The 104,892-nt window shown below is 36.5% G+C and overlaps 4 protein-coding genes and 6 pseudogenes across 9 annotated transcripts in view; 3 read left to right on the top strand and 7 right to left on the bottom strand.

Moving 5' to 3' along the window:
- Window positions 1-11,150: 11,150 nt before the first annotated feature.
- On the top strand, window positions 11,151-18,614 carry LOC126694594 (pentatricopeptide repeat-containing protein At1g66345, mitochondrial-like; annotated as a pseudogene).
- On the bottom strand, window positions 12,689-15,662 carry LOC126695859 (pentatricopeptide repeat-containing protein At5g15280, mitochondrial-like; annotated as a pseudogene).
- Window positions 18,615-20,762: 2,148 nt separating the features above from the next.
- Window positions 20,763-91,198, bottom strand: LOC126694597 (40S ribosomal protein S28-1-like). 3 transcript variants are annotated; one of them, XM_050390952.1, is made up of 2 exons: window positions 91,003-91,198; window positions 20,763-21,153 (listed from the first exon to the last, which is right to left on the bottom strand). In XM_050390952.1, the coding sequence occupies exon 2, from the start codon at window positions 21,140-21,142 to the stop codon at window positions 20,945-20,947; it is 198 nt and encodes a 65-aa protein (XP_050246909.1). In that variant the 5' UTR covers window positions 21,143-21,153; window positions 91,003-91,198; the 3' UTR covers window positions 20,763-20,944. The 3 variants fall into 3 exon arrangements, with proteins under 3 accessions (XP_050246909.1, XP_050246910.1, XP_050246911.1); XM_050390953.1 differs by having other exon boundaries at window positions 20,763-21,149; window positions 91,003-91,137; XM_050390954.1 differs by lacking the exon at window positions 91,003-91,198 and adding an exon at window positions 23,161-23,237.
- On the bottom strand, window positions 40,646-40,846 carry LOC126694598 (40S ribosomal protein S28-like; annotated as a pseudogene).
- On the bottom strand, window positions 52,718-60,110 carry LOC126694593 (pentatricopeptide repeat-containing protein At1g66345, mitochondrial-like; annotated as a pseudogene).
- On the top strand, window positions 79,773-86,994 carry LOC126694592 (pentatricopeptide repeat-containing protein At1g66345, mitochondrial-like; annotated as a pseudogene).
- LOC126695858 (pentatricopeptide repeat-containing protein At5g15280, mitochondrial-like) lies at window positions 81,179-84,204 on the bottom strand (annotated as a pseudogene).
- LOC126694595 (40S ribosomal protein S28-1-like) lies at window positions 89,029-91,198 on the bottom strand. Of its 3 annotated transcripts, none has more exons than XM_050390949.1 (2): window positions 91,003-91,198; window positions 89,029-89,440 (listed from the first exon to the last, which is right to left on the bottom strand). In XM_050390949.1, the coding sequence occupies exon 2, from the start codon at window positions 89,427-89,429 to the stop codon at window positions 89,232-89,234; it is 198 nt and encodes a 65-aa protein (XP_050246906.1). In that variant the 5' UTR covers window positions 89,430-89,440; window positions 91,003-91,198; the 3' UTR covers window positions 89,029-89,231. The 3 variants fall into 3 exon arrangements, with proteins under 3 accessions (XP_050246906.1, XP_050246907.1, XP_050246908.1); XM_050390950.1 differs by having other exon boundaries at window positions 89,029-89,436; window positions 91,003-91,147; XM_050390951.1 differs by lacking the exon at window positions 91,003-91,198 and adding an exon at window positions 90,542-90,636.
- A 3,903-nt stretch (window positions 91,199-95,101) lies between these two features.
- LOC126695857 (GDSL esterase/lipase At4g26790-like) lies at window positions 95,102-95,650 on the top strand. Its single transcript, XM_050392656.1, has one exon. It carries the CDS (start codon window positions 95,102-95,104, stop codon window positions 95,648-95,650), a length of 549 nt encoding a protein of 182 aa, XP_050248613.1.
- An 8,675-nt stretch (window positions 95,651-104,325) lies between these two features.
- Window positions 104,326-104,892, bottom strand: part of LOC126694591 (protein translation factor SUI1 homolog 2-like) — a 1,524-nt gene continuing 957 nt past the window's right edge. For both annotated transcript variants that reach the window (XM_050390947.1, XM_050390948.1), the window contains exon 2: window positions 104,326-104,892. This exon is cut by the window's right edge and continues 82 nt beyond it. In XM_050390947.1, the coding sequence (XP_050246904.1) occupies window positions 104,568-104,892 (325 nt within the window). In that variant the 3' untranslated portion in view covers window positions 104,326-104,567.

The raw sequence follows: 104,892 nt of genomic DNA, 5'->3' as shown, positions 1-104,892 counted from the left end.
CGTCCCTGGCCCATTTCGCGACGCCCTTAGCCCTCTCTGCCTCGGTCAGTTTCTTCTTTAAATCACCGATCTGCTCCTTGGCGATCTCCAATTGCTCCTCAGCGGCAAGCAGGCGCCTCGTCTGTTCCTCGACCTGTTTTTGGGCACTGTCCAGGCCTGCCTCAGCACTATCCCTGGCCTTGGTAATCTCCTTTAAGTCCTCCCTGGCCTTCGCGAGGTCAGCCTTAGAATTTTTAAGGGTTCGCGCAGCCTCTATACGCTTATTACGCTCAAGTTTTGCAGACTTACTCTGCCCCTTAGCCTCGTTCTCCAGCCTATAGGTGGCCTGGACGGCCTGCCAATTGAAACAAACACATTATGAATGAAAATCTAGGAACAAAGTTCTACGGAGTCATAGGTATTAGGAGCCTTACCATGCCCAGGTACCTCTTCATGCTGAGGAAAATCTCCTGCATCCTCATATTCTTCAACTGGGTCATGTCAGTGGGGAGCAGCAGGGTCCTCTCCAACGCGTCGGCTACATAAGCGCCTTCGCCGTCTCGAAAGCTCCTCATGGATGCATCTTCCATCAGAGGTTCCCCATGGAGCATTGGGGCAGGAAGCCAAGCATTGGGCGCGGATTGGGCATCGACCCCTTTCCCCTGGCCTTGATGCCCAATCTTTAACTGTTTTTGAGCTCGCGAGGCTTCGTCCTCCTCTCGAGAGGAGTGGGATTTCCTCCCGTCCATTGGCTCCTTACCCTTGGAACTCCTCTTCCTCTTTGGGTCGATGGGCTTAGGCCGAGGAGGCAGAGTGGATTGGGAAGGGGCAGGAAGTTTTGGTCGGGGAGATTGTGACTGCAACCGGGAAGGAGAAGACTTAGTCTGGACAGGCTGGGGCTGTGGTGGGGGAGTTGGAACACTGGACTGCGACCTTCCCTGCACACCCTTCCCCGGCTGGCCCTCAAGCAGGTCAAACAAGCTGGTCGGGGGTTTTCTCTTAACACCCATCTCCGCCCGAGAAGATGTTCCCACTGACGACAATTCCGCCTCGGACAAGTCAGGGTCACCCAGGTCACCGAAAGGATCCTCGGATGGATCGGCTTGGTCAAATACACCGAACCCCTCTTCGGATAAGCCCAAATCACCCTCGTCCTTCGCTACATGGTGGGACGGAGAAGAGCCCGCCAACGGGATGCCTTCCGGGACAGGAGATCCTTCAGAGATCAAAAACCCGTGCTCGGCTACAGTGATTTTCTGAAGCCGAGGATCGTTAGCCCTGATCACGTGCTTCGGGGCGGCAAATGACTTTTGGATAGGATCGTACCCTAAGATTTTGTGAACGGCTCTGACTTAGTTGTCCTCTTCGTTTACAAAAACCGCCGCCTTGAGAACGGTTTCCAAATCCTCTCTGTTGGTCAGATGAAAGTGCCGCTGAAAGGCGTGTGGATCTGCAAAAAGAAGGCTTGTTCATAGTTAGTAACCAAACCACACAAATTACGACGGCACAAAAGATTAGCCCCCTCCTACTCTCTGCAACCCACCTGGTTCTCCCTCCACAGTTGGGCAAGGAAGGCCATCGTGCCACTCTCCAAATACAATAAGAAAGTCCTTGTTCAATCCGTTGCTGGACTCAGGGAGGCACTGAATTAGCCGAACCCTATCGTCTCTCGTCTTCATGTAATAGGATTTGCCCCTCAAATGTTGGAGGTTGTAGCACCAGTTTACATCATGATGGGTCAGTCTTAGCCCCATTTTTTCATTTAAGGCGTCCACACAACCCAGAATCCTAAACACATTAGCAGCGCACTGGGTGGGAGCTAATCGGAAATGCCTAAGGTAATTCCTCATTACCGGCCCCATTGGGATTCTCACACCCCTCTTTATAAAGGCGAGAAGAGGAATCATCACCTCGCCCGTTCTTCTCTTAAGATGCCACTCCCCCACCTTGCGGTACCTCAAACTCACATTGGGGGGTATCCTATAGTCGGCGATGAACTTTTTCATCGCCTCTTCGGTCTCAACTAACTTTTTCAATTTAACCATCTCTAGGAACTGCTAAACAGGCTCAGGGGATGACGGGAGAAGTAGAGGAGCAAGAGAAAAATAAACTCAGAAGAGAGAAAGCACGAGTTAGTGAGAGCAGAAAACTTACAGAAAGGAGGAAAAGTTCCTCGGACGGGCTTTTTATGCTGGAGAGAGACTTGAGTTTGGATGGAAGTTTGACTGAACCCAGGGTATGTGCGCCAGAACACTTAAGTGCGAAAGTGAAGAGACAAATTAGTTCTAAAAATTATTTATACTTTCCATCAAAAGTAACTGTGCGAATTTTCCCGCCCATAAAGGTAAGGAAATCTCCACCGTTTGATTACCATCGCACCGTTGAACGTGAGAAGCACAGAGCCGCTCGCATTTAATGAAGACGCGCTTCACATACCAAGGCGCCAAGAATGTGTCTCGGGCAGACGAAGAGTCTCTGGTACTGATAGATGACAAGGATTGACAAGCTATGGCAGAGGCCTGATGTCATCAAAACCCTCCTCTCCGTCTGAGGAGTCGAACAGTAGGGTTTTGAGGGGCTATTGTGGGGCTAGAGAATTTGTGACCCCGGCCCACTTTACCTTAAGGCCCAAGGCCTGCGCCGAGGAGAAACGTTGCCGAGGACATGCAGCGAAAGTCCAAATGGCCTAGAAATGCAGCCAAAGACAATCCTGTCATCGGCATCCCAAAACCTAGAAGGGAAGAACGGCACGCCATCAAAGGCAGCCCACAAAGCGCTCCCAGAAGAAATGACGAGTACAGTAGGACTCGCACGGGGGTACAGTGTGGGAGCGGTTCAAGGAAAAATTGTCACCTCTGCATTGAATGCGCCAACAAACGTCTTGGCCACATTAATGGGAAAAGACCCCCGAACAGTGTGGTTTTGGTTATTGCAACTAACAGAAAGTAGGGGAAGGCGGCTGATGGGACAAGCACTCGAGTAATTACCTGCCTGATCAACAGATGGAAGGTAAGGATCAACTGAGAGGGGCTATATAATGTAAGAATTCGTCCACAGGAAAGGGGGTGGGGTGAAAAAATAAAGAGCATTATGTATCGTCACTAGGACCATTGTAACCTAGCGTAAAAAAAAATAATAAGAACATTAAGCTCCTTGGACGAGGTCTAAGGATCGGAGCCACTTAGGCCGAGCCGAGGAGAAAGTCTTCTTAGATAAGTTCAGTTCACCCCTATGCGATCATCATGAACACCATGACTAATGACTGTTCGTTCAACAAGGCCTAGTTTTTTAGCTCACTCTCTACAAATTTATTGTTTGGGCCTTTAACGTTCGAACCCAATACCAATTTGGGATTGATACAAATTAAGTCCTTAAACTATTGATAGTCATTTTTATATTTTTTTAATTCTTTAAAAAAATTTGTAAAAATATTATTAGGTATAAAATGTAAATTGTCCATTTAAAAAAATATATATATATATTGTGAAGCACTTTTTATTTTATTTATTTTTTTATGATTTATTTATTCTAGACTCTTTGGTTTTTGTCCTTAATAACTTACTTGGATAAATATTTATGATGTGGTCCCAAATTTTATTCTAAAATTAAAAAATTAAATTCTTTAAGAATAAATAATTTAAAACGCATGGCGCAAAATTAGAACTTTAATTTGGAATTCTAATTTGAGTTTTTCACTACTTCACCTATTATTATATATATAGATGATGATATTAATTTGATATTTTGTTTCGTTTATATAATGATGCATGTATGAATTTTAATTATAATTTTTTTTTCTTATCAATTTTTTATTAGCTTTGTTTTCAATGCCAGTTCAACTTTCACATGAGTCTCTTTTTGCTTAACTATAACAACCACTTTTTTCTTTTCCTTTTTAATGTTTAAAAATTTGGGTTTTTTTTTTTTTTTTTTTTTTTTTGAACTGATGCTTCTACTTAACTATGTTTTTAATTGTTTTTAAATATTGAATTAAAGGCATTTTCATGTGTGCGTATATGTTGCAGTGATTTATGTTTTCAATTTTAATTTTTTTAATATTTATAAAATTTGGAGCTACAAACGTCATTGTAATAATTTTGGAATTGTGCAATCATCATTCTTTCAAGGACAAAATTTGGCTATAAAATTGGTTGTAGCCTAAAATTACAACTTTACTTAATATCTTTTTATTAGATGTGAATTTTGACAAATTCACCATTGGATTAAATCTTCATATTATATAGTACATGCTTACAAATTTTTTAGAAAATTAAAGATCAATAATTATCCCATCAATAAATTGTTTAAATTGTAAGTTTTTTACAGTTTAAAATTATGCATAAAATATAAACTTATGGATCATATCGCAAATAATATCCAATTGATACAAAATTTGACATGTGTATTAAAAACGCAAAGAACATACAATTTAACGGTTAGATTTTCAAAATATGTAATAATATTTATTTTATTAGGTAAAGTTGTAGACTTAGGCTACAACTAATTTTGTAACTAAACTTTGTCCTTCATGTAATTATTTTTGTGAGTGCCCGAGGACCGAGGATGGATATGAAGAGTTGCCATACAATTGTGAAGATGCTGTGGTCCACGGAACCGAGGAGGAAAGGCGCTCGAGGAGAGGAAGAGATGAGTCAAAGTACTCTAAGGCATTCTAAGTGGGAGCGAGAATCTGAAGAAAGAGAGAGAGAGAATCAGTGGTCATAGGGGAAATTTCTAGTTTGGAGTAGCCTATCGCCTCCGCATTAAATGGTGGGCAACAACTTTATCAACTGCGTTGATGAGGAAGTAACCTGAACAGTGTATGTTACAACTAAGCAGACTTCTTCCACCACCTTCTTCAGATGTAAAAAGTGACAAGTGTCATGAGAGGAGGGATGTTAGGTAAGGATGAATAGTTGAGATGTGATAAAAGGAGGAGTATATAAGAAAAGGTAGGTTTATAGAGATAAGGGGCGGGACACAAGTATCAAGAGGAAAAGAAGAAACAAGAAGAACACTTAGAGATAAGAGAATGAATAGTAATAATTTTTATGTAGATGTGGTCTACTCGGGCCAATTTGTATGGAGAAAGTGGTTCATCCCCTTAATAAGATTGGCCCTTCCCTCCTTATTTTCCTCCTCAAGCGAAGTCCCCCTTTATTTGTTTGTTTCCCTCTCTTATAAATTCATTGTGTTGGGCCACGGTTGGACCGATCCAACCACTGTTCTAAGTGGGCTTGGGCCATTGGTTCATTTGGTCCCTACAATTTTTTTTATCTTAAAAAAAAAATTTTACTACAATTTTCTTCCTCGAAAGATACTTGCGTGCCAATATATTGGGTGATGTAATTAACTCTAAGCAATGTTAAATCACCCAATAACTTGTTGTTGAGTTTGTTTTTTGAAAATCTCAACGTTGGATTATATGTTCTATATGTTCTTAACATGCATGCAAATTTTCATGTTAATCAGATGTTATTTACAATTCAATCCATAAACTCATCTTTTATGCATTATTTTAAACTACAAAAACTTGAATTTAAATAATTGGTTGATGACCTAACTATTTATTTTTGATCATCTTGAAATTTTGCAAGCATGTAAAGTATAAGAAGAGAATCTAATCTAATGTTGGATTTATTAAAATTTGAATTCAATAAAAAAATATTGAGTGGTGTAACATAACTTAGTGTTACACCAGGTGAGAGAGAGAGAGAGAGTTGGGTTTAAGTTACACCTTTAGTCCCTACAATTTTGTTATCTTAAAAAGAAATTTTTACTACAATTTTCTTCCTCGAAAGACACTTGCGTGCCAATATATTGGGTGATGTAATTAACTCTAAGCAATATTATATCACTCAATAACTTGTTGTTGAGTTTGTATTTTGAAAATCTTAACGTTGGATTATATGTTCTTAACATGCATGTAAATTTTCAGGTTAATCAGATGTTATTTATATTTCAATCCATAAACTCATTTTTTATGCATTATTTTAAACTACAAAAACTTGAATTTAAATAATTGGTTGATGACCTAACTATTTATTTTTGATCATCTTGAAATTTTGCAAGCATGTAAAGTATAAGAAGAGAATCTAATTTCATGGTGGATTTATTAAAATTTGAATTCAATAAAAAAATATTGAGTGGTGTAACATAACTTAGTGTTACACCAAGTGTAATATATATATGTGTATACATACATATATATATATATATATATATATAGAGAGAGAGAGAGAGAGAGAGAGAGAGAGAGAGAGAGAGAGAGAGAGAGTTGGGTTTAAGTTACACCTAGTGTAATTCTAAACAATGTTACACCACTCAATATTTTTTAATTGGATGTGAATATTGTCAAATCTTAGATTACATTATCTTTGTATATTCTTTATGCTTGCAAATTTCAAGGTGATCAAAAACTAATATCCATGCCATCAATCAATTGTTAAAATTCAAATTTTTATAGTTTAAAATAATGCATAAAATATGAGTTTATGGATCAAATAGTAAATAGCATCCGATTGATATGAAAATTGGCATGCATGTTAAGAACATATAGAACATGTAATTCAACGATTGGATTTTCAAAATATTAATTCAATAACAAGTTATTGGGTGGTGTAACATTGCTTAGTGTTATATTAGGTATAACTTGAACCCAACTCATATATATATATATAATACAACTCATCTTTCTAAATATTAATCTACTATGGTGTTCCTTTGTGAAATTTTCAATTGTAAATTTCACAATTTTTATTTTTGTCTTTTATTTTTTAAAGAAAAAAAAGGGAGAGAACCTCTAGACTCGCGTAAGGGCTAAGAAAGGAAACTACTATTTATTATTTAAATATGAATCATATATAATTTCTTAATGGGAAAGACCAAAAGAATTTAGCTCCAAATTTATTTATAACTATTTTCCTCCATTTTTTTTTTTTTTGAGTTTTAACCTATGACTTTTGCTCATAATGATTGCTCTTTATCATCAGACTAAGACACCAATCGGTTTTTGGTATAGACGAGGATTGAACTCCAAATCTCTCATTCAACCATCAGAGACTTTACTAGTTGAGTTAATTAGATCCCATTCCTCCAACTGGATACATAACAATTGAAAAGACTATCCACGTTTAGTTTTAGTCACATAACTTCTTCTTTTTTTTGAGTCATTTAATTTGTTTAAATAATACATACGAATAGTTTTAAAAGTTGCCAAGTCCTAAATTGGAAGAGATCGCCCTAAACTAGTTTGGAGCTAAACCATGTCAATTTTATTTCCATGGACTTTTGTGCGCAAATACTTGACTTGAATCCCCAGCCACATCAGTCATGAGAATTACATCTTCTTAAATGTATTTTACAAGGGAGGTTGTAAACTTTTTTCTTTTTTTGATGAAAAAGGAAGGTTATGAACTTCAAATCTTGAATTTCATCCTCCTTTGTTGGTAGTTGGTACGAGTTAAGATCTATACATCAAAGTCTTTTCCTTTTTCTTTTTTTAATTAAAGTAAAAGAAAATCAACCTAGAGGGGCCAAATTTGACAAAAACTACAGAAAAAATATTAGAACCTAAAATGGAACTTTAGATCTATGAAAAAGTTTCGAGATTACAACCCAAACCAACCCTCTTTCTCTCTCACGAAGACATACATATAAAAAATTCCAATTCCCTCATGATTCATAAAAAAACCCAGATTTGTTTCATGAAATTTTCCAACTAAGTTCCCTTTTTTTGGGCAGTTATTGCATAGTCACTCTTGGACTATGCAATAATTTCCCCTTTTTTTAGCTATACAGCTCCAAAAGATTCTTCAATCATTCAGCTCAATCAGGCCTAATTACTAATTCCATAAATAGGACTCATTTGGATCAGGCCCAAAATATTTTAATTTATTTTATTAGTATATTTATTTAAGAGTAGAATGTAAAATAATTCGATCAATTTTATACTTATATGGTTGGAACATTGGAAAATGGGAAAGTCCAATGATAGAAAATATTTGTATTTTATAAAGATGATTAAAAAAAAGTAGAATGATAAATAATAAGATAATATTATGCCATTGTTATAAACATCCTCTCTTTTTTTTTTTTTTTTTTTTTTAGAATCATAGCATCCTCTCTTTTATTAGGATAATTATGATTTGAATCTTCTAAGTATAACTAAAAAAAAATACTTTGGTGATTAAAATCATAGGGTGTTTACCACATTAAATTTTGGAAAAATTATAGTTTTAACCTTATAGTACAAGGGTGTAACAAATTAAATACTAAGGTTTTAAAAAAATAACAAATAATTTCTATGTCTATTTAAGTGGAATAATATTGTGGGTTCGAGTAAGCTCAATTGATAAAGTTTTTGTCTTTGATGGTTGAATAAGAGATTTAGGGTTTAATCCCGCCTATACCAAAAACTGATTCGTGTTTTGATCTGATAATAAAAAGTTATCATTAAGAGTGGATGTCATACGTTGAAACTCTCTAAAAAAGAAAAGAAATGGTTAATCATTTCAATAAAGAGCTATCATCAAGGTTTGCATTATTTTAATCGCAACATTAAATCACTAGTCTATATTAAATCTAAAAAACAATGTTATTCCACTTTGTTTTTTAGAGAAAAAGTTTCAACTTATGATATCCGCTTTTAATTATACTCTTTAGCATCAAACCAAAACACAAATCAGTTTTTGGTGTAGGCAGGATTGAACCCTAGATTTGTTATTCAACCATCTGAGACAGAGCCTTTATCAATTAAGCTAATTGGAACCCACAATATTATTCCACTTAAATAGGCATAGAAATTATTTGTATTTTTTTTAACCTTAGTATTTAATTTGTTACACCCTTATACTATAAGGTTAAAACTATAATTTTTCCAAAATTTAATGTGGTACACACCCTATGATTTTGAATCACCTAAGTATTTTTTTAGTTATACTTAGAAGATTGAAATCATAATTATGTAAGATAAAATTTAAAGTATACAGCGGAAACAAAACAAATATAAACATACCCTATGATTTTGAATCACCTAAGTATTTTTTTAGTTATACTTAGAAGATTGAAATCATAATTATGTAAGATAAAATTTAAAGTATGCAGCGGAAACAAAACAAATATAAACATACCTTCAGCCATAGTTATTTAAGTGTTTAGAGAAAAAGAAAACTCACCATATAATAGTGTATTTATAATCTATAAAAGGTATCTTCTAGTTTTTGGCCTTTACCTTGTATGTTTCCTTTTGGTGGAGACAGGCTATATATATAGGCTAGACTAGAGACCCTTTTAAATTAAGATTTATTTTATTATTCCATAATTTCCTTCTATCAAGAAATTTGAAACTTGTAACTTCAAGGTGTTTATTAACCAAAAACAAAACAAATATAAACATACCTTCAGCCATAGTTATTTAAGTGTTTAAAGAAAAAGAAAACTCACTATATAATAGTGTATTTATAATCTATAAAAGGTATCTTCTAGTTTTTGGCCTTTACCTTGTATGTTTCCTTTTGGTGGAGACAGGCTATATATATAGGCTAGACTAGAGACCCTTTTAAATTAAGATTTATTCCATAATCTCCTTCTATTAAGGAATTTGAAACTTGTAACTTCAAGGTGTTTATTAACCAAAGGGGTTATACCAATTGAGAGTTACTTAGAAATTGTTATTTACATAACATCTTTCACAAATAAAATTTTTAAGACATGAGTTTTTATTTATCATTTAAACGAGGGCTACATAAAGTTTTCTTAAAATTTTACATTCTCACACTTGGCTCACTTGACATTTAAATTACTTGATAAATGATATTAACTTTAACATGGCCATGATATTACTCATGTCAACTAGTTGTGAAATACTCTCACTCAAATAAAAAATCCAATACATGAATCACGGCGGTAATACCCTTGATTATAATGAGTAGTTACTCTTATTTATTATAGTGTATAGTAATCAAGCCATTAATTTTCTATGAATGGATTACCTATTAGCCATTTGGGTCCTCTTTTATACATCCCCACAGATATATCATCCTTATACTTAAAATTTAGAAATATAGATTTAAAAGGTTTTAGTAATATGTTATCACCAAAATAGATGGGTTTTTTAAAAAATTAACCATAAAACACATACTATATCATAAGTTAGACCACGTTTGAAACATATTGCATTTCTAACAATTCGAGCTCAGTAGACTCGATTTACCCAGGAAGCTGACGTGGAGAAACTAGAAAATCGAGTTTACTGAACTCGATTTCTATACATAGAAATCGAGTTTAGTGAACTCAATTTTTGTGTACAGAAACCAAGTTTAACAAACTCGGTTTCTGTACATAGAAACCGAGTTTATTAAAATCGATTTCTATGTATAGAAAATCCAGGGAACGCTCATCTTCTGCTCAAAAAATCCAAAGAACGAAGAAGAAAGAAGCAACGGAGAGTTCAAAATGAAGAAGAAAGAAGCAACGAATGAAAACCCAGGCGCCGATTCTGACCAAACCCAGGCGCCTGAAGCTTCATCGTTCGCGGCGGCGATTCTGACCAAACCCAGGCGCCGATCTGACCAAACCCAGGCGCCTGAAGCTTCAGGCGATGCAAAACGCAGGGATCGGACGTGTTCTTGGCCGTGGCGGCGAGACACGTCCGATCTCTGCGTTTTGCACCGCCTGAAGCTTCAGGCGCCTGAGTTTGGTCAGATCGGCGCCTGGGTTTGGTCAGAATCGCCGCCGCGAACGATGAAGCTTCAGGCGCCTGGGTTTGGTCAGAATCGGCGCCTGGGTTTCATCGCATGAAGCTTTCGTTCTCTGGATTTTTTGAGCAGAAGATGAGCTCTCTGGATTTCTATACATAGAAATCGATTTTAATAAACTCGGTTTCTATGTACAGAAATCGAGTTTGTTAAACTTGGTTTCTGTACACAGAAATTGAGTTCACTAAACTCGATTTCTATGTATAGAAATCGAGTTCAGTAAACTCGATTTTCTAGTTTCTCCACGTCAGCTTCCTGGGTAAATCGAGTCTACTGAGCTCGAATTGTTAGAAATGCAATATGTTTCAAACGTGGTCTAACTTATGATATAATATGTGTTTTATGGTTAATTTTTTAAAAAACCCAAAATAGATGCATAAGAACATTTTTTTTCCCCAAACGTGTCCCAAAAAAAAAAAAAAAAACAACAACAACAACAACGAGGACGACGACGACAACAGAACAACACCAAACAAACAAAATCAGAGGCAGGGTTCACCCTTGAACCACGAGACACAACAAAAGTCATAGACTCAACCAGCGACGCACCCAGCCCTCTGAAATCAAATACATTCTGAGTTACAACCAGCAGCTGCTGACACTACCTGAAGTGGCCAATGATAGCAAATGGAGAGTGCGGTATTGCCTGTAACAAGCTCCCTCCTTGGTTTCTGCTTTTGGTTGGTACATTACTCTGCTTCTTGTGTTTCTAATTCTTGGGTATTTGGTGTGCTTTGGCTCTCTGTTAGCCAGATGTCAGACTGTTCAGAACTTGCCTTACTGGTTGGTGATTGGTGAGTGACTACTTCATCTCTCTATGAAAATCTAGTTTTCTTTTAATTCATTTATTCCAAATGTGAACTTGATTGCCTCAAACAACTGGCTTGTGAGTTAATTTTATCCAGGAATTGAAATTTGTGCATACCCACTAGTGGATTCGATTGGTTTTTTTTTTTGCATTATTGTTTGGTGGGTTCAGTTAATTCAGTTGTCTTTTTATGCATGCCCGCTTTTGCCTTATTTCTTTTGGATTTCTATGCATACCATCTGAAACGATTGTTTGAAAGAACTGTCTGGTGAATTAGTTTAATCCAAACTTGAGTTTTTGCACACCCATTTGTGCATTTGATTGTTTTGAAATTTTTGCTGATTGGGTTCAATTTTAATTCTGCATATTTTCTTTAGGATTTGGTTTCTCTGCAGCAATTATCTTTCAGGGTTTATTTCTTTTCTTTTTTTGGTTGTAAAAGTGTAAATCTTTACATAACCTCTTGTGAACTTTGTTTTACAATAGATTATAACCTAGAAACTTGACAGGCTTCGTAGCTGGTTCTCTAGAACTCTAGAAGATCTTCAGTAACATATTTCATTGAAGTTTCTATGTTTATATAGGCACGTGTGCTAGGTGGTTGAAGAAATGACTAAACAGATTGCAGCTATATCAAATGATTTTTTTTTTTTATTGGCAATAGCATCATCACCAATGACAACGTAAAACATATTGCAACAAAAGCTAAACACTGAACACATGAAGAATTTCGTCTTTGTTAAAAAATTAGTATAATACACTGTTCCATGCCAACTGGCTGTAGGAAGGTTTCAAAACTATACTGCACTATTTTATAAGTTCAAATTTTGGGGTCTCACCAAAGCTGACCACCTCAGAAAAAACTCAGCCTATTGACATGATAACTGATCATTCTGGCCATGACATGGAATGGAAAATGAAAATTGACGTTTAACATTTCTGAATAAAGTTAGAGCTTTCAATTAAGACTGGCGAACTTGATCACCTACTTTGCAATAGCCTCAGATAACATCCGAGTACCGGCACCACCGAATGCAATCTTAAAATTTAGACTAGTATGAGGTTTGTAAGCACAACCAACTTACAACATAAAAAAAAAAAAAAAATGAATAGCACTCAAAATCCCAGTTTCATGTTTGCCGAATTACCCCTTGGCGTTGGAACCCCTTTTCCCAGCAAATCCACTTACAGAAAGAAGCCTTGACAGAAAGCCCTGGTTGCTGTTGCAATTGTCCTTGTCACTGAAATTGTCACTGACTCATAACCCCTTCGTTGCATCACTTGAATGAGCTCTGATGCCTTATTGAGATTGTCTTCTAAGCGATACCTATTAATTACAGTGGAGTACATCTCCCTCGTTGGACTTTCACCAACCTGAAGGATAGAAATTAGAAAATCTTCAGCTTCTGCAGTTCGACCATTTTGGCTGAAGCATGGATGAGCATGCCCGAAGTGTTAATGCTCTACTTAAGATTCTTACACAACATTTCAGTCTAAAAATCCATAGCTTCATCCAATCTATTCTGGGTACAAAAACCTTGAATTACTGAATAATAACTAGTAGAATTCAGAACATTTCATTTCTTCAGCATTGTGTTCATAAGATCAACAGCCTTGTTCAGTCTCCCATACCAACAAAAGCACTTAATTAGATTATCATAATTGATATTGTCAGGAATTAGGCATTTCTCTACCATCCTGTCCAACAGATCTTCTGCTTCTTGAAGCTTACCATGGGAAAGAAGGCCCCCAACAATTGCGTTTTGGATGCTTGAACCATGAACCCAACCTCTTGATTCCATTTCTTGACTCAACTGCAAGGCTTTTCCAAGATCACCAACATTACACAAGCTGCTAATTACTGCTCTCAATCTCCGATTACTAGGTCTAATTTCATTAGAAATCATCATAGACAGCCAGTGCACAGTACTCGATACATCTTTACACTCAGAAAATCCATACACAAGAAAATTATAAGTGACTTCATTGGCTTGCAGTTCCTTCTCTTGCAATTCATCTAATATTTTATTTACAAGTGAACTGTTCCCTGTTGCAGAAAGAGAGCATATCAAAATGTTGTAGATGATGAGGTCATTTGAATATCTTTGTCCAAGCATATGCTCCTTCAGACTCAACGCAGGAAGGACCCTACCCTCCAAAAACATCAAGCGCACCAAATTCTGGTAACTTGAGATTGAGAGGCCTAAATTTTTTCTTATAATAATACCAAGTAGCTTCTCAACTTTCCTCATGTTTTTCACTTGACAATGCCCTTGTATCAGCATGTTATAAATTTCTGCATCTGAAAGTAGCCCCTTCAAAAACATATCCTGGAATAGAGTGGATACTTCCTGAATGTTGCCTGTCATACAAAACCCTTTCATTAGCGCACAATGTAAAGGAAATGTACATTTACCAGTTCCAATGCAGCTCTAAAATTTCCATGACCGTATTTCTGCTTCTGCATTACTAGTGAGTTAGTCAGGTATCATGGAATCTTCAAGAACCCTGGCGACTGTTTTATCATACTCATCCAGGTCTGTATATAAGTAGAGACCATTCCCAAGATTATAGAGAAACTCTGTTTTAGAAAATCCTGCATCATTGTCCCTTTTCAACCTCACAGCTGATGGATTGAACCCCAAGACCATAAATGCTTTGGAAAGTGGATCCTCCAATGAAGAGAGCTGAAGAAAACCATGGCTAGCTATCTTGCAAACCATCATTTTCACTTCATCAAATTGTCTACCTTCACCAAATCCTGCTAATAGTATTCTTAAAGTTGATGCATTAGGTGGTGTCCCCTGATAAACCATTTCGTCAAGGATGTCTTGGGCATGCTTCCACATGCCTTCCTTAAGAACCCCACTGAGAAGAGCATTATAGGAACATATATTAGGTTTCAGGGATTTAGTCAACATTTCTGACATATAGACGAAGGCATTTTTCAGTTTCCCTTCATGACAATTCCAACCAATCAAAATCCCAAAGGTTATTTCATCAGGATTGAAACCCAAATCTTCCAATTCTTGCAAAAACAAGTCTGACCTTTCTGTGCCTGAATTGCTGCATACACAATGTATAACCTTATTAGCAGCAATAACAGTTGGGGCACACTTCATCTCAGCAAAGAAACTCAGCAGATCCTTAAAGTCCATCTCACAGTACCCACAAGCAATTTCATTAATAACTAGGCTCCAAACTAGAAACCACAGCCCTCTTGACAAGATTTCTTCCTTCTTGAATCTTTCCATCCCTACAAAGTAGTCTAATGACATTCTCCAAACTAGCTTTCTCTGCACCACTCAAATTAACATTCATCTCCAACATGTCCCAACAAACTTGATATGCCAATTGAATTTTCTTCTTTCGAACCAAAATATCAAGAACACAACAACGCATCATAGATGGCACTAAACCCTGCCCCCTCATTCGATCATACACAATAATAGCTCTTTCTAATTCATCCTCACCAACATAAGCTTCAATCAAATTACTGAAAATTCCGTGACTATCCAATGAAATTCCTTGACTTTCAATTTTACAAAGCAAGAATTCAGCTTCCCTAAGCATCCCCACATGGACAAGCAACAAGGCCATGGCTTCACACGACCGAGGGAGATGCTTAAAAACCCTTATACTGTTCATTAGCCCACTTAAAAACTGCCCACAATTCGTGATGCTGGTGCAAGCTGTGATTGCTGATATTGTATACTGGGTTTTTCTGTTGCAAAAATGTGAACTCTAATTAAAATTTTAATTGGCTCTTTGCTGTTTGTGGAGGATCCCTGTATCAGTTTTTGATCCTTGTTATTTGTTGCTAGGTTGTAGCTCTTGCTTTGTTGTTTTTGGATGTTTGCAGCTAGTTTCTGCGCTGCTTCTTGCTATGTTGGTCTTTTAAATAAAAGTTTTCTTATTCATAAAATATATATATATATATATATATATATGGAAAAAAAACCAATTCCTCTTGGGGTGTGAGGTTTGATGAATTTCTTCTGTGCCCAATTTGTAGTGTACCCTAGGAGTTTTGGATATATGATGGAGAAGGCCAAGGGGCCCTTTGTTATAATAACTTGGAGATAAAACTCAGAAGAAACTTTCAGTCCCTTACTCATATCTGTTCGCATTCATTGAGTTTATATATTGTTGGTGGACAATTTCACCATTTTTCTATTCCTGTTTTAGATGGATTTCCTATGCACAATAGTATTTTTGTGAGAGAGAGAGAGAGAGAGAGAGAGTCATGACCTCAAAAGTCCCTGACATGTTACTAGTAAAAAAAAAAAAAAAAAGTCCATAGTCATATTAATTACTTAATAGTGAAATATTTTTATTGAATAAATTTAAAAATTCTGCTTTGGAAGATGTAGTTTAGTAGAGGCTATGTCAAATAATAGGAGAATGATCCATACGATGTTTCCAAAATCGTTGTGGCAAATCTTTGACTTGTTGCTTGAATCTTGATTCTGACTTAATATTTTTGGCAGGTTTGTGTACTTTTAGAGGAAAGAGCAATACTGTAGTGCATACTCCGTCTCACCATTACTTTCAAACTTTGAAGTTTTGGTTATCTGTCAGTTTTTGCCGGATGCTGTGCATCTAAGTGGTGTTTGCCCAAGGTAAGATGACTATCCTGAGATTGACAATGTTAGAATGTACTACCTACATGCTTTATTGATTTCATTGGTAATGTGCAGAGACATAAAAAAATTGCCTCTTAATTGAATCCATGATAGCAAAATCATGCTTTCAGTGCGTCGAATTATACCATCCTTGGTTTCCATATCAGTCAAGAATTCCAGTAGCCTATGTGTTCGTAGTCCTCAATCAGTGGTAGCTAAATTCATTCATGGTTGTACAGAAGCAAACATTGATACCGTAGTCAATTCCATATGTGGTTCATTCAGGAAGGGCTGTAATTGGGACATTCTGACTCAAAATTTTGATTCTGTTCACTTAAATGATTTGATTGTTGAGAAGGTACTGCTGGAATTAAAGGAACCAACTGATGCAAAACGGGCTCTAGCTTTCTTCCATTGGTCAGCACAAAGGAAAAATTTTGAATATGGGAATTGGTCTTTCTGTATCACAATTCATATTTTGGTTCAAGCACGATTGCTTACGGATGCTGGAGCATTGCTTGAATCAGTTTTGAAAAAAAATGCAGGGAGCCATTTGAGATTTTCAGTTGTGGATTCTCTACTTAGCAGTTACAAGATTACAGTTTCAACTCCATTTGTGTTTGATTTGTTAGTACAGGCTTATGCTAAACTCGGAATGTTTGAGATTGCTTTTGATGTCTGCCGCTATTTGGAAGAACATGGCTTCTCTTCAAGCCTTATAAGTTTCAATACTTTAATTCACGTTGTTCAAAAATCTGATCAAGTCCCTCTAGTTTGGAAGATTTATGAGCATATGATTCAAAATAGAATGTATCCAAATGAAGTAACAATCTGAACCATAATAAGTGCATTGTGCAAGGAAGGGCATTTGCAGAAATATGTCGACATATTGGACCAGATTCATGGTAAGAGATGCTCTCCTTTAGTAATTGTTAATACCAGTTTGATCTTAAAGATTTTAGAGGAGGGAAGAATTGAAGATGGTATGGTATTATTGAAGAGAGTGTTGCAAAAGAGTATGATTCTTGATACAATTGCTTATTCACTAATTATTCATGCTAAAGTAAAACTTGGGAATTTGGAGTCAGAGTGGAAAGTGTATGAAGAAATGCTAAATAGAGGTTTCCAAGCAAATCCTTACATCTATACTTTGTTTATAGGAGTCCATTGTAAAGAGGGAAGAATGGCAGAAGCACATTGCCTAATGAAGGAGATGGAAGATCTGGGTTTGAAGTCGTATAGTGAATGTTTTGATCTTCTTATTGAGGGGTGTGCTAAAGCAGGAAAATTGGGAGAGTTTAATGAATTGTGAGAAAATGTTGGAGAGGAGACTTGTTCCTAGTTGTTGGGCTTTCAATGAGATGGTAGGAAAGCTCAGTGAAAATGGGAATGTGGAGCAGGCCAATGCAATGTTAACTATTTTGTTAGATAAAGGATTCCTGCCTGACGAGATTACATACTCTCATCTGATTGAGGGTTATAGCAAAAAAGGTGAGTTTCATGAAGTTGTCAAACTCTACTATGAAATTGAAAATAGATCACTGTCTCCTGGATTATTAGTCTATATGTCAATGATTGGGAGCCTTTGCCTGTCTGGGAAAGTGGAGGAAGTAGAAAAATATTTGAGAATTATGAAAGAACGTTCACTGGCCCCAACTGCGTGCATTTACGAGACATTGATTGCAAGCCACTCTTAAAAAGGTATAGAACAAGGGCTCTTCACCTTCAGGATGAAATGTTTTCACAAGGACTGAAGCCTAGTTGTTCGTAGCTTTCTGGTTAAAGTTCCAAGAACATTGAAGACTAGTGTCCACTCAGTATAAAGAGTAACTCCTATTAACTTTAAAAAGCTTGCTCTAGCCATTCTTAAACTATACTGCTGACCTGGATCCGAATTGCACAAGCTCAAGTTGTTCATGTAAGTACTACAGGTGGAAAGGATCCCATTAACAAAGAGAACGCTAATAAACACAGGATGGATGGTTTTGGCAGTACTTGATTGGGCCTGTGCTGACCACACACAATAGATGATTCTTGAGTCCAGATAGGTGCTGATCATCTTATAACTTTTTGCTCTTTTCTAGGATCTCTATGTCCATGTAATTCCTTGATCATAATTTAGTGAATTCAGTTTTGCAAGGCAATGGATCTTATAATCTATTGGTGCTAATCATGCAATTTGATACTAAGAAATGGTGATCCTATACTAATTGATTTAGTGGCCTGAAAAAGAAGAAGAAATAAAACACGCTTTGGTTATATGTTTTTGTTAATGCAGAAGTTTTAATGTACTTGTTGGGGGCAAGCGTTTACTCTTTCCCTAAGTATAAACGGATTACACTTTTGGTACATTGAAAATAATTATGGCTGCAATTTTCTTTTTGGTATGTAGTTCAATTACAATTTACTTATCTTCTATTCAAGTCAAAGCTCAGCTTACAGTTTTGCGTGGGATTTCCAAAATGCATATGGTCAGTTGCAACTTGCAAATGAGTCCTAATTCACAATTTCACATTACTAAATTACAGTTTCTTTTTCTTATAAGAGTAGGTGGAGGCTGAAGTCATGAACTCAGTAATTATAATGGATGAGTGTATAATTTCCCAATAATTAGAATAAGAAAAATGGAGGGGCTTTTTATGATTCGCATCAAAGTCAAACACTAAAGGTAAGTGCAATGTTTTGTCCTTGCTTTGGAGAGTGGAGACAAATGATTATAATACATTAACAATTGAAATCGTTTCTGTTTTTGTTTTTGAGAATGATTAACAATTGAAATCATGATTGTGCATAATTCGGTCGAATCCAACTGAACCTAATGAATTCTTTATGACATGTTCAATTCGAATAAATTTTGTAGATCTGTCCGAGTTTTTCATGTATTCCAAATTACGAAAGAAAATGCTATATCAAACAAAGAAGTTCATAAATACAACATTTTCAGTGATTTATTTGTACTTTTTTTCTTCATATCTTTAATTTTTTTATTTATATAAATAAAATTCTATGGATACAAATTCAAGTATTTCCCTAATCCCAATTATCAACCACCATATAAAAAGAGAAACTATTATTTCACACTTATTTACCTTCATTATTTCAAACATGTATTTATAATTGACATGCGAATGTCCACATTTTAACACATAAAAGTAGATGTGAAAAAAGAGATATGAAATAGTGGATTTAAAAGAATCAAAACCAAAAGAGAAGATATTACTATGAAATATCTTAACAGAGTGCTACTATGGTTACATCCAAGTAGGGAAGATATTAAAAGAGAAAATATTATTTCACACTTATTTACCTTCATTATTTCAAACATGTATTTATAATTGACATGCGAATGTCCACATTTTAACACATAAAAGTAGATGTGAAAAAAGAGATGTGAAATAGTGGATGTAAAAGAATCAAAACCAGAAGAAAAGATAGTACTATGAAACATCTTAACAGAGTGCTACTATGGTTACATCCAAGTAGGGAAGCCACACTAGTCGCCCCCTAACCATTTTTCAAATACCCAAAAAAAAAAAAAAAAAAAATCCTAACAAACTCATTGTATATTCTCTTACAGGATGCAGGACCATGCCAAATTTCTTGCTTCTGTTTATAAAAAAAGGAACTTTTACCGAGGGTAGCGCCTTTGAGTGTAGACACTTTGATATATGCACACATTCCAACCATTTGGTGCAAAAAAATAAAAAATAAAAAATAAAAAAACCTTATGTGATTGGCTGATGCTAACTTATTTTTTTGGTCCAACTGCGGCCAATAACAATGCTCGTAAATAAAAAACAAGCTGATAAGTTACACACAATACAAGAACAAAAATTAACATCTGGAATATTCTGAATTGACTATCAAATCAATTGCCAAACCCCCAATGTGAATGTCATAAAATATTTCCTTTTCAATTCCATCGCTGATGACCATCTTAAAAAACCTAACCTACCAAGGTGGCCATCTACCTCTCTAACAGTTCAATATAATCTATCAGGTATAGAGGAAAAATATTCTTACATATTTATTAATATACACTCTAGACGCACAATATTCATAATTCTATGCACGTCCACATTTTTAAAGTATGTCCACACTCGACACATAAAATGCATCGTGTATGGATGATGCACACTAACAAGTGTGTAGTAATCAATGCCCAGGTTTAAAGGCCTTGCATTGACAAGGATATTTTATTTTCACCAAATGACACAAAATCTCCCTCCCATTGTAGGATATCATAACAAAGATAGACTCACAACACCTACAAAGAACATAACAGCTAGACTACAACATTTTTTTAATAAAAAAGTTACTATCACATCGCAGTTTCTATTGTATCCAATACATCAGATCATATCTATATGAAAACTCACCTGTATTGGCTATCCTAATGATTATACATATAAACTAAGCATGCATTCATATAATGTGTTAAACTTGTTATTGCCACATCTTTAGATTAATCTTTGGTGAAAAAACTATCATACCAAGCTCATAATTAGTTAAAGCTGCAAGCTTACTTGGTAATGTAATTGATATTTAGGAATGTGCAATTGAAATATTGAAATGTCAACAAAATGAAATGTGTTGGTAATGTAATTGATATTTAGGAATGTGCAATTGAAATATTGAAATGTCAACAAAATGAAATGTGAAAGTAAAATACCAAAACTATTGAGTTCAATGCAAAATCTTATTCAAGACAGACAACCTAATGGTGGCATTAGCCTAAACATTTGAAATAACTAGGTGGCCAAATATGGGCCCTCTCAACGCAACCTTCTTGCTTCCCTCTCAGACTCTAGTAGGGCGAGGATGTCCCCTTCCCTGACCGGTCCCTTGACGTTCCTTGTAATTTGCCGCTTGCTTTCATCCATGAACTGCACTCTTACCTGAGTCACCTGCCCTCTTGATCCTGTCCTCCCTATAATTTTTATCACAGTTGCATACTTCACGTCAGAATTCATTTTGCCGCTAACTGCCAAAAATGAGAACATGTAACTGTCAATATCTAATGCATTAGAAAGACATACATTTTCTAAGAAAAAGGTAGATAAGACATAGAGAAAACTGCCAATGAGTTATGGTTCAATTGACACTTCCTTCTCCTTTAATAATGGTATGGAGAGTGAGGTCATAGGTTAAAAATTCATTAGTGTGTGTGACTTACCAAACAAAGACAAAAAACTAGATCAACATATTTTACATACACATTAGATACAAGTAAGGGGGAAATATTGCAACAGCTACTACTTGTAAAATGTTAGGTCCCAATGAAAATAGAAGAGGACTGCTTTAGAACAGTGAGGCAGTAGAAAAAGAATCACATTTAATCATTGAGATATGATTCATAAGACAATATGATCATATAAATGTTAATGAAATGATCAAAGGATCGTCTTCAAATGCCAGATTAAACTTAGCTATCTAGAATGACCAAGGATCTTGTCATCTAAGATTCTAAATGGATTTCACAAATAAAGAATTCTTAGATTCTGGTAGGCTAATATCTTTTGACTTGTTATTTACCACACTGTTGTCAATGCCATGAAGAAAACAAACCATTGTCTAAATTTGACCAAAAGAAATCTCCAGAATGATCAAGGCTATTGTCAGGCTCACATCTTTTGTTTTAAATTCCTAAATTACCAATACTATAAAGAAAAGCAAACTAATGTCCTAATGTCACCAAAAGAAGTTACAAGAATAATGTTTGAATAAACCATAATGTAGTCTGTCATTAGTTCTTTAACTGAAAATGTGGTTACTTTATTCATTACTATATGAATGCTTAAATCAACAATAATCTTTTATTTTTTTGAGCTAAATCAACATTAATCTTAACACTAAAAAGACTATGAGACCACTGCTAAATCAACAAAGAGGGGATGGATTCAAGTAAAAGCCCATTTCATGGGATATTCACTTATAAAAAAGAAAAAATGAAAATTGTTATTTCAATGAATGTAAACAATTTGTGGACATCAGGTGTGTACGGATGGTGTAAAATAACACTGTCTTGAAAAAACAGTAGCAACATCAAACCTCAACAATTTGTTATTTTCTATACCCTCCAACAACAAAAGTGTCATTTATTTTTGAAGCGTATATTGTTTACATTCAATGTAGATAAGTATATATGAGAAATTCTCTCGATCAAATAAAATATAATTGATACATCAATATTTAGGAGGTGAGGTTTTGAATCTCTAAATTATATCTTACTAAAAACATCAAAATGTGTCAACCAATTAAGCATAAAATCCTTCATAATATATTTAAAATAATAATAATAATAATAATAATCAAAGGAAGGTGAGGGGCATGTACTCCACTTAGTGGGTGTATAACTTATCAATTAAAAAAGAAAAAGTGACAAATCTGATAACACTTTGGAGGAAACACACAAAAAAAAAAAAAAAAATGATAAAAAAATATTTTTACTGTTGCATTCCTATATGTCTCAAACGTTTACCCTTTGGCTATTAATCAGCTACATTGCCATTTTTTTCATGTAATTCGCAGTGCTAGATTGTTCTACCTATTTTTTGTACATAGGTATTGCGGTTTTCAAAATAACTTCAATCATGGCTTTTGGATTGCCCTACAAAGCAACTATATTCATAAAATCAAACACAACATGAAGCAAACACATATAGCTAGATAAAAACATGTCTACTTTTACTGCAGAAAAAAAAAAAAAATATATATATATATATATATTATCTTGACCCGACAAGTAATTTCTCGTAAAAGAAAGAAGAAAATATATATATACAGTTTTGGTATTAAGGGAAGAAAAAAAATGCAGTGGAAACCAAAAAAACAAAAGACCCAATAACAATGTCACACATATAAAGACTTTTCATAAGTTTTGAAGGGCAATGATATATCAAAAAAAATAAAAACTAGTACAGAATTGAAAGGAGAATAATAATATGGTGATGATAGATAAACTAGAATGAAAAAAGAAACAAGATCGTACCTTGTTAACACAGACGAGAGATTATGTTGAAGAGCTTCTGTTCCTTAGGAGAGAGGAGAGGAGACGAGAGACTAAAACCCTAACATTTGTACGTTTGGCTTTATAGGTGCAACTATGCTAGGGTTGGAAAAAATAATATAATCCACACGCAAACAAATCTGAACCCTCCAAAAATTCCTACACCCTATCTCTACCATCCACGTGTGACATTAACTTTTCCTAATCCAAGGTCCCCCGGCCCGTATCTAGGTAACCATTGTTAGCACCTATTAGACTTGGTGGCCAAGGAGAAAAACTCACACGCACCCAACCACTATATATACCCAACGCAGCCTCCTCAGTTTTTCTCATAATCAATACAATCTCATGTGAGTCTCTCTTTCTTAAATTTTTGCCTTACATGTTTGTAAAATTGTGGGTATGTTTTAATGATTTCTGGGTTATTTTTTTGGCTTTTGTTTTATTTGATTGTGAGTGTGATATTAAGGTGTAGAGCTGCAATTATTGTTTAGAACCAAGTCTGGTTTTTATTTTTTTATTTTTTTGGGGGGGGGGGGGGGGGGGGGAGTGTTTATATATATATCATCATGCGTATAATCAAAGGAAACAAGTCTTATTGCGATAGGCTTCGTGGGGTTTACATAAATTGTGAAGACAATATTGCAAGTGGGGCATATAAATTGTTTGGAAGGTTGTGTTTGTGTTTGTGTATATTATGATGATCCTTTGTTCTCTCGTGAATATTGTTAACAAGAAGAAATATGAAGACAAGATGTGCATGTGGTGATAAGGCTTAGGTTGTTCTAATTCAAGTTTGGTAGAGTCTGATGATGTATGTATACATACGTGTAGATTTTTGTTTAGATATATGTGGTTGATCTTATGTTTTCTCCTTACTTCAACTATGCTATGCCCATCTGAAATCCAAAAATGTAATGTTTCACAAAAGGGTGATTTTAGATTAAATAGAAGCAAGCGAGTCGTTAATTGATCGAGTGAAGCACCAATTCTTTCCTTTAATCGGGAACACTACCAATCTCACTCTCATGTTTACCAAAATAAAAAATACTCTATAAACTTTACCTCTGCTCTGCCCCTTAGCCCTTAAACCCTTACCCTACCCTACGAAGCAGCCTACACACTAGACTTTGTTATCTAATTATGTATTGTCAATTAAATTTTGAATTTGAGAGTAAGGAAAGGAATCAATCATCGTGGATCTGTATATTCCAAGTCAATATTATCAATATTGTTACTTTAAATATTTAGACAAAGTCAATGGAATTTTTTTAATTTTGATTTTTTTACAAAAATAAGAATAGAAAAAAAAAAAAAAATTTGAGAGAGAGATCTGGGCTGAGTTGGTTTGACTTGTGAGTTGGCGAGTTTGCAGTGCAGATTTAATTAGGTAGTGTGTAGTACAAGTACTAGTGGGAGGGAGTCGTGGGACATCACTAAACCTAAACATAGGAAAGAGACGGGGAAACCCGAAACCGAAAACAGTTGTGTTAACAAAAAGTGAAGCTGCAGCGAGCTTTTACTTCAGTTTTAGAAGCCCACGCCTACATACTTGTTAGACTTGGTGGACTGTGACTCACCTCCAAGAATTAAAAAGGCCTTAATCCTATCCCACAAATCCACAATGGAAGTCCACTAACTGCTTCTGCTTCCGGCCCAACTGGGGCCCACTGCTTCTTCTATCATTGTTGTCTATTCATGGATATTATACGACCCATGTTAAAGTAAAATATGATATAATATTCTTGAGGATGATTTCTGTAAAGGCTCAGAGGCTAGTGTGTATATATATATAGACACACACGTAATACTTGTCATAACAAAAATTAGAATATATTCTACAAATACTAGAAAGAATAATTTGGAAAAAAAAAAAAAAAAATCTACCTTCGCTACACAGTTTTTGCCCCACTACTAATAACCCGTAATAGCTAACTAGAACTCATAATATTATTCCACTTAAATATGCATAGAAATTATTTGGTTTGTTGAGTGGACAGAAAATATTATCATATATATATTTTCAAATTAAAATGTGATAAAAAATTTATATTAATTTTATTTTCTCCCTTTTTTTTTTCTTTTTTTTTTTCCTTTTTTTTTAACTTTCTCTCGAAGGTCCCGCCAGATCCGCCCCACCTCAATGGCAAATAGTCCTCAAGAATGGAAGATAAGCTCCCGTGGACCAATTGCTTTTAGGAAATAATTTTGATGTATGCACGAATTCTTATTTTTGCCCATAGAATAAGTTTAATCCAAATAGTCACTACAATAAAAGAAAATTAAAATAAGTTTAAGAATAATCTTGCAGAGTTATAAAATCACACAAATGCATTCTCTTTAAAGGTCGATTCATGTCAACTGAAGCAAAGTTAGGTGTGAAGTGATTTCTGGATCAAATAACTGCCTATAATTAGATTATAGTGACTGTCTACCTCTATTTTTTGGACACACTTTCACACGGACTTTAGAACAACCTTCTATAATAGTCTTTCTCTATTCTCACTCTTCACTCTCTCTCTCTCCATACTCTCTTTCTTTCTACTATCAATTTTTCCTTGTTGCAAGTTCACAAATAAACTCAACCGAAAGCATCGCATCACTTGGAAGCATCTTGGTTGTCAATCATATAAAAGGGTTGGCTAAGATTTGGCCACTTGGCCGAATGTGGGCCAAGAGCCACACCCACCTTAATGAGGTGTTAAAGACAATTATGCCATTTGTCACTTCAAGAAAGAGATGCTTAGTGGCACGAGAGTCGTTGATTTTACATCTCACTTACATTTTTTTTTTTACTACCAAATTTCTAACAGTAGAAATTTAGAATTCACTTTAAATATTAAGCATTTGAAACACACACATTCCATCAATTCCGATCCATTATCTTATGTAATGTTAAATACAAGATTATAGCCTGAGGGAAATGTGTGCAGGATTAGAGATATTGATATAGGAATTAGGATGGCAAATACTAGTGACCTGTGAAGTCTAAATCAAAAGATTTCCACTATCGTCCACAGAGTTTCCTAAGTAATTTGAAGAAAGAAGCAATGGAACATGTGTTTTTGAGGTGCCAAATCGCAGTGCAAAGTCTGGTCTCTATCACCATTGCCTTTGCAAACTACTAGTTTACAACTACAAAACCTGGGAAATTTGAATATGAGAGTGGGTGAAGATGTCTTTGCCCAATTAATTTTGATCAATTAAAAGCGATTTTGTATTTGAAGTTTTCGTAAAATTTTTTGAGATCTTCATGATTAGAGAATTTGAGTGCATGACAATTATCATAACGGGACAGCATCTTCACTTTAAAGTAGTATTTAGAAAATATTGTGTCTTTAACGCTGAATAGTGAATAGTGTAATCTTTACTGCATATGGTTGATCTATGGTAAGTAATTCCATATCTTATTTTACTATAAACAAAATAAAACATCTTCACTTTTTTTAAGCGGGGGAGTATATATATATATATATATATATATATATATATATATATATATATATATATATATATATATATAAAAGAAGATTCATTTCTTTCTATTGGACTTTTACATGGTTTCTTCCTCAAAAAAAAAAAAAAAAAAAAAAGACTTTTACATTGTTCAAAAATATATTCATTAATGAAGAGTAACTTCATTTATAAATAGGGGCATAAATGTCAAATAACAAATTTAATTTTGAATTCAAAAAGAGAATTCCTAAAATTTAGGATTTTTTTCCCCTTCACATTAAAAAAAAAAATTACAATTATTGTTTATCTCTAAAGTTTTTCATTTTTATTTGTTTGAAATATAAAAAAATATATTTCTAAATTATAATAGATGCAAATTATTAACCTTTACTCAAAAAATAGAAGAGTCTCTGAACACACATGCGTGAGTGTGTGCTCAAAGGCTAATATATATATATATATATATAGACACACACATAATACTTGCCTTAACAAAAATTAGAATATATTCTACAAATACTAGAAAGAATAATTTGAAAAAAAAAAAAAAAAAAACCTTCACAGCTGCACATTTTTTGCCCCGCCAAGAACAACATTCGCCCCACCACATATTTATTTTATCAGTTATCTTCTAAGAATATTTGTTTTTTATGGTTGAATCAATGAACAAGTACATTGTAGTCTGTACTCTGTACACTACACCTTTCCTTAGTTGCTAAGAATATTTGCTTTCACGGACAAGTTGGCTAAGGTTCTCCGAATGTGTTTAAATGAGTTTATTGATTAATTTTTTTACATAAAATATTAACAAAAAATATAAATTTTACAATAATTTTTTCAACACCCTAAATGTTAAAGGTTAAGTGTGTATTCTAATAAAATATATATATATATATATATATATATATAATTTTTAATATTATTTTCGTAACCTATTATGTTTAGTATATGATGAAAATAGTATCAATTAACCACCTTTACTTAAAAAAAAAAATATATATATATATATATATATATATCTATAATAATTGACATTACTCATTTAAATTTACCAAAAAAATCAGGCTTACTATCACCTCAAAAACAAAAAAGGAAAAAAAAAAAAACTAGGCTTACTAAAATAATAACATAACCTATTACCTATTAAGAGTCTGTTTAGAAATAGCTTATTTAGTATAAATTAATTTTTTTTTGCTAAAACTACTGTATATAGTTGAAATAATACAATAAGACCCATGAATAAGCTGTAGATGAAAATAGTATCAATTAACCACCTTCACTTTCTCAAAAAAATTTAACCACCTTTACTTTTTTTTAAAAAAATTATCTATAATAATTGACATTACTCATTTAAATTTACCAATAAAATCAGGCTTACTATTCTTTTGTTTTGAAAGTGTGTGTGATAACATTCTTTTGTTTTGTTTCGAGGAACTTGAGTCTTAAACCAATAAAATCAAGCTTACTATTCTTTTGTTTTGTTTTGAGGATAATTTTTCACATCAGCTCTACCAACGCATGAGACTCGAGTTGCTATAGTGAACTTAAGTCTAAAAAACTCAAGTTGTTAGTTTCTTAAATAGTTTGGAAACAATGCTAACTAACGAGATTGTTAGCAAAATGGTATTATTTTGTGAAAAAATCCATGTTCGTGGCGGTGGTGATATTAAAGTGAAAACAAAAATGACTTATTATCTTAATAATTAAGTTGGTGAAATTTATTGTGTTTGTAGGTTATAGCATTTAGTTGTAAGTAGTAATGAATGTCTTGGGCATAGATTGCAAAAGTCCGGAATGGTGCGGTGTTGAGTTGGATTGGACTCGCGCAAGCAACAAAGGAGAAGTAATACCTAGAAAACTCATAATAGGTGAAAATCTTGTAAGCGAAAATCTTGTAGGCGCTAGGTGTATACACCCCATGTGAGATGTGTTGGAAAAACTGGTTTTGCATCTCATACAAAACCCACAGCGGAAGTAACACAAGGATCTACTTCATTCATGAGAGATAACATGTAACCTTGAATTTTAGAACAAAAAAAAGAAAGTCTACCTTGATGCAATGAAATTCAAAAACAAAAACTTGAGAATACCTTCAATCTTCATCCCAATTCCACATGGTGCCCAAGATGAGTGGTCTCTCAATCAGTTCTTGTGTACGTTGATTTTCCTTTGGAAAAGTGTATTTCCAATATTCCGTAGAGAAAAACTATTTTCTCTTATTTTAATCATACATACGTTTTAACTGCCTTGATAGTTACTTTATTTAATAACTCTTATTAAATAAAAACTGATTATCTAATTGAGTTAGCTTGTTGGGCCAGCCCAATTGGGCTTAAGTGTGTGGCTTAGGGTGGAACCAAAGGGATTAATAAGGCTCTAGCTCCAATGGGCCTCAGACTTATCTGTCAACTCTTGACAAGCCCAAAGTTACCATTAATTATATAACAAGCACTACTATGGAAATATAATTGCACTCTAGGCCTTATTAATAAATTATATCCCAAGACTCTAATATGTTATCATTTGACCCCTCCATGAAATATCCATAGTGAACAAAGTCATAATAAACTGTCACTTTGTAAACAACTATTTTATTCCTTGAGTACCTAGTTTAATCTTTTAGTTATTCATTTTTATGAAATCTAATTTCAATAAATATAAACTTTAGTAACTCTTTACTAAACTAAAGTGGCTAGCCCTGAATAACCTGTTCCCATTAACTTATCTCAAGGGGATATTTCGTGTCTCTATAGAAAGAGATTATGGATTCACTCCTAATATATCAAAGTAACCTACATTTCATGATTGAGTTCACTATCCTCTCAAGATTGAGAGTCTATGAAATTAGAAGTCGTGAGATTAATTATTTAGGTAACAGTTGTTAATTGAATAATTAATCTCACAGCGGTCCAGTTCAATATGTCTTACACACTTAAGACATATCAACACATCAACTAGAAGTCTTCACTTCCATGATCAAGATAAACCATCTTAGTCGATGCATTATTGTCTTCGCAGATGAAACGCTCAATTTCATCACTGACTATGAACTATATCTTGAGTTTACAAGGAACTTGTGATTTATATCTTCGGTAACTAAATCACATAAATCACATACAATGCATCTCAAGGACTATGATAATGTCCCATTAGTTTATTTATAAATAGTTTCATATAATTAAACAATTTAATTATTTATAACATGCCAATAAATTGGATTTTAGGGCACAAACCCTAACAAGATGGGCATAAACTTTCTTTGAGGATAGGGATGACAAAGACAACCCACTTTTGAGGAGTTTCCCTACCTGAAAAGGTGATGGGTTGAGAATGAATTTTTCTATATATACATATTCAATTATAATCTTCAAATACTCATCTCTACTTTTTTTGGTACTCTAGTGGTCGTCATTTCTCTTTATGTTTCATCTTTATCTTATCAACATTGGAACTATCTCATTATAAATTTTAATTGATCCAATTAAAAAGTGAATTTCCTCTTGTGTAGTTCGTTGAGAGATTAAATCTTGCATACTTTAACCATATATCAACCTAGCCCAAAACCAAATAACAACACACATCAGTCCATCTTAAAACTAAATAATATCGCATATCACATCTCTCTCTCTCTCTCTCTCTCTCTCTCTCTCTCTCTCTCTCTCTCTCATCCCTCTTCTCTATTTGACTATCTCAGTATCTTCAACTCTAAAAGTCAAGAGTGAGTGTTTGTGAGTTGTGAATATCTCTTTCTTTATTATAAATTTATATTATGTGTGTGAGTGTGTGTCTATATTGGTCGTATGCGTTATTACTAATTATTATTTTTGTCATAATGTTGTTTTTGTGAATGTGTGTGTATAGTATAAATCTAATATAATTTAATGAATAAGAAATACAAAGGGTTTGTTATATGTGTGTGTATTGTTATCATGTTATAATAACTTGTTGTTATAAAGTTATTGATTCAAGAAAAAAGTAAGTAAAGTTAAAGATTGTTCAAGTATTTGATTGATTAAGTAAACACCTAATGTATTATTTATGTATAGATGAGTGTGACTGTGTGGGTCAATAAATATACAATGCTAATGGGTTGACTTTTGTCAATTTGGTTATTAAAATTTGGTTATTAAATTTTATCATGTGCAATATCATTTTTCATCCACTTAAGAAACTAGAATAATTGAAGAACCAAAATAATGGATTCAGTTTTATTTTTGACTTCAGGGATGTTTTTGCACTTTACCCTTCACATATATATATTGAGAAACAAACACACACACAAGGGAGATGGAAATAGATTCTAACACAAAGGCACATCACAAACTCCACTCAAAAGCAACAAAATAAACTCTGAAATTAAAATAAAAAAATAAAAAAATAAATCTTATGAAATTAACAAATTATACCCTAAGGTTTAGAAAAAAAAAAAAAGACATAAATTCACTTTTAGTCCTTATATTTTGGCTTTTTTCCATTTTGATCCCTACATTTTAATTTCACCACTTTTAGTCCTTAAATCAATTAATGCGTGTTATTTTGGTCCTCTCCGTCAGTCAACAAACAGAAATATCTAAGGTGGCTGATGGAGGACTTAAATATTTATTAAAAATCCACATCATCCATGACACATTAGCATATAAATTTTAAAAATTAATTTATTAATTTAACTAAATAAAAAAAATAAAAACATAATTAAAAACCAAAATTCACATGAATTAAGATCTAAAAGTTTCTTGAACAAGAACACCAACCCAAATCTAAAAGTTTCTCCTATTGTTTTCTTGGCAACCAAACAGTCAAATATAAAAAAGTACATAACAAAAGAAATGGCCGTGTGTAACCCAGGTCTCTTCTTTATTTTCTTTTTCTTCCCCAGATATTTCTCAGTTTCTCCACCTCCCATTGTTTTCATTATTTTTTCTTTTTATTATGTTGGAAGATCATGCCTTTGTTATGTTCTTTGTGTTCTTCCCATAAATGTTCATGTTCTTCCTCACTTCCCCAGAATTGTTCATGTTCTTCCTCAAATAACTTGTTGCCCAGAAAATTATAGAAATCAATATTTTTTTTGTTTCTCTTCTTACATTTTCTTAGCAACCAAACATGCAAAACACACAGCAATCTTCAAATGAGACCAGAACCCAACAATCACAAAAATACCAAAACACTTAAACATCTCTACCGGACCCAACCAACCAAACACCAAACATCAAAACTCAACCAAACACAACAATAGACCAAGAAAAACCTCCACCAATCCACCACCTTCAAACCCCACCAATGGCCAAAAAATCCAAATCTACCCACCACCTGTGAGCCCAGCTGACCACCGCCACCCAGATTTAAAAAATTTCTTTCACAAACCCATATTATCCCTTTTCAAATTTATTAAAAATCCAAAAGAAATACAGCAGACTCAACCCAGATAAAGAGAGAGTGAGATGAGAAAGTGAGGAGGGGAGGGGTTTTGGATCTACCTAGAAACCCACATGATGGCGCCGGCGTCGGCATCTTGCCACCTCACCACGCTCCTCAGAAGCGGCGATGACGACCATGAAGTCAAAGTCGAAGTCAATGCTCCCAGAAGTGAGCTGAGACATGGGTCCAAGACGAGAGCCAAGATGTGGGTCCAAGTCGAAGTTGAACAAGCACTTGTGGGAGCAGATTTCATCAGAGATGAGAGAAATTAATCACCCACTATGTGCACCAACAGGTGGAGGAACTTGCTTAAAGAGTTCAAGAAGGCTAAGCACCAAGATAGGGGGAGAAAGAAGAAAAAGAAAGAATGGGAGGCGAAGAAAGATTTGGGGAAGAAGAAGAAAATAAAGAAGAAAAAGAAACTGAGTACAAACAAAACAGATCTAAATTCCACCATTTTTTTGTTTTTCATTATGTTTTTTTTTTTTTTTTATAATTTTTAAATTGATAAATTTAATTGTTTAAGTTAGATGCTGACGTGGATGTTGAAGTAGCATTTTTTAATATTATTTTAATAGACACGTTAGTATTTACTGTGCAAACAGTGCACTTCGTTTACCACATATGATTTTTCCGTTAAGTGAGTGATGGTAAGGACCAAAATAGAACGCGTTTTTTGTTTTAGGGACTAAAAGTGGTAAAATAGAAATGTATGAACCAAAATGAAAATAACCCCAAAATGTAGGGACCAAAAGTGCATTTACGCAAAAAAAAAAAAAACAAATTAAATGTTGATTGCTTAAAATTACACTATTATCTTAGTCTTGGTAGGCAATATGACATCAAATTCATGTTTAATTACACGTAAATATGTGAGTTTGAAATACTTCTAAAAAATATACTCATTACATGTATTTTTTTTTCTTGTAAGAGATTAAAACCATTTAGCTAATCATACTGACATGCTGTCAAGAGAATCCAAGGGTCAAGATCAATTGGAGCATGATTTTTGAAGCATTAAATAAGTCAAAAACGTGTGAGAATAAAAAAGGGGAAGAAAGAAATTCGTCCAATTCAAAATTGGAAAAATCCTATATGGAAACATCCTGCACTGTTTTAGTATTTTTGCTATAACTTCTTGCACAGATGTCTGATTGACCTGATTCTTACGGCCACGTAAAGAAGACTTAAAGATTTACAACTTTTTAGTTTACTACAATTGCAGAAAAATCGTTTTTAAAGTCAGAAGTGGATAAAATTCCGAAAATCAAGGGATTCCCATCCTACATTTGAGGGATTTTTTCTTTTTCTTTTGGAGGAGGCTAAGATTATAGTAGAGGAAAAACCCTAGAATGTTTTTCATCTTTGGTTTTATTTTATTTTAGATATTTAGCATTGCTTTGATGGATTTCTTTTGCATAACTATGTGTGGCTAAATCTCTAGCCAAAGTTAGAGGTGAAACCTAATATTTTTATCATGTGTTCTTGGGATTATGTACGTGCTTTCTATGGATTGATGATTGAATTTTGAGATTGATTTACTATTTGAAATCATTGCATGTTGATAAGTTTTTAAGATATAATATGATTTTTATTTATATCGAATGCTTGAACTCCTTGATTCATTATGATTTGAGAATATATTGAATGCTTAATCTCCCTGTAATATGTCAATTGAATGATTTGCTCAATCACTCATATTCAATCTATTTTATACTTTGTTTGAGTACTTTATTGTTTTATCTTCCACTTAGGTGAGTTAGCTCTCTACCCTAATTGAGTTAATAATAATCCAAGTTCATGTGATAAAATATTAGGTGGATCCTTCAATCCCTAGTGTTTTCTCTCCACTAATTTCTCTTAGATTTATTTTGCTATTTTCAATTATAGTTTCAATATTATCTTGCTCCATCTTTAGGTGTAAAAAAAAAAACAAACAATTGTTTTTATATACTACTTAATAATAGAGGTTTTTACATTAATGTCAATCATTCCCTGTGGATTGACCTCGAACTCACCGAGATATTATTGCTTGTGAAAAATCTGCACTTGGGTTTGCATTATTTTAATCACAACATTAAATCACTAGTCTATATTAAATCTAAAACACAATGTTATTCCACCTTTTTTTTTTTTTAGAGAGACAGTTTCAACTTATGATGTCCGCTCCTAATTATACTCTTTATCATCAGATCAAGACACAAATTGGTTTTTGGTGTAGGCGGGATCAAACTTTAGATCTCTTATTCAACTATCAGAGACAAAGCCTTTATCAATTAAGCTAACTAGAACCCACAATATTATTCCACTTAAATAGGCATAGAAAGTATTTGTTATTTTTTTTAACCTTAGTATTTAATTTGTTACACCCTTATACTATAAGGTTAAAACTATAATTTTTCCAAAATTTAATGTGGTACACACCCTATGATTTTAATCACCTAAGTATTTTTTTTAGTTATACTTAGAAGATTGAAATCATAATTATGTAAGATAAAATTTAAAGTATGCAGTGGAAACAAAACAAATATAAACATACCTTCAGCCATAGTTGTTTAAGTGTTTAGAGAAAAAGAAGACTCACTATATAATAGTGTATCTATAAATCTATAAAAGGTGTCTTCTAATCTATGACCTTTACCTTACATGTTTTCTTTTGATGGAAACAGGCTATATATATAAGCTAGACTAGAGACCCTTTTAAATTAAGATTTGTTCCATAACCTCCTTCCATCAAAGAGTTTAAAACTTGTAATTTCAAGGTGTTTGTTAACCAAAGGGGTTATATCAATTGAGAGTTACTTAGAAATTGTTATTCACCATAACATCTTTCACAAATAAAAACCTTAAGATATGAGTTTTTATTTATCATTTAAATGTGTGCTACATAAAGTTTTCTTAAAATCTTACATTCTCCCACTTGGCCCACTTGACATTTAAATTACTTGATCAATGATATTAAATTTAACATGCTCATGATATTACTTATGTCAACTAGTTGTGAAATGCTTCCACTCAAATAAAGAATCCAATACATGAATCATGGTGGTAATACCCTTGATTATAATGAGTACTTCCTTCCATGTATTATAATGTATGGTAATCCTTACATGAGTATTTTTTGAGCCATTAATTTTTTATGAATGGACTACCTATTAGCCATCCGGGTTCTCTTTTATACATCACCACAGATATATCATCCTTCTACTTAAAATTCAGAAATATAGATTTAAAAGGTTTTAGTAATATGTTATCACCAAAATAGATGCATAAGAACACTTTTTTTTCCCCAAACATGTCCTAAAAACAAAAAGAAAAAAAGAAAAGAAAAGATAAGCACAACAATAGAAGTTACAGAACAACACCAAACAAACAAAATCAAAGGCAGGGTTCACCCTTAGGCTTCGTTTGGGAGTTCATAAGAGAATGGAATGAAATTGAATGATTATAAGGGAATGGAAAGAAATGGAATAGAATGGAATGTATTTAAGTAAGGGAGAGGAATAGAATGGAATTAAGTAACCTTGATTGGATGTTTTAAAATAAAGGAATAGAAATGAATGAAAATGAATGGAATGTAAGTAATCTTGTTTGGGAGTAACATGAAGGGAATGGAATAGAATAATTTTATGACAATATTACTATTAGACCCATATTTTAAAATAAAGAGTTGAATATATAGGGGTATTTTGAGAGTTTTAGTAAAAAAAATCATTAAATTTAATTTCATTCCCTTCCATTCCTCACAATTTTGAGGGAATGAAAATTTGAGGTTTTAAGGGAATAAAGAGGAATGAGTGTTCCCTCTTACCCATTCCATTTCCTCCCACTTAAACTCCCAAACAAGGGAATGAGCTTTCCATTCCTTCTATTAAAACTCCCAAATAAGGGAAGGGAAGAATATTCTAAAATTATTCTTTTCATTCCTTTCCATTCCATTCCATTCCCTTCTCCCAAACGAGGCCTTAAATCATAAGACACAACAAAAGTCATAGACTCAACCAACGACGCACCCAGAGAGCACCTAGCCCTAGCCCTAGTTTCACCCAAAGCCAAAGCCATAGACTCAACACCAACGACCCCGCAACCTCTCCCTCCGCTCTCCATCAAATCCTCTCCTCTCAAATTTCCCATCAAACGCAAAATCCCCCACCACAACCACCCTGACTCCTCTTCCTCTAACCCTAACCCTAATTTCCTCTCCCCCAAACTCGAATCTCCATTCGATGATGAAAGCTTCGTTGCTGCCGCCCCTAAAACGCCACCATTCAAATGCCATCAAATATGGACCAAGCCAGATGAAATCCGATTCCTCCAAGGCCTCCTCCACTGCAATTCCCAGGGTCTCTCTTTCCCCAAAGAACTCCACCTCTTCTTTAACCAGTTCTCCAATTCCTTGTCTAAGCCTTACACCAAATCCCTGCTCTCCAAGAAGCTCCGCCGCCTCCAAAAGAAGTTCCGCGTCATTTCCACCTAACTCGCCCGCGGTCTCAACCCTTCCACGCTCTTACCTCACGTTCGTGCTCTCTTCAACCTCTCCAAATCCCTCTAGAGCCCCCAAATCCAATCGTTTGATGCCAATGCCGATAATGATCATGATGATGATGAAGAGAATGAGGAGTTTTGCGGTGGTTTGGGAATGGGGGTGGTGGGGGCAAAGGCCGTGTTGGATGTGTTTGATCAGTGTTTCAAGGAGGTTCGGACGGTTCTCGTTCGCCGGGGGCAGCTTCTGTCGGACAATAATAAGTCTTCTTCCAAAGCTATGGATTTCGAAAGGCGGCGGGAGGAGCAAAGGGTGGCGGAATTGGATGTTTTTGCTCGCCGATTGAGGTTGGTTCTCGACAACTCTCTTCGTAGACAATGAGTATCGGTTTTGTGTTCTTTCATTTCTCTGTTTTTTTGGGTTTTGGTGATTTGTACATGTCATTGTAGATAGGTTGTCTTAACATTTTCCGTTGATATCTTGTTAATGGATATTGCTCTTTATTAATGTATTTGATTGATTTTATCAATGTGCTTATTTTACTTCTTGGTGAATTACCTTCAATTTCTGATTCAAATGTGAAGTTTGAGAGATTTGAGATTTGTGTTATAGCAGGGTTTTAATTTGATCTTGTAATGAAGAAAATCCAGACAATGGATTTTCAATCATCCATTGTTATTTCATGTTTTGATAAATTGTAATACAGTGCGTAAATTCGGTTACATGTTTTGTAATTTTGTAACTGATTGTGCAATTGACTGATTGATTCTCAAATATACCGAGTCTATGATTGTGAGTGAAATTCTCAAACGATGTGTATTTTAAGACAATTAAAACACAAGATAAAAAGGGGGGGTGTTGTGAATCCCTTTGAATTACAAGAAATTTTTTACTTCAGAGTTAAGGCATGTAAAGCCAGGTATAAATGGGTTAAGGTTTATGCGGGAAGAATCAACATCGAGGCCATTTTGAACCACAATTTCTTGAATAGTTATGTCTGTAAAGTGCTAACCTGATGAGCTTAGTTCCTTTGTTAAACTTCTTAGTTCTGTAACTTCTGTTTATGAGGTGGGCTTGGTTGGTCTGAAAATTTTAGTAATTTTTTAGTGAGATGCATGAAAACATCGATGCAAAGACATTTTCAATAGGAAAGAGGGATCAAGATATTGGAATTCAAGCTGCCAATTTTAATATGGAGAAAAAGATGTTAATGCACTAAACTTGCAAAAATAAGGCACCATCCAGCCATTTGACCACTATTTGCGTTATCTTTTATTTGTCGAAATGTGTAGCATGGTGAAAATTACATAAGAACTATTGATTTTTACCATTAGCAACATGTAGTTTGAAAATCCATAGAATCCTTTGATTTTTCATGAGGAAATTTTTCAGAGAATGACTTAAATCAAAGGGTACATTGCCTATCTGCAACAAGAAGGACGACTGGAGTCAATCGTTGGGTCTGACTTAGATGCTTCATTCGCTTTAGCTAAACATCTTAAACATAGATCATACCTTTGGTTTTCCCCTTGGTTCATTACCTTGCGTTCCTGAGAGCAGTGGCAGGGCCGCTTGTGTGCCCTCAGGAAAATGGGGAGGAAAAACAATCAATGAAAATGAGATCTAATCTTGTCATTGTTATTATTATGCTTATATATCATCAAAATGGCCAAATTAACCAAGAAACTCGGAGTTCAACCCTCCCTCTTCTTTTCTTTTTTTGTTTGACACCCCATTATATATATATATATTTTTAAAATGAAGGTCCAAAATAATAGATGAAATTCGATGAGATTGAGCCTACGATGGAAAATAAGCTCGAAATCATCTTTGCTTAATGTCCCGCATCAAGCTTGACCATTCTCATCCCATTTTCATGAAAAAAAAAAGAAGAAAAAAAAAAGAGAAATAAAGAAGGAAAGAAAGAAGACCTAAAAAATGGGTAAATGTCTTTGAATTACCTTTGCAAATGGTTTTGGTGGTGGGTCAGTTGTCCAAAAATTTTACATTTCTATGAGCTAGAGACGAATTCAAATGGCTCTTCTTTAAAAAGGTTTTATTACGTTGACGTGAACAGTGCACGCCTAACACTAACTTTCCAACTATTTTTCTGTTCAGTCCCAGTGGGGAGGTCAGGGCTGGACATAGGAGAAAGTATATAGACATAGACGTAGACCTTAAGCTGGATAGTAAATACACATTTTATAAGTTCAGACGCAATACAAGGCAACCTGAGCCTTCATTTGGACCAAGGCTGAAGCCGGTGAGGGCAAGTGGCCTAAATGGAAAAAGTCAAAGTTGGGCCTACACATAGGGCCTAGTTTGGGATTGGGCAATTGAACAAATTGTAGGTGATACATCTCGTTGAAGTTAGCACAGTTTTTCTTTACCCGTTGTTTTATGGGCCATAACTCATAATAGAATTGAAAGGAATGAAAAATTAAAACAAACCCAAATTAGATCCATACGGATTAAACCCAAGCAAGCACAAAAATGAAAGATAAATCACACACACACGAACCATCATGGTCATAGACCTAACTTTGGAGGCGGTATCTTTATCTTGTGAGCCCACTAGCGAGCTCATAAGATAATTTGTCCTAACTCCAACTCTGACAATGGTTTTTTTTTTTTTTTTTCTTTTTCTGTGTGTGTGACTGCTGCGGGTGCATTTTCTGTGTGGTGATGTGAATGAGGCAATGGCCAATGAAAATGGGTGAGTTGAGAGTCCAAGAACATGTTAAATAAGATAGGAATTAGGAATATAAGCGTTAGCATTGATGGAGTTAAATTTTAACACACCACTTTATAACACACCTAACATCAATGGTTCTATTTATTTTAGCGCTTTATTTAAATATATTTTTTTATCATTTTTTATTCTTTCTTTATTCTTCATCTATTTCCCTCTCTTCCTCTCTGTCTCTCTCCCTTCCACCACAAGCTAACCCACCAAACCTTTCTTACCCAATTGGAACCTAATAGCCAAAACCAACATAACCCGACCATTGATATTAAAAACAGAGAGAGAGAGAGAGAACCCACCCACACCGACACTAACCCACCACCACGAACCTAAGCCATGTCATCTCTTCAATTTTAGCCGGGTAAAGACAACTAGTCACCTGGTCAGAACTTGCAACATTTTGTGATGGAGACTTAGCATTGTTAGGATCATCACCATTTTCATCGTCATTGGAGCTTGATGAAACAAATCTAATGTGCTTGCCACAATAATCCTTTTGTGCAGAGGAGATTGATTCGATACGCTGAGAAATAGAAGTAGCACGAACCCACACTGACCCACAGCCATTAACCCAAACGACGACCTCAAGGAACCTAGAAGCAAGAGTGAAGAGAAGGTGGTCATCTACCTCTCTAACAGTTCTATATAATTTGTCAGGTTTAGATGGAAAATATTCTTACATATTTATTAATATACATTCTAGACACACAATATTCATAATTCTATGCGCGTCCACATTTTTTAAGTATGTCCACACTCGACACATAAATGCATAGTGTATGGATGATGCACACTAACAAGTGTGTAGCAATCAATGCCTAGGTTTAAAGGCCTTGCATTAACAAGGAGATTTTATTTTCACCAAATGACACAAAATCTCCCTCCCATTATAGGATATCATAACAAAGATAGACTCACAGCACCTGCAAAGAACATAACAGCTAGACTACAACATTTTTTTAATAAAAAAGTTACTATCACAACGCATTTTCCATTGTATCCAATACATCAGATCATATCTATAAGGCAACTCACCTGTATTGGCTATCCTAATGATCATAAATATAAACTAAACATGTATTCATATAATGTGTTAAACTTGTTATTGCCACTTCTTTAGATTAATCTTTGGTGAAAAAACTATCATACCAAGCTCACAATTAGTTAAGGCTGCAAGCTTACCTGGTAATGTAATTGATATTTAGGAATGTGCCATTGAAATATTGAAATGTCAACAAAATGAAATGTGAAAGTAAAATACCAAAACTATTGAGTTCAATGCAAAATCTTATTCAAGACGGACAACCTAATGGTGGCATTAGCCTAAACATCTTAAATAACTGGGTGGCCAAATATGGGCCCTCTCAACGCAACCTTCTTGCTTCCCTCTCAGACTCTAGTATGGCGAGGATGTCCCCTTTCTTGACCAGTCCCTTGACATTCCTTGTAATTTGCCACTTCCTTTCATCTATAAACTGCACTCTCACCTAAGTCACCTGCCCTCTTGATCCTATCCTCCCTATAATCTTTATCACAATTGCATACTTCACATCAGAATTCATTTTGCCGCTAACTGCCAAAAATAAGAACATGTAACTGTCAATATCTAATGCATTAGAAAAACATACATTTTTTAAGAAAAATGTAGATAAGACACAGAGAAAATTGCCAATGAGCTATGGTTCAATTGACACTTCATTCTCCCTTAATAATGGTAAGGAGAGTGAGGTCATAGGTTAAAAATCTATTAGCGTGTGTGACTTACCAAACAAAGATAGAAAACTAGATCAACATATTTTACATACACATTAGATACAAGCAAGGGGAAAATATTGCAACAACTACCACTTGTAAAATTTTGGTTCCCAATGAAAACAGAAGATGACTGCTTCAGAACAGTGAGCTAGTAGAAAAAGGATCAAATTTGATCATTGAGATATGGTTCATAAGACAATATGAACATATAAATATTAATGAAATGATCAAAGGATCATCCTCAAATGCCAGATTAAACTTAGCTATCTAGAATGACCAAGGATCTTGTCATCTAAGATTCTAAATGGATATCACAAATAAAGAATTCTTAGATTCTGGTAGGCTAATATCTTTTGACTTGGTATTACCACACTCTCGTCAATACCATGAAGAAAACAAACTATTGTCTAAATTCAACCAAAAGAAATCTCCAGAATGATCAAGGCTATTGTCAGGCTCACATCTTTTGTTTTAAATTCCTAAATTATCAATACTATAAAGAAAAGCAAACTAATGTCCTAATGTCACCAAAAGAAGTCACAAGAATAATGTTTGAATAAACCATAATGTAGTCTGTCACTAGTTCTTTAACTGAAAATGTGGTTACTTTGGCTATCAATTCATTACTACATGAATGCTTTTTTTTTATATATATATATAGGTAATCAGAGAACTGTTATTAATGAGAAAAAAATGAAAAGTACAAGTTGTTCATGGTGATGAACAACAAGAAACAGATACAACAAACAGCAAACCAAAAGATAGGGAAATCAGAAAGATAATCTAAGGGAAAACATAAACTCTGAAAAAGACGAAGAATCAGTAAATCCCCCGCAACGAGATCACTCAAAAAGACTGCGCTGGCATATAACCTTTAACTCATCCAACGTCCTCTCCATGTTCTCAAAGGAGCAACGATTTCGTTCCAACCAAACAATCCACATTAAGCACCCTAGAATCAAATTCCAAATATTCGAGTTATGCTTCCCAAGCCACTGATGCCAGCAAGATAACAATCCCGCCACCGATCTTGGCATAACCTAATGAATACCAAAAGCCTGAAGCATGAAGGACCATAAGGTATGTGCAACAGGACAATGAAACAGAAGATGGTCTACCAACACCCCATCACCACAACACATACAACACTAATTTACCAAAGGGCGACCCCTAAACATGAAAAGGTTTCCTACCGTCAAAAGAGAAAGAAAAGGTTTTAGAGCCTATGCGAAAAGGACCTTTACTGCCCCACCTGCCCTGAGGAGAAGGTTTAAGAGCTGTGAAAGGGGGAGACACTTTGTTGGGAAGAGGTGTGGGTGATATTGTAGTGGTTGGTCTAGGCCATAACGGTGGTTGTAAAGACAGGTCTGAAGGTGGTGGGGTGTTTAGAGATAAAAAATGAGGAGGACAAGAGGGATGAAAAGGAAAAAACCAAAATAGAATGGGAATGGGAATGGTGATGGGAAGAATCCAGGGAAATGATGAAGTGGCTAGTTGAAAGGTAGAGGTAGAGAAGGGATCAGAGGAGGGAAAGGTGTTGGCTGTGTGGTAGGGGGGGAAGGGAAGGGTGGGAAGGGAAGACATGTATCATCTACTTCGAAATCCTTTACATACATACATGCATACATACATACATACATACATACATACATACAAACACAAACACAAACACAAACACACACACACACATATGAATGCTTAAATCAACAATAATCTTTTCTTTTCTTTTTTTGGAGTTAAATCAACATTAATCTTAATACTAAAAAGACTATGAGACCATTGCTAAACCAAGTAACTTGTTCAATTAAAATAACTATGAAAAGTAATACTAACATCATCGCCATCTACAAAACCAACTCAGATAAAAGCTAGCACTAACAACATATTGTGAGTCAAAGCAATGATTTTAAGTGTAAAAATCAAAGATTGAAAGAATCAACCCCCAAATTGTAAACATCTTCTGTCATGAAGGTAAATAAGTATAGTTAACATTTGACAGTCCTTGCACTGACATCTAACCCCTGATGTTGCATTAAATCACAACCCACTAACTAAAATGACACTCCCAAAACTATATGTTGCACGAATGTAGCATGCCATTTAGAACTCATTTTGTTGTTCCACTCTTCAGATGATTGCACAATAATAACATCTGGGTTGTGACTAGTTGAAGGCTACTAGCAACCACAAAGAAAGGATGGATTGAAGCAAAAGCTCATTTCATGGGATATTCACATATAAAAAAGAAAAAAGGAAAATTGTTATTTCAATGAATGTAAACAATTTGTGGACATCAGGTGTATACGAATGGTATGAAATAACACTGTCTTGAAAAAACAGTAGCAACATCAAACCTCAACAGTTTGTTCAACATTTTGTTCTTTTCTATACCCTCCAACAACAAAAGTGTCATTCATTTCTAAAGCGTATATTGTTTACATTCAATGTAGACAAGTATATACGAAAAATTCTCTCGATCAAATAAAATTTAATTGATACATCAATATTTGGAAGGTGAGGTTCTGAATGTCTATATTGAATGTAAACAAAAGTTTTTTTCCAACCCTAGCAGAGTTGCACCTATAAAGCCAAACATACAAACGTTAAGGTTTTAGTCTCTCGTCTCCTTTCCTTTCTCCTAAGGAACGGAAGCTCTTCGACATAATCTCTGTTGTCTGTGTTAACAAGGTACAACCTTGTTTCTTTTTTCATTCTAGTTTATCTATCATCACCATATTATTATTCTCCTTTCAATTTTATACCAAATTTTTTTTTTTTCTGATATATCATTGCCCTTCAAAACTTATGAAAAGTCTTTATACGTGTGACATTGTTATTGGGTCTTTTGTTTTGTTGTTGTTGTTTTTGTTTTTTTTTTTTTTCACTGCATTTTGTTTCATCCCTTGATACCAAAACTGTATATATATTTTCTTCTTTATTTTACAAGAAATTACTTGTAGAGATAGGTTGGTTCTCGACAACTCTCTTCGTAGGCAATGCTTTGTGTTCTTTCATTTCTTTGTTTTTTTGGGTTTTGGTGATTTGTACAGATAGGTTGTCTTAACATTTTCCGTTGATATCTATCTTGTTAATGGATATTGCTCTTTATTAATAATGTATTTGATTGATTTTATAAATGTGCTTATTTTACTTCTTTTTAATGGATTTACTTTCATTAGATTAGCTCTTATGAATCCAAGCCCATAAATAATTAAAGTTATAAGAATTGAAAAACTCCTAATAAGGTAATTTTGCAATTGATCCAAGCCCAGTAGTGTTTTTTGCATTTTAGCCACCAAAAAAAAAAAAAAAAAAAGTTTTTTTTTCCAACCCTAGCAAAGTTGCACCTAAAAAGGCAAACGTACAAACGTTTTAGGGTTTTATTCTCTCGTCTCCTCTCCTCTCTCCTAAGGAACGGAAGCTCTGTCGTCTGTGTTAACAAGGTACGACCTTGTTTTTCTTTTCATTCTAGTTTATCTATCATCACCATATTATTATTCTCCTTTCAATTCTATACCAGTTTTTTTTTTCCCCTGATATATCATTGCCGAAAAGTCTTTATACGTGTGACATTGTTATTGGGTCTTTTGTTTTTTTTTTTTTTTTGTTTCCATTGCATTTTATTTCATCCCTTAATACCAAAACTGTATATATATTTTCTTCTTTCTTTTGCAAGAAATTACCTATCGGATCAAGATAATATTTTCCTCTTCTTCTTTTTTCTACTGTAAAAGTAGACATGTTTTTATCTAGCTATATGTGTTTGCTTCATGCTGTGTTTGATTTTATGAATATAGTTGCTTTGTAGGGCAATCAAAAAGCCATAATTGAAGTTTTTTTGAAAACCGCAATACCTATATACAAAAAATAGGTAGAACAACCTAGCACTGCGAATTACATGAAAAAAAAATGGCAATATAGACTGATTAATAGCCAAAGGATAAATGTTTGAGGCATGTAGGAATGCAACAGTAAAAGTATTTTTTTTTTATCCTTTTTTGTGTGTTTCCTCCAAAGTTTTATTAGATTTTGTCACTTTTTCTTCTTTTAATTGATAAGTTATACATCCATTAAGTGGAGTACATGCCCCTCACATTCCTTTGATTCTTATTATTATTATTTTAAATATATTATGAAAGATTTTAAGCTTAATTGGTTGACACATTTTGATGTTTTAGTAAGATATAATTTAGACATTCAGAACCTCACCTCTCAAATATTGATGTATCAATTATATTTTATTTGATCGAGAGAATTTCTAGTATATACTTGTCTACATTGAATGTAAACAATATACACTTCAGAAATGAATGACACTTTTGTTGTTGGAGGGTATAGAAAATAACAAAATGTTGAACAAACTATTGAGGTTTGATGTTGCAACTGTTTTTTCAAGACAGTATTATTTCACACCATCCGTACACACTTGATATCCACAAATTGTTTACATTCATTGAAATAACAATTTTCCTTTTTTCTTTTTTATAAGTGAATATCCCCTGAAATGGGCTTTTGCTTGAATCCATCCTCTCTTTGTGGCTGCTAGGAGCTTTCAACTAGTCATAACCCAGATGTTGCTACTGTTCAATCATCTAAAGAGTGGAACAACAAAATGAGTTCTAAATGGCATGCTACATTCGTGCAACATATAGTTTTGGGAGTGTCATTTTAGTTAGTGGGTTGTGATTTAATGCAACATTGGGGGTTAGATGTTAGTGCAAGGACTGTCAAATGTTTACAATTAGGTTGATTCTTTCAATCTTTGATTTTTACACTTAAAATCATTGCTTTGACTCGCAATATGTTGTTATTGCTAGCTTTTATGTGAGTTGGTTTTGCAGATGGCGATGATGTTAGTATTACTCTTCATAGTTGTTTTAATTGAACAAGTTACTTGGTTTAGCAGTGATCTCATAGTCTTTTTAGTGTTAAGATTAATGTTGATTTAACTCAAAAAAAAAAATTATTGTTGATTTAAGCCTTCATATAGGAATGAATTGACAACCAAAGTAACCACATTTTTAGTTAAGGAACTAGTGACAGACTACATTATGGTTTATTCAAACATTATTCTTGTGACTTCTTTTGGTGATATTAGGACATTAGTTTGTTTTTCTTTATAGTATTGATAATTTAGGAATTTAAAACAAAAGATGTGAGCCGGACAATAGCCTTGATCATTCTAGAGATTTCTTTTGGTCGAATTTAGACAATGGTTTGTTTTCTTCATCGTATTGATGAGAGTGTGGTAATACCAAGTCAAAAGATATTAGCCTACCAAAATCTAAGGATTCTTTATTTGTGAAATCCATTTAGAATCTTAGATAACAAGATCCTTGGTCATTCTAGATAGCTAAGTTTAATCTGGCATTTGAAGATGATCCTTTGATCATTTCATTAACATTTATATGATCATATTGTCTTATGAATCATATCTCAATGACCAAATGTGATCCTTTTTCTATTGTCTCACTGTTCTGAAGCAGTCCTCTTCTATTTTCATTGGGACCCAACATTTTACAAGTGGTAGCTGTTGCAATATTTTCCCCTTGCTTGTATCTAATATGTATGTAAAATATGTTGATCTAGTTTTCTGTCTTTGTTTGGTAAGTCACACACGCTAGTGGATTTTTAACCTACGACTTTACTCTCCTTACCATTATTAAGGGAGAAGGAAATGTCAATTGAACCATAGCTCATTGGCAGTTTTCTCTGTCTTATCTACATTTTTCTTAAAAAATGTATGTCTTTCTAATGCATTAGATATTGACAGTTACATGTTCTCATTTTTGGCAATTAGCAGCAAAATGAATTTTGACGTGAAGTATGCAACCGTGATAAAGATTATAGGGAGGACAGGATCAAGAGGGCAAGTGACTCAGGTGAGAGTGCAATTTATGGATGAAAGCAAGCGGCAAATTACAAGGAACGTCAAGGGACCGGTCAGGGAAGGGGACATCCTCGCCCTAAGAGAGAAGCAAGAAGGTTGCGTTGAGAGGGCCCATATTTGGCCACCCAGTTATTTAAGATGTTTAGGCTAATGCCACCATTAGGTTGTTTGTCTTGAATAAGATTTTGCATTGAACTCAATAGTTTTGGTATTTTACTTTCACATTTCATTTTGTTGACATTTCAATATTTCAATGGCACATTCCTAAATATCAATTACATTACCAGGTATGCTTGCAACCTTACTAATTATGAGCTTGGTATGATAGTTTTTTCACCAAAGATTAATCTAAAAATGTGGCAATAACAAGTTTAACACATTATATGAATGCATGCTTAGTTTATATGTATGATCATTAGGATAGCCAATACAGGTGAGTTGCCGTATAGATATGATCCGATGTATTGGATACAATGGAAACTGCGTTGTGATAGTAACTTTTTTATTAAAAAAATGTTGTAGTCTAGCTATAATGTTCTTTGCAGGTGCTGTGAGTCTATCTTTGTTATGATATCCTATAATGGGAGGGAGATTTTGTGTCATTTGGTGAAAATAAAATCTCCTTGTCAATGCAAGGCCTTTAAACCTGGGCATTGATTGCTACACACTTGTTAGTGTGCATCATCCATACACTATGCATTTTATGCGTCGAGTGTGGACATACTTAAAAAATGTGGACGCATATAGAATTATGAATATTGTGCGTCTAGAGTGTATATTAATGTGGACGCGCATAGAATTATGAATATTGTGCGTCTAGAGTGTATATTAATAAATATGTAAGAATATGTTCCCTCTAAACCTGACAGATTATATAGAATTGTTAGAGAGGTGGATGGCCACCTTGGTAGGTTAGGTTTTTAAAATGGTCATTGGCGATGGAATTGAAAAGATGGAAATATTTTATCACATTCACATTGGTGGTTTGGCAATTGATTTGATAGTCAATACAGAATATTATAGATGTTAATTTTTGTTCTTATATTGTGTTTAACTTATCAGCTTGCTTTTTATTTGGGAGCATTGTTGTTGGCCGCAATTGGTACTCACCATTTCTTCATTGAGAATTATGCCACTGCTGTCTAATCAATATATATATAAAAGCAGAGACCTCATGCAGGAGAGCATGAGGTCCTGCCACGTGGCGCCTTCTATAGTTAGCTCTTTTATTTATTTAAGCTATCCAGCCTCTTCTTCTTCTTTTTTTCTTTCTTTTTTTCCTTTTTTTTTTTTTTTGTGTTGAAATTTATTACACCTTATCTGTTATTACTCCTCACTCCTCTCTCTCAATTGACAATAAAAGATCAAAATCACGTTTAAAGTTTCTCAATTGATTATAAAATAACGTTTAAACTTTCAAGTATGTCTCTTACGAAACCCAAACGGCTCCTTAATTACACAAGCTGAATTATTTTTACCTCTTGCAATTCTAAGTTCTGACCCTTCTCATTTCCATCTCAATCTTCTCTGTTTCCTATACATTTGGTCAGACAACTAAAAAACCAATCTTTCCTGAACTATGTGGTTGAATCTCAATCTTAAAGAATTTCGCGAATGACTTCAAAGGGCCTCAATTCCACTACGGAGATGTTCTCCATGCTTGGCATGCCATCAATTTCAACAGGTCCCTAAATCTCTCACTCTGTTTCTCTACAACTAAATTGTTATGCTCTTTCTCTTTCTCATCTCCTTTTTTAGAGAGAAAAAAAAAAGATTATTACCTGTAGCATCTCAAAGATTTTTGCTGCAAATTTTCAAAATTAAATGAATTTGAATTTCGGGTTTCCATGTGGTCTTTTAATATTTGGAATGATTCCAGGAATATAGGTCCGACCTAGAAGATTAGCCTCAAGCCAAACGGTCGACCTTTCATTTTGTCAAGGTAATAAGAGAACCTGCATCCGGGGTTTTTTATTTTATAAAATTTTTTATGGTGTAGTTAAATTCTTTAAAAAAGAAACTAGAAAGAAACATTTTTTTTTTTGAAACAAAGAAACACAATTTCTGTTAATCTGTTAATCCATATCCAGATTTCTGTAAATATAAATGGATCCCACAGATCGAGGATTGAAGCCAAACACATAATCTACTCATGACATATAAAATTTGAGGAACAAATACTTCAGTGTCAAGATGAAAGTAAAGGCTCAAGTTATTTTTTATTTATTTTTGTGCAGGTAGAGTTGTCCAAGGCTCTAGGTAGTTGGCAGTGATCTTGGGTCCCTGACATTAGTCATGTAAGATAAGTGTAGGTACATAACTAGAAGTCTAAGGTAGTGTATTTAATACAACATATGCAGAAGCGTATGTGTTCATGACTTTTGTTGGATGTTGAAGAAGCCACAAGATTTTCTGATGGTAGGTTATTCAAGGTAAATTTATATCTGGTGGTTCAGCCAAATCCCACAAATCAAATGAATGAGTTATGATACTTCTGAGCTTCTGAAAGTGGCTTTCCCTGATAGAATACCTTTATGGACCTAAAATACATAGTAATCTCCAGACCAAGAAGAACCAATTCGCAGAGTTGGAGGACTCTATAATCACTATGAATAGCAATGGAGTAAGAACTAATACTGCAAAATCATATATAACTACACACCATAACTGCCAAAAAACCCCAAGCTAAGTGTCAAGCTTCTATTATGTATGGCTATTGTAGGTGAGGTTAAGTAGTGTATTAACAGTTGGTCATTATTTTGCAAGAAGTAGAACCCAACATAAATAATGTTATAGTTGGTCTTAAGTAAAAAGATTTCATCTCTTAGCCAAATTTTTGGAGCCCTTCGCCATAAGGAAAAAAAATTCCTTTTGTTTTATGCCTTTTATCTATTTTTTACTGCCTACTCTCTTCCCTACTCAAAATTTTCATGTGTTTTATGGTTGCCTTAGAAATTTTCATAATTTTTTGTTCTAGGTATGTTGGAGCTTGCCAAATGCATATTATCAATTTTGTTATTAATACTTATGCTCTTTAAGGCCCTGTTGGTAATAGTGTTTAAACAACGAAAATTGTTGTTTAAATACCACAACACGTATTTATACGCACTTTTTCACCCACACATATTTCCACAAGGCTTAAATAACATTACTAGAAATCTCTTACCAAAAGGACCCTAAATATTTTATAAACTAAAATGATTAATCTTAGTTCTTATCCTTTCAATCTTTGAGCTTTTTTATTTATTATTTATTTTACCTTGGTTGGATCATGGTCCCCAAAGACTCAAACAAATTCCCAAAGATTGCATTGCTTGCACCTATCTCATTTCAATTAGTTGTGCATCAAGTGTTGCTCAAGATGGAGGGTTGGCATGCCTATCCAGAGAAGGTTATAAAATTAATTTTTTATCCTCTTGGCATGCCTATCTCACTTCATTTAGTTTTTTATCCTCTTAAGTTTTGTCAAGCAACCTAAAAAATTAGTGTAACTACTGATTCTTTAATTTTTTATATTATTATTATAGTTCTAGACTCTGAACCAATTCCAATAATTAACTTAGCATATGACATTCTTTAAGTATTTTTGAAAATATTACTATCAAATTTTGTCACTACTGTTGCTTTTCTTGACTATGTGAAATTCTTTATGAATCTATTAGTTCTCCAACTTGGATCATGATTGCAACCAAGTTGATCTATGAATGAAAATTCCCAGTCTCCTTTTTTAAATTTTCTTTTAGGGCTTAACTACGGTGTTTGATTACTACATAGGCAATGCTTTTATAACTGATGACATATTTGCAACACTTGGATTGAAAATTCATGGTGGCAAAAATGTCCCTTATGTGTGGGACATTTTTAGGGTATTAGTTCCCGGTATGTATTCTATAAATTCTGGAGAAATACACAATGAGAGTTCCAAGTAGAAGACTTGGTCTTGGTGCCAAAGGACAATTTCTTAGAGCATTTGGCCATAGATTATGACATTATGTTATGCTTAGTAATTTATGTTTCTTTTTTATTTTCCTCTTTTTTAATAAATAAGATAATTGAAGCTACTTATGTAAATATTATACCACAAGATTAGATATTTTATATGGGTCATAAAAATTAGTTATAAATTATTTGAAAATGAAATTATAAAGTATCCGCGCATCGCGCGGGACATCATCTAGTTAGTGTCTAAATTTTTGTCTAGAGGACCAAAAAATAAGTAGCATTAGCCGACCACATAAGTTTTGATTTTTTTTTTTTTTTGGTGCCAAATGGTTGAAATGTGTGCATATATCAAAGTGTCTAAACTCAAAGGCCCTACCCTCAGTAAAGGTTCCCTTTTTTATAAACAAAAGCAAGAAACCTGGCATGGTCCTGCATCCTATAAGAGAATATACAATGAGTTTGTTAGGATTTTTTTTTTTTTTTTTTTTGGGTAATTGAAAAATGGTTAGGGGGCGACTAGTGTGGCTTTGCTACCTGGATGTAACTATAGTAACACACTGTTAAGATATTTCATAGTAATATCTTCTCTTATGGTTTTGATTATTTTACATCCACTATTTCACATCTACTTTTATGTGTTAAAATGTGGACATTCACATGTCAATTATAAATACATGTTTGAAATAATGAAGGTAAATAAGTGTGAAATAATATTTTCTCTTTTTATATGGTGGTTGATAATTGGGATTAGGGAAATACTTGAATTTGTATCCATAGAATTTTATTTATATAAATAAAAAAATTAAAGACATGAAGAAAAAAAGTACAAATAAATCACTGAAAATGTTGTATTTCTGAACTTCTTTATTTGATATAGCATTTTCTTTCGTAATTTGGAATACATGAAAAACCCGAACGGCTCTACAAAATTTATTCAAACTGAACATATCATAAAGAATTCATTAGGTTCAGTTCGATTCGACTGAATTATGCACAATCATGATTTCAATTGTTAATCATTCTCAAAAACAAAAAAAAAAACGATTTCAATTGTTAACGTATTATAATAATTTGTCTCCACACTCCAAAGCAAGGACAAAACATTGCACTTACCTTTAGTGTTTGACTTTGATGCGAATCATAAAAAGCCCCTCCATTTTTCTTATTCTAATTATTGGGAAATTATACACTCATCCATTATAATTACTGAGTTCATGACTTCAGCCTCCACCTACTCTTATAAGAAAAAGAAACTGTAATTTAGTAATGTGAAATTGTGAATTAGGACTCATTAAGTTGCAACTGACCATATGCATTTTGGAAATCCCACACAAAACTATAAGTTGAGCTTTGACTTGAATAGAAGATAAGTAAATTGTAATTGAACTACATACCAAAAAGAAAATTGCAGCCATAATTATTTTCTATGTACCAAAAGTGTAATCCGTTTATACTTAGGGAAAGAGTAAACGCTTGCCCCCAACAAGTACATTAAAACTTGCATTAACAAAAACATATAACCAAAGCGTGTTTTATTTCTTCTTCTTTTTCAGGCCACTAAATCAATTAGTATAGGATCACCATTTCTTGGTATCAAATTGCATGATTAGCACCAATAGATTATAAGATCCATTGCCTTGCAAAACTGAATTCACTAAATTATGATCAAGCAATTACATGGACATAGAGATCCTAAAAAAGAGCAAAAAGTTATAAGATGATCAGCACCTATCTGGACTCAAGAATCATCTATTTGTGTGTGGTCAGCACAAGCCAAATCAGGTACTTCCAAAACCATCCTTCCTGTGTTTATTAGCGTTCTCTTTGTGTATGGGATCCTTTCCTTACATGAAAAACTTGAGTTTGTGCAATTCGGATCCAGGTCAGCAGTATAGTTTAAGAATGGCTAGAGCAAGCTTTTTAAAGTTAATAGGAGTTACTCTTTATCCTGAGTGGACACTAGTCTTCAATGTTCTCTGCACTTTAACCAGAAAGCTACGAACAACTAGGCTTCAGTCCTTGTGAAAACATTTCATCCTGAAGGTGAAGAGCCCTTGTTCTATCACCTTTTTTAGAGTGGCTAGCAATCAATGTCTCGTAAATGCACGCAGTTGGGGCTAGTGAACATTCTTTCATAATCCTCAAATATTTTTCTGCGTCCTCCACTTTCCTAAACAGGCAAAGGCTCCTAATCATTGATATATAGACCAATAATCCAGGAGACAATGATTTGTTTTCAATTTCATAGTAGAGTTTGACAACTTCATGAAACTCACCTTTTTTGCCATAACCCTCAATCAGATGAGAGTATGTAATCTCGTCAGGCAGGAATCCTTTATCTAACAAAATAGTTAACATTGCATTGGCCTGCTCCGCATTCCCATTTCACTGAGCTTTCCTACCATCTCATTGAAAGCCCAACAACTAGGAACAAGTCTCCTCTCCAACATTTTCTCACAATTCATTAAACACTCTTCCAATTTTCCTGCTTTAGCACACCCCTCAATGAGAAGATCAAAACATTCACTATACGACTTCAAACCCAGATCTTCCATCTCCTTCATTAGGCAATGTGCTTCTGCTATTCTTTCCTCTTTACAATGGACTCCTATAAACAAAGTATAGATGTAAGGATTTGCTTGGAAACCTCTATTTAGCATTTCTTCATACACTTTCCACGCTGACTCCAAATTCCCAAGTTTTACTTTAGCATGAATAATTAGTGAATAAGCAATTGTATCAAGAATCATACTCTTTTGCAACATTCTCTTCAATAATACCATACCATCTTCAATTCTTCCCTCCTCTAAAATCTTTAAGATCAAACCGGTATTAACAATTACTGAAGGAGAGCATCTCTTACCATGAATTTGGTCCAAGATGTTGACATATTTCTGCAAATGCCCTTCCTTGCGCAATGAAAGCTCAAGCTGTAAAATTGAAGAGCTTCAGTAAAACCAGTGTCGTCTAAGAAGAGTAAATGAAAACGCTTGTCGTTTATGTTATGTAAGTTAGTCTTGGATTAGTGCTTATACGTGTGCACGTGTAAAGGTTAGTTACAGGGTTGTTAGATATTTCCTATGCTTTCTCAGTGATATATATATTGTAGTTGACGAACACTATTGTAATCAAGAATTCATTTTATCAAATCTCAGTATTCTTTTCAATACCAGAAACTCTCTCTTCCTCTCTGTTTTCTCTGGGTTTTCCTCTGTGCTTTTACATGGTATCAGAGCTTGAATCCACAACAATGGCTTCCGCAAATGCAACTTCTTCGTCTCCTAATTCAAATTCAACACCTGCTATGGCTAATACAGCTTTACCTGTTAATACTTCACTGCTTCTGCTATCCAATATGTCTTCGATGATGACTGTAAAGCTCGATTATGGCAACTACATCGTTTGGAAGCATCAAATTGAGGTAATTCTTGAAACTTACTCAATGATTGATGTAATCAATGACTCTGTTATAGCTCCTGATCGTTTTCTCAAAGATTCTTCTGGTAATTTCACTACTGAGATTAACCCTAATTTCATTTCCTGGAAAAACCGTGAGCAAGCTATGTTTACTTTTATCAATTCAACTCTGTCTCCTTCAATTCTTGCTCTTACTGTTGGGCAAAAATCTGCCAAAGGAGTTTGGAAAGTATTGGAAAAGAGATTTGCTTCAATTTCAAGGTCTCATGTGATGAGTCTTCGAAATGAATTGAATGCAATCAAGAAAGGTTCTGATTCAATTGATAGTTATTTTCAAAAGATCAAGCAGACTCGTGATAAGCTAGCTGCTGTTTCAGTGTTTCTTGATGATGAAGAGCTTCTTCATATAGCTCTTGATGGATTGCCATCTGAATATGATTCTTTCAGTTCTGCAATTAGGACTCGTAGTGATGTTCTGTCTATTGAAGAACTTAACACTTTGCTCAATTCTGAAGAGAGAGTGATTAAGAAGAGATCTAAAGCTTTTGCTGTTGATCCTAATTCAGTGGCCATGGCAATGAATTTTCAGCCACAGAATCAGGGTTTCCCTCGAGGAAGAGGTGGTAGAAACAATAATCAGAGAGGCAGAGGTGGTCGTGGATATAATCCAAATGGTGGTCACAATTATGGTGGATATGGTAATTCAGGATATAATCCTAATTCAGGTTTTAATCCCAATTCTGGAGGATATGGGAATTCAGGTTACAGTCCTCATTCAGGTCCACAGTATAATCAATCTAAGTCTCAAGGAGGACAAAATCAATCCAATAGGCCAATTTGCCAGATTTGTGGTAAAAATGGTCATATAGCAGTTGATTGCTATCACAGGATGGACTTTGCATATCAGGGAAAACATGCTCCTGCCAAGTTAGCCTCAATGGTAGCTAACTCTTCACAAGTGCAGTCCTGTAATGGTTGGCTTACTGATACTGGATGCTCAGACCATGTTACTCCCAATCTATCTCAGTTGTCATTGCATCAGCAACCAATTCAGGGCAATGAGACAGTCACTGTAGGCAATGGACAAGAGCTTCCTGTCACTCATGTGGGTCATGGTGAGCTTCAAACTTCTACTCATAATTTTAGGCTTAATAATATACTTAGAGTTCCTGATCTTGCATCCAATCTCTTGTCTGTTCATAAGTTGTGTCTTCAAAATAATGCATTCTGTTATTTTGATGCTGAGAAGTTCTCAATTCAGGATTTGCCTTCGGGGAGGATCCTCTACAAAGGGTTGAGTAAGGATGGAGTCTATCCCATTCCCACTGCTTCTCCACTTTCATCCTCTGCTGCTTTCAACTCTAAGTCCAGTGTGTCTGTTTTTACTTCTATCAAATCTGATCTAATCTTGCTTTGGCATCATAGACTTGGACATCCAAGTTCTAGAATTTTATATTCTGCCTTGCAAAATGTAATAAAGAATGTGTCTTTGTCTCAGATTAATACACTTTGCTCTTCCTGTACATTTTGTATAAGTGCTAAAATGCACAAGTCATCTTTGAATAAGACTTCCATTGTGTCTAATTCTATCTTGGATATTGTTCATAGTGATGTTTGGGGTCCTGCCCCTCTCACATCTATTCTTGGTTTCAACTACTATGTGATTTTTGTTGATGATTATACAAGATTTACATGGTTATTTCTGTTGAAACATAAGCATGAAGTTCTTTCTGTATTCAAACACTTTAAAGCTCTTGTTGAAACTCAATATTCTACCAAGATTAAGGTCCTTAGGACAGATAATGGTACTGAGTATACCAACACTGCCTTTCAAGCATTTTGTTCTTCCACTGGCATTCTTCATCAAACCTCTTGTCCCCATACTCCACAGCAAAATGGTGTTTCTGAGAGAAAACATAGGCATATAGTTGAAACCGGTCTTTCTCTCCTCTACAAATCAAATCTTCCCTATAACTACTGGTCTTATGCTTTTTCCACTGCTGTGTATCTTATCAATAGGCTGCCTTCTTCTGTTTTGAACTTCAAGTCTCCTTGGCAGTCCATTTATTCCAAACCACCTCCTCTTCATGCTCTTAAATCATTTGGTTGTGCTTGCTATCCATATCTGACCCCTTATAATAGGAATAAACTTCAACCCAAGTCCAAAGAGTGTATCTTTCTTGGATATCCTCCATTATCCAAGGGTTATATCTGCCTTGATCCTTCTTCAAATAGAATTTATATTGCTTGTTTTGTGTTATTCAATGAATCTCTTTTTCCTTTCACTCATAATTCTGCCTGCACTAATCCTAATATTCCTTTCACATCTGATTTCTCTCATTGGTTTCCTTCCTCATCTCCTTCTATTGCTGAACCTACTGATGTTTCTTCTTCTTGTGCCTCTTCTTTTCCTTTGGACCTTACTGCTTCTCTACTACCCTCTGCTCTAGCTTCATCATTGCCTATACCTGTTGTTCCCTCACCTGCTTCCTCACCATCTATACCGGCTGCCTCTCTACCTAATTCCTCCCCACCTATACCTGATTTATCTTCTATTCCTTCTGCCTCTTCTTTACCTGTCACTCATAATCATCATCCTATGGTTACAAGATCTAAACATGGTATATATAAGCCTAAAGCTTTGCAAGTTACCCATGACTACACTGTGACAGAACCACCATCTTTTGCCATTGCTGCTAAACATCCTCAGTGGGTTGCAGCCATGGATTCTGAATTTAACTCTCTTCAGCAGCAAAAGACTTGGTCTTTGGTTCCTAGGCCAGCTACTAAAAACATTGTTACTTGTAAATGGGTGTACAAATTGAAAAGGAACAGTGATGGGTCCATTGCTAGGTACAAAGCTAGGTTGGTTGCTCGGGGCTATCTTCAACAGTTTGGGTTGGACTATGAGGAGACTTTTAGTCTTGTTGTGAAGCCTACCACTGTCAGGTTGCTTTTGGCTTTGGCTGTGAATCAGAATTGGGAACTAAGGCAACTTGATGTGAGTAATGCCTTCCTACATGGTTTTTTAAAGGAGGAGGTGTATATGGCTCAACCTCAAGGGTATGTTGATTCTAAGTTCCCTAAGCATGTTTGTCTTCTCCATAAGGCTCTCTATGGTCTTAAGCAAGCCCTTAGGGCCTGGTTCGAGAGGTTTACCTCTCACTTATTTCACATTGGGTTTTCTGCTTCAAGTGCTGATGGTAATCTCTTCATTTACAAGCATGGTTGTCATTTGGTCTTCCTTTTATTGTATGTTGATGACATTGTTCTTACTGGCAATGATTCTTCTTTTACTACTTCTCTCATTCATCAATTGGGTTCTGAATTTGCTCTCAAGGATCTCGGCCCTCTTCATTACTTTCTTGGTCTTCAAATTGACTATACATCCAATGGTTTATTTGTGCATCAGACAAAGTATGCCTCAGATTTGTTGGCAAAGTTTGCTATGACTGATTGCAAACCTTGCAAGACTCCTTGCTCCCCAAATCAGCACCTTCTTCCTCATGACAGTTCTCTTCTTGCTGATCCTACTCCATACAGAAGTCTTGTTGGTGCCCTTCAGTACCTCACTTTCACACAGCCTGACCTGTCCTTTGCAGTCCAGCAAGCTTGCCAATTTATGAGTCTTCCTACTCAGAATCATCTTCAAGCGGCTAAGCGTATTTTGAGGTACATTCAAGGGACTTTACACTATGGTCTTGCTTTTACCCCTGGCCCTATCTCTTTATCTGCTTATAGTGATGCAGATTGGGCAGGGGATCCTGTGGATCGTCGGTCCATTACTGGAATTGTTGTCTTTTTTGGAAATTGCCCTATTACTTGGTCTGCCAAGAAACAAGCTACTGTCTCTCGATCTTCCACTGAGGCTGAGTATAGAGCTTTGGCCTCTTCCGCTGCTGAACTTCGTTGGATTCGTATGCTTCTTCGAGATTTAGGTGTCTTTCTTCCTCGGCCTCCTTTATTGTGGTGTGATAATGTTAGTGCATTGGCTATTGCTTCGAATCCTGTGTTTCATGCTCGGACCAAGCACATCGAGGTTGATTACCATTTTGTGCGTGAAAGGGTTCTTAAGCATGATCTTTTGGTGAAGTATATTTCTTCTCATGACCAGCTTGCTGACATTTTTACTAAGGGCCTGCCTTCTCCACGGTTTCACTGGCTTGCATCCAAACTCATGTGGAAATTCCCCTTTCGTTTGAGGGGGGATGAAAGCTCAAGCTGTAAAATTGAAGAGCTTCAGTAAAACCAGTGTCGTCTAAGAAGAGTAAATGAAAACGCTTGTCGTTTATGTTATGTAAGTTAGTCTTGGATTAGTGCTTATACGTGTGCACGTGTAAAGGTTAGTTACAGGGTTGTTAGATATTTCCTATGCTTTCTCAGTGATATATATATTGTAGTTGACGAACACTATTGTAATCAAGAATTCATTTTATCAAATCTCAGTATTCTTTTCAATACCAGAAACTCTCTCTTCCTCTCTGTTTTCTCTGGGTTTTCCTCTGTGCTTTTACACACAATGCACTTATCATGGTTCATATTGTTACTTCATTTGGATACATTCTATTTTGAATCATATGCTCATAAATCTTCCAAACTAGAGGGACTTGATCAGATTTTTGAACAACGTGAATTAAAGTATTGAAACTTATAAGGCTTGAAGAGAAGCCATGTTCTTCCAAATAGCGGCAAACATCAAAAGCAATCTCAAACATTCTGAGTTTAGCATAAGCCTGTACTAACAAATCAAACACAAATGGAGTTGAAACTGTAATCTTGTAACTGCTAAGTAGAGAATACACAACACAAAATCTCAAATGGCTCCCTGCATTTTTTTTCAAAACTGATTCAAGCAATGCTCGAGCATCCGTAAGACCAATTCCCATGTTCAAAATTTTTCCTCTGTGCTGACCAATGGAAGAAAGCTAGAGCCAGTTTTGCATCAGTTGGTTCCTTTAATTCCAGCAGTACCTTCTCAACAATCAAATCATTTAAGTGAATAGCATCAAAATTTTGAGTCAGAATGTCCCAATTATAGCCCTTCCTAAATGAACTACATATGGAATTGACTATGGTATTAATGTTTGCTTCTGTACAACCATGAATGAATTTAGCTACCACTGATTGAGGACTATGAACACATAGGCTACTGGAATTCTTGACTGATATGGAAACCAAGGATGGTATAATTCGACGCACTGAAAGCATGATTTTGCTATCATGGATTCAATTAAGAGGCAATTTTTTTATGTCTCTGCACATTACCAATGAAATCAATAAAGCATATAGGTAGTACATTCTAACATTGTCAATCTCAGGATAGTCATCTTACCTTGGTCAAACAACACTTAGATGCACAGCATCTGGCAAAAACTGACAAATAACCAAAACATCAAAGTTTGATTTCTGTTATGATGAAAAAGTAATGGCGAGACGGAGTATGCACTACAGTATTGCTCTTTCCTCTAAAAGTACACAAACCTGCCAAAAATATTAAGTCAGAATCAAGATTCAAGCAACAAGTCAAAGATTTACCACAATGATTTTGGAAACATTGTATGAATCATTCTCCTATTATTTGACATAGCCTCTACTAAACTACATCTTCCAAAGCAGAATTTTTAAATTTATTCAATAAAAATATTTCACTATTAAGTAATTAATATGACTATGGACTGTTTTTTTTTTTTTTTTACTAGTAACATGTTAGGGACTTTTGAGGTCATGACTCTCTCTCTCTCTCTCTCTCTCTCTCTCTCTCTCACAAAAATACTATTGTGCATAGGAAATCCATCTAAAACAGGAATAGAAAAATGGTGAAATTGTCCATCAACAACATATAAACTCAATGAATGCGAACAGATATGAGTAAGGGACTGAATGTTTCTTCTGAGTTTTATCTCCAAGTTATTATAACAAAGGGCCCCTTGGCCTTCTCCATCATATATCCAAAACTCTTAGGGTACACTACAAATTGGGCACGGAAGAAATTCATCAAATCTCACACCCCAAGAGGAATTGGTTTTTTTCCATATATATATATATATATATATATATATATTTTTATGAATAAGAAAACTTTTATTTAAAAGACCAACATAGCAAGAAGCAGCGCAGCAACTAGCTGCAAACATCCAAAAACAACAAAGCAGGAGCTACAACCTAGCAAAAAATAACAAGAATCAAAAACTGATACAGGGATCCTCCACAAACAGCAAAGAGCCTATTAAAATTTTAATTAGAGTTCACATTTTTGCACCAGAAAAACCCAGTATACAATATCAGCAATCACAGCTTGCACCAGCATCACGAATTGTGGGGAGTTTTTAAGTGTGCTAATGAACAGTATAAGGGTTTTTAAGCATCTCCCTCGGTCGTGTGAAGCCATGGCCTTTTTGCTTGTCCATGTGGGGATGCTTAGGGAAGCTGAATTCTTGCTTTGTAAAATTGAAAGTCAAGGAATTTCATTGGATAGTCACGAAATTTTCAGTAATTTGATTGAAGCTTATGTTGGTGAGGATGAATTAGGAAGAGCTATTATTGTGTATGATCGAATGAGGGGGCAGGGTTTAGTGCCATCTATGATGTGTTGTTTGTGTTCTTGATATTTTGGTTCGAAAGAAGAAAATTCAATTGGCATATCAAGTTTGTTGGGACATGTTGTAGATGAATGTTAATTTGAGTGGTGCAGAGAAAGCTAGTTTGGAGAATGTCATTAGACTACTTTGTAGGGATGGAAAGATTCAAGATGGAAGAAATCTTGTCAAGAGAGCTGTGGTTTCTAGTTTGGAGCCTAGTTATTAATGAAATTGCTCATGGGTACTGTGAGAAGAAGGACTTTGAGGATCTGCTGAGTTTCTTTGCTGAGATGAAGCGTGCCCCAACTGTTATTGCTGGTAATAAGGTTATACATTGTGTATGTAGCAATTCAGGCACAGAAAGGTCAGACTTGTTTTTGCGAGAATTGGAAGATTTGGGTTTCAATCCTGATGAAATAACCTTTGGGATTTTGATTGGTTGGAATTGTCATGAAGGGAAACTGAAAAATGCCTTCGTCTATATGTCAGAAATGTTGACTAAATCCCTGAAACCTAATATATGTTCCTATAATGCTCTTCTCAGTGGGGTTCTTAAGGAAGGCATGTGGAAGCATGCCCAAGACATCCTTGACGAAATGGTTTATCAGGGGACACCACCTAATGCATCAACTTTCAGAACACTATTAGCAGGATTTTGTGAAGGTAGACAATTTGATGAAGTGAAAATGATGGTTTGCAAGATAGCTAGCCATGGTTTTCTTCAGCTCTCTTCATTGGAGGATCCACTTTCCAAAGCATTTATGGTCTTGGGGTTCAATCCATCAGCTGTGAGGTTGAAAAGGGACAATGATGCAGGATTTTCTAAAACAGAGTTTCTCTATAATCTTGGGAATGGTCTCTACTTATATACAGACCTGGATGAGTATGATAAAACAGTCGCCAGGGTTCTTGAAGATTCCATGATACCTGAATAACTCACTAGTAATGCAGAAGCAGAAATACGGTCATGGAAATTTTAGAGCTGCATTGGAACTGGTAAATGAAATGATTCAATGGGGACTCGAAATATCTTTGCCTGTTTTCTCAGTGTTAGTTAAAGGGCTTTGTTTATCCCATTTCCACATCAAGACAGTCACTAAGCTGTTGGAGAAAATGCCAGAGTTGGCTAATCAGCTCGGCCAAGAAACTCTCAATTTGCTTGTCCAAGCATACAGCAAGAAAGGATTGAGAAATGGTGGGAGGCTAATATTGGACGGGATGCACCAACGGCATTTAATTGCTCTAATAATGAGTTTATGTAAGAAAGGGAACTTGGAGGACCCTCATGGTTGCTGGGAAATTGCTCAAAGAGACAAATAATTAACAGCTTCTTGAATGTATGCTAATTTATAATCCTCACTTAGGGTTAGATATTTTCTCTGAATTCCTTGAAACGCTTTGTGTTAGAGGTTTTACAGGAGTTGCACATTTATTGTTGGATGAAATTCTAAATTATGGTTGCATCTTGGATCACACAGATTTTAGCCATGTTGTAAGAGGTTTGTGTAAGGAGAAAAATTTTTCAGTGGTCTTTACAATATTGGACAATATGCTGGGTGAAAATTTGGCTCCATCTTGGGATATTTCTGTTTTATTAATTCCCGAGCTGTGCAGGGCTGGCAGATATGAGAAAGCCATTGCCTTAAAAGAGATTGGTTTAAGAGAGCAATCTTCATATTCATTGTGCGCTAATGAAAGGGTTTTGTATGACAGGCAACATTCAAGAAGTATCCACTCTATTATTCCAGGATATGTTTTTGAAGGGGCTACTTCCAGATGCAGAAATTTATAACATGCTGATACAAGGGGCATTGTCAAGTGAAAAACATGAGGAAAGTTGAGAAGCTACTTGGTATTATTACAAATGGTTATTCGACACAACCATTTGTTGATGGCATTGCCTCCTTGTCATTGGAAGTTGTTGAAGGCTTGAAGCTCTGACTGTCTGCTCATCAATCAATGAAATTTGAGAAGAAGGTAGATTGCTCCTCAAATGAAATTGCCATACACGGTCTCAAAACGACGCTGTTTATGCCCCCAAAAAACATAATTTCAGTGGAGACGAGAAAAAGATCACTGAAAGGCCCATTTTTATTATTGGGTCTTTCCTAGGCCATTTGTTCTAAATAGTATTTGTCGCCGAAGTGTAGTCAAAGGAGGCCCAAGCGCATTTGGGCTTTTAGTATCCTTGTAACTTCACACAACTTTTAATCCATAAGGGTTTTTATTTATTTTTTAAATTATATTATTTTAAATAATATTGGTTGGGAGTTGGGGGGATTTCAATCTCCAAACGTTTTTATTAAAAGCACAAGTCACTCCATAGATGCTTTTTATTTTGATAATTCAATAGTTAAAATAATAAGGGGAGATTTGAATTCTAGTTCTTATTTAAAAGAAAGAAAATAAGTCACGTTCCGTTTATTTTGAAGTAAAATATTTTCAAGTATTTGGTATGACAAGTAAATTTTTTAAAGAAAATCACCAAAATTGGTGGCTCACCACTAGAGCCATTAATATTGGAGGTCAAGTGACCAAACCGCTGGAATCCGCAATTACAGCAGTGGCTCTAGCAACCGAACCGCTAAAACTGGCAACTAGAGCGATGTCTTTGGTGACCAAACTACTAGCACGAGTGTCTAGAATATAGACTTTGGTTATCGAACCTCCAGTACTAGTCGTCGAAATGGTGTCTCCAGTGACTAGAATGTTGGCATCAATTGTTAGAATAGCTACTTTGGTTATCATACCTCTGGTACCGATTGTCAGAACAATGTCTTTGGTTATCGGACAGTAGGCAACTATCAGAATGGAGGCATCAGTTATCAGACCCCCATCACCAATTGCTAACCACCATCAACAGTTGTTGAAAGTGGTGGGCCTGACCACTAGACTACTAGCATCAGTTGCCCCTAGGGATGGCAATGGGCGAGGCGGGGCCGAAGGATGGGATCTTCGCCCCCGCCTCGCATGATTTTGTCTTACCCCATCCCCACCCATCTCCGCATGATAAGGAAAACTTTCTCACTCCATCCCTGCCCCTTGTGGCCCCACGAAGCCCCGCTCCATCTCGCAAAACTCTATTTTTGTTAATTTGCCCTATAACAGTATAATTTTTTTTTTAATGAAACCTATTTCATTAATAAAAATATACTTGAAATTATAGCTAAATTCATCCCATGAAATCAAATCAATTTTTAGAAAAAATTGAATAATAAATCCAAGTGTTTAACAAGACAATCACCAAAAAAAAAAAAAAAAATCTCATAGTATAACACATAAAAAAAAATAAAGGTAGAGAACCAAATTGGGTAGAATAAAATAAGCTAATATTGATATGTTTGTTTAAATAGTAGGGTTTTAGGATATGAAAAATTTACAATTATAATCCTTTGCAACGCGGGGCGGGGTAGGTCTAAGAAGTCAAAGCTCATCCTTGCCCCGCCCCGTGGTGTGGTGTTAAAATCTTGCCCCATCTCCACCCCACCACCTTTGCGAGGCGGGAAAAACCCGCGTGGGATGAAGCGGGGAGGGGCAAGTTAAGCGGGGCGTGGCAAAATTGCTATCCCTAGTTGCCCTAGCCTACCAGATCAGTTACCTAGCCACCAGATGGAGCGAGGGGGTGCCATTGTGTATTTTTGTAACTATAAGAACCAAGTGCAAGACTTCTGGACCTTAGGTCACTTGGGCTCACAATTTATTTGTAGTGGGCTTAAGTATTTCCTACAATGGGTCGTTCTCGGCAGAGAGACTCAAAGTGACACCCAGTTAGCACCCTCTCCTTGACTGTTTTCTCTCCATTTTTCTGAACCCCTTCTTCTCCCAACTTTCTTCTATTTATAGCCAAGGTTAGTGGGAAGATCATGATTACAGTCACCGTTAGTGCTATTGAAGGTCCAGTATTATCTGGTTAAAGTGGTTGTTCAGGTGAAAGGGCGGTGCAGCATTTATGATCTTGGAACTTGGTTCCATTTTCACCGATTATGTTCGGCAACTCATGTTCCCGTGCATATCATGACCTTCCCGGATATGACTCATGCGCTCTACCGGGAAAGATTAACCGGTCAACTCTGGGAACTTAATACCCAAAACTTGTTTTTACTCTGAGGCAGTTTCAAGAAGGGCATAAGGTAACTGGAACTTTCTGCTGGGCCTGCGCCCAAGGCCGGTATGGGCTTGGGCCTGCGCCCAAGGCCGGTATGGGCTTGGGCCTGCGCCCAAGGCCGGTATGGGCTTGGGCCCGGGGCCTAGATGGGTCTGGGCCCAAGGCCAGTATGGGCTTTGGAAGCTCGGTGCCGTACAATAGCCCCCCCTTGATTCATACTCGGTCGCCGAGGAGGATCAAGGAGCTGCCTGGGCCTTTTGACCTCGGGAATCTTCTAGCCTGGGACTTCTGGCTGTCACTTCTCATTAATATTCATCTCAAAAGACGCGCCGTTTCGCGGCGCCAGGCGCAGTCGTCATTATTGCCTGACGGTTCGTGAACCGAAGCGGCGTGCAAATCGGTTACGCCTAGCGTTCGTTGGGTCGCTCGTAGGCCGTGCCCATTTATTGCTTGATTAAGCGTTTCTTCTTCCCCCATTTCTTTTGGCTCTATAAATAGTCCTTCTCCAAACACCATTCCATTTTTCCTTCGCCTCTGATCTTTAGTGCCTACTCTCTGCCGACCACATTCCTATGCGCTTGCTTGCTCAGCGTTCTTTTCCTCCTTAGAACCCAAAGTAAGTCTTTCTTCCCCTTCTTGTTCCTTCAGTTTTGTTTCTTTGAGTTCATACTTGTAGTTTTAGGCTTTATAGATGGGTTATTCTTACCTTCTAGATACCCCGGCTGCTTTGGCCACCTTTAGGAGTAAATTTAGTATTCCCAATGACGTGGACGTGGCTTACTGCCATGAGAGTGATATGGAACTCCACCGAGGGCAGGGTACAACCTTCTTTCCTTTGATGTCCATTTTAGAAGGTGGGGTTAAGTTCCCGGTAGATCCCCTCCTGATAAGCACACTCACCTACTATGGGCTGTGCCCCGACCAGCTTCCTCCCAATTTTTACCGGGTAGTTAGTTGTGTCAGCCAGTTGAACCATACCTTTAATTTACAATTAGACCACCATGATATTAACCAAATGTACAGCCTCTGTGGGAGCAAATCCACCAATTATTACTTAAAGACGAGGGATGCTCGGGTACGGCTGATATCGTGCCTACCCGATTCGAACAGGAACTCCGCCGGGGAGTTCGTCAGGGTGCGCGGCAATTGGTTTGCCGGGGAGATCCCTTGCCCCCTCACACGGCGTGAAGTGGGTTCGTACCATCCCCCTCTTATAATTGTTTGAGTAAAAAAAAATTTTTATTGTTAAGAACTAATGCGTCACCTGTTTTTTTGCAGACGGCAAAGTGTTTGTTCAGGACCTCAGAGCCGTCCACACCAGGGACTTAAACTTCGTCCTTCGTTCCGAGATCTACGTGCATTGGGACAGGCAGCTCCGGGCCTCACACCTGATCCTCGGCGTGGAACCGGTTTACTCTACTTGGCAGCCTTTCAAGCAGGCGCTGATAGTTGACAGCCCCCTGCTATCGTACATAGACGTCTGGTACGTGAATTTCTTGCCGCCGAAGCTTACAACCGGGGAAGCGAGGGAATTTGGTCGGCGGTTCACTGCCGCGGACGAACTAGTTCCCCTGCGAGACGATTCCGCGGAACGGGTATCTCAGCGCCTTAGAGAGAGAGCTCACGAAGCCATACAACAAGGGGACCAAGCCCAAGAGCAGCCCCATCCCGAGGATCCACCCGCCGAGCCTCAACAGCAAGTGACAGCAGCGGCTAACTTGCTAGCTGAAGCAATCCAGCCCGGTGCAAGAATGGTGGCAAGGAGAGTCATGACCCTTGATCGGTTCGTGCCTGGTGCCCGGCCGACCAACCAGCCCCCGCCTACTCAGGGTCGGGGTCCAGTGTCTCAGCCTCCTCCCCCTCCGCAGTCCGGACGGGCCCATAAGAAGCAGAAAGTAACCGAGCAACCTTCAACGGGCCCGGGGGATGCCGCTGTCCAGACTCCTCCCCGACCAACAGGGGGAATTGTTATCCACGAGCCGCCAACCGAAGCTGGCACGGGGGGCGCATCCTCCTCCCAAGTGGCTCCAGCGTGGGAGCCAAAGTTCCTTCTGGACGGCAAGCCATTGCCCTCAACCGCCTCTGTTCGGATGTGGGATAAGGGCGAGGGCGGCCGTATTGCCCAAACCTTGGCCGGAGCTCTCCAACTTCCCGAGGACGTGCACGCCTTTGATGATGGGTCCGAGGAGTCCGTGGGGCGTCGGTTAGAGTGGCACGCCATTGCGGTAATTCTTTTGTCTATTTACTCCATGTAGATTTCCTTTTGTCTCTTTGCTAACCTTCGTGCTTGCTAGGCCGCTCAACTGGCTCACATTGTGGCTGCCCGGGCACGGGAGCTTGATGAGGAAAATGAGCGCGAGAAGGGGGCGCGGGAGTCAGCAGTAAAAACGGCCAAGGAAAAGGTGAAGATTGCTGAGGCTGCTGAGAAGAAGGCTGCTGCCGCGGAGAAGTTCCGGGCATTGGCCGAAAAAAGGAATGCAGAGCTCCTGGCCAAGCAAAATGAGACGGAACTCAAACTAGCCGAAGCCCTCAGCCTCAACACTTCCCATGCCGACGAGATAGCCGATCTCAGGGCAGGCTTGGCGGCCGCGGAGCAAAAGTGGTATGACGTAGGCTTTGCCGACGCCGAGAACTTCGCAGAGCCGGTGGTTTCTCGGGCTCGGCATATGGGTTTCGAGGCCGGGTGGTTTGCCGCTCTTCAGGCAATGGGAGTTCCTGAAGATTCGCCGCTGAGAGACCCCGGCCAGATTCCATTTCCGAACCCTGTACCTGCCGTCCAGAACGCCCCGACTGCTTTTGACGAGGAGGAGACGGCCAGTATGAGGGAGTTGGTTGAGCAAATCGATTCTCATGCCGAGCCCAAGGACATGGAGGCCACGAGCATACCTACCGTGCAGGAGCTTCTTGATGAGGGCCAGCCTTTTCCCCTGACCGTCCAGCAGGAAGTGCCACCACCGACTCAACCTCCCAGCTGATTTTATTTTTACCTGTTAGCTTATTTTTATTTTACTTTTATTTGCCCATGTCACCGGGATGTGGTGATTGAACAATTGTTTTTACTTATTGGTTTTATTTGCCCACGTCACCGGGATGTGGTGATTGAACAATTGCTTTTATCTGTTTAATTAGTAGTCCGTTTTCTTTTTCCGTTTCAATTTGTTGAATGAAATTATCTCTGTTTGTGTTTTGCTTGAATTATACCAGTGCTATGGCCGCTTAATAGAATGGTACCCCCGAAAACCTGTTGTGCGGCGCTGTGGGTAATTTGAGAGCGCTATTGGACTTAGTTTTTGCAAAAGGGTTAGGTTTTTATCAGGTTTTGGTTTAACCGAGAATTGTGTTTTCGTTCTTATAGATTTGATTGTAAGGTTCTCACCTGCTCGGCGATATTGATCCGGCCGAGGGTCAGGTTTCCGTCCTTAAGATTTATTTGTAAGGTTTTAACCTGCTCGGCGATATTGATCGAGCCGAGGGTCAGGTCTCTGTCCTTAAGATTTACTCGTAAGGTTTTCACCTGCTCGGCGATATTGATCGAGCCGAGGGTCAGGTTTCTGTCCTTAGGATTTATTCGTAAGGTTTTCACCTGCTCGGCGATATTGACCGAGCCGAGGGTCAGGTTTCTGTCCTTAAGATTTATTTGTAAGGTTTTCACCTGCTCGGCGATATTGATCGAGCCGAGGGTCAGGTTTCTGTCTTTAAGATTTACTCGTAAGGTTTTCACCTGCTCGGCGATATTGATCGAGCCGAGGGTCAGGTTTCTGTCCTTAGGATTTATTCGTAAGGTTTTGTAAGGTTTTCACCTGCTCGGCGATATTGATCGAGCCGAGGGTCAAGTTTCTGTCCTTAGGATTTATTCGTAAGGCTTTCACCTGCTCGGCGATATTGATCGAGCCGAGGGTCAGGTTTCTGTCCTTAAGATTTATTAGCGATTCTCTTGGTGTGTGGTTACAGGGTCAAAAACAGCACAGACAAAAAAGTTCATCATGCTCTTAATCTTAATAGAATACACGTTTTGGCTTACATCGATGGTTACGCGTAGAATTTCTTCAGGTTGTTGGCGTTCCATGGTCGGGGGAGCGGCCTCTCGTCCAGGTCCTCCAAGTAGTAGGCCCCTGCACCTGCGACGGCTGTGACTCTGTATGGTCCCTCCCAACTCTGAGCAAGCTTCCCTGCAGCCATGTCCCGCATGTTCCCCACTACCCTTCTTAACACTAATTCCCCGGCACTGAATTCCCTGGTCTTTACATTTCGGTTGTACCTTTGCGCCAGCTTCTGCTGATACTCGGCAAGACGTACGGTCGCGGCTTCCCTGCATTCTTCTAGCCAATCCAAATGCTCCATCATAAGGTCGGCGTTCTGTACGGGGTCAAACCCGGCGACCCGTGCACTACATAAGTTTACCTCGGTTGGTATCACTGCTTCTGCTCCGTATGCCAGAGAAAATGGGGTTTCCCCCGTGGATCTCCTGGGGGTCGTGCGGTAGGCCTATAAAACACTGGGTAGTTCTTCTGCCCATCTTCCTTTCGCTCCATCCAACCTTCTCTTGAGCCCGTTCAAAATAGTCTTGTTTACTGCTTCAGCTTGGCCGTTGCTCTGGGGGTATGCCGGGGTTGAATACTTGTTCTTGATGCCGAGCTCGCTGCAAAAGGTCCGAAAAGCGTTGCTATCGAACTGTAACCCGTTGTCTGTTACTAGTGAATTCGGCACCCCAAACCTTGTAACTATGTTTTTCCACACAAATTTTTTCACGTCAGTATCCCGGATATTGGCCAAGGCTTCAGCTTCAGCCCACTTTGTGAAGTAATCCACAGCCACCAGTACAAAACGGCGGTTCCCCGTTGCTCGGGGGAATGGCCCGAGGATGTCAAGCCCCCATTGTGCAAATGGCCACGGGCTGCTGACAGGATTTAGATGTCCTGCCGGCTGATGGATCATTGGGGCGTGCTTTTGACATTGTTCGCAACTCCGAACGTATTCGGCGGCGTCCTTCTGCATCTGTGGCCACCAAAACCCCTGCGTCATTGCTCTGTGTGCTAAAGATCGTCCCCCAGCATGCCCGCCACACACTCCTTCATGCAGCTCGGTTAGAAGCTCCTTGACTCTTTCAGGATGCAGGCACAAGAGGTAGGGGCCCGCGAAGGACCTTCTGTACAACTTTCGGTCCGAAGACAACCAGTACCTGGGAGCCATTCGTCGAATCTTGTTGGCCTCGGCCTCATCCTCTGGAACTTTATCTTCGGCAAGAAAGTCTATGATCGGGCTCATCCAGCATGGTCCGGCCACCGCCACCTGCGCAACCTCTACTCCGGCCTGGTCGAGAGCAGTCTTCACACAGATGCTTGGCTCCCTTATAAGTTCTATCGTGATAAGCCTCGGCGTGTCCTCGGTAGCCGATGAGGCTAACGTGGCAAGAGAGTCAGCATGCTTGTTTTGTGACCGGGCTACCTGGGATATCTTTACCGTTCCAAACTGACCGATAATTTGCTTTGCCGTACTTAGATAAGCTTTCATTCGGGGATCCCGAGCCTCGAAGTCCCCAGTGATCTGATAAACAACCAGCCGAGAGTCCGAGTAGATTTCCACGTCCTTTGCGCCCAGATGCAATACTGCCCTCAATCCGGCCAGCAGGGCTTCATATTCGGCCTCGTTATTCGAGGCTTTGAACCCCAATCTGAAGGAGTGTTCCAGTCGCATACCTTCAGGGGTGAGGATGACAATACCAGCCCCGGCTCCCATAGCATTTGATGCGCCGTCCACAAATAACCTCCACGGGCGAATCTCCGCACTACAGATTACCTTGCCTTCATTCTTAGGTGTAAATTCCGCGATGAAATCAGCGAGAACCTGCCCCTTCACCGAGCTTCTAGGTCGGTATCTAATGTCAAACGATCCCAACCGAGTCCCCCATTTAGCAATCCGTCCTGTGAAGTCGGATCTCTTCAATAGTGATTGCAATGGATATTCGGTCAGGACAAACACTGTGTGTGCCTGGAAGTAGTGTGGTAACTTCCTCGTGGCGTGCACCAAGGCCAAAACCAACTTTTCAAGAGGCAGGTACCTTGTCTCGGCATCGACCAAGGTCTTGCTCACGTAATACACCGGCATTTGCACTCCCCGGTCCCTTAGTAACACAGCACTTACGGCATGATCGGTGACTGCAAGGTACATAAACAGATCCTCCCCGGGCTCCGGGGCCGTCAGCCTCGGCGCCTTTGCCAAATATTCTTTTAGTTCTCGAAAAGCTTCATCGCAGCTCTCGTCCCACTGAAACCCCTTCCACTTCTTCAGAAGTTGATAGAATGGCCGGCAGCGATCGGCAAACTTGGAGATGAATCGGTTCAGGGCGGCCAACATCCCAGTGAGCACTTGCACCTCCTTAGGATTGCTCGGTGGTTTGAGGCGATTGACGGCCTCTATTTGGTCGGGGTTAGCCTCTATTCCCCGAGTGGAGATCAGATAACCCAGGAACTTGCCAGCCCCCACTCCGAAAGTGCACTTTTCGGCATTGAGGCACAGCCTGTGTCGTCGTAGTATCTCGAATACTCCCCGAAGGTCTTCAGTATGCAGCGACTCTTTTCTGCTTTTTACCACCATGTCGTCGATATAAACTTCAACCGTGCACCCAATTTTTTCTCGGAACATCCTTGTCATCATACGCTGGTAGGTGGCCCCGGCATTCTTCAATCCAAACGGCATGACCTCGTAGTGATAGTTTGCATTCGGGGATATAAATGCTGTCTTCTCTCGGTCCTCGGGTGCCAAGGCAATCTGGTGGTAGCCTTGGAAGGCGTCCAGGAAGCTCATTCTCGGGTGCCCGTACGTGGCATCCACTAGCTGATCAATCTTGGGCATCGGGAATGGATCCTTGGGACACGCTCTGTTCAAATCGGTGAAGTCCACACAAACTCTCCATTTACCGCTCTTCTTCTTCACTACGACAGTGTTTGCTAGCCATCTTGGGAAGAATATTTCTTTTATGACCCCGGCTTCCTTCAGTCGCTGGACCTCCAAGTTTACTGCATCGACGTGTTCCTTTGATGCTCTTCTCGGCTTCTGCTTTTTCGGGGGAAATGATGGGTCCACATTGAGTTTGTGAACAATGAACTCGGGGTCTATGCCGGGCACCTCATACGAGTTCCACGCGAAGACATCTATGTTCTGCAACAGGAACAACAACATCTCTACCCTTTCCCGGTCATTCATGCCTGTACCTATCTGAAAGTATTTGTCACTATCTGGGAGAATTCTTACCTTCAGCACCTCCTCGGCAACGTCCGCCCCAGTTTCTCGGGGTATCTGTAATTGCTATGCAGTCTCTTTCTCGGCGTGCTCAGCTTGGCCGAGCTGTTCCTTTTCCCACCGGACCGCGGCTACGAGGCATTGCTTCGCCACCTGTTGATTCCCCCTTACCTCTACAACTCCGTACTCAGTAGGGAATTTTACTTTCACGTGAAGGGTGGACGGAACAGCCCCCATGACGTGAATCCACGGCCTCCCCAGGATTGCGGTGTAGGGTGCGAATGATCGGATTACTATGAACGTAACTATAACTTCCTTGCCCTCCATGTCCACTGGGAGAGAGATTTGCCCCTCGGGAATCACAATTCTCCCGTCAAACGAGACCAATGGCGTGTCATACTTCGCCAAATCCTGGGTTTTTAACCCGAGCCCTTCGAAGAGGTCCGGGTACATAACGTCAGCCCCGCTACCCTGATCAATCATCACCCTTTTCACCAAGAATCCGCCTATCCGGGCTGTCACCACCAAAGCGTCGTCGTGAGGTTGGATGGTTCCTTCAAAATCATCTTCTCCGAACGAGATGTCCAGCCGTCCAACTTTCTTTTGCTTCTTGGATGATTCTCCCTCCGCGCAAGCCACTGTCATTACCCTTCTTGCCGCTGCTGCTCTTCTCGGTGCGGCATGAATGACGTTGATTACCCCCAGGGGTGGTGGAAGGGGATTCCTTTTCTGTTGGGCGCCCTGCCCGGTCTCCCGGTCAGTGGAATCTGCTACAAACTCTTTCAGGTGCCCTGCCTTCACCAACTGCCCGAGATGGTCTTTCAATACCCTACACTGCTCGGTGGTGTGCCTCTTGTCTCTGTGATAGGTGCAGTATAGGCTTTGGTTCCTCCGAGATGGGTCCTCCCCCCATTTTGTTCGGCCATCTGAAGAATGGCTCGTTCCTTATCCATTCCAGTATCTTGTGCACGGGCTCTTTAAACAACACATTAACCCCTTCGATCTGCACCTCTGGTTCCTGCATTCTGAAGTCCCTTTTCGGCTTTGGCGGCAAGATGCTTTGCCGAGATCTCCCCGTAAAAGGAGCTTTCCCCCTGCTTTGCAGCCGGTCATCCTCCAGGCGTTTGTACTCCTCTATGCGTCTCATCAGTTGCCTCATATCCTCCGGTGGTCTTCTTGTCAGTGACTCCCGCAGTTCAGAATCCTCGGGGAGCCCCATCCTGAAGGTGCTAGCTGCAATTTTCTCGTTTCCCCCACCAATCTCATTGTAGAGTTCCCAGTATCGGCTGGCATAACTCCGAAGGGTTTCCCCGACCCTCATTTTCATGGAAAGCAACGCGTCGACCGGTTGTTGCACTCGGCTGCATGTTACGAACCTGCTGCCGAACTCCTGAATCAGCTCGGCGAAGCTGTGTATAGAACCTTTCCGCAACCCATTGAACCATCTCAGTGCGGTAGAGCCGAGACTAGAGGGGAATACTTTACACATCAATGCATCGTTGTGCGCATGCAAAGACATCATGTGGATGTAATGACTGACATGCTCCACGGGGTCTGTCCTCCCCTCATAGGAATTGAATGGTGGACGCGTGATTCTGCTCGGCATGGGCGCCCGTTCAATCTCATCAGAGAATGGAGACCGGGCTGCCATCCGCAAGGCCCTGCTCATGGCGTCCATCGCGGCGTTGTGGTGCCGCCGCTCCTCTGGCGACTCTGACCCTTGGTTATCATATCCATGCGACCGGGAACGGTCCCGTCTACGACGCGTCTCCCGGGAGTGTCGATGTGACTCTTGAGAACGTGATCGGTCTCGGTGTTGTTGTGTAACAGATCGGCTGGAACCTTCCTCTCCACGGTTTCTCCTGGGTTGGGGGTTATGGTTCCTTTCGTGGCGCCGACCCCTTGCTTCCAGCTCCAAGTCCATTACCAATCTGCGTAACCGCTCCAGCTCCCGGTCTCTATCATCATGTTGCCGATGTGCTGAGACGCTTGAAATCGTCCGGTGTGTCTGGGCCGATCCTTCTCCCAATCCGGACCTTTCCTCTCCTCTTGGATGCTCCCTATCCTCTAGCCGTTTCTGCCTTCTCTCCCTCCACGTCGATCCCCGAGAAGATCCTGCGGAATTGCTCGGAACGTGCCCTCCTGAACGCTCCTCAGACATCTCCCTTGCTTGAGTCTCACTCAAACCACAGCTTCGTAGGAGAGCCCCACGGTGGGCGCCAATTGTAAGAACCAAGTGCAAGACTTCTGGACCTTAGGTCACTTGGGCTCACAATTTATTTGTAGTGGGCTTAAGTATTTCCTACAATGGGTCGTTCTCGGCAGAGAGACTCAAAGTGACACCCAGTTAGCACCCTCTCCTTGACTGTTTTCTCTCCATTTTTCTGAACCCCTTCTTCTCCCAACCTTCTTCTCCCAACTTTCTTCTATTTATAGCCAAGGTTAGTGGGAAGATCATGATTACAGTCACCGTTAGTGCTATTGAAAGTCCAGTATTATCTGGTTAAAGTGGTTGTTCAGGTGAAAGGGCGGTGCAGCATTTATGATCTTGGAACTTGGTTCCATTTTCACCGATTATGTTCGGCAACTCATGTTCCCGTGCATATCATGACCTTCCCGAATATGACTCATGCGCTCTACTGGGAAAGATGAACCGGTCAACTCTGGGAACTTAATACCCAAAACTTGTTTTTACTCTGAGGCAGTTTCAAGAAGGGCATAAGGTAACTGGAACTTTCTGCTGGGCCTGCGCCCAAGGCCGGTATGGGCTTGGGCCTGCGCCCAAGGCCGGTATGGGCTTGGGCCCGGGGCCTAGATGGGTCTGGGCCCAAGGCCAGTATGGGCTTTGGAAGCTCGGTGCCGTACAGTAACATATTTTACCAAAATTTAAAAGGTAAAACATTTTACAACTTTTTATAAATGATTTTACGGACAACAAAAAATATTTTACATGTTTAATCACATTTTACATGCAAACAAATATGTAAAAATAGAAAAAAAATTTAAATATTTTATTTCAAAACAAACAGAGATTAACTACAAATTTCTACTTTTTGCATCTCTTTTTAATGGATATGTTATGGGCAACCCAAAGCATGATTTGGAGAACCCATATTCATTCCGCGGAAAAAGAAAGGAGAGCCTATATTCTTTTAGAAAATAGGTCATAATTCGACCGTTTCATAATAACATGCCCTATATCTTTTTGCAACGATTTTTATTTATTTATTTATTTATCGTTCTTCTTTTAATGCCTGGTGGTCTAAAACCTTTTCAGCACATTCTTAGAATAGTAGGCCAATGCAATATCAAGATTCCTGTTTACACGATCATTTTGCTTTCTCTATTCTTTATTTTATTTTATTTTATTTTTATTATGAAATTTTCTCTCTTTGATGCATCTTATGTAGTAAAATGATTCCTTAAGTCTGAGATTTAAACATGTGTTTTTGCTGGGATACATGTTTATCTTCATTGTGTGCTAATATGTGTATCTTTCCCTTCTCTTGTTATTTTTGGTTTCTCTTATTTATGTTAAGTTTTTGTAGCATTCTTCCATGATATAATGAGATTACTTAATGTTTTAAAACATAGGTTACTTAGCTTTGTTGTGTTCTTCTATATAGATCACTGGATGATGGAATTTATAAAATTATTGTGTAAAAATAGATACTCTCATTAGAGGGCTTACCTTTTTAAAGCTTAATAAAGAATAGTTCTAAAATCAAAAACAAATTCAGAAGAAAATTAAGCAGCACATTTTAGGTAATAGGTAACTCTTCAACATTATTCAGCTAAAAATATTAAAAGCAACTCTTGAACATTACCATGAATGATGATATTAATTTGATATTTTGTTTCGTTTATATATTGATGCATGTATGAATTTTAATTATAATTTTTTTTTTCTTATCGATTTTATTATTAGCTTTGTTTTCAATGCCATTTCAACTTTCACGTGGTTCTTTTTTGCTTAACTATAACAACCACTTTTTTCTTTTCTTTTTTAATGTTTAAAAATTTGGGCTTTTTTTTTTTTTTTTTGAACTGATGCTTCTACTTAACTATGTTTTTAATTGTTTTTAAATATTGAATTAAAGGCATTTTCATGTGTGTGTATATGTTGCAGTGATTTATGTTTTCAATTTTAATTTTTTTAGTATTTATAAAATTTGGAGCTACAACGTCAGTTTAATAATTTTGGAATTGTGCAATCATCATTCTTTTAAGGACAAAGTTTAGTTACAAAATTGGTTGTAACCTTACTTAATATCTTTTTACTAGATGTGAATTTTGACAAATCCATCATTAGATTAAATCTTCATCTTATATCCTACATGCTTATAAAATTTTTAGAAAATTAAAGATCAATAACTATCGCATCAATAAATTGTTTAAATTGTAAGTTTTTTTATAGTTTAAAATTATGCATGAAATATAAACTTATAAATCATATAGTAAATAATATCCAATTGATACAAAATTTGACATGTGTATTAAAAACGTAAAAAACATATAATTTAACGGTTAAATTTTCAAAATATGTAATAATATTTATTTTATTAGGTAAAGTTATAATTTTAGGCTACAACTAATTTTGTAGCTAAATTTTGTCCTTCATGTAATTATTTTTTTATCTTAAAAAGAAATTTTTACTACAATTTTCTTCCTGGAAAGATACTTGCGTGCCAATATATTGGATGATGTAATTAACTCTAAGTAATGTTACATCACCCAATAACTTGTTATTGAGTTTGTATTTTGAAAATCTCAACGTTGGATTATATGTTTTATATGTTCTTAACATGAATGCAAATTTTCATGTTAATCAGATGTTATTTACAATTCAATCCATAAACTCATTTTTTATGCATTATTTTAAACTACAAAAACTTGAATTTAAATAATTGGTCGATGACCAAACTATTTATCTTTGATTATCTTGAAATTTTGCAAGCATATAAAGTATAAGAAGAGAATCTAATCTAATGGTGGATTTGTTAAAATTTGAATTCAATAAAAAAATATTGAGTAGTGTAACTTTTTCAATTGTAAATTTCACAATTTTTATTTTTGTCTTATATTTTTTAAAGAAAAAAAAAAGGGAGAGAACCTCTAGACACACGTGTAAGGGCTAAGAAAGGAAACTACTGTTTACTATTTAAATATGAATCATATATAATTTCTTAATGGGAAAGACCAAAATAGTTTAGCTCCAAATTTATTTATAACTATTTTCCTCCATTTTTTTTTTTTTTTTTTGAGTTTCAACCTATGATGTCCGCTTCTGATGATTACTCTTTATCATTAAACTAAGACACCAATCGGTTTTTGGTATAAGTAAGGATTCAACACCAAATCTCTTATTCAACTATTAAAGACTTTACCAGTTGAGTTAATTAGATCTCACTCCTCCTCCAACTGGATACATAACAATTGAAAAGACTATCCATGTTTAGTTTTAGTCACGACTTTATTTTTTATTTTTTATGAGTCATGTAACTTGTTTAAATAATAAATATGAATAGTCTTAAAAATTGCCAAGTCCTAGATTCAAAGAGATCACTCTAAACTAGTTTGGAGCTAAACTATGTCCATTTTATTTCAATGGACTTTTGTGTGCAAATACTTGACTTGAATCCCCAGCCACGCCAGTCATGCGAATTACATCTTCTTAAATGTATTTATAAGGGAGGTTGTGAACCTTTTTTTATTTTTTATTTTATGAAAAAGTAAGGTTATGAACTTCAAATGTTGAATTTCATCCTCCTTTGTTGGTACGAGTTAAGATCTATACATCAAAGTCTTTTTCCTTTTTCTTTTTTTAATTAAAGTAAAAGAAAATCACCCTAGATGGGCCAAATTTGACAAAAACTACAGAAAAAATATTAGAACCTAAAATGGAACTTTAGATCTATGATAAAGTTTCAAGATTACAACCCAAACCAACCCTCTATCTCTCTCACGAAGACATACATATAAAAAATTTCAATTCCCTCATGATTCATAAAAAACCCAGATTTGTTTCATGAAATTTTCCAACTGATTTCCCTTTTTTTGGGCAGTTATTGCATAGTCTCGGACTATGCAATAATTTCCCTTTATTTTAGCTATACAATTCCAAAAGATTCTTCAATCATTCAGCTCAGTCGGGCCTAATTTCTAATTCCATAAATAGGACTCATTTGGGTCAGGCCCAAAATATTTTAATTTATTTTATTAGTATATTTATTTAAGAGTAAAATGTAAAATAATTCGATCAATTTTATACTATATATGGTTGGATCATTGGAAAATGGGAAAGTCTAATGATAGAAAATATTTGTATTTTATAAAGATGATTAAAAAAAATAGAATGATAAATAATAAGATAATATTATGCCCTTGTTATAGCATAATATTATGCCTTTGTTTTAGAGAGATAGTTTCAACTTATGATGTCCGCTCCTAATTATTCTCTTTATCATCAGATAAAGACATGAATAAATTTTTGGAGTAAGCGGGTTTGAACTCTAGATCAATTATTCAACCATCAGAGACAGTGTCTTTATCAATTAAACTAATTGAAACCCACAATATTATTCCACTTAAATAGGCATAAAAATTATTTGTTATTTTTTTTAACCTTAGTATTTAATTTGTTACACCCTTATACTATAATGTTAAAACTATAATTTTTCCAAAATTTAATGTGGTACACACCCTATGATTTTAATCACCTAAATATTTTTTTAGTTATACTTAGAAGATTGAAATCATAATTATGTAAGATAAAATTTAAAGTAAAACAAAACAAATATAAACATACTTTCAGCCATAGTTGTTTAAGTGTTTAGAGAAAAAGAAGACTCACTATATAATAGTGTATCTATAAATCTATAAAAGATATCTTCTAGTCTATAGCCTTTACCTTACATGTTTCCTTTTGATAGAGACATGCTATATATATAGGCTAGACTAGAGACCCTTTTAAATTAAGATTTGTTCTATAACCTCCTTCCATTAAGGAGTTTAAAACTTGTAATTTCATGGTGTTTATTAATCAAAGAGGTTATACCAATTGAGAGTTACTTAGAAATTGTTATTTATCATAACGTCTTTCATAAATAAAATCATTAAGACATGAGTTTTTATTTATCGTTTAAATATGGGCCACATAAAGTTTTCTTATTATCTTACATTCTCTCCCATTGGGCTCACTTGACATTTAAATTACTTTTTTTTTTGGATAGGGACATTTAGATTACTTGATAAATGATATTGACTTTAAAATGGTCATGATATTACTCATGTCAACTAGTTGTGAAATGCTGCCACTCAAATAAATAATTCAATACATGAATCATGGCGGTAATACTCTTGATTATAATGAGTACTTTCTCCCATATATTATAGTGTATAATAATCCTTCCATGAATATTTTTTGAGCCATTAATTCTTTATAAATGGGCTACTTATTAGCCATTCGGTCCCACAGATATATCTTCTTTATACTTAACATTCAGAAATATAGATTAAAAAAAAGAAAAAGAAAAAAAAGAACAACAGAACAACACAAAACAAACAAAATCAGAGACATAAGTTCACACTTAAACCACGAGACACAACAAAAGTCATGGACTCAGCCAGCGACGCACCCAGAGAGCGCCTAGCCCTCTGAAATCAAATACATTCTGGGTTACAACCAGCAGCTGCTGACACTACTTGAAGTGGCCAATGATAGCCAAATGGAGAGACTGTGGTATTGCCTGTAACAAGCTCCCTCCTTGGTTTCTGCTTTTGGTTGGTACTTTACTCTGCTTCTTGTGTTTCTAATTCTTGGGTATTTGGTGTGCTCTGGCTCTCTGTTAGCCAGACTGTTCAGAACTTGCCTTACTGGTTGGTTTTTTTTTTTTTTTTTTTTTGTTGTGATGGTGATTGCCTCAAACAACTGGCCTGTGAGTTAATTTTATTCAGGAATTGAAATTTGTGCATACCCACTTGTGGATTCGATTGTTTTTTTTGCATTATTGTTTGGTGGGTTCAGTTAATTCAGTTGTCTTTTTATGCATGCCCGCTTTTGCCTTGTTTCTTTTGGGTTTCTATGCATACCATCTGAAATGATTGTTTGAAAGAACTGTCTGGTGAATTAGTTTAATCCAAAATTGAGTTTTTGCACACCCATTTGTGCATTTGATTGTTTTGAAATTTTTGCTGATTGGTTTCAATTTTAATTCTGCATATTTTCTTTAGGATTTGGTTTCTCTGTAACATTTATCTTTCAGGGTTTATTTCTTTTCTTTTTTTGGTTGTAAAAGTGTAAATCTTTACATAACCTCTTGTGAACTTTGTTTTACAATAGATTATAACCTAGAAACTTGACAGGCTTCGTAGCTGGTTCTCTAGAACTCTAGAAGATCTTCAGTAACATATTTCATTGAAGTTTCTATGTTTATATAGGCACGTGTGCTAGGTGGTTGAAGAAATGACTAAACAGATTGCAGCTATATCAAATGATTTTTTTTTTATTGGCAATAGCATCATCACCAATGACAATGTAAAACATATTGCAACAAAAGCTAAACACTGAACACATGAAGAATTTCGTCTTTGTTAAAAAATTAGTATAATACACTGTTCCATGCCAACTGGCTGTAGGAAGGTTTCAAAACTATACTGCACTATTTTATAAGTTCAAATTTTGGGGTCTCACCAAAGCTGACCACCTCAGAAAAAACTCAGCCTATTGACATGATAACTGATCATTCTGGCCATGACATGGAATGGAAAATGAAAATTGACGTTTAACATTTCTGAATAAAGTTAGAGCTTTCAATTAAGACTGGCGAACTTGATCACCTACTTTGCAATAGCCTCAGATAACATCCGAGTACCGGCACCACCGAATGCAATCTTAAAATTTAGACTAGTATGAGGTTTGTAAGCACAACCAACTTACAACATAAAAAAAAAAATGAATAGCACTCAAAATCCCAGTTTCATGTTTGCCGAATTACCCCTTGGCGTTGGAACCCCTTTTCCCAGCAAATCCACTTACAGAAAGAAGCCTTGACAGAAAGCCCTGGTTGCTGTTGCAATTGTCCTTGTCACTGAAATTGCTTATAAGGGACCAGTGTGTCTCAAGGTCTGACTCATAACCCCTTCGTTGCATCACTTGAATGAGCTCTGATGCCTTATTGAGATTTTCTTCTAAGCGATACCTATTAATTACAGTGGAGTACATCTCCCTCGTTGGACTTTCACCAACCTGAAGGATGGAAATTAGAAAATCTTCAGCTTCTGCAGTTCGACCATTTTGGCTGAAGCATGGATGAGCATGCCCGAAGTGTTAATGCTCTACTTAAGATTCTTACACAACATTTCAGTCTAAAAATCCATAGCTTCATCCAATCTATTCTGGGTACAAAAACCTTGAATTACTGAATAATAACTAGTAGAATTCGGAACATTTCATTTCTTCAGCATTGTGTTCATAAGATCAACAGCCTTGTTCAGTCTCCCATACCAACAAAAGCACTTAATTAGATTATCATAATTGATATTGTCAGGAATTAGGCATTTCTCTACCATCCTGTCCAACAGATCTTCTGCTTCTTGAAGCTTACCATGGGAAAGAAGGCCCCCAACAATTGCGTTTTGGAGGCTTGAACCATGAACCCAACCTCTTGATTCCATTTCTTGACTCAACTGCAAGGCTTTTCCAAGATCACCAACATTACACAAGCTGCTAATTACTGCTCTCAAGCTCCGATCACTAGGTCTAATTTCATTAGAAATCATCATAGACAGCCAGTGCACAGTACTCGATACATCTTTACGCTCAGAAAATCCATACACAAGAAAATTATAAGTGACTTCATTGGCTTGCAGTTCCTTCTCTTGCAATTCATCTAATATTTTATTTACAAGTGAACTGTTCCCTGTTGCAGAAAGAGAGCATATCAAAATGTTGTAGATGATGAGGTCATTTGAATATCTTTGTCCAAGCATAAGCTCCTTCAGACTCAACGCAGGAAGGACCCTACCCTCCAAACACATCAAGTGCACCAAATTCTAGTAACTTGAGATTGAGAGGCCTAAATTTTTTCTTATAATAATACCAAGTAGCTTCTCAACTTTCCTCATGTTTTTCACTTGACAATGCCCTTGTATCAGCATGTTATAAATTTCTGCATCTGGAAGTAGCCCCTTCAAAAACATATCCTGGAATAGAGTGGATACTTATTGAATGTTGCCTGTCCTACAAAACCCTTTCATTAGCGCACAATGTAAAGGAAATGTACATTTACCAGTTCCAATGCAGCTCTAAAATTTCCATGACCGTATTTCTGCTTCTGCATTACTAGTGAGTTAATCAGGTATCATGGAATCTTCAAGAACCCTGGCGACTGTTTTATCATACTCATCCAGGTCTGTATCTAAGTAGGGACCATTCCCAAGATTATAGAGAAACTCTGTTTTAGAAAATCCTGCATCATTTTCCCTTTTCAACCTCACAGCTGATGGATTTAACCCCAAGACCATAAATGCTTTGGAATGTGGATCCTCCAATGAAGAGAGCTGAAGAAAACCATGGCTAGCTATCTTGCAAACCATCATTTTCACTTCATCAAATTGTCTACCTTCACAAAATCCTGCTAATAGTATTCTGAAAGTTGATGCATTAGGTGGTGTCCCCTGATAAACCATTTCGTCAAGGATGTCTTGGGCATGCTTCCACATGCCTTCCTTAAGAACCCCACTGAGAAGAGCATTATAGGAACATATATTAGGTTTCAGGGATTTAGTCAACATTTCTGCCATATAGACGAAGGCATTTTTCAGTTTCCCTTCATGACAATTCCAACCAATCAAAATCCCAAAGGTTATTTCATCAGGATTGAAACCCAAATCTTCCAATTCTCGCAAAAACAAGTCTGACCTTTCTGTGCCTGAATTGCTACATACACAATGTATAACCTTATTACCAGCAATAACAGTTGGGGCACGCTTCATCTCAGCAAAGAAACTCAGCAGATCCTCAAAGTCCTTCTTCTCACGGTACCCATGAGCAATTTCATTAATAACTAGGCTCCAAACTAGAAACCACAGCCCTCTTGACAAGATTTCTTCCTTCTTGAATCTTTCCATCCCTACAAAGTAGTCTAATGACATTCTCCAAACTAGCTTTCTCTGCACCACTCAAATTAACATTCATCTCCAACATGTCCCAACAAACTTGATATGCCAATTGAATTTTCTTCTTTCGAACCAAAATATCAAGAACACAACAACGCATCATAGATGGCACTAAACCCTGCCCCCTCATTTGATCATACACAATAATAGCTCTTTCTAATTCATCCTCACCAACATAAGCTTCAATCAGTAACTGAAAATTTTGTGACTATCCAATGAAATTCCTTGACTTTCAATTTTACAAAGCAAGAATTCAGCTTCCCTAAGCATCCCCACATGGACAAGCAACAAGGCCATGGCTTCACACGACCGAGGGAGATGCTTAAAAACCCTTATACTGTTCATTAGCCCACTTAAAAACTACCCACAATTCGTGATGCTGGTGCAAGCTGTGATTGCTGATATTGTATACTGGGTTTTTCTGGTGCAAAAATGTGAACTCTAATTAAAATTTTAATAGGCTCTTTGCTGTTTGTGGAGGATCCCTGTATCAGTTTTTGATCCTTGTTATTTGTTGCTAGGTTGTAGCTCTTGCTTTGTTGTTTTTGGATGTTTGCAGCTAGTTGCTGCGCTGCTTCTTGCTATGTTGGTCTTTTAAATAAAAGTTTTCTTATTCATAAAAAAAAAAAAATATATATATATATATATATATGGAAAAAAACCAATTCCTCTTGGGGTGTGAGATTTGATGAATTTCTACCGTGCCCAATTTGTAGTGTACCCTAGGAGTTTTGGATATATGATGGAGAAGGCCAAGGGGCCCTTTGTTATAATAACTTGGAGATAAAACTCAGAAGAAACTTTCAGTTCCTTACTCATATCTGTTCGCATTCATTGAGTTTATATATTATTGGTGGACAATTTCACCATTTTTCTATTCCTGTTTTAGATGGATTTCCTATGCACAATAGTATTTTTGTGAGAGAGAGAGAGAGAGTCATGACCTCAAAAGTCCCTAACATGTTACTAGTAAAAAAAAAAAAAAAAATTCCATAGTCATATTAATTACTTAATAGTGAAATATTTTTATTGAATAAATTTAAAAATTCTGCTTTGGAAGATGTAGTTTAGTAGAGGCTATGTCAAATAATAGGAGAATGATTCATACAATGTTTCCAAAATCATTGTGGTAAATCTTTGACTTGTTGCTTGAATCTTGATTCTGACTTAATATTTTTGGCAGGTTTGTGTACTTTTAGAGGAAAGAGCAATACTGTAGTGCATACTCCGTCTCACCATTACTTTTTCATCATAACAGAAATCAAACTTTGAAGTTTTGGTTATCTGTCAGTTTTTGCCGGATGCTGTGCATCTAAGTGGTGTTTGCCCAGGGTAAGATGACTATCCTGAGATTGACAATGTTAGAATGTACTACCTATATGCTTTATCAATTTCATTGGTAATGTGCAGAGACATAAAAAAATTGCCTCTTAATTGAATCCATGATAGCAAAATCATGCTTTCAGTGCGTCGAATTATACCATCCTTGGTTTCCATATCAGTCAAGAATTCCAGTAGCCTATGTGTTCATAGCCTTCAATCAGTGGTAGCTAAATTCATTCATGGTTGTACAGAAGCAAACATTGATACCGTAGTCAATTCCATATGTGGTTCATTCAGGAAGGGCTGTAATTGGGACATTCTGACTCAAAATTTTGATTCTGTTCACTTAAATGATTTGATTGTTGAGAAGGTACTGCTGGAATTAAAGGAACCAACTGATGCAAAACAGGCTCTAGCTTTCTTCCATTGGTCAGCACAAAGGAAAAATTTTGAACATGGGAATTGGTCTTACTGTATCACAATTCATATTTTGGTTCAAGCACGACTGCTTACGGATGCTCGAGCATTGCTTGAATCAGTTTTGAAAAAAAATGCAGGGAGCCATTTGAGATTTTCAGTTGTGGATTCTCTACTTAGCAGTTACAAGATTACAGTTTCAACTCCATTTGTGTTTGATTTGTTAGTACAGGCTTATGCTAAACTCTGAATGTTTAAGATTGCTTTTGATGTCTGCCGCTATTTTGAAGAACATGGCTTCTCTTCAAGTCTTATAAGTTTCAATACTTTAATTCACGTTGTTCAAAAATCTGATCAAGTCCCTCTAGTTTGGAAGATTTATGAGCATATGATTCAAAATAGAACGTATCCAAATGAAGTAACAATCCGAACAATGATAAGTGCATTGTGCAAGGAAGGGCATTTGCAGAAATATGTCGACATATTGGACCAGATTCATGGTAAGAGATGCTCTCCTTCAGTAATTGTTAATACCAGTTTGATCTTAAAGATTTTAGAGGAGGGAAGAATTGAAGATGGTATGGTATTATTGAAGAGAGTGTTGCAAAAGAGTATGATTCTTGATACAATTGCTTATTCACTAATTATTCATGCTAAAGTAAAACTTGGGAATTTGGAGTCAGCGTGGAAAGTGTATGAAGAAATGCTAAATAGAGGTTTCCAAGCAAATCCTTACATCTATACTTTGTTTATAGGAGTCCATTGTAAAGAGGGAAGAATAGCAGAAGCACATTGCCCAATGAAGGAGATGGAAGATCTGGGTTTGAAGTCGTATAGTGAATGTTTTGATCTTCTCATTGAGGGGTGCGCTAAAGCAGGAAAATTGGAAGAGAGTTTAATGAATTGTGAGAAAATGTTGGAGAGGAGACTTGTTCCTAGTTGTTGGGCTTTCAATGAGATGTAGGAAAGCTCAGTGAAAATGGGAATGTGGAGCAAGCCAATGCAATGTTAACTATTTTGTTAGATAAAGGATTCCTGCCTGACGAGATTACATATTCTCATCTGATTGAGGGTTATAGCAAAAAAGGTGAGTTTCATGAAGTTGTCAAACTCTACTATGAAATTGAAAACAGATCACTGTCTCCTGGATTATTGGTCTATATGTCAATGATTAGGAGCCTTTGCCTGTCTGGGAAAGTGGAGGAAGCAGAAAAATATTTGAGGATTATGAAAGAACGTTCACTGGCCCCAACTACGTGCATTTACGAGACATTGATTGCAAACCACTCTAAAAAAGGTGATAGTACAAGGGCTCTTCACCATCAGGATGAAATGTTTTCACTAGGACTGAAGCCTAGTTGTTCGTAGCTTTCTGGTTAAAGTGCAGAGAACATTGAAGACTAGTGTCCACTCAGGATAAAGAGTAACTCCTATTAACTTTAAAAAGCTTGCTCTAGCTATTCTTAAACTATACTGCTGACCTGGATCCGAATTGCACAAGCTCAAGTTGTTCATGTAAGTACTACAGGTGGAAAGGATCCCATTAACAAAGAGAACGCTAATAAACACAGGAAGGATGGTTTTGGCAGTACCTGATTGGACTTGTGCTGGCCACACACATGCGCACACACAAATAGATGATTCTTGAGTCCAGATAGGTGCTGATCATCTTATAACTTTTTTCTCTTTTCTAGGATCTCTATGTCCATGTAATTCCTTGATCATAATTTAGTGAATTCAGTTTTGCAAGGCAATGGATCTTATAATCTATTGGTGCTAATCATGCAATTTGATACTAAGAAATGGTGATCCTATACTAATTGATTCAGTGGCCTGAAAAAGAAGAAGAAATAAAACACGCTTTGGTTATATGTTTTTGTTAATGCAGAAGTTTTAATGTTGTTGTTGGGGACAAGCGTTTACTCTTTCCCTAAGTATAAACGGATTACACTTTTGGTACATAGAAAATAATTATGGCTGCAATTTTCTTTTTGGTATGTAGTTCAATTACAATTTACTTATTTTCTATTCAAGTCAAAGCTCAGCTTACAATTTTGTGTGGGATTTCCAAAATGCATATGGTCAGTTGCAACTTGCAAATGAGTCCTAATTCACAATTTTACTTAAGTAAATTACAGTTTCTTTTTCTTATAAGAGTAGGTGGAGGCTGAAGTCATGAACTCAGTAATTATAATGGATGAGTGTATAATTTCCCAATAATTAGAATAAGCAAAATGGAGGGACTTTTTATGATTCGCATCAAAGCCAAACACTAAAGGTTAGTGCAATTTTTTGTCCTTGCTTGGGAGTGTGGAGACAAATGATTATAATACATTAACAATTGAAATCGTTTTCGTTTTTGTTTTTGTTTTTGAGAATGATTAACAATTGAAATCATGTAATTCATGTATTCCAAATTATTCATGTATTCCAAATTACGAAAGAAAATGCTATATCAAACAAAGAAGTTCAGAAATACAACATTTTCGGTGATTTATTTGTACTTTTTTTCTTCATATCTTTAATTTTTTATTTATATAAATAAAATTCTATGGATAAAAATTCATGCATTTCCCTAATCCCAATTATCCACCACCATATAAAAAGAGAAAATATTATTTCACACTTATTTACCTTCATTATTTCAGACATGTATATATAATTGACATGCGAATGTCCACTTTTTGACACATAAAAGTAGATGTGAAATAGTGGATGTAAAAGAATCAAAACCAAAAGAGAAGATATTACTATAAAATATCTTAATAGGGTGTTACTATGTTTACATTCAGGTAAGGAAGACATACTAGTCGCCCCCTAACCATTTTTCAATTACCCCAAAAAAAAAAAAAAAAAAAAAAAATCCTAACAGACTCATTGTATAATCTCTTATAGGATGCAGGACCCTGCCAAGTTTCTTGCTTTTGTTTATAAAAAAAGGAACTTTTCCTGAGGGTAGGACCTTTGAGTTTAAACACTTTGATATATGCACACATTCCATCCATTTGGCACCAAAAAAACAAAAACAAAAACAAAAAAAAAAAAAAAAAAAAAAAATCAAAACTTATGTGGTCGGCTGATGCTAACTTTTTTTTTGGTCCTCTAGAGAAAAATTTAGACACATCTGACAGCAGTGGCATAATTCTCAATGAAGAAATGGTGAGTACCAATTGCGGCCTACAACAATGGTCCTAAATATAAGAACAAAAATCCTAAATATAAGAACAAAAATTAACATCTATAATAGTCTGTATTGACCATCAAATCAATTGCCAAACCACCAATGTAAATGTCATAAAATATTTCCATCTTTTCAATTCCATCGTTGATGACCATATTAAAAGACCTAACCTACCAAGGTGGCCATAGGCCCCTCTAACAGTTCTATATAATCTGTCAGGGTTAGAGGGAAAATATTCTTACATATTTATTAATATACACTCCAGACACACAATATTCATAATTCTATGCGCGTCCACATTTTTTAAGTATGTCCACACTCGACACATAAAATGCATAGTGTATAGATGATGCACACTAACAAGTGTGTAGCAATCAATGCCCAGTTTTAAAGGCCTTGCATTGACAAGGAGATTTTATTTTCACCAAATGACACAAAATCTCCCTCCCATTATAGGATATCATAACAAAGATAGACTCACAGCACCTGCAAAGAACATAACAGCTAGACTACAACATTTTTTTAATAAAAAAGTTACTATCACAACACAGTTTCCATTGTATTAATACATCAAATCATATCTATACGACAACTCACCTGTATTGGCTATCCTAATGATCATACATATAAACTAAGCATGCATTCATATAATGTGTTAAACTTGTTATTGCTACATCTTTAGATTACTCTTCGGTGAAAAAACTATCATACCAAGCTCATAATTAGTTAAGCTGCAAGCTTACCTGGTAATGTAATTGATATTTAGAAATGTGCCATTGAAATATTGAAATGTCAATAAAATGAAATGTGAAAGTAAAATACCAAAACTATTGAGTTCAATGCAAAATCTTATTCAAGACAGACAACCTAATGGTGGCATTAGCCTAAACATTTGAAATAACTGGGTGGCCAAATATGAGCCCCCTCAACGCAACCTTCTTGCTTCCCTCTCAGACTCTAGTAGGGCGAGGATGTCCCCTTCCCTGACTGGTCCCTTGACGTTCCTTGTAATTTGCCGCTTGCTTTCATCCATAAACTGCACTCTCACCTGAGTCACCTGCCCTCTTGATCCTGTCCTCCCTATAATCTTTATCACAGTTGCATACTTCACGTCAGAATTCATTTTGCCGCTAACTGCCAAAAATGAGAACATGTAACTGTCAATATCTAATGCATTAGAAAGACATGCATTTTTTAAGAAAAAGGTAGATAAGACAGAGAAAATTGCCAATGAGCTATGGTTCAATTGACACTTCCTTCTCCCTTAATAATGGTAAGGGGAGTGAGATCGTAGGTTAAAAATCCACTAGTGTGTGTGATTTACTAAACAAAGACAGAAAACTAGATCAACTTATTTTACATACACATTAGATACAAGGAAGGGAAAAATATTGCAACAACTACCACTTGTAAAATGTTGGGTCCCATTGAAAACAAAAGAGGACTGCTTCAGAACAGTGAAGCAGTAGAAAAAGGATCACATTTAATCATTGAGATATGATTCATAAGACAATATGATCATATAAATGTTAATGAAATTATCAAAAGATCATCTTCAAATGCCAAATTAAACTTAGCTATCTAGAATGACCAAGGATCTTGTCATCTAAGATTCTAAATGGATTTCACAAATAAAGAATTCTTAGATTCTGGTAGGCTAATATCTTTGGAGGAAACACAAAAAAAGGGATAAAAAAATATTTTTACTGTTGCATTCCTACATGCCTCAAGCGTTTATCCTTTGGCTATTAATCAATATTGCCAATTTTTTTTCATGTAATTCGCAGTGCTAGGTTGTTCTACTTTTTTTTTTTTGTATATAGGTATTACGGTTTTCAAAATAACTTCAATCATGGCTTTTGGATTGCCCTACAAAGCAACTATATTCATAAAATCAAACACAGCATAAAGCAAACACATATAGTTAGATAAAAACATGTCTACTTTTACAGCAGAAAAAAATAGAAGAGGAAAATGTTATCTTGATCCAGCAGGTAATTTCTCTTAAAAGAAAGAAGAAAATATATATACAGTTTTGGTATTAAGGGATGAAACAAAATGCAGTGGAAACAAGACAAAAAAACAAAAAAAAACAAAAGACCCAATAACAATGTCACACGTGACCTTTCGGTAATGATATATCAGGGGGAAAAAAAAAACTGGTATAGAATTGAAAGGAGAATAATAACATGGTGATGATAGATAAACTAGAATGAAAAAGAAACAATGTCGTACCTTGTTAACACAGACGCTTTTGTTCCTTAGGAGAGAGGAGAGGAGACGAGAGACTAAAACCCTAAAATGTTTGTACGTTTGGTTTTATAGGTCCAACTCTGCTAGGGTTGGATTTTTTTTTTTTTTTTTTTTTTGGCTAAAATGCAAAAAACACTACTGGGCTTGGATCAATTGCAAAATTACCTTATTAGGGGTTTTTCAATTCTTATAACTTTAATTATTTATGGGCTTGGATCCATAAGAGCTAATCTAATGAAAGTAAATCCATTAAAAAGAAGTAAAATAAGCACATTGATAAAATCAATCAAATAAAGAGCAATATTCATTAACAAGATAGATATCAACGGAAAATGTTAAGACAACCTATCTGTACAAATCACCAAAACCCCCACAAAAACAGAGAAATGAAAGAACACAAAACCGATACTCATTGCCTACGAAGAGAGTTGTCGAGAACCAACCTCAATCGGCTGCCACCGCCTTTCGAAATCCATAGCCACCAGATCCCTCTTCCTTTCCTTTAGCAACATTTTCAACTTGGTTGTTTTGTACTCTCTTTTTTTCCCAGATCTACAAACACATCCACTCAAATGCCCCAAATTTCAAACCCAAGCCAAATTGTCCAAGCTTTTTCACATCCCAAATTGAGCCCAGTCACCAAGACAACCTAGATACAACCAAAAACAGAGGAAGGAAAAGTAGAAATAAAGGCATAGAGAGAGAAAGGGGAGGCCAACGGTTACTAGTGGTGGTGGTGGCGCTCAAGGGTTCGGCCATGGCTGAGACGAGAGAGAGAATCCGAGATAGCAGAGAGAGAGAGAGTGAGACGGAACTGGTTGTGGAGGGTTACAAATCTGGTGGCTGCGGTGGTGTTTGTGGTGGTGTTTTTGTTTCTTGGATTGAAGCATGAGAAAGACTTAGAGAGAGGAGTGAGACAAGAAGAAGAAGAAGAAGAAGAAGAAAGAAAGAGAAGAGAGCAGCTTCAGACGGAGTAAAGACTGGAGATAGAAAATTGAGAAGTTAAAAAACCGAAGAAGGGTATTTTTGTCTAATAAGTATCAAATTTAACTTTTCAAAAACGTTTTACCTATTACTATTTATTACTATCGGGCACTGCAAAAAGCTAGATTATCTATTTTATCTATTTATATGTTTCAACAGTAAATTTATAATATCAATATAAAAAAAAAACAGTAAATTTATTTTAATTTTTAGTATAATAAAATAAATAATTATTATAATAAAATAATATATCTTACTACAAAAAAAACCCACAAATATTCTAACAAGTAATGTGGATACAAAATAAAATAATTTTTTTATTTATCTATGAGCTATAGTATACAATTATTTTTAACTATGTACCCTAGTTGAAAAGTCAAACTTTTTGGTTATAACTCCATTGCTACAACTTCAAATAGCTTTTTTTAGTGGTGTTAAAAATAATTTTTTAGTTTTTTAACACCACTACTACAAGTGCCCTTAGTAAAAATAACTTCACGTATAGTTTATTTATTTTTAATTTCCTTCTTTAACGGGTGCTTTGCAGCACCTGTTAACAGGACGCATAAACTATATGCAAGATTTATACATTTTAATACATAAGTGATTACTTTTTTCTTTTTTTTTGAAGTGAATACATAAGTGATTTTTAGCTAACCTTTAATTTTTATTAACAATAAAAAACATTTAAATATTATTGTCTTTTATTTTGGTATGTAAAGATGCTGTCCCGTTGTGATAATTGTCGTGCACTCAAACTCTCTAATCACGAAGATATCAAAAAATTTTACGAAAACTTCAAATACAAAATCGCTTTTACTCCAATCAAAAAAAAAAAAAAAAAAAAAATCGCTTTTACTTGAGCAAAATTAATTGGCCAAAGACATCTTCACCCACTCTCATATTCAAATTTCCTAGGTTTTGTAGTTGTAAACTTGTAGTTTGCAAAGGCTATGGTGATAGAGACCAGACTTGCGCTGCGATTGGGCACCTCAAAACACATGTTCCATTGCTTCTTTCTTCAAATTACTTAGGAATCTCTGTGGACGATAGTGGAAATCTTTTGATTTAGACTTCACAGGTCTTTAGTATATTTTCCATGCTAATTCCTATATCAATATCTCTAATCCTGCACACATTTCCCTCGGGCTATATTCTTGTTTTAACATTACATAAGATAATGGATCGGAATTGATGGAATGTGTGTGTTTCAAATGGTTAATATTTAAAGTGAATTCTAAATTTCTATGATTAGAAATTTGGTAGTAAAAAAAAAAAAAGTAAGAAGTAAAATCAACAACTCTCACGTTACTAAGAGGCTATTTCTTGGAGTGACAAATGATATAATTGCCTTTAACACCTCATTGAGGTGGGTGTGGCTCTTAGTCCACATTCAGCCAAGTGGCCAAATCTTAGCCAACCCTTTTATATGCTTGACAACCAAGATGCATCCAAGTGGTGCGATGCTTTCGGTTGAGTTGCGAATTTGTAACAAGGAAAAATTGATAGTAGAAAAGGAAAGAGCATGGAGAGATAGAGAGTGAAGAGTGGGAATAGAGAAAGGCTATTATAAAAGGTTATTCTAAAATCCGTGTGAAAGTGTGTCCAAAAAATAGAGGTAGACAGTTACTATAATATAATTTTAGGCAGTTATTCAACCTAAAAATCACTTCACACCTAGTTTTGCTTCAATTGACATGAATCGATCTTTAAAGAGAATGCATTTGTGTGATTTTATAACTCTGCAAGATTATTCTTAAACTTATTTTAATTTTCTTTTTATTGTAGTGACTATTTGGATTAAACTTATTCTATTGGCAAAAATAAGAATTCGTGCATACATCAAAATTATTTCCTAAAAGCAATTGGTCCACGGGAGCTTATCTTCCATTCTCGAGGACTATTTGCCATTGAAGTGGGTAGGATTCAGTGGGACCTTTGAGAGAATTTTTTTTTTTTTTTTTAAAGAAAAAGAAAAAGGGAGAAAATAAAATTAATATAAATTTTTTATCACATTTTAATTTGAAAATATATATGATAACATTTTCTGTCCACTCAACAAACCAAATAATTTCTATGCATATTTAAGTGGAATAATATTATGGGTTCTAGTTAGCTCAGTTGATAAAATCTCTATCTCTGATGGTTGAATAAGAAATCTGAGGTTCAATCCCGCCTATACCAAAAAACGATTTGTGTTTTGATCAGATGATAAAAGTGGAATAACATTGTGTTTTAGATTTAATATAGACTAGTGGTTTAATTTTTTTTTTTCTAAACCTTAGGTTATTAATTTGTTAATTTCATAAGAATTTGTTATTTTTTTAAAAACTTCAAAGTTTATTTTGTTGCTTTTGAGTGGAGTTTGTGATATGCGTTTATGTTAGAATCTATTCCCATCTCCCTTGTGTGTGTGTGTGTGTGTGTTTGTTTCTCAATATATATATATATATATATATATGGGTTAGGCTAGGTCCAGTGTCCGGTAGTACTGGACTCGTTGAGATGATGCCATGTGTTCACTTTTAGACACGTGTCACCATCTGACTGGATCCAGTGCACTAAATGCACTAGACCTAAATCAAGTCCTATATATATATATATATATATATATATATATATATATATATAAAATGAAAAAACATCCCTAAAGTCAAAAATGAAACTGAATCCATTATCTTTGGTTCTTCAATTATTCTAGTTTCTTAAGTGGATGGAAAATGATATTGCACATGATAAAATATTAATAACCAAATTGACAAAAGTCAACCCATTAGCATTGTATTAATTATTGACTCACATAGCCACACTTATCTATACATAAATAATACATTAAATGTCTACTTAATCAATGAAATTCTTGAACAATCTTTAACTTTACTTACTTTTTTCTTGAATTAATAACTTTATAACAAGTTATTATAATATGATAATAATACACACACATATATAACAAACCTTTTGTATCTTAATCATTAAATTATACTATATTTATACTATACACACACAATCACAAAAACAACATTATGACAAAAATTAAAATTAATAATAACGCACACAACCAATGTCAGACACACACTCACACACATATAATATAAATTTATAATAAAGAAATAGATATTCACAACTCACAAATACTCACTCTGTACTTTAAAAAAAATCTAGTTTTCATCGTTAAAAAAATTAGAATGAATCTAATAAATTATTTAAGGGTATCTTCGGTGTAAAATGGAATAATTATTAATAGTCATTTTATCATTTGGTACAAAATATTTTTTTTTAATAGTTGTGAATTTGTAATAATTATTCTTTATTGCATGTAATTGGGTTTTAAATTAATATATTTCTAAGCTATATTTTATAGTCAAACTTATGAATAGTTACTGTCATTATGATTAAGTTTCTTAATGGTTTTCTACCAGTTTCGGAAATATATATAGACTGCTACAATAGAATATAGTGTATTCAGTTACATGGTTAAAATTACTAGATCAAGTTTCATAATGAGAAATTTGTGGTTAGCTATAGGTTTATTCTCTTTATTACTTGCAGTCTGTAATGCCTCTATGGAAGGAATTGGAGTACTACATGGAATACCAGCAGGACCTGAGAGGATATCTTGGCAATGAGATTGCTAACGAGGTTCTGGGTGAAGCACTCTACCTGTTAAGCATTGGAACCAATGATTTCCTAGAGAACTACTATATACTTCCAAAAAGATCATTAGAGTTTTCCATCGAGGGGTACCAGAATTTTCTAGTAGGTATTTGTGGAAATTTCATCACAGAGCTCTACAATCTTGGAGCTCGGAAGCTATCCATAACTGGGCTTCCTCCAGTGGGGTGTTTACCATTTGAAAGAACCACAAATATCTTGTTTGGGGGTGACTGTATAGAGGATTACAATAATGTGGCCGAAGATTTCAAAGAAAAGTTGAAGGGAATGATTGCAAATCTGAACAAGCAGCTTGCTGGAATCCGACTGGTGCTTTCAAACCCTTACGATATTCTCTTAGAAATGATTCAGAATCCAGAATTTTTTGGTAAGCCTTTTGTTATTCCTGCAATCATAACTGGTTTGACATTGCATGATATGAATGACATATAGGTCCAGTAATATAATCTCATCTCATCAATTACCATAATGGGTACAAATGACTAGTCTAGTAATGTAATCGGTTTTGATGATCCAATCTGGTAGAACAAATATCTGGCATCAAGCAATCACATGGCCAGTGGTGTTATTAAATCCTTACCAAGTAAGGGAACAAATGTAACTATTTTTAATTAATAATAAAGCACACAGCCAATGTCAGAAATACACACACATATAATATAAATTTATAATAAAGAAAGAGATATTCACAACTCACAAATACTTACTGTTGAAGTGGGCCGTGTGTGGCTTGAATTGCCACAAGCCCACGTCCACCTATTGAACAAATCCTATTTGTAATAGGATTTTTTACTCCAGCCGACTTTTGACATATATATATATATATATATATATATATATATATATATATTATGTTTAAGTAGTTGTGTAGCCGTGAGAATATATAGAGAGATTCAAGAAAAATTCCAATTAACCTAGTGAGCAAGCCGCATGAGAGAAAATAGAGAAAAGAGAGACAGTCAGCTTCTATTCTTATTTTTCCTGTGAGAGAGTGCTAGGGTGTAATTGGGATTTGGATTTCTTGAGAGTGTTCTTGTGCACTATTGTATTTTTCCCTGATAATAGTGAAATCCCTGCAACTCCGTGGACGTAGGCAAATTGCCGAACCACGTAAATATTGTCTTGTGCGTGTGATTATTTTTCTTTGGCGTGTGTTTTCTCTATTTATTTTGTTCCTCATAGGTTGGGAATTTTGGTTAAATTCCCTACAACTGGTATCAGAGCCTAGGGTTAGGTTTGAGTGGGAGCAATGGCAGAGGAAGCAGGAAAGGCGTCTGGAATAGAAAAGTTTGATGGCACAGACTTCGCGTATTGGAGGATGCAGATTGAAGATTATCTCTATGGGAGGAAATTGCATCTGCCTCTTTTAGGGACAAAACCTGAGGCTATGAAGGCTGAGGAATGGGCTCTTCTTGACAGACACGTACTAGGTGTTATCAGGTTAACTCTGTCTAGGTCTGTTGCACACAATGTTGTAAAGGAGAATACCACAGCAGATCTGATGAAGGCTTTGTCTGGTATGTATGAAAAGCCGTCAGCAAACAATAAGGTGCACTTGATGAAGAAACTATTCAATCTGAAGATGGCAGAGAATGCATCAGTAGCACAACATCTAAATGAATTTAATACTATCACAAATCAATTGTCGTCTGTAGAAATTGATTTTGATGATGAGATTCGTGCTCTGATCGTCTTGGCTTCTTTGCCAAACAGTTGGGAGGCAATGAGGATGGCAGTAAGTAATTCTACAGGAAAAGAAAAACTCAAGTACAATGATATACGAGATTTAATTCTGGCTGAGGAGATTCGCAGAAGAGATGCAGGTGAATCCTCAGGATCTGGTTCTGCCCTAAACCTTGAGACAAGAGGCAGAGGTAATAACAGAAATTCAAATCGGGGCAGATCAAAATCCAGAAATTCTAATCGGAACAGAAGTAAATCTAGATCAGGCCAACAAGTACAATGCTGGAATTGTGGGAAAACAGGTCACTTTAGGAATCAATGCAAAAGTCCTAAGAAGAAGAATGAAGATGATTCTGCTAATACTGTAACAGAAGAGGTACAGGATGCATTACTTCTTGCAGTAGACAGTCCACTTGATGATTGAGTTTTGGATTCAGGAGCTTCGTTTCATACCACTCCACACCGAGAAATCATACAGAATTATGTTGCAGGTGATTTTGGTAAGGTGTATTTGGCTGATGGTTCAGCCTTGGATGTTGTGGGTATGGGAGATGTTCGGATATTGTTGCCCAATGGGTCTGTTTGGTTACTGGAGAAGGTTCGACATATTCCTGACCTAAGGAGGAATCTGATTTCTGTTGGACAACTTGATGATGAAGGGCATGCAATACTATTTGTTGGTGGTACTTGGAAGGTTACGAAGGGAGCTAGGGTATTGGCTCGTGGAAAGAAAACTGGTACTCTGTACATGACCTCAAGTCCAAGAGACACAATTGCAGTTGCTGATGCAAGTACTGATACAAGCCTATGGCACCGCAGACTTGGTCACATGAGTGAGAAAGGGATGAAGATGCTGCTGTCAAAAGGAAAACTACCAGAATTGAAGTCCATTGATTTTGACATGTGTGAAAGTTGCATCTTAGGAAAGCAGAAAAAGGTAAGCTTCTTGAAAACTGGCAGGACACCGAAGGCTGAAAAATTGGAGTTAGTACACACTGATTTGTGGGGGCCTTCTCCGGTTGCATCCCTTGGAGGTTCAAGGTACTACATCACTTTTATTGATGACTCAAGTAGAAAGGTATGGGTTTATTTTCTGAAAAATAAATCTGATGTATTTGAAACATTTAAGAAGTGGAAGGCCATAGTTGAGACAGAAACAGGTTTAAAAGTAAAATGTTTGAGGTCAGATAATGGAAGAGAGTACATAGATGGAGGGTTCAGTGAGTATTGTGCTGCACAAGGAATTAGGATGGAGAAGACCATTCCTGGGACACCACAGTAGAATGGTGTGGCTGAGCGCATGAATAGAACTCTCAATGAGCGTGCTAGGACTATGAGGTTGCATGCTGGACTACCAAAAACTTTTTGGGCTGATGCTGTTAGCACTGCAGCTTACCTGATAAACCGAGGACCTTCAGTTCCCATGGAGTTCAGACTTCCTGAGGAGGTTTGGAGCGGTAAAGAGGTAAAGTTTTCACACTTAAAAGTTTTTGGTTGTGTTTCCTATGTTCATATTGATTCTGATGCTCGTAGTAAACTTGATGCAAAGTCTAAAATATGTTTTTTCATTGGCTATGGTGATGAGAAATTTGGCTATAGGTTTTGGGATGAACAAAACAGGAAAATCATCAGAAGTAGAAATGTGATATTTAATGAACAGGTTATGTACAAGGACAGGTCAACTGTAGTGTCAGATGTGAAAGTTCAAAAACGTGTACAAAAACACTTTTGAACGTTTAGACCCCCAAAAACCAATTTAATCAACACACGCAATATGTTAAACAACTAGTGTGCGGAAACTTAACATATGCTATAACATGGAATTGATTAAACAACTATCTAAGCCACAACAAAATAAACCACAGCAGATAATGTAAAGGCAGAGATAGAGAGGAAGGAAGATGCAAACACAGCGATAACACCAGATATGTTATCGAAGAGGAAACCGAAGACCTCGGCGAAAAACCTCTCCGCCGCCCTCCAAGCGGTAATCAATCCACTAGAAAATACAGTTGGGATACAAGGACAGCAATAGACCCTCCAAGCCTAATCTACCCAATGCACCTAAGCCCTCCAAGCTTCTTGCTCCAACGAGGTTGCGCCGAACCTTTTTCTTTTCTAGCTTTCCGGATTCCGCTACTACACCGTAGCATCAACCAATGAATATTGGCTCCTTCCTAACTGCTTCCCAAAACTCCAAACGACTGTCTCACAGAGATGATAATGGTGAGAACCAGGTTTGGTATAAAGCCTCTCAAGGATTTGACAATGGAGAGGAAGAGAGTGAGGGAATTTGATGAGACTCTAAGGTAGAGATTGTGGGTGAAACAATCTGGTTTTTCTTTAGGGTTTCTCTCTCAAAATTCTCTCTGGAAGCTCTCTTTCAATCGTGGGTTAAAAGGGTATTTATACTGGAGTGAAGAGGAATGCGAAACGTCAGGTTTTTCCAAAACAGGGGTGGCTCGCGGCTTGACTAAGTCGCGAGTTCCAGTCGCGAGTTAACCGTATGGCCAGTTGTCCTGTTTTGTCCTGTAGTGCTCCAGCTAGCATGACTGTTCATCTTCCAGCATGCTTGGCACGTGTGCATCTTCTGGCGGGTTGAAGCCGCGAGTCCACCCGCGAGTCCCAGCCGCGACACTCTGTTTTCTTGCACACTCTTGAGCAATCTTCACACTATCTCACTCACTACCCTTACAACAATCCCACCTAAATACAGGGTTACTAAATGCTGAATTACAAGCAAATTTGGCACGGAATAAAGCCAATTAGATGGTTGAATAAATTCAACCTTACAAGATGTTACAGAGATAGATCAAAAGAAATCTGAGTTTGTCAACTTGGATGAATTGACTGAAGGTACTGTCCAGAAAAGGGGTGAAGAAGATAAAGAGAATGTAAATTCACAGGTAGATCTGAGTACACCTGTAGCTGAAGTCCGCAGATCTTCCAGGAACATTAGACCTTCACAGCGTTATTCACCCACTCTAAATTATCTCCTATTGACTGATGGTGGTGAGCCAGAGTGTTATAATGAAGCCTTGCAAGATGAGAATTCAAGCAAGTGGGAGTTAGCCATGAAGGATGAGATGGATTCCTTGTTGGGGAATCAGACATGAGAACTGACTGAATTGCCAGTAGGAAAGAAGGCTTTGCACAACAAGTGGGTATACAGAATAAAGAATGAGCATGATGGTAGTAAACGTTACAAGGCCAGATTAGTTGTTAAAGGGTTCCAGCAGAAGGAAGGCATTGACTACACAGAGATATTTTCTCCAGTTGTGAAGATGTCAACAATCAGACTAATACTGGGAATGGTGGCTGCAGAAAACTTACATCTTGAGCAGTTAGATGTGAAGACAGCATTCCTTCATGGTGACTTGGAGGAAGATCTTTACATGATTCAGCCAGAAGGGTTCATTGCTCAAGGACAAGATAATTTAGTATGTAAACTGAGAAAGAGCTTGTATGGCCTAAAACAAGCTCCTAGACAGTGGTACAAGAAATTTGACAGTTTTATGCACAGAATTGGGTTCAAGAGATGTGAAGCTGATCACTGTTGCTATGTTAAGTTTTTTGACAATTCTTACATCATATTACTGTTGTATGTGGATGATATTCTTATTGCAGGGTCTAGCATTGAAGAGATTAATAATCTGAAGAAGTAATTGTCCAAACAGTTTGCAATGAAAGATTTGGGAGCTGCAAAGCAAATCCTTGGTATGAGAATCATTAGAGACAAGGCTAATGGTACATTGAAACTTTCACAGTCAGAGTATGTGAAGAAAGTTCTCAACAGGTTCAACATGAATGAAGCTAAACCAGTGAGCACACCCTTGGGTAGTCATTTTAAACTAAGCAAAGAACAATCACCGAAGACAGAAGAAGAAAGGGACCACATGAGCAAGGTGCCCTATGCCTCAGCTATTGGCAGCTTGATGTATGCTATGGTGTGTACAAGGCCAGACATTGCACATGCAGTGGGAGTTGTGAGCAGATTCATAAGTAGGCCTGGAAAGCAGCATTGGGAGGCAGTCAAGTGGATTCTGAGATATCTGAAGGGTTCATCAGATACATGTCTTTGCTTCACAGGTGCAAGTTTGAAACTGCAGGGTTATGTAGATGCTGATTTTGCTGGTGATATTGATAGTAGAAAGAGTACTACTGGGTTTGTTTTTACTCTGGGTGGTACAGCTATATCATGGGCTTCAAATCTACAGAAGATTGTTACTTTGTCTACTACAGAAGCTGAGTATGTTGCAGCAACTGAAGCTGGAAAGGAGATGATTTGGCTACATGGTTTCTTAGATAAATTGGGTAAGAAGCAGAAGATGGGCATTCTACATAGTGACAGTCAGAGTACAATATTTCTTGCCAAAAATTCAGCTTTTCATTCAAAGTCGAAGCACATACAGACAAAATACCACTTTATCCGTTACCTTGTTGAAGATAAGCTAGTAATGCTTGAGAAAATTTGTGGATCTAAGAACCCGGCAGACATGTTGACTAAGGGTGTCACTATTGAGAAGTTGAAGCTGTGCACAGCTTCAATTGGTCTTCTAGCTTGAGGACAGGAGGATGAGTTGCAGGGATGAGGGACTGTGTTATGGAGGATTGTGGCTAATGTTTGCAGCTTGTGAGCCCTTAAGGGCTAAGGTGGAGCTGATGGAGGAGTTTGCTCGTGTAGCTTGATCAATTCAAGCCAAGGTGGAGATTTGTTGAAGTGGACCGTGTGTGGCTTGAATTGCCACAAGCCCACGTCCACTTATTGAACAAATCCTATTTGTAATAGGATTTTTTACTCCAGCCGACTTTTGACATATATATATATATATATATATATATATATTATGTTTAAGTAGTTGTGTAGCCGTGAGAATATATAGAGAGATTCAAGAAAAATTCCAATTAACCTAGTGAGCAAGCCGCATGAGAGAAAATAGAGAAAAGAGAGGCAGTCAGCTTCTATTCTTATTTTTCCTGTGAGAGAGTGCTAGGGTGTAATTGGGATTTGGGTTTCTTGAGAGTGTTCTTGTGCACTATTGTATTTTTCCCTGATAATAGTGAAATCCCTGCAACTCCGTGGACGTAGGCAAATTGCCGAACCACGTAAATATTGTCTTGTGCGTGTGATTATTTTTCTTTGGCGTGTGTTTTCTCTATTTATTTTGTTCCTCATAGGTTGGGAATTTTGGTTAAATTCCCTACACTTACTCTTTACTTTTAGAGTTGAAGATACAAAAATAGTCAAATAGAGAAGAGGGATGATATGAGATTCATGAGAGAAAGAGAGAGAGAGAGAGAGAGAGAGAGAGAGAGAGAGAGAGATGTGATATGTGATATTGTTTGGTTTTAGGATGGACTCATGTGTGTTGTTATTTGGTTTTGGGCTGAGCTGATATATGGTTAAGGTATGCAAAAATCAATCTCTCAATCAACTGCACAAGAGGAAATTCACTTTTTAAGTGGATCAATTAAAATTTATAATGAGATAGTTCCAATATTGATAAGAAAAAGATGAAACGTAAAGAGAGATAACGACCATTAGAGTACCAAAAAAAGTAAAGATGAGTATTTTGAAGATTATAATTGAATATGTATATATAGCAAAACTCATTCTCAACCCATCACCTTTTCGGGTAGGGAAAATCCTCGAAAGTGGGTTGTCTTTGTCATCCCTATCCTCGAAGAAAGTATATGCCCGTCTCACATGGGTTGTATGCACCTAATGCCTACAAGATTTTTGCTTACAAGATTTTCGCCTATTATGAGTTTTCTAGGTATTACTTCTCCTTTGTTGCTTGCGTGAGTCCAATCCAATTCAACGCCCCAACATTCCAGACTTTTGCAATCTATGCCCAAGACATTCATTACTACTTACAACTCAATGCGGTAACCTACATACAATAAATTTCACCCACTTATTAAGATAATAAGTCATTTTTGTTTTCACTTTAATACCACCACTGCCACAAACATGGATTTTTTTTTGTGTGTAAAATAACACTATTTTTCTAACAATTTCGTTAGTTAGAATCGTTTCTAAACTATTTAGAAAATTAACATCTCGAGTCTTTTAGACTCGAGTTTATTGTAGTAACTCGAGTCTCATGCGTTGGCAGAGTTGATGTGATGTGAAAAATTATCTACGTGGAACTCGAGTCTTTCCTCAAAACAAAACAAAAGAATGTTATCACACACCTTCATCTCCTTACACTCACAACTTCAGCTTCAAGTCTCACCCTCTTCATCTCCTCATGCTCACAGCTTCAGGTCTTACCTTCAATTTTTCACAGGTCTTCACTCCTCACAAGTTTGTATAGCATCCTTCCAAGTCTCACCTTCAAATCCTTCTAGTTTGTGTTCACTCCTTACATAAACATCTCAGCAGGAAAACCAAACCCAAACCCAACAAACGCATCAATTGGAGCCTGTAAAACCAAAACCAACAAACACACTAATCGGAACCTAGAAAACCAAACCCAACTAATGCCCCACCACCTCAACCCGATCATAAACTGCAAACCCAAACCCAACAAACTCATCTCGATCGGAACCCACCTCCAATCATAAACTGCAAACCTAACAAACTCATCCCGATTGAAACCTGCAAAGAGAGGGAGAAAATTCATGGGATTTGATTTGGGGTTTTGACCAAGAAAAAGATAGGGAACGAGATTTGAGAAAGAATCTCAGTTGTTAGCTTTGGCCTTGGAGGCCTAATTTGGGCTTGATCTAAAGAATAGGCTAGATACTAGAGAGAAGAAGAGAGGTTCAGAGGCGAAAAAACAAAGAGAGAAGAGAAAAAAAAATTGTCCATAAGTTTTTTTTATTATTATTTTGGTTTTGTTTTGTGGAACTCGAGTTCCGCGTGTATTTTTATTCCACATCAACTTTGCCAACACATGAAATTCGAGTCTTAAATACTCGAGATATTAATTTTCTAAATAATTTGAAAACGATGCTAACTAACAAAATTGTTAATGCTCTGCCAACACATGAATTAGTTTTCTAAATAATTTAGAAAACGTGCTAACTAATGAAATTATTAGTATATAGAAAAGATACAGGGCATAAGAGAGATTGTTTTTCAAAAAAGAAAAAAATTGAAAAACAACCTATAAAAAATAAGCATTATTTTTATTAAAATTTTCCGCTAACCAAAAATAATTTTTTATTAACAATGTTTTTTTTGTACTACCAAACAAACATAAGATTTTCCAGCAAAACAAACGATCTAGCGTTCGTGTTAAAATGCCAAATAATCCCCACGAACATCAACCTAAAGTCGTAAAAAATACTTGCGAAAAAAAATAAATTTATTTGTAGACTTGCTAAAATGCTAATACAAGAAATCGACAACCACAAGCTAATATAATATTCCGGGCGAACAAATAGCAGCAACCAACACACCACAGAGAGAGAAATTTAAAAGAAATAGCATCCAATAAGATTAATATTGTAGGTTTATCATCCCAAACAACTGAAATCCCCATCAACTTAAAATAACAAAGCAATACCTAATACAAACTAATCCAAATCAATAGCAAACTAATATATGAGGGGTCAAGTAAACCCCACATATATTTATAGCCAGTACCCAAAATAGGTATTATTAGCAAACAAACCCACAAACACCAATCATAATTATTATTAATACCCCAGATCCTTAAAAGCCATGAATCTTAATCTGGTCCTTCTGCACAATCCCAGCCTGAACAAGAAACTGAGACACGTTCTTGCGCTGATCGCCTTGCAGTTGGACAATCTTGCCTAGTGCCTTGTCCTGCACTACATTCCCGTTACAACAGAACTGTTTCTTGATGTCCTTGAGGATCTTGTCGTAGCTGAAAGTCTCCTTGAGGCCTTGCACAGTGGTCAGGCACTTTTTCCCATTTCTCTGCTGGATACGTATATGAACATACCCTTTAGCTCCAGGAGCATCCGAGTCTTTGGCGTCAGCAAATGGGTCGAACGCTGTGGGAATCTGAACT

Source organism: Quercus robur, chromosome 8 (assembly GCF_932294415.1).
Source record: "Quercus robur chromosome 8, dhQueRobu3.1, whole genome shotgun sequence".
NCBI classification, from domain to species: Eukaryota; Viridiplantae; Streptophyta; class Magnoliopsida; order Fagales; family Fagaceae; genus Quercus; species Quercus robur.
This window is presented reverse-complemented; position numbering and strand designations above follow the sequence as displayed.

Coding starts and splice junctions, on each gene's coding strand:
- LOC126694597 (XM_050390952.1), bottom strand. CDS start 21,142: ATGAATTCTGACGTGAAGTATGCAACTGTGATAAAAATTATAGGGAGG.
- LOC126695857 (XM_050392656.1), top strand. CDS start 95,102: ATGCCTCTATGGAAGGAATTGGAGTACTACATGGAATACCAGCAGGAC.
- LOC126694595 (XM_050390949.1), bottom strand. CDS start 89,429: ATGAATTCTGACGTGAAGTATGCAACTGTGATAAAGATTATAGGGAGG.